The sequence below is a fragment of the Ochotona curzoniae genome, unplaced genomic scaffold, assembly GCF_017591425.1.
Source record: "Ochotona curzoniae isolate NIBS_2020 unplaced genomic scaffold, NIBS_Ocur_1.0 contig_43, whole genome shotgun sequence".
In the NCBI taxonomy this organism is placed as follows: Eukaryota; Metazoa; Chordata; class Mammalia; order Lagomorpha; family Ochotonidae; genus Ochotona; species Ochotona curzoniae.
The window spans coordinates 11,069,936-11,214,114 of NW_024466218.1; the positions used below are offsets into that span (position 1 = coordinate 11,069,936).

The 144,179-nt window shown below is 41.9% G+C and overlaps 1 protein-coding gene across 2 annotated transcripts; it reads left to right on the top strand.

The window, feature by feature from the left end:
* Positions 1-11,810: 11,810 nt before the first annotated feature.
* On the top strand, positions 11,811-107,765 carry GALNT1 (polypeptide N-acetylgalactosaminyltransferase 1). Of its 2 annotated transcripts, XM_040984896.1 has the most exons (13): positions 11,811-11,830; positions 12,620-14,075; positions 48,202-48,445; positions 55,923-56,097; positions 70,819-70,985; positions 81,874-82,081; positions 85,716-85,886; positions 87,215-87,332; positions 88,736-88,916; positions 89,682-89,821; positions 102,286-102,384; positions 102,616-102,750; positions 105,871-107,765. In XM_040984896.1, exons 3-13 carry the CDS (start codon positions 48,307-48,309, stop codon positions 106,015-106,017), a joined length of 1,680 nt encoding a protein of 559 aa, XP_040840830.1. In that variant the 5' UTR covers positions 11,811-11,830; positions 12,620-14,075; positions 48,202-48,306; the 3' UTR covers positions 106,018-107,765. The 2 variants fall into 2 exon arrangements, with proteins under 2 accessions (XP_040840830.1, XP_040840829.1); XM_040984895.1 differs by lacking the exon at positions 11,811-11,830 and having other exon boundaries at positions 12,217-14,075.
* The last annotated feature ends 36,414 nt before the right edge of the window (positions 107,766-144,179 follow it).

Consider the following 144,179-nt stretch of genomic DNA (forward strand, 5'->3'; position numbering starts at 1 on the left):
GAAAAAATATCCAACAATTGTTTTTTCCCTCTAATTACACACAATATGCTATTTCTTTGTAGCCTTTGAAATTTCATTCTTTCATGGCTAGAAGCTTTTCTAATCAGCCAGGTATTAGAAAGAAAGCACTGACACTCCCACCTGATAATGAGCTTTCATTGCTACATTAAAAGGTCTGGTACATGGGCCCAGCACAATAGCATAGTGGCTAAAGTCCTTGCCTTGCACATGCCAGGATCCCATGTGGGTGCAGGTCCTAATTCCAGTGGCCCCACTTCCCATCCAGCTCCCTGCTTGTGGCCTGGAGGACAGCCCAAAGCCTTGGGATCCTCACCATGTGGGAGACCCAGAAGAGGCTTTGGGCTTCTGGCCTCGGATCGGCACAGCTCCAGCAGTTGTGCCCACCGGGGGAGTGAATCAATGGATGGAAGATCTTCCTTTCTGTCTCTCTGCCTCTCTGTATATCTGACTCCAATAAAAATAAAATAAATTTTAAAAAAAGTTTGGTATAAGTGTGTATATGTAAGGGCAAGATTATGTGTATACTAGAGTATTTGCATGCCTAGATACACGCACAGAGGCATTCATATCTTCCAATAATTTCTTTAAGCCAATTGACAACACCATCAAATGGAAACTTTTAATGTCCTATCTTGTCTAACTTAGGCAATAGCAGTTAGGTGTCCAAGTTACTAATGGATACCCAAAGAAATATAAACAACACCAGGCCTTTTGAACAGACAATATCTTTTGAGGGCGGGGTGGGTGGCAACTGTTGGCAATCATACTTAGCAGTTCTTTTGCAATACAGAGCTTTTGATTTTTAACTTCTAGAGTAAGATCTATCAAAAAATCCCATTTTCCTGGGAGATCTCCTGGGTTGATAGGGGATAGAGGCATTTCAACCTGCTTCAAGATATTCCAAAGGTGGGCCAGAGAGCCATGTGTTTTTGTTGTTGTTGTTTTTTTTAAAATCATTTCTCTGGAGACTTCTGATAACACCAAGCACGGAAAAACATGATTTTAGCATTAAAGAAATATGACCTTTTTTTATGCTTTAAAATATCAATTTCAGGGGCAGGCATTTGGCCCAGTAGTTGCCCCCTTGGATATCCATATTGGAGTGCCCGGATTTAAGTCTTGGCATCGGTCCCAGGTTCAGCTTCTTGCTAATGTACTCCCGAGAGGCAGTAAGTGATGGCACAGGAACTCGTGCCCCTGCAACCAACGTGTGAAAGCTGGACTGAGTTTCTGACTCCTGGCTTCACTTCACTAAGTCCCAGATGTTGTAGACATTTGGTACAGTAGATAGGAGTTTTCTCTGCACCCATCTCTTTGCCTGATACATTCATAAACATGAATTAAAGTATTAATTCCTCCAAAACTTGATAGTCTTATTTTACTGGACACATGGAGATTATAAAGTTTTTGGTGGTGTTATTTATTTTTTTTTTTTTGAGAAACCCTCTTGAAGCTATATTTCCAAACACATTTCGTTTGTTGTCATCCACTTTGAAGGTCATGCTATTTTTCTCTATGATGCCTAAAGTCTGGCCTTAGACCGCATGTAAGAGTGCAGCACCAAGAGATGACAAAAATGGCCATGGTTGGTGAATGTGATTTCTGTGATCTTAAGGAGAATTTAATAATTGACGCTTATTGCAAATATGATCGAGCTTCTAGGAAAAGGAAATAAAAATAATCAGTTTCAACTCCTGTAATCATTTACTGACTGAATGGACTTTTGTAATATAATTTGGAATTTGTATTTAAGATTATTTTTAAGTGGCTGTATTACAAAAGGGTTGGGTTAAAAAAGTAATTTTAGATTTTAGCAAAAAGGAAACAACAAAGCAGAGAAGTGGTTGACTCTGCTGTCTTCAAAACATTACAGAACTGAATATTTTTAACAGAGGTGCAAAAATAAATATCCTCTACTACTCACAATCTCGTCGATGCAAGGAAAATAGCTGAGCTCAATCTGGCTTAAGAATTCATTATATAAGAGCCACATGATAATTTATCCTTTACCTAGACTGAAAATGTCCTATTTATGACTTTTTCTGAGAAATCGGTGTTGCTCTTGTACATTCCTCACATAATTAACACTCTTGACAAGGCAATAAATATTAAAAATATCTATTGCTTAAACATCTGATTTTTAGAAAGGACTCACTGTGAACTTACACATCCTTATGAAATTCCAGCACACTAAAGAGGAAACTATCCAAGGCTTCCTGAGAACACAAATACCTCATTTGCGACGAGAAGAATTATGCAGGAATATGATGCAACACTGCCTTCATAGTGCTAACAGAAAGTGACTTGGGATATAGAGTTCTGTGTTTATAAATTTATCAGTCTGTAATTTTGTCTGTGGGAATTAAACATTTAATCATCTTTCTGGAAAAACAGGTCACATGAGCAGATCATCCAAAAAATGAAAATGGGAATAAAAACTCCCACAAAAGAGGGGATGCTGTGTGGCACAGCAGGTTAAGTCACAGCTTGCATCCCATGTAGAGTGCTGGCTGGAATCTTAGTGCTCTGCTTCTGATCTTGTTGCCTGCAAATCCACCTGGGAAAGCAGCTGATGGTGATCTGAGTACTTGGGCCCCTGCTATCCCTCTGGATATCAGGTGGAACCAGTGGATGGAATATCTCTATTTTTTTTTCCTTTTCTTGCTGTCAGTGATCCTCTCAAATAGCATAAATAAGTCTAAAAAAAGGTGAGGGTAAAAAAAAAAATCCAGGAAGTTATGGTCACACTCAGAATAGCAATAAAAAGACCCTCTAGGCTTTTGGCTGGGAAGCAGTTCTAAAGGCAACTGGTTCAAATTAAGCACATCATTAGAAGACTTAGAGACAAATGCATTTGATAAGAAAATGGATTCCCTTCAGCAAGTAAAGATGATTTAAGAAGTAGTGTGGACCTGATGAAACAGTGGAAGTGGTTGCTTCTTTTGTCTTTAAGGAAAAGTAAATTAAAAACTTCTTGAAAAATAAGAATCTCTACAGAAAAATCAGTCTATACAAAGGAAATTAAAAGGACCATGATTCTAAAGAGCACATAAAGCGTAATGAATAATAAACTATTTAGTCTTGGTGTTTTAAGTATGTTCTAGATACATGTGTTGAGAGAAGAACTCCATTTTCTCCTCCACAATTTTATTTTAATTTTTGGTTCTGCAGAGAATAGTATGCAGACAAGCATAGTATTAAAAGTGCCTTTTGGGCCAGGTGGGGTGGTTAGTGACTAAAGTCCTCTCCTTGAACGTGCCGGGATCCCATATGGGCACCGGTTCTAATCCCAGCGGCCCCACTTCCTATCCAGCTCCCTGCTTGTGGCCTGGGAAAGCAGTCTAGGATGGCCCAAAGCCTTGGTACTCTGGCTTCGGATTGGCTCAGTTTTAGCTGTTGCAGACACTTAGGGAGTGGATCATTGGAGGGAAGATCTTCCTCTCTGTTTCTTCTCTCTGTATATCTGACTTTGCAATAAAAATAAATAAATCTTTTAAAAAGTGCCCTTTTGAGATTTTTAAAAAAATCTACTCACATATAAGGCACAGACTTAATTTTAGTTCAAAAAGGCTATAACCTACATAATGGAAGAGCTGGGAGACAGAAAGAGGATATAAAGATAAAGGGATATAAAATGTAAGGGTGTACATATTCTGAGTTTTTAAAAATGAAGATTTGAGAGATACTATATAAAGTTAAGTGAACAAGAAAGTGCTTAACATAAGGAAAATAAGCCAGTGGAAGGATTATGGAGGACACAGCTTGGAAACTGAAAGGTTGGAGAGAGGGATGCATGGGAATTTAACTGGAATAAATTGCTTAGGGATTAAGATAAGTTTAGGAATGCAGGCAAGGAACAAAAAACAGCTTAACAAATATGGCGAAGGGGAAAGAGCAAGGTAAGTGTTATGACTGGAGCTCAGAATCCTTATGGATGAGCTCTAGCGAGAGCTGGCATAATTGAGAGGACCAGGTTGGGAGTGCTTGGTAACATGCGTGAATCCAGGCTAGTGTCATGAATCAAGTGTTTCAGGAAGACCAATGTAGTAGAGCAGGTTAGGACAGGGTGTGATGAAAACAGTCCTGGGAGGGGGCTGTCCCAAAGCCAGGAACTGGGAATTCAATCCAAGTCTCTTCTGTGGGTGCTTGAGCCATCACTACTGCCTCCCAGGGTTTGCACCAACAGGAAGCTACAATTAGGAGTGGAGAAGGATGGTGGACCCAGGCACTCCAATAGGAGATAGAGACCATTTAACTTCTAGGCCAAATGCTTGCACTGTCATGTAGCTTCTGTTATATCACTTGTACCTAAATTTACAAAGTGAAGCCTCATTTTTTTCAACAGAAATATAAAGACTACACTAACAGACTGGATGCCTTGCAGTATGGTGAAGGAAGAGACCAAGAACAATATTTTCGTAAGGCTCTGAAATCTATGACCAACTGGGAAAGATCTATGTAAATCTTCCCCCATCTGCCCTGTGCAACTTGACATGGGTTATTTCTTTGAGCCTTCCTAAGTACCATCGACTCAGTATGAATTTATATGCATTCATAGCTGAAATTGTGGCTGTTTTCTAGTGCCTTTTGCAGGCCAAGTGCCTATCACCTCTCCTCTTCCATTTCTTTTCATTTGTAGTTCTTGCCATTTTTCTTTTATTTCCCTCCAGAATTTAAAAAAAAAAAAAAGCTCTACATGTCAATATTCTTACTCGTACAGCTTAACCTGGAAATGTCTGACCTCATGTGTGGTGTTTCCCTTAGGAATTGGTGAAATTAGAGGAAAAAAACTTAATTTCTGAATATATTAGCAGTATTCCTGTCAATGCGATCTTATCTGTTTATACCAAGGTTTTCTTATCCCCCAATAAAGGTTCTAGCACAAATTCAAGATTCCTTTGAATGACAAATGATAAAAACCAAGAAACCCTTTAAAATAACAGGTTTACAAAACAACACAGCAAAATTTCTAGGTACATGTGTCATGAAAGGATGTTCATTGAAAACAAGAAACATGACCATTTTATGAAGCAGTATAACAAGCCCTGAACTATTTCATATACACCAAAGGAACATTTGGACACAGTTTTGTGAAGAAACCTAGAAAAGTCGCTTGTTTTTATAAAGCACACATGTGAATCTTTCTGAATGCTTTTTCCAACCCGCCTTCACTATGCTGAAGAAATACTGAGTTCCTCCATTATTCTGGTTGGGTGGGTGCCTTCCACAACTGGACTCTCTGGACAAGTGGTTTCTGCACAGGATTTTCCTGTTACTGGATTTATGACTTTTCCAACTCTGACAAGGATCTCAGTCAGTTCATGTTTTACAGGCTCTGCTAGTGGAACAGGTGACGCTTGGAAAAGCACAATATCCCCAGCTGTGCAGTGCTGAAGGGCATTGTGAGCAAGGCAGAATGTCTTTTTCTTACTAAAATATTTGTTAGAAACAGAGACTCAGAACAAGCCTGGTCACCCTCACCTGAATAGATTTTTGCTTTCCTGCCTACAACCTCTCCCCCACAATCCACTTGTTCTGGACAGATCAAAGAACTATTGCTATTATGTGATTTTGGTTACTTCTGGCTACACTGTGTAACCCTTTTTTTTATTTCCTTTAAAAATAAAAATACCCAAATCTGTTTCCTGAGACTTCCTTCTACAGTCCTGGATGACTTTTGTATCTGACTTAAGGTTCTACTTCTTTGCTGACTCCTGCTTTTCTTGAACTAACTAAATTATATATATATAAAATTATATTGGTAACTTTTCAACTTTGGAAAATGTTCAGTCTCTTGGATTTCTGCCCGTCACCTTCTTTACCTTCTTTGACTGCATGTCCAAACACTACAGCCTTAAATATGCAAGCCCTGACTTAACTGCCATGCTGCCGGCTTGTTCTTCTCACTGGCTGTCTCACCTTTTGCACTCCTCCACACCTTCTGACTTCAGACTCCAACTGGGTCCTTGACCTAGCAGTTTCTAGCATTTTTTCCACTACAATAAACATGATAGCTTCAAGAAATGTCTAGGTGTGCTCCAAGGTGTATGTGAGTGGAATTCCCAGTAGCCTGGCACCAAATTTTTCCTTTCCTGACTCAAGAAAGCCAACTGGAACATAGCAGTCTAAGAGTGATATTTTTTTCTAGAAATAATCTGAAATCTTTCCTAATTTATGCATTAAAAATTTATTCTCGGGACTGGCAGCATGGCCTAATGGCTAAGGTCCTCGCCTTGAACGTGCCGGGATCCCATATGGGCACTGGTTCTAATCCTGGCAGCTCCACTTCCTATCCAGCTCCCTGCTTGTGGCTTGGGAAAGCAGTGGAGGATGGCCCAATGCTTTGGGACCCTGCACCTGTATGAGAGACCGGGAAGGAAGGTCCTGGCTCCTGACTTCGGATTGGCACAGCACAGGCGTTGTGCTCACTTGGGGAGTGAATCATTGGATGGAAGATCTTCCTCTCTGTCTCTCCTCCTCTCTGTATATCTGACTTTGTAATAAAAATAAATAAACCTTTAAAAAAATTTATTCTCAACTTCTGATTTCAGACCAAGATGCAACAGTGGATAGAACATACTTCCTAATAAAAAACAGCTAAAACCCCTCAGCATTAGGTATGAAATACACAGAAGACGGAAAGGTGGAGAAGGAAGGAACTGGCTGCACATCTTCAGATCTGAGGAATAGCACAGTATCCAGTTACTTGGGGTTTCCTTTTGTCCCATATTCCCTGCACCAAGTGCTGGAGAGTGAAGCACCCCAGGGACACCACCAGAGCAGATGCAAAAATAAAACAAGCCTTTGTGACTGAAAACCAGGAAAGGGGCAATCTAGCAAGACACAAAACATATAGACAAAAATGGCCCTATTCCTGGTATACCTCAGGGAGGAATAAAACCCACAGTCTTACCTTAACCTTGGCCAGTAAAGGCTGAATAGAGGGGCTAAGCTCTCACCTTAACCCTCTGTCGCAAGGTGTCCCTCCCTCATGGTTCCTTCACTCCCTGCTTGAATAAGTATCAAAGAACAAGTTGGGAGCTATCCTTGTTCAGCTAAGAATGGAGTGCATGAGCAGATACAAACATGACTGAACTATATAACTGAGTTTGAAAAAAAAGTCAGGCCTGGTGGCCTAGTGGCTAAACTCCTCGCCCTGCATGCACCGAGATCACCTAAAGGAGCCAGTTTATATCACAGATGCTCCACTCCCTATCCAGTCGAGGATGGCCCAAAGCCTTGGGATCCTGTGCCATGTGGGAGACCCGCAAGAAGCTCCTGGCTTCAGATTGGCTCAGTTCCAGCCATTGTGGCCACTTTGAGAGTGAACCAGCAAGTGGAAGATCTTTCTATCTTCTCTCTTTAAATCTGCTTTTGCAATAAAAATAAATAAATCTGAAAAAAAAGTAATTCTCAAAAGGTCACATACTATATGATTCCACTCATGTAACAGTCTTGAAATGACAAAATCCATAGAGATAGAGAACTGGTTAGTGGTTACCAGGAGTTAGAGATAGTGAGGGTGGGTTTGACTATAAAGGGTTAATTTGATGAGATCTTTTATCTGGATTGTGGCATGATAAAATGGCACAGAACTGCACACACACATTGTACCACGTCAATTTTCTGGTTTTGCTATTATTCTATAGTTAAGCAAAATATATCCAAGGGGGGGGAACTGAATGTTCAATTTGTAAATTTTCTATGAATTTTTAATTACATCAAAATAGCAAGTTAAAGTTATCCTTCAACTTTGATACTTTTGATGGTCACTAATGCTATAATCCAAATAGTCCCCCTATTTACTGTGATTGATTCTATTCCTTGGAAGTTGGGAATGGCCACATGTGTGCACACATTGTGTTTACTAGTGAGTGAGGATCCCTGTCCTGCCATGGATTCAACATGGGCTCAGGGTAACCTAAAGTCCCATTGACTCTGAGAGGGATGGACAGAAAGAACCAGATCCTCAGACTTGTGGATACTGCACGGCACAATAACCATTAAGTCAGTCACTTGCTCCACCACCCATACATGACTAAACATGATGCCAGGCGGGCTCCATCTTCCTCACTCAGGCCTGCCCTCGCCATGCTGACACACCCTTCCTGCCTGACCACCCACCATCTCCACATAAGGACAGTAGATCAGGGCTCCCACCTCCATCTGTTTTGTCCCTCTTATTCCCGGGCTTCAGTTCCTGACAGTGACGAGGTGCTATGTGCAGAGGAGCAACGAGAAGAGCACCCATGGACCTGAGGCTACTGCTACAAGGCAGGATTTGGCTTGGCAAAAGCAAAAACAAGTAAAAATGTCATAGACAGCACTTAGGGGGTTCTGCATGATTCCACATACTTCCTGCCATCTGACTTCTGGCTTGAATCTCATTCCTTCAATATACTTTTCTCTTCTTCCCCATCCTGTGGGCACTTGACATAGGTCTATGTAACCAATCCACCCTCTCCTTCCACCAAGTGCCAATTAGTGATTAGCATTGGGCAGTTTACTCTGCCCTAGGCAATCTCTCATATCTCCCCATTAAAATCAAATCCTTCCTAGGTACCATTCCCTGGCTTTCTAGCAAAGTTGGAACAACGAGGTCTCATTCACAAGTTGAAAGACTATTAGTGTGGTTCATGTAGCCACCATTTTAGAGAAATCTTGCAGAAACAATGCAGGGGTCATGGTTTCCTGAAAGGAGCAGCTCCTCTCTGTACATCCATGTGGTAGGCACCAGGGTCTCGCGGCAGACAGGCTCCTTTCTGTGGGATCAACTTCAGCCTTTCCAATCAACAGGTCTTCTGGGAATTCCACCTATAGTAAAATCATAGAAATGATGACAAACTCCTTGAAATAGCCATGAAATCATGGAAAACAATCCTGAAACACAGCATTACCCAGCCCGAAGGCAGGACTCCTCTGCTGAGGCAAGTATCTGCCTAACTGGAAGAAGCGAGCAAGTCTTGACGAAAGGGAAATAAGAACAGCATCAGGAAAGACAAAGTTAGAGGTCTTCGTCTGGGACTCCCTGTCTTTTCACTCTCTTCCTTGTTGGCAAATCTTGACCCTTCAGCATCCAGTTTCATCCTGCTGTCCAATATGCTTAACCTCTTCTTCCTCATTTCCTATTCATCTACTAGGTAAAGAGTGATTTTAGAATGAATAGAAATAGGTAGTTGTGGAAGGGCATGTTGAAGAGTATTCTTGTTTGGTTATACAACCGAATTATAAAAGTTCATTTCATCAGCGTAGAATGCAAACTACAATCTTTCCATATGTCTCTAAGGGTTTAGTTTTTTTTTTTTTTTTTAATTGCAGGGAACTGTGGAATCATCTAAAATATGTACTACTATCTGGGGCTACTTAATGGTACACAGAAATCTTTCTTAAGAATTGTTTCATTTTTGAGGTAATTATACATGCCATAAAACTAAACTCGTCTCAAGTGCAGAATTACATTACTTTTCAGTGCACCGAGAGCTGTGAAATGACGACACGCCAATGCTAGAACACCGCTATTGTTGGAAACCAATCTCTCGAGCCCGTTTGCAGTCATGCTCCATTCTCACCGCAGTCCTGGGACTGACAGCCTGCACAGCTTTCCCTTTTCTAGACATTTCACATAAATGGAATCATACAATATAGGCTTTTTGGAATCTGGCTTCTTGCCTTAGCTTACAGGTTTTCATTTTGTTTTGGTATTTATTTGAAAGGCACCTACAGAGAGGAACACATACACACACCCCCTTCTTTCATCTGCTGGTTCACTCCTCAAAACTTCTCAAATGCTCCCCGTGCATGGCATGGAACAAAGACCTTGGGCCTTCTGCTGCTGTTTCTTGATGCACCTAGCAGGGAGCCGGATGAGAAGTGGAGCAGCCGGGAGATGAACAAACACTCATATGGGACCTGGGTAGTGCAGCCAGCAGCTCGTTGAACCACAGTGAGCCTGTGAGCTTTCTGGTTTTGAAGTTTCTCTATGTTGTGTCATCTGCAAGTACTTTGTTCCTTCTTTTAATGAACAATAGTCTGAATAACTATGCATTTTGTTTACATATGCAGCCGTTCCTGGACTTTTGGATTGCTTCCGCTTTCTGGCTCTGGATCTGCACTCTCACAAGGAATGTATGAGGGGTCTAACTTCTCAAGTCTCCTCACCAACACTTACTGTCTGTCATTTTAAAGACAGCCCTGGCAGCCAGCGTGAAGAGCTTTCCCGTGGTTGCTTTTCATTTGCATTTCCCTGGTGACTAACGATGTTGAATATCTTTTCATGTAAATATTGATCAGTTAAATGGTTTCTTTGGTAAAATATCCTTTCTCCCATTTTTTTTCCCCATTGGATTATTGGTCTTATTCAGTAGCTGGAGTTCTTTATCTACATGTACTCTGGATGCATGTCCTTTATTAGATATTATTTCCAAATCTTACTAAGTATTTTTTTAATATAGAATTTTTGAAAGAATATTTTTTTATTGCAAATCAATTTTTTTTTCTGGTGGAACATTACCAGTCTAGTTCAAGTAGATTTTGTTTCAAAATATAAGTAAGTACTTTAAAAAACTGTGATTTTTAACTTCTATTTTAGAATACTACCTGGAAAATGTAAACACAGAATAGTTAAAATGTCACAGATAATCTATTTTGGGGGGGCATTTAAACAATACAAGTCTCACAGCGTTGGCTGGCAAGGCATAGGACACAAACCTCTGAACAAGTAGAAAACCAATTACTCAAAAGACGGTGGGTTATGCCGGGAGTGAGTGAAGGAGAACCAGGGTTTTGTCTTCCCTTCAGGGCAGCGGACGCCTGGGTCCTGGGATTAGTACTAACAGGGGTACTCCCCAAAGGGGGCGCCGTAGGAGGCCCCCCCAAGGATACTGAGCCGGCCCACCTCCCTAACGGTCCCCGTTCTTCAATTCCTGTACCCCGAGGCTCGGCAGCCTCCTAGGGTGCTGCAGCTCGGTCGGTGGCCTCTTCTTTCACCGTCCACCCTGGGTCCTGGACCGTCTGCACGCCCGTCTCCAGGCGCAGGGCTCCGCCAGGCGGGACGAGCACCCAGCGGCAGCCCTTCAGCTGCAATCCTCTTGGAGCGGTGAGGGAGCTTCTCTTTTTCTCCCTCCCACCCCGTGACCTGCTCGACGTGAAACGGCCAGAGTTCTATTTTACTTGCTGCCGCAGCCTCTTTGTCCGCACCCTGGTTCAGGGGGAGGGGACCCGGACCAGCGCTTCCCAGAGCCGCCTGCGGGTCAGGCAGGGGAAGGTGGCCACCCCGAGTCGCCGGAACCTCCCGGGCCCGGAGGGAAGCGCGGCGGCCCCGGCCCCGAGGTGGGCTCTCCGCAGGGGAGGGGGCCGGCGCATCCGGGTGAGCGCGCCGCGGCGCCCCCGCCTCGCCAGCCCGCCGGAGCAGCCTGCCCCGCGCAGCCGCACCGGCCGCCGCGCCGAGCACGCGGCGCGCTCGGTGCACCGTGCTGGAGCGGCCTGCGGGGCGGCCCTGCGGCCCCGGGCACGCCGCGCTGAGGCGGCCCTGAGCTAGCGGCGGCGGCGGCGGCGGCATGCCGGGCGGCCCAGACTAGCACGCCGAGTCCGCGAGGCCCGGCGCGGAGGCGGGAGCGGGCGCGGCGGAGGCGGGGCCCGCCTCGGGCCCGCCCGCCCGCCGGGGGAGCCGCCGGCAGTGGCCGAGGAGGCGGCGCGGCGGACGGCGGCCCGAGAGAAGCGCCCGCGCTGCGGCCCGCGGGGACCGCGCCGCGACCGCCCGGGCCGGCCCCGAGGAGCGCTCGGCGCCGCCGCCCGCCGCGCTCGAAGCGAGGTGAGTGTCCGCCCGCGCCCGGGCCGTCCGGGAGCCGCGGCTTGCGCGGGGCCGGAGGAGGAGGAGAAGGAGGCCCGACCGTGTCCGCATCCCGCGTCCCTTTGTGGCCGGCGCTGCCGGGGGGCCGGGGCGCGGGAGCGCTCGGCTCGGGGTCCGGGGTCGGGGGACTCCGGGACCGCTGGACACCGCGGCGTCTGTGGTTGGCAGCTGCGGCGAGCAGTGAGTTTCCGTCCTAGTTTGACATTGAGTTAGAACCGTTTTTCTTTAGAAGACGGAAGTTTGTTTTATTGACAAAAATATCGCTAAATATGGCTTCTTGGTTCGGCCGTGCGTGGTACTTGAAGCCGCGGTGCCAGCCTGACCCTCGCCGGGTCGGCGCGACGGGGGAGGGGAGGACAGGCCGGCAGCCGGGGGCGGGGGCTTCCCGGGCGCTGCTCCGGACGAAGACCCGGCCCTGAATTGGCCTGTGTGTGTGTGTGCGTGTGTACGTGTGTGGGGGGCTGGGACGTAGCGGACTTCAGGTATTGAGGCAGCCCAAGCTGGAAAAATGAATGAATGAAAATGGCATTTCCTCGCCCAAGATCGATGCGACGCCCACTTAAAGGATTTAAATTGTGACCATTTGCATCGTCATCGCCTCCCTTACCTGGCTAGCCTTTCTAAGCGAGGGCCCTGTCCCTCTTTCCCCACTCCCTCAACTTCCCTAGTTGTGACCTTGGCCTCATTTTAAAAGCCAGAGGGCGACCAACTCCTGAAACAAACTCGCTTGACTTTTTTTTTTTTTTTTAGCAAGTGTGGGCGTTGGAGTAGGTTTTGTGATGGTGAGCTTGTGCATGCGGGCAAGGAATGTCACCCTCATCATATACCCTCTGCAACTAACACCTTGCTCTAACAGAGAACCCTGGGAGGTAGGAGGCCTTGTCCCCAAGTCATGGATGAAGAAGTTGCCTTGAGGAGTTACAAGTTTCCAGATCAGCAAGCTAAGCGGTGGAATTGGGATGCAGCTGCGCAATTGCTCAGCCAATGCTGTTTAGCTCACCTGTGTGTGTACCCCACGACTGACCGGTGTGATAACCACCAGCCACACGTAGCTATTTCAATTTTTTTTTTTTGAAAAATCAATTCTTCAAGCACAACTGCCACAGTTTTTAAGTGTTCAGCTTCAAGAAATGGTCCATACCACTTACGGATAGGGCAACTTGAGTGCTGCCGACAAGGCATGGCTTTAAGTCCTGGTATACTGTGGTGCCGTGCCTAAGCGATAGCCTTGCCTTCCTGGAGTTTGCTTTGCGCTGGGGGAGGATGTATGCGTGGCACAGCTGAACCTTGTTCATCCTTGTGTGGCTTGCGGATCACCTGGGTTTCTGAAAGAAATGCAGAGTGTCGGCCCCACCCCAGGTTAACTGAGTCAGTATCTACTTTGACCAGATTCCAGGTTGTTCCTGTGCACTTTGAAATCCGAGCCGCCTGTATTCAGATAAGTGTGATAACTGGATTAATGGGCATTTTAGGGGTTGGTTTGGTGCTGCTTTTAAGCAGCAGGCTGCTGGACTCTGGGGAGCCCTCACCAGTTATGCAAATACTTGTTAAATGCCTGGCTTCCTCCATGGAATTCGAACTTTATGAGGGCAGAGATTGTGGCTTCTTGTTCCAGCTATGTATCCCCAGAGACTTTCCATGTGTGCTAAGCATTAGGCACTCAATAGATGCTTGTTGAATGAATGAATGAGCATGCTGGGATAATGAAAATTTGTTGATTCCAAGGCATCTGAAGGGAGGTAGTTCTCATGGCATCAGGTGGGAGCATGGGACCAAAGTCAAGATGAAGCTGTATCTGTTTGTGGATTTTCATGGAAGCTTTACCCTGCCTGGAGTTTTGCTTCTGGCTCCCTGCATGTCCTGATTCTCTAATAATATAAAACAATATTAATAACTTTGAACTATATATATTGTCTTCTCTGCAACTTTTCTAAAAGAATTAAATTCTAGGCCTTATTTGGAATTTACGTAGTTTTTTCATTAATATTCTCTTTTCATCCCAAAGATCTAGTCCAAGGTATAAACACTGGAGTGTGGCATCATATCTCCATGATGTTTGGTTTGTAACTGTTTCTCATTGTCTCTTTGTTTTCCTTGCCTTGACTTTGTAGCCTGGAGGAATACTGTCCTGGTGTGTTTTGGTGGCTCAGCTTTCCATTGATCATATGGGATCATCTCACACTGAGAAAAGGCTCTTACGCTCAAAGTAAGGCCGCAGCTGGAACAGCCCAATTTTGGCTTTCTTCTATTTGTTTATGTAATGCATATGTCTATTTTCTTACGTAACAACATGCAACTTTAGTGCTTTGTTGTCAGTAACAGATTTCTTGCATAGAGTTTCTGATTAGTAGAGTTGGTTGAGATGCAGAAGTGTTACAGTATTGCAGTTGTGAACCACTGTTTTAAAATATGCTGAGTTTGTGTGTTTAAACAGTGACTGTAGAGCTAGACTGAGGAGGAAGGAAAAGGGAGAGAACAGATAAAAAGACAGGCCAAAGAGTGACTGTGGTGAAGAGGAATGACAGATAATGGAAAGAGCGGGACAGCTTCCTGGAAGAGAGTCATGAGTAAATACTGTTTGTTCATTTATTCAGTTAACATTTATTGACTGGTTAAGGTGTGCCAGCCCCAGTGCTAGAGACTCAAGATGATTGGGTAATGGACAGCACTAAGCAAATAAGTGTGCAGCTAAGTATGCACATGTCAATTATAGCTCCGAGAAGTGCTGTAAAAGGGCGTTAGAGGGTGCATGCTGCTTTTGGTTAGCTGGGTTGGTGAGGAAAACTTCTGTGAATCAGTTAATATTTGAACTCCTGTGACCCTGACTTAAACATTTTTAAGAAATTATTTTTATTTTACTTTTATTTGTAAAGCAGACACACATACACTTCTTACGTCTGCTTTGTTCACTTCTCATGCCTGCAACAGCCGAGGCTACCAGATGGGAACCAGGAGCCTGTCCTCGTTCCTGGTCTCCTGTGGGACTTGCAGGGATCCAGGTAGTCTAGCTATCACGTGCTACCTTTCACGTGCAGATTAGTTTGGAATTGGATTGGAAGTGGAGCAGCTGTTTGAACCAGGCACTCCGGTATGTGTGGTCATCCCAGTGACTGCTGCACCACGTGCCTGCCATCCCTGGCTTTGCAGATCTTCCGTTGCTGCCTCACACTGCTTACCTGTCCCTGATTTCACTACATACACCTGGCTCTTTCTCTACAGGTGCTGTGCATATTTCTGGCTGTCGTTATGAGTTTGCCATTCTAAGAGGACCCCTCCTCACTTGACTTTTTTTTTTAATTTAATATGTTTATCTTGAATTTTGAATTATGTGGTACATTTTTGTATAGGCTGGGATTCCCCCCAAACTCCAACCCCCCATGAGATTTTTGCCATTTTGTTACAATAGTGTAGTCCTTCGTAAGGAATCATGGTTCTATCAGTCTTTTATTTAAGTGTACCCTGACATTGTTGGTACAGACAATGTCAGACAGTCCAGCATCCCATTGTCTATACACATGTCCAACAGTTTCATTGGGATTCCATCTTTCGTCTGGATGCAGGGATGCATGTTCCATTATATCCCCACGTCTGAAGTGCTACCACTTTAAAATTTACTCATATTCCATCTCCTTTATGAAGCCTTTCGTTGTCACTCTACTTGAGTGTATGGTGTCTGAGGGTGGGGATAATACTTTACATTTGTATCAGTGGGTCCTCACTTAGTCCAGCACAAAGGGAGAGTTAATGTAACATCATTCTGAAGTGTTCATATTTGGGCGATTATCCTTAGAACAGTGAGTGGAGGTCCCTTTTTAAAAAAATTTTAAAGATTGATTTATTTTTGCATTAAAGTCAAAGTTAGAGACAGGGACAGACCTTCTATCTGTTGGCTCATTTCCCAAATGGCTGCAGCATCCAGAGGAGGGCTGGTCTGAAGCTGAGAGCTGGGAGTTCCTTCTAGGTCTCCCGTGTGGGTGCAGGGTTTCAAGTACTTGGGCCATCCTCTGCTGCTTTCCCAGGCTGTTAGCAGAAAGCTGGATCACAAGTGGAGCAGCTGGAGTTTGAACCAGCACCCATATGGGACATAGGAGCTGCAGGCAGAAGATTAGAATGCTATGCCATGGTGCCAGCCCCAGTTTTTTTGGTTTTCCTTTAATTAAACACTTTAGTGTGAGATAATCATAGAACCATTTGCAGTTGTATGAAATGATTCAGAAAGATAACATGCACCTGTTGCCCCCAGTGGGCTCCTCTTGTAAAAGTATAGGATTATATCACACCTATGATCGTGACAGATATGATACAAAACATTTCTGGCTCTGTAAAGTTTCCTCCTGCTGATCTTTCAATGGTTCTGCCTCCCTCTTCTGTCTGCTTAAAAACCCTGGTAAACACTAATCTGTTGCCCATTTCTATAATTCTGTCGTTTCAAGAATGTTTTATGAGTGGAAACAGACAGCAAGTACCTTTTGGAATTGGCTGCTTTATTCAGCATGATTTTCTAAAGATTCATCCAGGTTGCACTTAACAGTAGTTGCTTCCTTTTTGTTGCTGGGTGGTAGTTCATAGTATGGATGTACTTTTATGATTCTTTTTACTGTTCATTCATTGGACATCTGGCTGTTTCCAATTTGGGGATATTAAAAATAAAGCTGCTGTAAACATTCATGAACAGTTTCCTGTGTGATAGTTACTTTAGTTTCTAAAGAAGCTGTCAAGCTCTTTGTAGAGTAGCTGTAATGTTTTGTATTTTTACCAGTAGTGTGTGATTGATATTTCCTCTGCATGTTCATTACATTTGGTGTTGTCACTATTTTTTGTTTAAGGTATTGAGTGATATCTCTTTGTAATTTGTGTGTGTGATTTTAAAATAAGGATGTTTTGAGATGTAATTCACTCCCCGTGTTAGCCACCAGGGCTGGGCATGTTGCAGTTGGGAGGCAGGAGCTTCTTCCAGTTTTACCATGGATGTGCTGGGGCCTGAGCACTTGGGCGATCTGCTGCTGCTTTTGTAGTGTAGGCGCGTTAGCAGGGAGCTGCATCAGAAATGGAGCAGCTGAATTCAGACTGGCTACATGATAAATCTTGAAACAGATGGATTCTTTCTATTTGATTTATTTATTTTTATTTTTTTAAAGATTTATTTTATTTTTATTGGAAAGTCAGATATACAGAGAGGAGGAGAGACAGAGAGAAAGATCTTCCTTCCGATGATTCACTCTCCAAGTGACCACAAAGGCTAAAGCTGAGCCGATCCTAAGCCAGGAGCCAGGAACCTCTTCTGGGTCTCCCACGTGGGTGCAGGGTCCCAAGGGTTTGGGCCATCCTAGACTGCTTTCCCAGGCCACAAGCAGGGAGCAGGATGGGAAGTGGAGCTGCCTGGATTAGAACCTGCGCCCATATGGGATCCCGGCGTGTTCAAGGCGAGGACTTTAGCTGCTAGACCACACTGCCGGGCCCTCTATTTTATTTTTGTGAAAGTTGTTTGAGGGCCCGGCGCGATGGTGCAATGGTTAAGGTCCTTGCACGCCCGGGATCCCATATGAGCGCTGGTTCTAATCCCGGCAGCTCTGCTTCCCAGCCAGCTCCCTGCCTGTGGCCTTGGAAAGCAGTCGAGGACGGCCCAAAGCTTTGGGACCCTGCACCCACGTGGGAGACCCGGAAGAGGCTCCTGACTTCGGATTGGCTCAGCTCCAGCTGTTGCGGCCTCCTGGGGACTGAATCATCGGATGGAAGATCTTCCTCTCTGTCTCTCTTCTCTGTATATCCGCATTTCCAATTAAAAAAAAAAGTTGTTTGAGTTGTTTTTGTTTTGGCTTTTTATTTATAGTGTAGAATAATCTATCAAAACTCTTAGATAATTTTGATTGAAATTTAATAGATCAGTATGAATTTAGGAAAAATTGACATCTTTACTACATTGTGTTTTCCAATCTGTGAGCACATTATGTCCCAAATTACAGGGGATAAAGCACCATTACAGGTAATATTAATGGTAAATTTTTCATAGACATTCTTTCATCAAATTGAGTAACTTTCACCTTTTTTATCTTAGACTATTTATCATCAGTGGATATTGAATTTTGTCATTTTTTGTGCGTGAATTAGTGTTCTGTGATTTTTTTTTTAGTCTATTGTGGGTTGTATTGATTTTTCTTACTTTAGAATGTTCTGTTTTATTTTTAATATTATTTACATAGTTGAGTAATGCACACCCTTGTATGCCTCTGATTAGGGTGGGGACAGTCAGGTATGGAGGAAGGTGGGTGGTGCAAATGTTTCAGGTTTTTTTTTTCTTCCTATATCTACAGGATGGAGAGGGCAGTAAGATGGCCCCTGCTTGCTGTCAGATTGCATCATCACTCGGGGATGGGGACGATCGTTTGATGATGCCTTAGAGATGCCAATGCGGGGAAGGATGTTTAAGGGTGTTACTTGAGTGTTTTTTTTTTTTTTAAGATTTGTTTTTCTTGGAAAGGCAGATTAATAGAGCAAAGGGGATACAGAGAGAAAGATCTTCCATCCAATGATTCACTCTGCAAGTGGCCACATGGCTGGAGGTGAGCCGATCTGAAGCCAGGAGCCAGGAGTTTCTTACGGGTCTCCCACATGTGTTCAGGGCCATCTTATACTGCTTTCCCAGGCCACAGGCAGGGATCTGGATGGGAGGTGGAATATTTGGGATATGAAATGGCACACATATGGGATCCTGGTGCATGCAAGGTAGGGATCTTGCTGTTGGCCCCACTTGAGTGGTTTTGGTAGTTCTGGGGCTTTGTCGGTTTTGTTGCGTCAACGATGAGGAAGTCTTTCCAAGGTTTGCTGGTTAATAAAGTCCACCTTAGTGCATCCACAGACCACAAGCCAGAAGAGTTATCCAACCTGTTCTGCTTTCCATTCTCTGCTGGCCTAGATGAGCTGGCTGTCATGCCCCATCCACCGCCTGCCCTATGTTCATCTGGTTATATTGTCCACTGGACAGACATCAGCAAGTAGAAGGCCCAGTCCCTATACATACACTCCAAGGTGTGACACACGTCCTGTGATTTTCCCTGTAGCCAGGGTTTGAATTCAGCCATCTAATTGGAGAATTCCTCATGAAACTTTGCCTGGGGTGACCTCAGACTTGAGTCTTGCATGCACCAGCTAGTACAGGGCCAGAGGTTCCATATGTTACGTGTACCAGCCAGTGCACATTCAGGTGGATGCAGCTGCCTGATCAGTTCTGCACCCTAGCCCCCCAGTGCCATCTTTTGTGCAAACTGTTAGATGCTGTGGATTAGCCCAGCTAACTCACTACAGATTTGGTCCTCATGTATACTAGCTGCCATCTATCCCTCTTGCACATCCATGGGTGCTGTGGCTTAACTCAGCCCAACCTGCCTCCAGACCCAGCCCTGATGTATGCCAGCGGGTGCTAGTAACTTTTAAGCTTAGCTTGCCCCCAGTCCTGTTTTTTTTTTTTTTTTTAAGATGTATTTATTTTTATTGCAAAGTCAGATATATATAGAGAGGAGGAGAGACAAAGACCTTCCATTCGATGATTCACTCCCAAAGTGACCGCAACGGCTGGTGCTGTGCCGATCTGAAGCCAGGATCCAGTAACTTCATCCAGGTCTCTTACACCCATATGGGATCCCAGCGTGTTCAAGGCAAGGACTTTAGCTGCTAGGCCACCACTCCGGGCCCTAGTCATGGTTGTTGTGCTCATCAGTGGGAGGTAAAGCCCTGCATGGGAGTGCCCACAGTTCCCCTGCCAGTCATGTTCCCAGTCCTGCATGGTGTGCCTGCCAGGGTCATTGCCATGAAGACAGAAATGACTTACACCCAGTCTTAGTACTTGCCAGCTGGTGCTCTGTCCTAGCTTGGCTTGCTTGCACCCTTTCTGGCTTGAGATGCAGGAGCCTAGCCTAGCCTGGTATTGACTGATTTTAAAATGTTTAAAAATTTATTTTGAAAGGCAGAGAAAAGGCAAGAAAATGTGCCATCCTCTGCTTTATTCACCAGTTGTACACAGTGCTGTGACTGGGCCAGCAGCAAAACTCTAAGTCCCCTGCTTGGTTGGCAGGGACCCATGTACTTAAGCCATCACCTGCTGTTTCTTCAGGATATTGGGCTCAAGAGTGGAGCTGGGACTCCAACCCAGGCACTCTGATTCCACGTGTGGCATTGTAAGTGGCACCTTAACTGTTAGGTCAGACGTCTGACTCTGATTAATTTTTGATTGATGATCTTGTCATTCATTCCTAGACTAAATCTCACTTCGTCATAGTAAATGATGTTTTAAAAAATATGTGTCTGAATTTTGCTAACTAGTATTTTGTTAAGGATTTCTTTTTTGTATGCATGAGAGTTCCTAGCACTGTAGCTTTCCATTTTAGCATTGTTTAGCTGTGTCCCACAAAGTTGGATCTGTTGTGTTTTTAGTATGTTTCTTTTGAGACTTCTTCTTTGACCTGTAAATTATTGTGAAGATCTTGTCTAGATTCCAAGTGTTTAGAGACTTACCTGTTATCTTCTGTTTCTGGCTTTTGTTACTGTGTTTGGATAATGCTCTCTATGATTTCAGTTTTCTGATTCATTATCAAATTATATTAATCCCTTTTTAAAAGTCTCATTCATTTGAAAGGAAGAACTAGAAAGAGAGAGAGAGAGATACCTATCTTTTGGTGTATCACAAATTGCTGCAGTGGTCAAGAGAGCCAGACTGAAGCCAGAAGCCAGGAACTCCTTTGGTGTCTCCAACGTGGGTGGCAGGGGAGAAGCACTTGGGTCATCCTTCGCTGCTTTTCCAGACCTGTGAGTGGGGAGCTTAATCAAAAGTGGAGTAACTGGAACTAGAACCAGTTCTCAGAGTGTGCTGGGATAGCAGTTAGTGGCTTAACCCGGTGGGTTATAATATAATATAATATCAGCCCCAGCTATCGTTTTGATTTTTTTTTTTTAAGATTTATTTATTTTTATTGGAAACTCAGATTTACAGAGAGAAGGAGAGACAGAAAGATCTTCCAACTCTTGGTTCACTTCCCAAGTGGTCACAAGGGCCCGAACTGAGCTGATCTGAAGCCAGGAGCCTCCTCTGGGTCTCCCACCCAGGGGCAGGGTCCCAAGGCTTGGGGCCATTCTCTGTTGCTTTCCCAGGCCGCAAGCAGGGAGCTGGAGCAGCCAGCACCTGGCCGTCCTTATGGGATACCTGCACTTGCAAGATGGAGATTCAGCACTGAGCCATTGCACTGGGTCCTGATTTTGATTTCTATGTTGATTTTGGTTTTTAAAGTTTATTGAAATTTGTGTTATGATCCAGAATTTGATTTATATTGGTATATGTTTTGTGATCACTTTAATAGAATACATTTTCTGCTGATATTGGAGGGAGTATTTTGTAAGTACTTGTTAGATCCTTTGGCTGATGTGATTTGAGTTCTGTCTTTGCTTTTGTTCTATATATATTCCGCTAGGATGTTTTGTTTTTGTGTTTTGTTTGGGGTTTGTTTTTTTTTTTGCCAGCTTTTTAGAGAAGAGTGTTTAAATCTCCAATTACTTTTGTGGATTTATTTCTGCTTTCAGTTGTTTCAGATTTTACTTTTATATTTTGCAGGTTTGCAGTGAATGCATATTTGATGTTATGTGTTATCTTCATGGAGTATTGACCCTTCTGTCATTATATAATGTCTTCTGTAGTAATTTCCTTGCTCTGAGTTAGATTTTAACATTAGCATAACTGGTAGTGTTTTCCTTTGGTTGTGTGATCCCTCTTTTAATATTCTTTTCTTTCTTCTCCTGTTTTGTTTTAAAGGTTGATTTATTTATTTGAATGAGAGTTAAAGAAAGAAGAATCTTCCCTTTTTTAAAAAATTATTTTTGCACCTGCGTGGGAGACCCGGAAGAGGCTCCTGGCTTCGGACTGGTGCTTACTTGAGGAGTAAATCATCGGACGGAAGATCTTCCTCTCTGTATATCTGCCTTTCCAATAAAAAAAAATAAATAAAATAAATCTTTAAAAAAAAAAAAATTATTTTTATTGGAAAGTCAGATTTTCAGAGAGAAGGAAAGACAGAAAGATCTTCCCATCCGCTGGCTTACTCTCTGGTGGCTGCAACGGCCAGAGCTAAGCCAATATGGGATCCCGGCACATACAAGCTGAGGAGGATACTGCGACAGGCCCAGAAGGGTCTTCCTTATTGCTGTCAGAGGAGTGAGCACTTGGATCATTTTGTTTTAAGATTTATTTATTTTTCTTAGAAATGCAGATTTGCAGAAAGAAGGAGAGACGCAAAGATCTTCCATCTGCTGTTTTACTCCTCCAGAGCTGAGCTGATCTGAAGCCTGAAGCTAGGAGCTTCTATGTGATCTCCCACGTGCATGGTCCCAATGGCCTTGGTCATCCTCCACTGCTTTCCAAGGCCATGCAGCAGAGTGGTGGATCGAAAGTGGAGCAGCCAGGGAACACACCGGCACCCATATGAGATACTGGTGCTTGCAGGTGGAGGATTAGCCTATTGAGCCACTGCACTGGCCCTGTGATTGTTGTTTTATTAGGGTGTAAGTTTGCCATCTTATTTTTTATTTTCTCTTTTCCTCTTTTCTTTCTTTGATTTCATATAGTTCTCTTGAACATATTTAAGCAATTTAACTTTGCTTTATCTGTAATTTTAGTATATTTTTGTATCGGTGTTTTTTCTTTATGATGCTGTAAATTTTACATTATAGATACATAACTTGCAACCTGTTGGTCTTGTCATTTCAATGGAAATATAGAAACAATACTTTGTTTTACACCCTCCTGCTTATAATTTTAAATGTTTCCTTTATGTAAATTTAGAATCACATCAGGCAATGAATAAGTGTTTCTAAGTCAAACATGGATTAGCTGTTTTTAAGCAGAGCCTGTTGTATTTACTCATCTTTTTATTGTGTTATTTTTCTTGATATCTCAAGATTACTTTTATCTTTTCTCTACCGTTTCAGGAACCATTCTTTTGAGTAGGTTTTCTAATGTCAGATTGCTTAGTTTTTCCTTCATGTATAATGTCTTAATTTGCTCTTCATCTAAGAAGGATTTTTTTTTTTAAGATTTATTTATTTTTCTTGGAAAGGCAGATATACAGAGAGGAGGAAAGACAGAGAGGAAGATCTTCCATCCGATGGTTCACTCCCCAAGTGGACACAACGGCCAGAGCTGAGCCAATCCGAAGCTAGGAACCAGGAGCCAGGAGCTCCTCTGGTCTCCCACGTGGGTGCAGGGTCCCAAGGCTTTGGGCTGTCCTTGACTGCTTTCCCAGGCCACAAGCAGGGAGCTGGCTGGGAAGCAGGTCGACTGAAATTAGAACCGGTGCCCATAGAGGATACTAGCTCATTCGAGGCGAGGACTTTAGCTGCTAGGCTATTGCACTTGGCTCAGAAAGATGTCTTCTCTGTGTAAAAGATTTTGTGTTGATAATTCTTTTCTTTCAGCACTGGAGAAATATTTTTAAAGGCTCATTTTTAATTTTTATTGGAAAGACAGGTCAGATTTACAGAGAGAAGAGACAGAAAAATCTCTGACCACTGGTTCACTCCCCAAGTAACCACAACAGCCGGAATTGAGCTGATCTGAAGCCAAGAGTTTCTTCCAAGTTTCTCATGTGGGTGCAGGGTCCCAAAGCTTTGGTCTGTCCTTGACTGCTTTCCCAGGCCACAGGCAGGGAGCTAGAGGGGAAGTGGAGTGTCTGGGACAGGAATTGGCACCCACAGGGGATCCTGGTGTGTGCAAGGCAAGGACTTTAGCCACTAGGCTATTGCATTGGGTCCACTGTCATTCGAATTGCTTTTCTCAGAGTGTAATGAAGGTATCATTTTTCTCCGTGTTCTTAGGATTTTTTTAAATGTAGTTTTGTGAAGTTTTATATGATACATCTTTGGATTTTTTTTAAATCCTGTTTGATGTTTACTCAGCTTTCTGATTTTGTAAATTTATGTCTTACCAGTTTGGGGAGTTTTGACAATGATTTCTTTGGCTACTTTCTCAGTACTATTTTTTTCTGTCCTCTCCAAACTTACAGTTTGAATGTTAGATCTGCTAACAGTCCACAGGTTCTGAGGGTTTGTCCCTTCATTTTTTCTATTGTCTTAAAATGATTTTTCTGTTATTCAGTTTGGGTACTTTATAGTCATCAATTCATTTCCTTTGTCCTTTCTATTCTGCAGAATGTATTCACTGAGTTTTTAATTTTGATATTTTTGAACTCTAAACTTCCCATCTAGTTCTTTATATCTTCTGTTTACTGAGGTTTTTTATTTATGTATTTTAGATTTGTTTCAAGCATGCTTGTACTTGCTGAGGCATTTCTGTTGCAGCTGCTGTAAAGTTGTAATTCTAGCATCTCTTTCGCCTGGGAGTTGACATTTCTGTCTTTATTCAGTTTGAGTTCATTGTGGCTTTTGATGTACCAAGTGATACTTTTTATAGAAGCCTGGACATTATTATGCCATTTTAGATTTCATTTACTTTTCTATTTTAAATTTTTTAATTTAAATTTATTTCTCTATTTGAGAAGGAGAGAGGAAGAGAGAGCTCTCATTTGTTGGTTTGCTGTGCAGGTGTCTGCTGGGTCAGGCCTCATGGGCTGGGAGCTGGAAACGCATGCCAGGAGCCTCGTGCTGTTCCCTGTGCTGTTCCCTCGGGAGTGGGCACGCTGGAATCAGGAGCAGAGCTGAGATTTGAAGATAGGTAGTGTGTGGAAACAAGAACTCTGGGTAGCACTTTAGATACTAAAGCAAATACCCTACTTTTTTTAAAACTATTTTTAATTGACACATGGTAGTTAAAACACATTGACAGGGTACAGAGTGACATTTCAGTCCATGTACACAGCGGGCATTGATCAGATCAAAGTAATTGGCAAATCCGTCCCCTCATTTATAATTTTGTGTTGGGGACATAGAAAATCCCCTCTGCTAGCTATTTTGAAATATGCAGTTAGTATTTGTTGGCGATGCTTACCCTGTTTATGCTGAGGAACACTGAAATGTGTTCCTCCTTTTCTGCTATACTCGTGAGCCATCCTCTTTCTTGGGTTTTTTAATTTTGGACACCTTCCAGGAGACAAAGATTGAGGCCGAGGAATACAGTGCTGCTTTGGTGTCTGGATAAATTCGAAGTACAGACTCCCTTCACGGCCTTCCTTGACTCATGAGCTAGAGTATCTTGTTAGTGCCAGGTGAAGATTGAGATCCAGGACAGATACTTGACCCCTCCCCAAGGATGGGGTGTGGAAAGCTCTCTTGTTACCAACTCATATGAATGAAAGCTTGGGTTCCTCTGTTGGTGTGCAAAGGTTTGTGCTATCTTGTTACATAGCCTGATGAGGGCATGAAGTCAGGTTGTAAACCTGATTTCCGTTGTCATGGGTGGAGTCACAGTTTTTTCTGATACTTGTTTAGAGTAGAATCGTTTTCTCCTCCCAATATTCATTCTTGCTACGTCTCTTTATTGGTCTTCTGGGGCTAGTCCATAGGGACTAGCACTGCCTGGCGTGCTGCTACTTGATTCTTCAAAAACTGTAACTCAGTGATTAGCCATTTGAATCTTTTCTTTTTTTTTGAGGTTTTTTTTTTTTTTGAAAGATTTATTTATTTTTATTGGAAGGGCAGATTTTCAGAGAGAAGGAGAGACAAAGAGAAAGATCTTCCATTGGCTGTTTCACTTCCCAAGTGGCCCACAACAGCTGGAGCTGAGCCGATCTGGAGGCAGGAGCCAAGAACTGGGAGCCTCTTCCACATTTTCCACATGTGGGTGCAGGATCCCAAGGCTTTGGATTGTCCTGTGCTGCTTTTCCAGGCTGTAAGCAGGGAACTGGATGGGAAATAGGGCCCCAGGACATTGAACTGGCACCTCTGTGGGATCCTGGCATGTGCGAGGTGAGGACTTTAGTCACTAGGCACTGTGCTGGACCCACGCACTACAAAATCTTTAAAGTGTAGTATCATAGTGATGAGGCCTAACAGCTTTAGGGATTGATGCGCACGTTCTGTTCATGGCATACTACAGAATTTAAGTGTTTTCATGCATAAGTTCACTGTTTGAACTAACAGAACTGTTGTAGAGAGTATCCCGTGAGACTGTCAGCCTTTGCCCAGGTTGAGGACATAAAAGAACTGAAACAGCTTTGCCACATAGTAAGATAGTGTCTGTTCTAAAACTTGAGAGGGAAAAGGCAAAGTGGAAAGAAAAGGGTGTTTAATTATAGACTGAAAGGCTTTAAGCAAGGGTGGAGATTCTTGAATGCTGAACATTTCAATGCATGAGATACAGCACTCCTGGGGACAAAGGTCATTTGGTGGCAGAAGCTTTTGAATGGAAATACTTCTGAGTTAGAAAAGGGAGTACAACATTGGTGGCTTATTACTTGGCAACAGTGACTTGATTCAGATGGACAGGAATCTAGGTTATTAGCAGTTAGATAGAGAGCTACAAAATACGGATAAAATAATGCAGGTAGTACTGCCATGTGCAGATCCTTATTCTGCTTGTTGCCCTGTACTAACTGATTTGATCTGTATAATAAAATTTCTTGACAGAGGTTCAGTGGTAAAGCTGGGATCTGCACCTGTCCTCATATCTGTGCTTTTAACTTGGGAATGTGGCTCCACAGTTCATGGTGTGAACCGCTAGGCGATTTGCTAGGGTAGTTTATGCAGGATTGGGAGGATGGAGAGTGTAGGTACTGTTTGGAAGGCGGGAAGGGACTGTTGAAGGATTTCACAAGAGTATTGGTTGATATGATAAGAATCAGTAACTATGGGCAAGTAATTTTTAAAAACTGGGGAAAAACATGAGGCTAATGCATTAGTCTAGGTGACTGAATACAGGAACATACAGGTGTGTTTCTGGATTTTCTTATTTATGGGTGAAGGGAACGGAGTACTCAGTCTCTTAATCTCTGATATAATGTAACTGTTTACAGCAGTGGTGGGGAGCGCAAGTTTATGGGTAGGGAATGAGTTTAGTTTAGATGCTGTTCAGTTGTAGATATTGGAGAGGCATCCTAGGTGGAACTGCAGGCATCATAGTTGGACTGGGCCTTGTGAGGAGATTGGAAGTACCGATGAGGGTTATCCGTCTGGAGATGATGAAAACGGGGGAGTGGAGATAACTGAGGAGTAAGCCCGAGGGAACACTTACGGTTAGAGACCTAGAGGGGCAAAGCATTTTTTCTATCTTTTTTGAGTGAGTATTTATTGAATATCTGTCGTTGTCTGGTACTGTGAAGACAGAACAGAGATAGTTCCTGTCTTTATTGATCATGTACAGTTTAACAGGGCAGAGAGATATAGGGGAAGTGACATTTCAAGTGAGCTGAGTTCAGAGACTTTAATGATACAAAGCATGGGGACAAGAATGGTATGTGAAGAGGCCATAAAGCAAAAGAGAATTTGTTCTGGTCAAATAACTGAAAGGTCACGTAGCTAGAGGAACAGTAGGGGAAGGGGAAAGCAGAGTGAGGTTAAGGTAGAAGCGTTGGCATGGGACAGCTGATGGAAGGGTGGGGCAGGGAGGCCTTATTCTCTGTGCTGTTAAAATTTCTCAAGCAGGTTGCTGTCTGGTACGACTCTAAGCAGTCAGCCTTACTGCAGTGTGGAGAGTGGGTAAGATGGGTGAAGGGAAGGCAGGGGAATTAGTTAGGAACCTCTTCCTGGAGGCTTGGACTAAAATATTTTTGAAATGGATATGTCTGAGGCAGAGGAGTGGGCTTTGGTGTTTCAGCAAGCTGTTCTGACATTCCCTGACCTTTTCTTTGATGCCTGTTTTTTTCTCTATTATATGTTATGTTGTCACTTTTTATTTTAGTTCTTATGCCCCTTTTAGACTGTGAGTTCCTTAGGGAAAGGCCGTCTTCTGCCAGTCTCATAGGCATTATTGCCTTGTTGCCCAAGAAATGCTGAATAAATCACTTAATCTTTCACTAGATCCTTTTATTCTTAATTTCCCTTAAGAAAAACTTTAAGAGATTGGGAAGTTGATAGAGAGCTGTGGGGAGTAACAGCATGTGAATGTGTGGGGCTGGTGAGCAGGAAGCACTGAAGAGGCTACCTGGTATAGGGGTGTTTCCCATGATTTCTTCACTTGGAGAGTTAGAGGAGGGCAAAGTCAAGAAAGCTGAAAGGAGATTTGATAGTGATGTCACTGATATTCTGTTGAATATGAAGGTTGTGAAAAGATGTGCTTTTTTTCTGCTTTTCTTAACTTCGGCGGAGAGATAGGAGCAGAAATCGTATTACAAGGCAGTAAGAGTGAATGCCTGGTCACAATGTGGTAGAGCAAGTGCAGACCGTTTCTTGAAATAATGGGAGAAAGGAGATAATAAGCGTGCATTGGGGGTAAGTTGAAGGATATGCTTTTTAGGATAGAAAGGAACAACGCTCAGCAGGATGTGGCATACTAGGGAAGTAAGGTGGATTAGGTCGGTGTGACGGCAGGGCTTGCGACCCACAAGTTGTGTCCGTTGTGGTGCACTCTGAGGAGTTGGCAAATACCCCACTGCAAGTGGCAGTCATTGATCAGCTTCTGGGATTTTGCAGTTTGATTATGTTCACTCAGTGGAGGCAGGGGGTCTTGTTTTATCAGAGAAGCCAGAAACTTTGACCTTCCAAATAAAATACTCTGTTTCTTAGATGTTGGTAATAAATTTAATTTTTAAAAATGTTTTTTGGAAATGTTGGAAGGGACAAAGACTTATCCTGGGCCAAAAAGAACTAGTAGATTACTTGGTTAGCATGGGGGTAGAAAAAAGAGGAATAATTTGTGGAGCAAGACTTCAAGGCTATTAGAACAGAGTGCAGTTAAGTGTACAAGTAGAGTGTTATCCATGAGAAGGAAAAAGGATGCTGAATGTGAAGTGGAGGGGAGATTTGCCTGCAGTCAGAGGCAGGATTGTCTTGAGTCATCTGAGGATGTACACACATGAAGGTAGGGGCTAGGATGATCGAGTGCTTACGGGAAAGCAGTAGGCGAGAGTAGCAAGGGCTGCATCTGGGTGGTTAGCATGCACTTATGATGGATTTGGCCAGTGCTGTTTCAGAATTTTCATGTTAAAAAAAAAACAGTGGGGCTTGGATAGGGTTAAAGATTGTAATTGTAAGGCTGAAAGGTCTAGTGGAATGAGAATCTGTGTATCATAAAGTGCAGAATTGCAAAAGATGTGACTTCTAGATTCATAGCTGTGCATATAAAGCTAGAGTCTGGTTAGGGTGGAGAATAGAAAGTGACTTAGGAGGGCCAGCTTTGGAGTGTAACAGATAGTGCTGCCAGCATTGCATGTGGGCACCAGATTAAGATTTGGCTGCTCTACTTCTGATGGAGGTGGAGAATGGCTCAGGCACTTTGATCTCTGCATCCATATGAGAGACCTGGAAGAAGCTCCTGGTTTTGGCCTGGCCAAAAGTAGATGGAACTACATGAGGAAGAGCAGGCTTATCAGGGGTGAAGGAGTCTGAACTGACTAAATGGTCAGGAGACTGTGGTTGGGTAGATATTTTGGGTTTGAGTATGGTTTTGGCTGAAGTCTAAGGTATAGAGAGGCAGGTTGGTGTTGAGCCCTGAGACATGGAGAGGAAAACTCAGTAGGACTGAGGCTGCTAGAGACTGGTGTTAGTTGGTAAGCTTGACCATTCCCAGCAAAAGAGGCAGGGTTAGACAGTGGTAACCCTAATTGGGGAAGGTTAATGGCATCTTAAAGATCAATCTTAATATGAGAATAAATGTTTTGTGGTGGAACCTAGATGAAACAGCAGATTTTGACTAATCCACAATTCTCATTTGCTAATATAACACATTACTTTGAGCACATGGAAGATATTCTGTGTAGAATGCTGTCATATGTAATAAGAAGTAAAATGTAGAGGTTTGGACTGATCTGTTTACTTAAGACAGAAAGGTGGGGCAGTCCTGGGATAGAGACATTTGATTGCTAGTCCTAACCTATTTTTTTCTCATTCATTAGCAACTCTCAAAACTTGTTGGAAGTGGCACCCAGTTCTGCTGTTACCTGTGACTCTAAATGTACCTGTAGTATCACTTTTTGAGAGTTTCAGGACTTGAAAAAAAGATTGTTTTTTTCTTAAACTTTCAGCAGAGGAGAAGAATTAGCTTGTTTGGTAAACCACTCTCCAAACCAAAACTGAAGAAAAAAAAAAAGATTATGATTTTAAGCATGTTCTTGTCTGTCTTGCAACGGCACATTTCTGTAGTAAGATACTGTTGGGAAGGGCTGGCGTTTTGGTGTAGCGTGTTAAACCCCCCACATGAGCTGCCAGCAGTGCAATGGCCTAGTAGCTAAATCCTTGCCTTGCAAATGTAGGTATCCCTATGGGCACTGGTTTGTGTCCTTGCTGCTGCACTTCCCATCCAGCCTAGGAAAGCAGTAGAGGATGGCCCAAAGCGTTTTGACCCAGCATCAGTGTGGGAGACTCAGAAGCACTTTTTGTCTCCTGGCTTCAGATTGACTCAACTCTTGCTGTTGTGGCCAGTTGGGGCATGAACCAGTGGATGGATCTTTCTCTCAGTCTCTCCTCTCTGCAAAATCTGCTTTTCTAATAAAAAAAAAAAATACAGCTTTTTAAAAAGAGACATCATCATAAACATTTCGTACAAAATTCTAATAGAAATATTTGAGTTGAGCAGACCTTAATGTCTGCAAAACCTATTGTGCCCAGATCAGTGGTACACGAGAGCAGAACATTCAGTGCAGATCTTAAACCAGTGGGATCAAGACCTTAAAGGATTTCTAGGAATAATTATAAGCAGGAGATGAAACATGGCTTTAGCAGTATAATCTTCAAAACAAAGCACAGTCAAAACAATGGTTACCAAGAGGTGACAGTGGTACAAATAAAGAGAGCAAAGGTCACGTAATGCTCAAGCATTTTGCTTGTTGTCTTTCATGAGGGCTGAATAATGATAGTATCTGTTTATTAGGGCAGTGTCTTGAGAAATTAAAACAAAGTTTCATCAAAAAAAAATGCTTGGGGAAGCTTTACCCGATTGCCCTCCACCAACTCAGCGTTCCTGCCCATTTCTGTCATCAGACAAGGGCAATTTTATGAGTGTTCATGCAGGAAATCATTAGGCACCCACCTTACTGTCCTGATTTGGCTACTTTAATATTTTGTTTATTAACTGGTTTTTTTTTAAAAGAACAATACTTTTTTTTTTTTCAGTTAAGATTCCCAGGACTTCCAGTTGTCTAGAAAAATGGCTGCTATCAACCTTAAAAAGTGACTTGAGTTGATGGAGTTTATGTTGACAAATAATATTTATGTTTTAAATTTTTATCTTTTAATTCCATTTCTCATGAACTTTTTGAAGTCCTTTTTGTTTTGGAGACAAAGATCTTATGAAGACTGGAGGAAACGAGTTTTATGAGGATCTAGGACCCTAAGTGTGGAATACAGAGGACAAGATAACGAGTGTGTGAGAGAGAAGTATAGTGTAACTTTTACCCTTAGTTAACAAGGGTTTAATTGAGACCTGAGCTGGGGAAAATCTTTTCTTCAGAGACATAAAATAGGAGCTAAAATAGTGGCTTAGTCCAGATTGTATAGAAAGGTGGAAATTGTTATATAAGTACATAGAAATGTGTATAGATACATATATATGAAGTCTATTGGTATATATAGTAAATGAGAGTAGGAAAAAAATCAAATTTCCAAAGAAAAAAAGGTAAGGACTTTAAAATTGAACCAAACCAGCTGGGCAGTTATACTGTTTTCTCACCCCCTGAATATTCTTTATCTTTAAATATTGTTGAGCTGTCTTTGAGGGTTTTAAAAAAATATTTATTTATTTTTAATTTGGAAAGGCAGATTTACAGATTGAAGGTGAGACAGAGAAAGATACTCCATTTACTGGTTCACTCCCCAAGTAGCCTCAGTGGCAGAGCTCAGCTCATCTGAAGCTAGGAGCCAGGACCTTCTACCACTTGGGTGCAGGGTCCCAAGGCTTTGGGTCTTCCTCTGCTGCTTTCCCAGGCCACAAGCAGGGAGATGGATGGGAAGTGGAGCAGCTGGGATTAGAACAGGTGCTCATGGAATCCTGATGCTTATAAAGTGGCGATGTTAGCCACTGAGCTATCTTGCCTGGCCCTGTCTTTGATTTTTGTTATGAACTTTTGAAGAGTGTGCTCAAGTGTAATGAACTAGGGCTAAAGGATTTTCACCAGAAAAGAGTATGAAAGGGGAAGGTCACCTTGGATGTACTGGTAATTGAACATTTTTGTGTCACTCAACTCTTTGGAAGGGACCTTATAAAAAATACTTGCCCTTGGGGCTGGCTGGTGTTTATGAGTGCCAGCTCTAATCCTGGCTGCTCCACTTCTGGTCTGGTTCCCTGCTAATGACCTGGGAAAAGGAATGGAAGTTGACCCAAGTGTTTGTCCCCCTGTGTCCACATGGGAGACCTGGATTAAGCTCCAGGCTCCTGGCTCTGGCCTGGCTCCACCCTGGCCATTGAGGCCATTTATGAAGTGAACCAGTGGATGGAAAGCATCTGTCTTTCTGTAATTCCATGTTTGAAATAAATATTTAAAAAGCAATAGTTATCCTAGACTGTTAAGAGCAGAATGTTTCAGTCTAATGTAGATGGGTTCTCATATTCCTTTGCAGCACAACTTTTCAACTTGTAGTTCTTTTCATCTCTGAGACAAGTTTTATACCCTAATATTGGAATAATTTTAAAATTTATTTTAGTTTTATTTATAAAGGATATGCTTTTGTTTGACAGGCAGATTTTATAGACAGAAGGAGAGAGAAGTGGTTGTCCATCTGCTGGTTCACTTTCCAAATGGCCAGAGCTCAGCTGACCCAAAGCTGGGAGCAAAGGAGCCAGCTCATGAACTGGTGCCCATAAGGGATGCCAGCATGGCAGGGTGAGGATTAGCATGCATGCCACAGATTTATGTATTCTTATTTGAAAGAGATCTATAGAAAGAGCAGGGTGTGTGTATATATATATATATAAAGAGAGAGAGAGAGAGAAAAAGAGAGAGAGAGAGACCCATCTGCTGGTTAACTCCCAAAATGGCCACGACAACAATGGCTGGGCTGGTCAGAAGCCGGGAGCCTAGAGCTACCTTTGAATCCCCACGTGAATGCAGGGCTCAAGAACTTGGACTGTCCTTTGCTGCTTTCCCAGGCATACCAGCAAAGAGCTGGTTTGGAAGTTCACCCAGGCCGTATTTCAACCAACACCCGTGTGGGATGCTGGCTCTGCACACTGAGGCCCAACTTGCTACTGCATGGCATCAGCCCTGTGGCATAAATCTTAGCCTATTGATTATCTTGCTTTTCTTATCCTCAGCAGAGCTCTCCATTCCATTCATGAATTTCCCAGATGCTTCATGCTGTTAACAATGCCTCATCCTAGTCCACTTGGGTTCTTTTTTTTTTTTTTGCAAGAAATATGTTCTTTGTATTTTATTATTATTTTTAAATTCGGGATTCCCTGCTCCCACCCCTTGACAAGTTTTTCCCACTACACAATAGTGTAGTCCTTCATAAGGAGTCATAATTCCCTCAGTCTCTTATTTAAGTGTGCCCCAACATTGCTGGTACAGACGATGACAGACAGTCCTGTGTGTATACATCCCGTTGTGTATACATTTCACTTGGGTTCTTTGATTGTAGGAAGTAGACTCCACCTCAAGCAGACAGTAATTTATTGGAATGGAATGAGAAGTTTACAGAGCTGATGTGATGTTAAAGAATCAAACTGGGAAACAAACTAATCCAGCTCAGTGGGGTTTGGAAGCAGGATTATAGGAATGAGTTGATTAGATTGTTGCCATTGGGAGTAATTGAACTCCCTCTCTCTATTCTTCCATCTTTGCAAATTACTTGCCCAACATATCAGCGTGTATCTTAATTGAGCTTTGGTATGCTGAAAATACTGGTGGTTGAAGTAGGAACTTATTTGCAGGAATCTTTTTGGCCTTATGGATTAATCAAGGTAATGGACAGGTAATTCTTCAGGAGAAAATTAGGAATGGGGAATGGAAGGATGCTAGCCAGTTGTAAAGAAATGTCTCCTCTACACTCCCATTTAACATTAATTTCATGACTTTCATCATGGTAATCTCCTATAAGGCAAACAGTAGCTAGAATTTATGTAATGCTTTGCTCACTGTGACTTTCTCTGTATTCGATTTCAGGCCTTTCACATGCTGGTCATTTTCATTGCCACTTGTGTGAATTTACTTGATAGTAGGTGTCAGAGGCAGGATGTCAACACAGATAGTCTAGTCATACAGTGTGTCTGCTGTTTAAAAAATTACTATGGATTAAACCACTGCCTGCATTGTTGGCATCCCTGTTGGGCAACTCTTCAAGTCTGGCTGCTTCACTTAAAATCCAGTTTCCTGCTAATGCTCCTAGGAAAGCAGGGACGGTGATTTTTGCCACCCACATGGGAGGCCTGGCTGAAGTTCCAGCATCCCAGCTTCAGCTTGAGCCAGTGATAGCCTTTGCAGCCATGAATGGAAAAATGATACTTCCCTGGTCCCAGTCTCTTTTTAGCTCTGCTTTTCAAGTAAATAAGTAACTTAACAACACCACCAACCATGACTAGGGGACTGTCTTTCTGGGACAGAAGGTTAAGCTGCCACCAGTGACACTGGCATCCCATGTGAATATGAGTTCAATTTCTAACTGCTCCACTTCTGATCCAGTAACCTGGGAAAACAATTGAAGAAGACCTAGTTGCTTGGGCTTCTGCCACTCATGTGGAAGACCTGGATGGAGTTCTAGGTTTTAGCTTGGCCCAGCACCACATGTTATAGCCATCTGGGGATTGAAGCAACTTTTGGAAGGTGTTTTTTTCTTTCTTGTAACTGCCTTTCAACTTTAAATAAATAAGCAAATCTTTAAAATATAAAGCCTAGCACGATAGTTTAGTGGCTAAATCCTTCCATTGCATGCACTAGGATCCCATATGGGTGCCAACTTGTGTTCTCACTGCTCCACTTCCCATCCAGTTCCCTTCTTGTGGCCTGGGAAAGCAATAGAAAACAGCCTAAAGCTTTGGGACCCTGCATCTGCGTGAGAGACCCATAAAGAGCTCCTGACTTCTGTTTGGCACAGCTCTGGCCATTGTGATCACTTGAGTGACCAGTAGATAGAAGATCTTTCTGTCTTCTTGCCTGTGTAAATCTGACTTTCCAGTGAAAATAAATATTTAAAAAATTTTTAAAAATTACTGTAAATTTTGTTAATATGTACTTTCAAACTTATTTGGTTTGTATTAACCTTTGTTTATATGCATTACAGGTATGTATATATTACAAATTTAACATTTACTTGACAAGCGAAAAAAAGGATAGAGCGTATAAGCAAGCATTTTCATCTGCTGCCTCATTTCTCAGAGGCACATGATGTGCAGGGCTGTGCTGATCTGTGCTGGGCCACAACTGGGAGGCAGGAGCTCAGTGCTACTTTGTGAGTAGCAAGACCCAAGTCCTAAAGCACAGCCCTCTGCCTCCCAGGGGCCGCAGTAACAGAGGCTGGAGTCAGGCCCCCAGAACTGGCGTTGAAGGCAGTTGCTCTCACATAGAATGTCCTAACCTCTAGGCTAAGCACCACATCTCTACATAGTTGTAAATGACAGTATTATGACTGTGTATGCCTCTCTCATTCACAAATACATGTTGACTGTAGATTAGGAATCTGGCTGACCTTGTGGTGGTGGTGTGTGATTGTCTCCCTATCCTGGCCTCTCTTCTTTGGCATTTTGTAGCAATTATTGGTGGACCCTGAGTAGTGTAAGACTATCATGGCCATCCCATATGCCTTACAGGGATTTGATTGAGAAATAGGCTTGTTACTATTTTAGACTGAGGGAAATTGTAGGAGTTTCTGGAAAATGCATCTCAGAATTATTGGAAGAATCTGAATCTACCCATATGAATGTTAGCCTGTGAGTTGCTGTAGCAGTCTTACCAAACACAAGGAAGAAATGGACCAATTCAAGGTCACAGAGCTGAGAAGACTATATAGGGATGAAATTGAACATGCTGAATTATCACTTTGATGGTTAAACTTTTTTTTTTTTTTAAATTGGAAAGTCAGATACACAGAGAGGAGGAGAGACAGAGAGGAAGATCTTCCATCCATTGATTCACATCCCAAGTGGCCACAATGGCTGGAGTTGCATCATTTTAAAAAAATGTATGTTTTTAAAAAATATTTTCATTTTAGCATTGTAAAATGCTGGAGCGTCATGGAAACAAATGCTTTTATTAGCTGTGGTGAAGCAATTGTGGATGTTTAATGATTCATATCTGTGACTTAAGACAACGAATCTTAATTTAGCTTTGTTGCTGATTGGCTGGGATCCAACAATCGAAAATGTTAGGTTTCCTTACCTGTAAGAGGATGAGTGTGATCATATTTGGCTTGTTATCTAGTTGGAAAGGATTATGTTACGCTGTGCCAGTAAAAATGTTTAGCATATAATACATGCTTGGTAATTGCATTTTCTTTCATTTCCCTTCAGTTTATTTGGCATTTAAAAATAAAGATGGTCTTTATTGCTTTGGGAACTATAGCTTGTTTGCATTTCATGCATAAATAAACCTTAAAAAAAAAATCCAGTGTTATAGTGAGAGGGATTTTCTGTTGGCTGGTCTTCCCAAATGGCCACAAAGGAGCAGCAGGGGTATATGAATGTAAGACTGAATTTCCACCACACCACTCTTGTCATTATCTGTCACTGGCTGCTGTTCTTCAACCTTCTATTGCCAAGGATCCTTTACTCGGCATTCTCATTGACTGTCTCCTTCCCAGGGACCGTCATGTGGTTTGAGTCATCTTTGTCTTCCTGTGGTCTGGTAAAATGCTTAGACTAGAATAAGAAGAGACTTGCTAGTAAATGAATGGGTGTGTGCTTTGATTTTTATTCACCCTGTTGCAGTGTTTGTCATATTTGACCTCCAAACTAAGTTGTTAAATTATTGTTAACCTTAATCCATTTGTCTGAAATATACCAAAAATTATTTTTCTTGTATTTCAAAAACTTCTAACTGTGTGTGTATAAATTTGCACAAACACACTCATATATATGTATGTTAGTAGAGGAAATGGTAAAATAGACTTCCCAAATCTGTACCCATGCTTCTACACTGCAGACCAGGAATTTGCCACAGGTGCTTTACCTATCCATCTCTTCCTTCATCCACAAGCTCAAGAATTACAACGCAGTACAAGAACATGTCATTTTACTTTTAAAACTTTTTAAAGCGTGGATCTCCTAAAAATGAGAACATGTTAAACTACAACCACATTGTTGTTCCTTTAAAACTAGCAATAATTCCTTAGTAGCATCTAATACCCATTCCACAATCAGATTTTTCCATTGATTTCTAAATTGTCTTAAAATTGGCTTGTAAATTCAAAAGTCAAACAAAGCCTGGCTGATTACATTTTATTTATATAAAAAGTTTCTTAGGAAGAACTAATTTTCTTTACTTTATTCTTTTTTGTTTCTCAAGTTTAGGGTACTTTATAATTAAATGGCAAATTTTCTTATATCAGGTTAAGGATGCATCTCCTAAGACTGCTTAGTTCTTTGGAGAAGTGTGGTAGAATTAGGGGCTTAATGGGCCCGAGAAAGTGCTGTACTTAATAGTTACACAGAATGTGAAATTGAAAGATGCAAATTGGACTGGTCTCTAATCTTTCTCATACAATGAAATAGCATTATCTACAGGACTGTTGAGATTTATAAAGCAGTAAGATGATATTCATCAAAAATATATGCTGTTTGATAATGTATAAATATGTAATTTTTAAAAATTTGCACTTAATCATCTTGAATTTATTGTAGAAGAAACTTGAGGTTATGCTGAAGTAATGGTGCTTTGTGTTTGGGAAAGACTACTTACTCGTGAATGAGACAATTTTTTAAAGAAGATTTATTTATGGGGCCTGGCACGGTAGCCTAGTTGCTAAATCCTCATGTTACATGTGCCAGAATCCCATATGGGTGCCAGTTTGTATCCCAGCTGCTCTGTTTCCCATCCAGCTCCCTGTTTGTGGCCTGGGAAAGCAGGGTAGTATGGCCCAAAGCCTCTGGGACCTTGCACCCATGTGGGAGACCTGGAAGAAGACTCTGGGCTCCTGTCTTTAGTGGCTTAGCTCTGGCCATTGAGGCCACTTGGGGAGTGAACCAGTGGATGGAAGATCTTTCTCTGTGTCTCCCATGCAAGTGCAGGGTCCCAAGGCTTTGGGCCATCCTCTGCTGCTTTCCTAGGTCATAAGCGTGGAGCTGGATGGGTAGTAGAGCAGCTGGGACTTGAATTAGTACTCATATAGAATGCTGGCACTACAGGTGGTAAGGACTTAACCCACTTCTTCATGGTGCCAGCCCCATGATCTTAGTTCTTAATTTCTCCTTCACTCCAGTGGAAAAGTCTTGTATGTAAAAAAAAATTTTTTTCTTAAGTTATTTTTGAGTCAACATTTTTATTGGTGATAATGATATCGTTGGCAACTCACCTATATTTCTGAGTGTTTTGAGCCTTTAATAGAATGCAATTTTGAAAATTAGATAGGATTTAAAATTAATGCAGAGGAAATATTTTAAGTTATTATTATGAATTAAGTAGTTGTTTCTGACTTTTTCTAGCCGTTTGCTTGTTAGCTTTTTGTGAGATTGTTAAGTAAATAGCAACCTAATTGTGTTTGGTTTGTTGTTGTTGAGAACATAAAACAGAGTTGCCTTCACAGAAAATCTCAAGAAATGGCACTTGAAATGTCATGCCCTAGAAACAATTTGTCTTTTGTCAAGGCAGAGACAGCTTGAGATTGCAGGGAAAATCCAGTTGAGAGAGAGAGAGCAGAGAATAGCCATTCATAGAAAAATCAGCAAGGCCGATGTGGAAAGACCACTTACCATTCCTTGTGTTCTTACAGGTCTAAAGGTAGAATTTATTTTCCTGATTACTGGTGAGATTTAGTATATTTTTATAGAAATTGGCAGTTTTGATTCCCTGCCTGTCACTTAAAATGTGTATATGTGTGTGTGCACACAGATATGTATACATACTATATGTTTTGAAAATCATAATGACAGGGAGAAATATTAAAAGGGATCTTTCTTTTCCTAGTTCACTTGCCATATGGCTACAGTGGGTGGGCCTGGGGCTTGGCCAGGGCCAGGCTTAAGCCAGGAGCCTGGAACTTCTTCTGGGTCTCTCACATAGGTGGTAAGGGCCCTCGTACTTGGGCCGTCCTCTCTGCTTTCCCAGGCACATAACCAGGAAGTTGGATTGAAAGTAGAACAGTCAGAACTTGAATCCTAATGTCACAGACATGGTTTAGAATGTTGTGCCACAACATTGGCCCTTCAGGATACTTAAACATTTTGTGTAGCGATGTTTATTTTGATTTGCTGATGGTTTTTAGTATACGCTGATAGTATTCTTCATTATTTATCTTGCAGATGTTATTTGCCCATCTTTGGTTTATCATTTTTGAAGATTTATATTTATTTATCTGAAAGGCAGATTTTTACAGAGAAGGAAAGACAGGGAAATACATGTTCCATCTGCTTGGTCACACCTAGATAGCTACAGTGGCCTGAGCTGAACCAATCTGAAGCCAAGAAACAGGAGCTGCTTCTGGTCTCCCACGTGGGTGCAGAGTCCCAAGGCTTTTCTGTTATTTCCCCAGGCTGGGACGGAGCTGGATAGGAATTGGAGCAGCCAGGACATGAAACAACTCTCAAATGGGATTCAAAATTATAGTGGATTTCTTGGCTTTATTCAATATGTGATTTTAGGATCCTCTTTAAAATTCTGGAAAAATTATGTCCAGAATTAGAACTAAAAAGTGCACATGTTAATACTAAGAGAATTTGTCTTTAATATAACAAACCTTCCACACATAAACATGCTATCTTTAAAAAAAAAAAAAAACCTTTTATTTGATTAAGTTATGTTTTGAGAGGCAGTTAGAAAAGAGACAGAGACAGAGATGAGGGTTAAAGGCAAAGGGAGGAAGAGGAAGGACAGAATTCTGTTCCCTCTACCTGTTTGATGCCGCAGTTGTAGCTATCGGTCAAGGACTGATGAAACCCAAGTTGTGAGCCTTGCTTTCTCAGGTGTGTTAGCAGGAAGCTGGGTCAAGAGTGGAACAGTTGAGACTAACCGATGCCTGTATAGGATGTCTGCATCACGGGTTGCGGCTTAACGTGATATGCCACTTTGCTGATCCCTGTTAATTTTTAAAGGTCTTAACAATTTTAATTTTTTATTGTTCTTTAATCTAGTAACCTTGCTAAAACTTACCATTTGTTCTAATTGTCTTTATTTTCTTGGGTTTTCTATCATTCTGCATTTCCTTTGTAATTCATAAGTAATTTTTTTAAAAGATTTTTTAATTTATTTGAAAGGCAGAGTTACAGGATGAGGGAGCTCTTTGGTTCATTCCCCAAATGGACACAATAGTTGGAGCTGCACCAGGCCAAAGGCAGGAACCAGGAATTTCATCTGGATCTCCTATCTGGGTCTAGGGGCTCAAGCACATTACACCACACTAGATCATTGAACTCACTTGAAGTTCCCTAACCATATATTCTGTTGTCCATTACCTGCTGTTAAACACCTTAAGTGGATTTTCCATTTCAGACTTTGTGGTTTTGTGTTCTACCTGTTCTGTGTGTGTGTGTGTGTTTTATTGTATATTGTGGCTATCATGTTTTTGTGACCTTCTGTTTTCTGCTGTAGATTGTTGATACTTTATTGTTCTAGCAGATAACCAACTGACTGCATTTAAACTCCAAACTGTTTTCCTCCTGCATGGGGTAGGTGATATTTTTGCTTAATGCATTCAGCCATGTGGCTGTTGCTTCTCTTTAGTGCCTCTTGAATTTCTTTGGTGTTATATTTAGGGGTCAGCTAAGGGTTGTGATGGAGTTTACATATATTGAGATTTTGCCCAACTGGGATTTTCTCCAGATAGTAATGAACTCTTCATTACTTTAAAAATTTTGGAGAGAAGCTACAAATAAAGGAGAAGGTTCATTTGACTCATGGCTTGAGGTTCACAGACCAAGATGGGGTAATCTCATTTGTTTGTTGTCATGGAAGCGGAAACAGAGCCTGTGTAGGAAGAACAATCAGAAGGCAAGCCAGGAAGCAGACACACACAGGAAGTAGGATCTTTGGCTACCCCGTGTGGTCTCCTCTTTGACCATGGGCTGCACCAACCTAGTCCTGTCCAATCTAGTTACTTCTCAAATGCCCTGCCCCCCTCGCATAACATAATTGGATCAAGCTTCTGCTCTAATCTGTTGACCATTAATGTTAATCCATTAACTATAAACATAGAATTTTAAGTGTCTGATGAGTTTGGAGAGCAAATTCTGCTTAAGCCATAAATCCCCCTCATTTCCACCTTCTCCACCAGCTCCAAACCTCTCTGTTGATGCCTCAAGCCAGTAATTGTGACTTCCTTTTTGAGGTTCAGCCACTCTGCTTAGTGTTGACTGGCATCTGTCTTCAGGCAAGAGGATACATAAGGCATGTCTTGTCTAGTGTGTATATGGGGTGAATTCTCATGGGGTGAATTCTTCTCAGTTTCTCCAGTGTCTTAATATAGTTGTTCTTGCATTTTATCCAGAGATCACAATTGGTATTTGCAGTGTAGTATATAAATTATTGGTTTACTTTCCAGATGGTTACACTGGGCAGTCGTGGGCCAGGCCAGAGCCAGGAGCTTTACCCGTGTCTCTGGGTGGCTCATGCCTAGACATAAGGACCATTTTCTGCTGCCTTTCCCAAGCTGTTAGCAAGAGTCTAGATTGGAACTGGAGCACCTGGGACACCAGCTGTCACCCATATGGGATGGTGGCTTGAAGTGCTGTGCCACAACACTGACCCCTTTGTTTTCCATTTTAATCTTTGTTTTTGGTGTGTGTGTTGTAAATAGTATATAGATTTTATTTTTTAAATATTCAAATGTCATAATTTTTTCTTTAAAAAATATTGTGTGACAGTTACAGAGAGGAGAAAGAGGGAGATAAGAGAGAGAGGGAGAGAGATCTATCCACTTATCCACTGGTTCACACCACAGATGACCACAAGGGCTAGAGCTGACCAGACTGAAGTCAGGACCCAGGAACTTCATCTAGGTTTCCCACATGGGTACAGGGCCGTATATTTCTGGTTTACTAAGCATATTAACAGGGGACTGCATCAGAAATAGAGCAGCTGGGACTCAAACTGATACTTATATGGGCTGTGGGTGTTGTAGGCAGTGACTTAACTTTCTACACTACCACGCCAGGCTTGATAATTTGTCTTTCAGTGGCTACATCTGAAAAGTTGTTTTTGCTTAATTAAAAATATTTTCTAAATTTTTATTTACTGAAGGGAGACTTGTTGCCTGCAAGATCGTGGGGATGGAAGCCACATGGGCAGAAGCCCAACTAAAACCTATACCACTGTCCCTCAGGGTACACATTAGCGGGAAGCTGGAACTTGAAATTAAACTTGAACCCAGGCACCATGGTTTGGGATGCAGGTGTTTTTAACCATTAGGTCAGATGCGTACCCCATCTTTAAATCTTAATTTTAATAACTGAAGCATTAGCGTTTTTTTCTATCATTTAATTTAATGTACTCTGTATGTTTAGTTTTTCATTTTAAGTTTCACTTTTTGTTTGAATTGATTTTCTTTCTCCTTTTTCAGCTTTGATTCTGTTTTTGCTTACTTGTTACCTTTTCATTTTCAATATGATCTGTGTCTTTAATTGGGTATTTTTACCCTATCTTTAAACACAACTTCAAAATGCATTCATTTTAATTACCTGTCTTACTCTCATGGAATTGTTTTCTGGCATTTTCATTGGCTAAAAAAATAATTACAAACTCTTCTGCCTTATGCCATGTGCTTTTCTAGGTTCTATAATATTTTTAAAGTACCTGTCCTGTTGGTACTTACAGTTAACACAAGTTTTGCTCTAGATTAGTATTTGATAGTACAGTGGAGAGCGAAACACTGAGAAAGGACAGATAGTAGCATTGAGGTAGTGATGCTATCTTGGAGATGATTCTGTTGTAAGATATTTCATATTTTTTTTGCTTAAGTATGAAAAACATAATTTCCATGGTAGAGTCACTTTTGCTATGACCAGGAAAAGAGGAATTTGAGAGCCAGCAGCACGTGGAAGATGAAGCTGTGCCCTTGATGTGCTGCACACAGGAAGTGGGTGTGCTGGCAGACGGCCTGAGACCGTCCAGGGCAGTGGGAAGAACCAGCAAAGGAGACTGGAAAGCATGTAGAAAAGTGGAGAACAAGGGATGACCTTGAGAGGCAAGAGCAGTTTTATTTATAATTATTAAAAAATGATTTCCAAGGAAACATCAAGTAACATAACTTTGCATAAGAGACTGGTATTGTTAGGACATTAGAGGGATTTGATCAGTAATAACTGGTTGCACTAAAGTGAAGCTGGCTCCTAGAAATGGAGAATGAAGACTACGCATAGAGCATAGTAAAGAAAAGAAGAGGGGGGGGCCTGGAGCGATGGCGCAGTGGTTAAGGTCCTCGCCTTGCACGCCCAGGATCCCATATGGGCACCGGTTCTATCCTGGCAGCCCTGCTTCCCTTCCAGCTCCCTGCCTGTGGCCTGGGAAAGCAGTCGAGGATGGCCCAAGGCTTTGGGACCCTGCACCCGTGTGGGAGACCCGGAAGAGGCTCCTGGCTTTGGATCGGCATAGTATCGGCCGTTGCGCTCACTTGGGGAGTGAGTCATCGGACGGAAGATCTTCCTCTCTGTCTCTCCTCTCTGTATATCCGCCTTTCCAATAAAAAAAAAATTTAAAAAAAAAAGAAGAAGAGGGGTTGGTACTGTGGCACTACTGTTAAACCACTGCCTGCACTCCACTTCTGGTCCTGTTCCCTGCTTGGGCACCTGTACCCATGTGGGAGACCCTGAAGAGTCTCTCGACTCCTGACTTCTGCCTGTTAAAGCCCTGGCCATTGAGGGAGTGGACCAGTGGAAGGAAAATCTATGTTGCTCTGTTTTTCAATAAATAAGATAAATCTTAAAAAAAAAAAAAAAGAAAAAATGATTGAGGGAAAAGAACAGCATTAATGAATCTTCAGGGTTATGATTGGTATTGTAGCAAAATACAGAGCAAAATCTTGGAAACTGGAGATTCCAGAGTTAGAAAACAGTGTAGCTCCTTGACGTGGAGGAAGTTTCTGCTGGACTCTGCTTGCCTGAACTTATTCCCAGAAATGCCTGGGGCTTTCAGTTGCTGGTGCTGATTGTATAATTCCTAGTGCCTAAGTTCATGGCTAGGAAGAAAGGTGCATATTTTCTCAAACCTCAGCACATTGTACTACATAAGTAGGTGTTTATTGTCATAATAGAAATAAAGCTTAGGAAGAAATTAATGACTTGCTGTTGCTGCTCATGTTCCCTAGTGTGATAACTAAGAATTTTTAAAAGATTTTTTAATTCGTTTATATTTATTTAAAAGGCAGAGCAACAGGAGAGAGAGAGAGAGAGATGGAGAGATGGAACATGAGGTGTGTGGAGGAGAGGAGTGAATGAATGAATGAAATTTCTTCCATTGTTCATTCCCCAGATGCTGACAGCAGCTGGCACTAGACTGGGAAGCTGAATCAAGTTAGTGGTGAATTGTGACAATACATATAAAATGTAGATACTGGAGAAACTCAGACTCAATGTCTGAGGTTTTTATTGGGGCAGGTCACATGGGCATCCTCTGCTTAGCTCTTGCCACAATCCCAGATCACTAGAATGAAGTGGTGTTTTAGTATAAACCATACTGTTTATGCAAACAATTTAGGCATAGTGAGCCACACTTAAAATGAGGGAAAGTTCTGTCTTGTAGGGAGTTCTCATTCAAGTTCCCAGACACCAACCAAAGACAAAACTTGCCAGCCAAAGTTTTCTCAGGATACCAATCTCAGATCTGTCATGCTGATTTGTTTTTCATGAAAACTGATTTATACATTTACATAAGCTGATTGTGGCAAAGCAGGTAAGACCACCACCACCACCTGTGACACTGGCATTCCAAATTGGTGTCTGACCGCTGCAGTCAAATGGGAGTGAGCAAAGAATAGAGGCTCTCTGTCTCTGGCTCCCTTTTCTCTGTGACTCTGACTGTCAGATACCAGCTGCAGTGCCAGAATCCGTTATCAGTGCTGCATCACATCCCAGGTACACCACTTCTGATCTAGCTCACTGCTAGTGACCTGGGGAAAGCGGAGGGCTCAAAGTTGATTGGGTGCCTGCATCCATGTGGGAGAGCTGAATGAAGCTCCTGGCTGCTGGCTTCCCCCTGAGCCAGTGCCATCTGAAAAGTGAACCAGAGGATGGAAGATCTCTCTTTGTAACTCTTAATTTAGTAATGAATGTAAAAGGAAGGAATGAAATAACAAACCAAAGAATTGATTATGATCATTTAGCCTATGACATGGAAGAATTAGCTGTTAGAATGAACCAATTTTTAAAATGTAATTATTTTTGTTTCATTTGAAAGGTACAAAGGCTGACAGAAGTCTGTCCACTGTTTCATTCCCCAAATGCTCACAGTAGCCAAGTCAAAAAAAAAAAAAGAATATATGCATTGTATGCATTTTGGGTGATCTTAATTACCATTGATTTGCCAGAATGACTAATAAAAAAGTTATATTCATAGCTATTTTGTCACAGGGAAGGATGAGTGTAGCCATGCAAGGAGGTCAGGTTCAGACTTCCATATCCTCCCTAATAATCATATGGACACACTTTTCTGTCTGTGAGTAACAGAGACATGGACAAAGTTTCACTAGCTAGGGAAGCAAATAGTATTAGAGGAATATGGTCACTTAGGCACCTTTCCTTTATATGACCTCCCTGGGGACTGAAACTTTAGACCAGATATTAGGTACACATCATGTCATAATTCTTGGTGATTACTTTAAACAATGCTGATAGCCATTCTGACTCATAATCTGGAACAGACTGAATAACATCAATAACTAACATCATTCCAGCACTTTAGTTCTCAGAGTTTGCTAAGGTCGTTGCCAACTCCAGGCATTCCCTGGAGATTAGCAAGACCCATTAATAGACTTGCTGAGTCAACTCTTTTTTTCTCAGTGTTTCAATGCAATTTTTTTCTTAAAAACATATTTATTTTATTTCTATTGGAAAGTCAGATATTCTGAGAGGAGAAGAGACAGAGAAGAAGATCTTCCATCCAGCGGTTCACTTCCCAAGTGACCACAATGGCCGGAGCTGCTCCGATCCTAAGCCACAAGCCAGGAGCTTCTTCCTTCTTGGTCTCCCACACGGCTGCAGAGTCCCAAGACTTTGGGCTGTCCTTAACTGCTTTCCCAGGCCACAAACCGGGAGCTGGATGGAACGTGGAGCATCTAGGGCATGAACTGGCACCCATAAAGGTTCCTGGTGCTTGCAGTGTGAGGATTTTAGTCACTGAGCTGTCTTGCTGGGCCCATGAATGCAATTTAATTGTAGACAGAGGGATAGTACTCTAAATTTTGTAATATATAATTGATAGTAGAAATAGTTAAAAAATTATTTTTCTGAAGAGAAATTTGTAAGTTTTTTTAGAGACTTATGTGATGATGGCTTTCACATTTTCCAGTTTTGTCCATAGTATTTTTATTAATTTTTCATTGCATTGTATTAACTTCATAACATTGGTTGTGTATGAAAATTAGTGTCTTACCTACAGTGCTTAATGTAGTTAGCAGTTTTTAAAAACAATTTTTTAGAAAGAAAAATTATATTCTGTGTCTGGCACTATAGTTCAGTGGCTTAATACTCACCTTACAGGCACTGGGATCCCATAAATCTGCCTTTCCAATAAAAATGAATAAAGCTTTACAAAAAATAAAGTATATTCTGTATTTGAAGACACATCTTTCTATTCTTCTATGCTTTACATATAAGTGGTGATGACTAATATTGGTGGCAACGTACTTGGTACTTTGTCTTTAGTTCTTTTAAAATTTTTGGTTTTTTTTTTTTTTAAACATTTATTTGTTTTTATTGGAAAGTCAAGTTTACAGAGAAAAGGAGAAACAGAGAAACATCTTCCATTTACTGGTTCACTCCCAAGTAGGCCACAATGACCAGAGCTGAGCCAATCTGAACCTAGGAGCCAGGACCTTCTGGGTTTCCCACGTGGGTGCAGGGTCCCAAGGCTTTGGGCCGTCCTGGACTGCTTTCCCAGGCCACAAGCAGGGAACTGATGGGAAGTGGAGCAACCAGGATTAGAACCAACGCCCAAATGGGATACTGGCAAGGTGAGGGTGTTAGCCACTAAACTACCATGCTGTATCCTTTTAATTTTTTTAAAGATTTGTATATTTTTAATTAAAGGGAGATTTACAGAGAGAAGGAAAGACAGAAAGATCATCCATCTGCTGGTTCACTTCCCAAATGGCCACAGTGGCATTGAGAACCATGAACGTCTTCTGGTTCTCCCACATAGGTGCAGGGTCCCAAAGATTTGGGCTGTCCTCCACTGTTTTCCTAGGCTGCCAGAAGGAAACTGAATGGGTCATGCAGCAGCCAGGATGTGAATTGGAATCCTTTTGGGATGCTTGTGCTTGCAGGTGGAGGATAATCTGTTGATCCATTGTGTTGTTCCCTGTCTTTAATTTTTAAAGCACCTGTACCTGGCTTCATTGTTTTGTTAACAAGATCAATAAATTTAGAAACAATAACTTTTTTGTTATTTATACTTAATGTGATTTACCTTTGATTCAGTTATGCTGTTTTAAATGAAACTATCAAATAATTTTTATTATAACTTGCTGTTCTAATATATATAACTAAATGGCATACTTGAGTGTCACAGTAGCCAAAATGCAAAGTGTATTTGACACATGGGAGAATTCTTTGTGTCTGGTCACTGAATGTGAATATACAGAATAGACAGGGAATCACTGATTGTTGAGACTCTTGTGGTAATTGCTAGTTTTGCATTTGCATTGTAATGTGACAGTTAAATGGAAAAGTATTTAGGGTCCATATGTTTGATGATATTAAATAGTTCACTATTGTTTTGATTTTTATTTTTAATTATAAAGAATCAAATACTTTCCTACTTGTTTATTAACTTATTTATGTGTGCGATGTATTTTTATCCTTTACACATTATGCTATTAGATACTGTTTTATAGGAGCTATTTTTATAGTGAATTTTCATATTAGTGAATTAATTCATATGAACTAAATTCATAATGTTAATCTTATAATTGATTTTCTAGCTTGCAAATTTCTAAATTAATCTTTTTTTTCTCTCTAGGATATGAATGTGATTTCTGATGAAACTGGATTGGAATAATTTTCATGATCTTTGTATATTTATATATATATATTTTTTAAAATTTTGCATTTGATTTAAAGTGCCATGAGAAAATTTGCATACTGCAAGGTGGTCTTGGCCACCTCCTTGGTTTGGGTACTCTTGGATATGTTCCTGCTGCTTTACTTCAGTGAATGCAACAAATGTGATGAGAAAAAGGAGAGAGGACTTCCTGCTGGAGATGGTGAGTGATATTCTGCAATAACAACATTTTGATAAAGATATCAGGTTTAAATTTGGGTAATATAAATTTTAATTTGTTGGATTACTAGAAATCCCAGCTTTGTATATATAATCATATTTGTAAGAGTCTCTGGTGTGTTCTTCCAGCAACTAAAAATATTAAAGTATCATATATTAAATTGCTAAATACATTTGTAGCCATACTAAACATGAAATTTATTCAGGTTAGTTTGTGCTACCAAACAATGTTAGAAGTATCATGGTTGAACTGTCCAAATTGTGTAGAGAAGTCTAACGCTTTACTACTGGTTTCAGTTGTGGGTGACAGGGGCCCATCATTTCCTCTGAAGGACAGTAGCAGAAGACCGGGTTGGAAGCAGAGCAGCACTCTGGCACTGGATGCCAGTGTCACAGATGGTAGCCCAACTTGCTGCACTGCAACTCCAGACCCAAGTGTAATTTTAATAGGTCATTTTATATTACTAGTTTATTTCTTCTTGGGAAATTTGTCTAAAAGTAGGTTCAGTTGCTACTACTAGTAGTAACACCTAGTCTGACCTTTAACTTTTTAATGTTTACTTCCAAAGTCTTAATGAAATATATTTTTATTGAATGTCAGCCAGTTAATTTGCATATTTACTTCACAGCTCAGATTTTTAACTTTGTTGTAGAGCAAAACTTTTTTTTAAAGATTGATTTATTTTTATAGGAAAAGTCAGATATATAGAGAGGAGGAGAAAAAGAGAAAGATCTTCTGTCCGATGATTTACTCCCCAAGTACCACAGTGGCTGGAGCTAGGCTGATCCAAAGCCAGGAGCCAGGAGCTCTTCCAAGTCTCCCACGCAGGTGCAGGGTCCCAAGGTTTTGGGCTGTCCCTGACTGCTTTCCCAGGCCACAAGCAGGGAGCTGGATGGGAAGCGGGGCTGCCGGGATTAGAACTGGCACCCATGTGGATTTCCGGCACGTTCAAGGCGAAGACTGACTGCTAGGCCACTGTGCTGGTCCCACAAAACATTTTTTAACTTGATGGAGCTATGCTCTCTGCCTACACCTAAATCAGTGGGCAGGTCTTACTGTTCTTCCAGAACAAATCCTGATATTCCTTCCCCTTATTGTGTATTTATTCATTGGTATTTACAGTGGGAGCTGATAGTGTTCTGTCTTAAATTCAAAACTTGGAAGGCAAGGAAGAGACGACCTCATAGCATGTAAAGCTTCTTAAAACAGTGATGTGTGCTGACCAGTGTGCTAGTTAGTTCAATGAAAATCAACAAAACAACAATAACAAAATTTATACCTTACTAGTATAATGGAAGAGAAAAATAATTGTAGAATATCAGTGTAATGAATATTGCTCTAGAGTTGCAAGTGAGTGGACATTTTAGTGAGAGTCTTGGGGCCTTAGAGAAGCTGCAGAAAGGAAATATCAGGGTGAGGTTGTGTTTGATGGGTGTGATGGACAGATAAAGAGGGTCCCGGCAAAGAAAAGCAGTATGTACAAGATAAGTAAGAGCAAAAACAGACTTGATGAATTGGAGAATGAAAGGTAAGCACATAGGATAAAACTCTGGGAGGTGGCAGTGATCTCAGAATGCCACAGAATCCTACAACAAGCTAAGGATTTTGAACTTCATCCTGTGGGTAGTGGGCATGTCTCCATGACAGATTTTGTTCTGAAGTTTTCGAATGCATTTTATTAATGCTCATGGCACTGGCACATGGCTGAAAATGTTGGTGTTGTATGTGAAAGGTATTCATTATTTTCTGATCCTAGCTAAATTATCTCTGTCAGGAAAACATAGGCAGCCCTGGAAGTAATTGCCCCTTGACGGGTTTTAAGTAGAGTTAAGTCACCTGGTGGAAACTGGACTTTAGAAGAAAGCTTTGGTTCTGGAGCTGTTTGACTGGAAGCACCTAAGATAGATAGCACTGCCTCGTTTGAGGTGTTGTAGAAGTTTAGACAAGTACTTGTCTATCATTCATGCTGGAATGACACTAGAGGGAAAGAACTCTGGGAAGTATTTAAATACTGGAATGTACATAACCTGGGTGCCATGGAATTTGAAAGTGAGAACAGTTTTAAGGTGATTGTTAGGTCTCCCTGACTATGAATTAATACAAATTAGGGGTCAGAAGAAGAGCAGCCTTGATGAGAAGGTGAATGAATGGAGTTGGATTTGGAACTTTGACTTTTGAGGTCCTCGTGGGGGATGTTCTGCCGTAGAGACTGGTTGAGGTGCAGAGTGTAGGTGGTCGCTTATGTCCTGATGTACATGAGGCTGCAGGGAGCATGTGGAGGGTTGGATGAAGAGCTTGACGGGCCTGCAGGGTTTCCAAAGGAAGAGAAGGCTTCTCAGCAAACGCAGTAGGAGAAGCTGACGGGAGCATAGCTCCAAGAGTGAAATTTGCTCATAGAGTCTGTCCAAGATGAAGACAGAATATTTCTGATATGTTAATGGGATTTCTGTTGATCCCAATAAGTGTCATTTCATGGAGTGGTAAACTGTCAAAGCAGAGGAATTGATGTGTCAGTGGAGAAGTAGAACTGAAACCTGGAACCTCAGAGAGCTTTGGTGAAGAAAATCAGCTAGTACGATTAGTTAAAAGAAAGCAATGGAGCACAAGCTGTTTTTTTTTTTTGTATGTATATATTTGCTGTTTGGGGGAAGAGGTTTAAGATAGGGAGAGAAAGGAGCAGTACTTTAAAGAGCAAAGTCTCAGTGCATGAAATAGTGTAACATCAAAGCCATATGAAAAGGATTATCCTAAAAGAGGATTCTAAGGTTAACATGGTTTTGAAAACCACTAGTGGCATGAACTTCAAAGAAAAGGAGTAGGTTTTGTAGTAAGTAAAAAAGTCTGAAAAATAATGTGGAGCTGTAAATACTGTCATTGCATACAGAGATAAGGGGAGTTAACAGTTCTCCAAGGAAAGGTAATGGCCGTGGGCTTTCGGAGGAGAGCTGGATTTCAGTTAAAGCTTTGGTCTGTGTGTTATGAACAAGATGATGCAGAACTTTGTAATGCTTGTGGTTGTTTGGGTGTTCAGGGATTAGGCTGGAAAATAAGAACTGAGCGAAGAGCCAGAATGTTAGTAAATACCAAAGGGCTGACAGCCTGAAGGGAAGCATGTTCTTTGTTGTCAGTGCAGTGGTTACTGAAGTGTTCAAAGTTGCATTGGAACCCTAAGGTGTTCATGTCCCACTCGCAATGTATTGCTGCTTTGCATCTGGAGAGCTTATTGTTCTACTTGCATTGGGGATTGGTGAATTTTACCAAATTCTGCACTTTATATTTTGAGTAAAAGTATCCTAGGTTTCAGTAGCATGTATTAGAATTCTTTATGATAATGCTGGTAAAGATTATCATTGATATTCTTAAACATTTTTTCAGAATCCTTACATATCTGTTTCAAGTCTTCAGTGATTTCAAAAGGATTTTTTTTCTTTCTTTTTTTTTGTTTTAAGATTTATTTATTTGGGCCCGGCACGGTGGCACAGTGGTTAAGGTCCTCGTCTTAAGGCCCGGGATCCCATATGGGCGCCGGTTCTAATCCCTGCAGCTCCGCTTCCCTTCCAGCTCCCTGCTTGTGGCCTGGGAAAGCAGTCAAGGACGGCCCAAAGCTTTGGGACCCTGCACCCGCGTGGGAGACCCGGAAGAGGCTCCTAGCTTTGGATCGGCATAGCATCGGCCGTTGCGCTCACTTGGGGAGTGAATCATCGGAGGGAAGATCTTCCTCTCTGTCTCTCCTGTCTGTATATCTACCTTTCCAATAAAAATAAAATAAATAAAATTTAAAAATAAAATAAATCTTATTTTATTTTTATTGGAAAGGTAGATATACAGAGAGGAAGATCTTCTGTGCGTTGATTCACTCCCCAAGTAACTGCAACAGCTGAAGCTGAGCCAATCCCAAGCCAGAAGTCAGGAGCTTCTTCCAGGTCTCCGTGCGGGTGCAGGGTCCCAAGGCGCTCGGCTGTCTTTAACCGCTTTCCCAGGCCACAAGCAGGGAGCTGGATGGGAAGTGGGTGGTCGGGACACAAACTGGCGCCTATGTGGGATCCCTGCACTTGGCAAGGCGAGGACTTTGGCCACTAGACTACCATGCTGAGGCCCTATTTTATTTTCCAAACAGTTCTCTTATTTCTTTCATTTTATATTTTGAATTTTTTTTTATTTTATTGTAATTATACCCTGTATAAAATAGCAAAAATCTTCTGTTGCCAGAGAGTTAGATTGTATTCCTATGAAATAAAGTTGGTGTGGTTTATGGCCCAGGAATTTGAAAAATATTACACATTTCAAATTAGAGAATTAAATATGACCATATGTATATCATGAATATGTTAATAGTATTTGTAGATTTTTGAAATACGTCCAGTGTTTTTGGTACTTTTGTTGCAAAACAAGTGTAATTGAAGCATATACTAAAATATTTTTGTTCTAAATATTTCGGAACACGTATAATTTCTTTGTCAAAGTTGATTTGATTCTTTAAAATGGTCTGCATGTAGAATTTTATGCAAACAAATTTTTCCTTGGTTCTTGAGATAGCATCCAAACCTCCTTTCATTTAGCTTTAAACGAAGATTTTACTAGGGAGCTGCTTCAAAAAGTTCATGGAAAATGAAATTAAAAGATAAAGTTATTTTGGTGTCATAAAAGTTTGAAAGTCCATGCATAGAGGTATTTTTAAAAGTTCATGAAGGGGCCAGCATGGTGTTACAGTAGGCTAATCCTCAGTTCTGTGATGCTGGCATACATCTGGTTGCTGGTTCCTATCCCAGTTTCTCCTCTCGAGATCCAGCTCTCTACTTATGGCCTACGGAAGCAGTAGAGGATGCTCCAAAGCCTTGGGACCCTGCAGTCAGGTGGGAGTCCCAGAAGAATCTCCTGAGTTTTGGTTACAGAGCAGCTATGCTCTCACCATTATAGTCATTTGAAGAGTGAACCAGAGAGGAAGACCTCTATCTCCTCTCTGCAAAAACTGCCTTTCAAAAAAAAAACCAAAAAAACAAAAAACTTTTCAAAAGTTCATGAAAATATATGTTATGGAAAAATCCACAGGAATTTCTATTTTTTTGACACCAAAATAAACTTGTCATACAATTTCTTTTTTTTTTTTTTTTAAGATTTATTTATTTTATTGGAAAGTCAGATATACAGAGAGGAGGAGAGACAGAGAGGAAGATCTTCCATCCAATGATTCACACCCCAAGTGACCACAACGGCCGATGCAATGCCGATCTGAAGCCAGGAGCCTCTTCTGGGTCTCCCACGCGGGTGCAGGGTCCCAAGGCTTTGGGCCATCCTGGACTGCTTTCCTGGGCCACAGGCAGGGAGCTGGATGGGAAGTGGAGCTGCTGGGATTAGAACCGGCGCCCATATGGGATTCTGGTGTGTTCAAGGCAAGGACTTTAACCACTAGGCCACGCCGCTGGGCCCCATACAATTTCATTTTTATGAAGTACCCTCATATGAAAGATTGGTAAGAAAAGTTAATGGAAAATTAATGCCTATCATGTTTTTGTTAGTTGCTTTCCAATTTTGAATGTGCATTGGTAATAAAAATATATTCACTAGCCACATACATTTTATCCAGGCTTCTTTGCCAAGGAAAACTTGTTTACAGATCCATTTAATTCTTTAGGTTTCACAATTTCTTAGTGTGGTGGTCTAGTCATGTTGCAATCATGTAACATTTGATTGATGACAATATTAAATGCAGCTATGTGTAACATTAGATTAGAGCAATAACTACCATGGGACTTAAGTAGAGTTTCAGAAGTACCAGGTGGTCAAATTTGTAAAATCTTGTAGAAACAAGCTTGTTTTGTCTGGTTCTCTAAGATCTCAAAGCCAGTAGTGCCAAGGCAAGGTTTTGAGTTTCTGCTCATGTAGTCTTAAGCAATAAGTCAAGTTTATTTATTTATGTTTTAATTTATTTTTATTTGGAAAGTGGTTAGAGATATTGGTAGAGACAGAAGCAATTAAGTTTATACCTTGGAGTACTTACAGCAATGCATTATTTAAAGATTGGTTTGTTTATTTGAAGGGCAGAATTGCACAAAGTGGCCAAAGTTGGGCCTTTCAGAAGCCAGCGACTTCTTCCTGTCTCCCAGCTGTTTTGGCCCTTCTGTACTGCTGTCCCAGGTGCATGAGAGAGCTGGATCGGAAATGAAACAGCCTGCATCTGCATTTACCTACTGTGCCACAGTGCCAGCCCTATAGCAGGATTTTTTTTAAACTCTCCTTTATGCCTGTTTATGTGGATTTTCAAATGTAAACAAAAGTAGAAGGAATAGAAAATTAAACTCCAACTTTCTCATCATCTGTCTTCCCAAGTTGTCAACTCAGGGCTAGTTTTGTGTAATGGCTTCCTTTTTGTTTTTGTGCCTGACTCAACCACTTTTCTGCTGTTGAAGAATATGAAGTTGCGTTGTTGTTCTTTTCCCGTGTCCCAGAATTAGGATTTACACCCTTTGCTGTTTACTGTGTTCCTCTTATCACCTGCATTTCCTACAAGTTGGTGATTAAATCCAGAGCCTTAATCAAATTCAGCATCTTTTCTCCACCCCAGCAAAAACATATTTATAGATGGTGCTTGAGACTAATAATTTAAAAAGCAGAAAGCGGGAAACATTTGTTTTAACTTTGGCTTAAAGTACCATCTGATACTGAGACAGGGCACAAGCAACAAAAGCATTTGTGTCAAGGCCACCATATGACTCCCAGTTACTTTGGGTTATCTCTGTGTCACCCACCGACAGTCATTGTCACCTCCATAAATCTGCTTGTTACCCCTGAATAGCCACTCCCAAAATGTGTTGATTGCTCTTTACTTTTAGGGACATGTATGTGTAAATGAGTCATTATTTTGTAATCCAAGATTTTGAAAGCTTATCTTTGACATTGTACTTCAGTATTTGTTTTTATTCTACATGTTGAATTTTTAAAATTTTCTGCCAACTTTGTGTTTGAGGAGCTTGGTTGACAAATATTAGGCAGGATTTATGTTTAAAAGTTGTATTCCTGGGACAGATGCCATGACAGAAGGTCATGAGTGGCTGGCTGTCAGAGCATGAAGTACTGGAGGGTAACTGAGGCAGGTCTGTTAAGTCATGGATTTGGAAAATCAGGTTAAATTTTTGGCTTTGAATAAAGAAAGTTGGGCTCTGGGAGACCACAGAAATAACAAGGCTATGTGTCAGGGAGGTTAATGTGGCAGTTTTTGAGAAGGGCAGGCCAGTTGTGTGCAGTAGTTCAAGTGAATGGTGCACAGTGAAAAAAAGTTTGGGAGTTAGAACATAACTGTAAAAGTGGAAAATCAGTCAGTTCCTTGGAGGTGTTAATACATTAGGATGGGAGAGGGTGGCTTGGAGGTGGTTCTCATTGTTGAGGACACAGTTTAAACTCAAATCTGATAAAACAGAACCATGTTATGAAACAAGTACTAGTTGTGTTTCCTTGTTATTAGTTCTAGAGACAGTCCAAAAGCCTCATGAAGGTCCTGGAGAAATGGGGAAGCCAGTCGTCATTCCTAAGGAAGACCAAGAGAAAATGAAAGAAATGTTTAAAATAAATCAGTTCAATTTAATGGCAAGTGAAATGATTGCACTCAACAGATCTCTACCAGATGTTAGACTAGAAGGGTAAGTACCTGTTATGACACTGACTATATTTGAAAGATAGGTGCTGAATTCCCAGTAAACTGTGCTACAGTGCTGATTGTCCTTAGAGTGAATGGCATTATTACTAAATTAAGAGTTAACTGTTAAGAAATAATGCTGGTGCAATAAATAAGATCATTAGAACTGCACATAAAGATGTTAATAAATAATAATGTTTTTGATGGGTTAGTTGGGAATTTTAAGCTTCATTACTACCAAAATGCTGATATGTTTAAGTTTTTACAGAAACATTCCAACTGTGTGGCTTGAAACAGTTAAAGTATATAGCTTAATACATTTTTACATTTGTATACTTTCTTATGTAAACATTATCCAAATCAAGATATGGAGCATCTTCATGCTCCTGGAAGTTTTGTAGTTTTTCTTTCCAGTCATTTCTTTCACACTCAGAGACAGCCATTGCTTTGATTTCTCTAAACATAGGTTAGTCTTGTCTCTTTGTGAAATCTTTTTCTGCAAAATTACATTTTTAAAAAATTTTGAATTTTATGGTACAATTCCAAAGCATCTGTGGATATACTGAATACTGTCGTTTCTTGTAGTTTTGTGTTGTTGCATTTGTCAGAAGTTCATTCTTTTTCATTGCATTATAGTGATTTGCTTTGTGAACATTACTCTATACACATTTGGGTTATTTCCACATTTTCATTATTATGATTAAAGCTGTTACGAAATTCTTTGACGTGAGTTTTGGTTTTAAAAGCTTCTGTTCTTAAAATTTGTTTTTATTTAGTATATACTGAGGAAACAAATAGATGATGCATGTATGTCCATTTTGTATGGTGCTGCCAGGTTGAGTTGCTCCATGTGAAAAAGATAATAAAATATCTATGTTAGTAGACAGGTAGGCCAGTTTCTAGAGCACAGGGACTGTGTACCAGCAGGTAGATTAAATGAGCAGGTGTAGTCTAGCTGCTGAGCACCCTCAGCTACCTTGCCGTACTTGGCTCCCTTTAGGCTTTGCTTTTGCAGGAAAGAAGGAAGAAGAATTTTCTCAGCAAAATTGGATTCGTTCTAGAGAAGAAGAAAGATAAATGGACCATCTGTAGTGGTGGGGTGGGGGGAATTGGTGGGAGTCCTACACAAGTTGACATTGGAGATTCTTCAACTTAATAGCACAGGATTGTTCCCCTTATGCATAAGTCCCATTTATAAATCCATAACTCATATTCAGCTATGTAGCCTTCTTTTTTAAAAAAGAATTTATTTATTTTTATAGGAAAGGCAGATTTGCAGAGAAGAGACAGAGAGTAAGATCATCCATCTGCTGGTTTACTCCCCAATTAGCTGCAGTGGTCAGAGCTGAGCCAATCAGGAGCCAGGAGTCAAGAGCCTGTTCCCAATCTCCCACTTGGGTGCAAGATCCCAAGTCTTTGGGTCATCCTTGACTGCTTTCCCAGGCTACAAGCAGGGAGCTGGATGGGAAGTGGGGCCAGGATTAGAACTGGCACACATATGGCATCCTGGCACATGCAAAGCGAGGACTTTAGCCACTAGGCTACCATGCTGGGCCCTATAGTCTTCCTTTTTAAAAAACATTTACTTTATTTGAAAGGTAGAGTGACACAGAATGGCAGAGACAGAGAAAAAGAAATAGCGAGTCTATTGTTTCATTCCTCAAATTGCTGGTACTGGTCGGGGCTAGGCCAGGCAGAAGCCAGGAGCCAAAAACTTCATGTTCTTTTTTTTTTTTTTTAAAGATTTATTTTTATTATTTTTTCATTGGAAAGGCGGATATACAGAGAGGAGAGACAGAGAGGAAGATCTTCCGTCCGATGATTCATTCCCCAAGTGAGCGCAACAGGCCGATACTATGCCGATCCCAAGCCAGGAGCCTCCTCCGGGTCTCCCACACGGGTGCAGGTTCCCAAAGCTTTGGGCCGTCCTCGACTGCTTTCCCAGGCCACAGGCAGGGAGCTGGAAGGGAAGCGGGGCTGCCGGGATTAGAACCGGTGCCCATATGGGATCCCGGGCGTGCAAGGCGAGGACCTTTAACCACTGCGCCACCGCGCCGGGCCCAAAACTTCATGTTCTTAAGTGGGTTTCCCATGTGATCGCAAGAGTCCAGGAATTTGGGTATCTTCCTCTGCTTGCCAGTCGCATTAGCAGGGAACTAGAGCAGAAGCTGAGGTGCGGGACTTGAACCAGTTTGTTGGCACAGGCTTAACCTAATGTGTCACATAATGCTAGCTTGGTTTTTCATTCTTAATAGTAAACATAAAACCCAAGGAATGCTAGAAATCACATGACAAAAAAAGGCAGCTGGAACGAAAGGGAAGTGGGAAGAATCAAAGACTGATTAGGAAAAGGAAAATATAAAAAGAAACGATGAATATTCTCTGCAAAACAGAAAACACTACCACCGGAAAACAAGAATAGGGTATGATTCACAAGATACACTCAGAGAACCAAAGGGAGCCCTAGAAATTCAAAAATAATTATCAAAAAACTTCAATAGATTGGGAGAAAAATCTTCTATAGGCATGTGAAAATTGAAGCAATAGTCAGAAGGTCTAATGTTTGAATAATGGGAAGCTCAAAAAAAAGGTAGCTAAAAACTGGGAGTTTGTCCACAAAATTTTTCACAACTGCATACATTTTCACTGAAAGAATTCAACACATTTTTAGTTGATTGGCATCTCCTGGGAGACAGTGTCAATTTCCAAGCAGTGAGGATGCCCCCTCCCACCGACAACAACAAAAAACTTGTTATAGATATTTCAGAAGAAAAAAGCAGGTCTCAAAAGACTTTAGAATCAGAGGAGAAAAATTCTACATAGGAATAATTAACAACCCAAAATTTTATATTTAGCAAAACCAAGTACACAGATCAATAAGCTATTTTTGGATATGATAAGTCTTGAAATGTTGAACTGCTGCCGCACATCTGTTCTCAATGGGTTCGTGATAAATCAAGTAATATTAGAAGCATAGTCTCCAGCTTGAAGCAAAGCTGTATCATTTATAAATATTCCAATATCCTTAGAAAGATAAGGATTCCAAAAAGTCATGACACTATTAAAAAAAAAGAAACAAACAAAATTTGTGAAGTTTGACCTAGTAGTTTGTTTTTTCATTACTGATTTTCATTCCCATTACTCCCTTTGTTCTTTGTTAATGCACACTTTCAACGGGTAGTTTTAGGATTTGTGTTTTTTCCTCTCCTGGTTTAGCAACTGTACATTTTAGTTTTATTCCTTCAGTAGTAAGACTTGGGCATCTAGTCAAGAATTTGTCTTTGTGTGCTCAGGGCACAATCATATGTTTTGGAGCTGGTCTCCAGTTCCGGGACGCTCCTAGTGTTGCTGCTTCACCATTTCCTCCAGTTTGTTGTGATCAAAGTATCTGAATGCAGGTAATGGAACTTCTAGAGGGAGATTCATGGTTTGTTTGTTTGTTTGTTTGTTTTTTGTTTTTTTCTGTGTTCCTTTTTGAGTTGTCTGTACATGAGTATCTTAATAGTGACAAAGGCTGCTCTGTCATTTTGTGGCTATGTGGCTTTGAATAGGTTACTTGGCTTTTCTATACCTCAAGAACCTTATCTGTAAAATAAGAATATAACAAGGATGGGTGGGAAGATGTGAATACTGTCAGTATTTCCTGACACCTGGGATATAAAGGAGTAACCACTATCTCCCAGTCCAATTCCTGGGAGATTTGATGCCAGATGGGCTTTTCCATCTTTACCCTTTTTCTACTGACTGCTTTTTGTTTGTTTTTAATATAGATTTGTTTATTTACAAGGCTTAGTGAGCAAGAGAAGGAGAGCTGGAAAAAAGCCCTTCTAGCCACTGTTTGAATCCTCAAACGTTTGCAGGGGCTGGAGCTTCATCAAGCTGAAGCCACGAGCAAGGAACTTCATGCAGATTTATTGTTTGGGTATAAGTTCCCAAAAACTTATGCCATCTTCTGCTTGTTTCTCAGGATCATTAAGAAAGTGATCAGGAGTGGAGTACCTGGTACTTAGATTGGCCCTCCAGTATGGGTTGCCTGTGTCACCGGTGGCATACAGGAGCCCTAGTCCACTTATTTTTTGATTCGCAAAGTGGAGCAAAAGCAAATTATTAAATCAGAAGTAACATTTAAATATCCCTACACCAAACTGAACAAATCTGTATTCATGTGGTCTTAAGACAAATATTGAAGTATAAGGAAAAATAGTGGGCACAGTGCATGCACCAGGATCCCATATGGGCGCCAGTTTGTATTCTTGTGGCCCTGTTTCCATCCAGCTCCCTGTTTGTGGCCTGGGAAAGCAGTCAAGGATGGCCCAAAGCCTTGGGACCCTGCACCTGCATGGGAGACCGGGAAAAAGCTCCTGGCTCCTGGCTCCTGGCTTGGGATCTGCTCAGCTCTGGCCTTTGTGGCCACTTGGGGAATTAACCAGCGGATGGAAGATATTTCTCTCTATATTTCCTTCTCTCAGTGTATCTGCCTTTCTAATAAAAACAAATAAATCAGTCTTTGAGGACAAAAAAAGAGAGAAATAGTATGGATAGCTCGTAGAGTATAACTTTTTTTTTTTTTACCACCTTTTTATATCCTGAGATATTTGCTTGTTCTAAGACATGGCTTAACTGGGAGTGTAGCTGGCCATGTTTCATCCTGTATCTACTAAGAACCTTGACCGACTGTGGTGTCTGCAAAGACACATTTCCTGAAGGAAACTGCAAGGAAGGATAACACTATCGCACAGTTAAGGGATCGTTAGGGAAACAATCACTAATAACTGTGATGTGTGATTTTAAGGAAGAAGGTTTGAGACAAATTCCAAGTCCTCCAGTATCGCAGATCCATTCTGTATAATTAATCTTAGATATTTAAGAAATAGCAACACAGTGTATTAAATATTCATTATGACACAATGTGCATTTAAGAATTTATTTTTATTATCATTTTTTTTAATTGGAAAGGCGGATATACAGAGAGGAGAGACAGAGAGGAAGATCTTCCGTCCGATGATTCATTCCCCAAGTGAGCGCAACGGGCCGATGCTATGCCAATCCGAAGCCAGGAGCCTCCTCCGGGTCTCCCACGCGGGTGCAGGGTCCCAAAGCTTTGGGCTGTCCTCGACTGCTTTCCCGGGCCACAGGCAGGGAGCTGGAAGGGAAGCAGGGCTGCCGGGATTAGAACCGGCGCCCATATGGGATCCTGGGCGTGCAAGGCGAGGACCTTAACCACTGCGCCACTGCGCCGGGCCCCACAATGTGCATTTAAACAGTTGAACAAAGTAATAGTAATATGTCAAGTTTACAGATAAAGAAATTTGCACTTTGAATATTTGTAAGAGTATAAGAGTTTCAGAAATTCATGGAAATGAAATTAAAAGATAATGTGAATTTTCCCTGAATGTTTTTGAAGTTCCTTCATGTGGTTAACAAGGTGACCTGTTTGAAATTGGATTTCAGTGACAGTGTGTGATCTTAACCACTGTGCTTTGGCATTGCTCTTATGGTTACATTGCTCTTATGGTTGATTTTATATGAATGAGAACACACATAGGAGAAATTTTCTAACATTGCCAAACACTTAGCTGGCTGGTAGCCAGACATCTTTTGAAATATTGAATTGCTTTTGGTACATACTAGCAGCCAGCTAGATTTAGTGAGTGGTAAATAATACATTGAAAATTAGTTTAAAGGAACACAGAGAAGAGGATTAGACATACATGCATATTCACCTTGATAAGGAAACTTCTTTAAAAGCCTTTTCTTTTTTTTGCATTTCTTCTATACTTTAGTCTTTGACATAAATAAATGATGTATACATATATGTCATATATTTGGATGATTGACAGGTAACACAGATTGTATCAAAAGTTATAGGTTTCATTTGTAGTTATAAGAAGAATTGGGAGTATGCATCTAAACCTCTTGATACAGTCCAGAGGAGTCTGATAAAATGGCAGGACCTTTTTAGCTTGGTGCCTTGATAGAGTTAGTATATTTAGAATGGGACTCTAATACTTTTCAAATAATATCTATTGTAAATATCAAGTGCCTTCTCTGTGTTCCTGAATTGTTAGGTTTCTGGCCAGCCTCGTTTTGTTGAGGTTAACACTGTCCTAAGCAAACGTTAATAATGTGTTTCCAGGAAACACCTCTGAGTCACTAAGGCTAACACTCAAGCTAACTTAGAGTGTGCAGAGAATTTTCCACATCTGAAATTATTCATCACAAGTTTTTGTTATGCTAGCAAATTTTACTTAGTGATGTACACAGGGACATAATGAACCCATTTGTATGTTCAGTCATTGTTTAGAAAACCAGGAACTTCCGTCAACTCCACCTGCACTCCAGTGTGTAAGTTAATCTTGTTATTAGCATCAGCTCACCATGGAACTTTGAAAAACCTGAGTGTGTCCTCTAGTTTAATAGGGCGTATTCTCTTGATTTTGAACTTGATTGCAAATACATAGAAAACTATACAGAAGGAAATAAAATTATCTAGGTGAAGTAATAGGGAAATGTTATGTAGAAAAGGGAAAATATTCATAAAATATAAACCGTGGATAACATTTTACATAATCCTAATTATACACATTAAATGATGTGTAACCCAGCTTATCTGATTAAGAGAATGAGAAGCTAGGAAATTGGGTTGGGAGTAGGAGTGAAAATAATTAAATCCTCATATCCCACTGTAGTCTGGTCATACATAGAAATAAGGAAAAAGTCAGGAAGTATACTTGGAAATGCAGTACTTGGAATTTTAACTAAAAGGTGAAAGAACTGAAAGTAGTTAAGTTATGAGAAGTGAGAAACGAGGGGACAGCTCTTTTTTATTTATTTTTTGGGGACAGGCTTCTCAGAAGTTTTCTGAATAAGTTACACAAATATCGTTATCAAATTTAAAATACAAAAAGTGGTTCAGGTAACCCTAGTAAGTGTCTTATTTATTATGGCATTTGTAATGGTTATGAAGTGACGTCTCAAATTGTGATTTTTAATTTGAATTTCCGTAACAGTGGTGTTGACAGTCTTTTCATACATTATTGGCTACGTGTGCATTTTGTATAAAAATGCCTCCAAATTGTTTTTCCATCTTTAATTGGGTTATTTCTCTTCCTTATTGCTGAAATATGAATTCTTTGTATAATTTGGATAAAAATCCTATGTCAAACACATAATTTGAAAAATTTTCTCCCAGTTTGTGGCTTCTTTTTTTCATATACTTTAATAGCACCTTTAAAGAACAAGATATTTAATTTTGACATAGTCATATTTACATACTTAGTGATGAAAGATTGATAACAAGAAAAGTGTCCAATTCACCACCTCTTATTCAGTATTACATGCTGGGTACAGGAAAAAAAGAACCTCAAGAGAAGCTCCTTTTTTCTGATCCAAGAAACAAAGTGTTAGAGAGTGAAGGAGAACTGTCTTTCTTTTTTCTTTTTTTTTCCCCCCTCTTTTCCTCTTCATTCCTTGCTGGCCTCCAGGCAGTATCACCAAGGAAGTGCAGTGGTGGGAGCAGAGCCTGTACTTGCTGCTGAACTCTGAACGATGGGAATTGTCTTCTGACAGTTTCCCAGGCAGAGTGGGATCACTATTGCCTTTCTTTCTTTCCCACTAGGCCTAGAACAGAAGAGAATCCTGAGAGGCATATACAGCAGGGCAGGGAACCAAAGCCCTAGCTTTCCAGGGACAGTAGGAGAGCCAGCCTAAAGATAGTAGTTCCCTCCCAAATGATTGGCAGAATTGATAGAATCACATTCAAGATCTCCAGAGAAATGCTTTAAAAATTGTTTGGAAAGGCAAAGAAAGTGAAATACCAACAGCAATTTTGAAAAGTAAAGTTAGGAAAAATGTAATACCCAATTTATCTGTAATGCTACAGTAATCCAGAGTGTGTGTTAGCGAAGAGGTACATAGATGAGTAGAACAGAAAGAATGATGTTCAGAAATAGATCGCTTCAAATACAAGTTTTATTTTTTACAAATATGTAAAAATAACCAGTAAAGAAAGTATTATTTTTTTTTAACAAATGATATTGGGACTACTAGCTGTGCATACACAAAAGCTTAAATATCGGGCCCGGCGCGGTGGTGCAAGTGGTTAAAGGTCCTTGCCTTGCACGCCCGGGATCCCATATGGGCGCCGGTTCTAATCCTGGCAGCCCCGCTTCCCTTCCAGCTCCCTGCCTGTGGCCTGGGAAAGCAGTCGAGGACGGCCCAAAGCTTTGGGAACCTGCAACCGCATGGGAGACCCGGAAGAGGCTCCTGGCTTCAGATCGGCATAGGATCGGCATAGTATCGGCCTGTTGCGCTCACTTGGGGAATGAATCATCGGACGGAAGATCTTCCTCTCTGTCTCTCCTCTCTGTATATCCGCCTTTCCAATGAAAAAATAATAAAAATAAATCTTTTTAAAAAAAGCTTAAATATCTACCTAAATGTTGTGTTACATAAAATTTAACTCAGAATTGGATCATAAGTCTGAATTTAAAATCTAAAAGTTTATAAAATTTAGGAGAAAATACTCAAAGCCTGAAAGAGAACATATACATGATACCATAAGCATAATTACATAAAAGAAAAAATAGATAAATTGAGCATATTGAGTTTTACAACTTTTCCCAGAGAGACTAAGAGAATGGCATGACAATTTACAGACTGAGAAAGGACACTCGTAAATCAGATATCCAAGAATATATCCAGAATATATAGATAGTGTAAACATACAGCTTGCTGTAACTTAAATGTGGTTTGTCATGATCAGTACTCGTGTTAAAGACTTGTGTGTGTCTACCTCTCTCTAACTCTGCCTTTGCAATAAAAATAAAATAATGTTTAAAAGAAGCAGAACCCCATGGGAGATGAGATCATGGCACCGCCCTTTTCAGGAATCAGTGCCTGTGTTTTTATGAACACCAAAAAAGATGTTAGTCCTTGGGGAGGTTCACAGAAAACCATAATGAGTTAATACTCTATGCCTATTTAAATGACTAAAATAAAAATATTGGCAGTATGAAGTGCTAACAAAGATACAGAACAGCCCAGAGTTCTTGTATATTTCTAGGGGAGAGCGGCACAAAATACTATTTTTCTGGCAGAGTTTGTCAGCTTTTTATAGTTATATAATCCAGCAAACCCACACTTGTGTATTTATCCCAGAGAAGTGAAAACATGTTCACACAAAGATTTATGTATAAATGTAGCACCCTACTCTAAGGCCAAAAAACTTAAAAGAACTTTATATGTGAATGGATAAACAAACTGGTATAAACAGTTGAACACTATTCAGCAATTTTTAGTAGCAAGTTATTGGTAGACATAGTACTGGGTACTGTATTTTCTCTAGCTTTATTTTTCATTTTCCAAATTATTTTAGATGTTGCACTGTTTTGTTGTTGTTTGGTTTTGGTTTTTGTTTGTGTGCCTTTTCAAATATAATGTATCAAGTGAAATAAGCCACTCAGAGGTAAATACTGTATCCTATTTTTTTATATGCCGTTTTGGAAAAGTTGCAACTGGTGTAATGGAGAACAGATTTTAGTTGCCAGAGGTTCAGTGTGGAGGCAAAGTGTGACTGTAAGAGGGTGGTAAGAGGGAGATACACTAGGAAGAAGGAACTGCTCTAATTCTAATTCCCAAATTTGGTAATTCTGTCAGTTTATACTTGTATTAAAGCTCATAGAACTTATCTCCTACCCCCACCAAGTCATCTAATGAAACAAGATGCCAGTTCTTTTTGAATATATAGAGTAGTTATAAAGTATTACTTGTTATAGAAAACAATTCTGGGGCCTGGCGGCGTGGCCTAGTAGCTAAAGTCCTCGCCTTGAACACCCCGGGATCCCATATGGGCGCCGGTTCTAATCCCAGCAGCTCCACTTCCCATCCAGCTCCCTGCTTGTGGCCTGGGAAAGCAGTCGAGGACGACCCAGGGCTTTGGGACCCTGCATCCATGTGGGATACCCTGACTTCAGATCGGCATAGCACCGGCCGTTGTGCTCACTTGGGGAGTGAGTGAATCATCGGATGGAAGATCTTGCTCTCTGTCTCTCCTCCTCTCTGTATATCTGACTTTCCAATAAATAAATAAATCTTTAAAAGAAAGAAAAGAAAACAATTCCTGCTGAAACTGTTTATATATTCCCTGTTGTCCAACAGTACAGAAATGTGTACATACAGTCACCAGTGTGAGTGGTGACTTATAAATGATAATTTACCAAAGTGAATATGATCACAGCACTAGTCTTACAGACTGCACAGTGCTAATGTCCTTCAGTGGTAAGCCAGGGAAAGGAGAGACATAGAATGAAATACTATGAAGCAGTAAAATAATCTTTTGTATATGACAGGATATGCACAAACAAAATATAAAGTAAAAGTATTAAGACAAAGGAAGAGTCTGTCAGTAGTTCTCTAGATAGTCGGGGACTTTGGAGGATTGCTCAGGCATTTTCAAGGAGTCTGCAAGGTCAGAACACTTATTACACCAATACATCATCTACTCTCTTTGCTTTAGGTCTTCAACTAACATTTGTACCTGAGAGGCTATGTGGATTTTTGTTCATGCAGGAGGTAGAAATCACGTAATAATTTGAACAGAGAAACTGTAGTATGAAGGATTAACTAAAATGGGATGAGTTATAAAAAGGATGAAGACAATTACATAAACCATGTTCTAGGCCAAGGGAAAGAATATTGGGAAGGATATATTTTGGCAGGGAGCCCCCTCCCTAAGGCTAGGATTTAGACCTCATTGGAGAAGGTCACCTGGTAAGTTTGCTGGGTACCCTGTCCATAGGTTTATATTTTTTTTTCCTTTTAAGGCTTATTTGGGGCGGAGGGAGGGGAATGGCAGCTATACAGAGAGAAGGGGAGAAAGAAGAGAGAAAGATCTTCCATTGCTGATTCACTCCCCAAGTGGCTGCAACGACTGGAGCTGAGCTGATCTGAAACCAGAAGCAGTTTCTGGGTCTCCCACTTGGGTACAAGGTCCCAAGACTTTGGCCTGTCCTTGACTGCTTTCCCAGGGCATGAGCAGGGAGCTGGATGGGAAGTAGAGCAGCCAGGACACGAACTAGTGCATGCCAAACAAGGACTTAAGTCACTAGACTACTGTGCCAGGCCCGGTCATACCTTTTGAATAGTACCCTCTGTAGTGAGGACTGGTAGGTAGCCTAATAAATGGAAAGTACACTTTGGAATGTATTAGGGCAGGAGAGCATAGCCAGAACAGGCAAATAGGACTCACTGTTGCAGCAGTCAGACTTTCTAAGCTGCCTGCTGGGGTAGTTGGAAGACACACTGGGAATCTATCTCTGCTGGTGCTGTGTGGGTTAATGCTTCCATATCTACCAAACTTCATTGTCAATCATCTAGTAGAAGGGAGAAAAACAAGTGGATGCACATGAGAAGCAGAAAAGGAAATGTTCCCTCCAGTGTCCCTACAACACCTGCTACTGACAAGGTGTATTTATGTATGTGTGGTGCCAGCTGAAAAGGGAAAATGCTTAAAGCCAATTCTCTTATCACAGATCAGCTTATGAAAGGTTTATCTGGAGCTAAATGGCAATGAATTAGTAATAAGCACACTATATGACAGTGATGAGTCATCTCTAGCAGCTAATGTAATATGCTTTTGGGGTTTTGGTGCATTTTTATAATTCCTATTTTAGTTTATAGCATGGTAAATATAAACACACAAAAATCTATGGAAATTCTCAATTCCTAAACATGTATAAGTTCCCAGAGTAGACAACCTACCTGTAATACTCAAAATCCAGTAGAGTGGTGGCTTTTAGGCTGTTGGTAAGTGTTTCCTCGTCTGGTGCTGACTCTTCAGTGCAGAGAGAGCGGGGGAGTCATGCTTTGTGACACAGACCATCGTCTGGCCTTGCTGCTCAGCCTGAGTCCTCTGGGTAGCACTCCTCCATCTGTGCACAGGTACCCATGCACACTTGGGGACCCGTGGTTTCTCCATGGGAAAAACTTACTCAGAATACCCCAAGATGTGTGAACCTATGCGTGTGCGTGTGTGCCTTTGTTATTTTTGCTCCATATTTTCTTAGTTACTTTGAGAATATTGTTTTTTCTGAATGTGTTAGGGTCTCTGTGTAATTAAATTTAATTGCTTGATTTGGGAAATAATTTTCTTTATCATCTAGTCTCCTGGATGCTACTTTTGTGTCTGATTCTTTCATCTAGTGTTCTTACAGTGTTACTCTTAGAATTTAAGTTTCAGAAATTTAATTCTTTAACATGCAAGGATTAAGTCTGGTTTATCACTCCTCTTCTGAACATGCTGTCTTCAGAAAAACATACTATTTTTCAGATTCCTTCCTGTGTTTGCCTGCTAGTAAGACAATACTTTTGTGCATTGTATATGTTACCTGATAATCTTGTGTGTCTCATTTGTTTTTTTCTCTTTTAGTTGTTTTAGACACAGTATCTGTTTTCTGCCTCTCAGTTCTTCTATAATAATAAACATGATTCAGGCAAGCATCCTAGCACTGTGGTTGGGCTGCTGCTTGGGAGCTCTGCATCCCATCCCCTCTCAGTGCCAGCATTTCCAGCTTCTTGGTAATGTATGCTGGTATGCTGGTATGAGGTAGCAGAGGATGACCCAAGTACTTAGGCCTCTGTGGCCCACATAAGAGACTTCATTTTTGAAGTTCAGGGTTCCTTTCTTTGACCTTGCACAGACCTGGCTGTTGCAATCATTTAGGAAATATACTGGTTGATAATACTTGTGGATAGAAGATCTCTGTGTTTGTATGTCACTCTGCCTTTCAAGTAGCTGAAAAGAAATAAGCATTTAAAAAAAATAATAAGTAGGACTAATTCGGGGAAAGAGGTATATATAAAGCCATAACTTCTTTATTCATATACTGATTTCCTAGTCATGTTTAACTAGTTTGGGTTAGGCATTTAGGATCCATTCTCCCATAAAGACATCAAGTATCTTGGCTTACACACCTCTAATGTACTTAAAAAATAATGCAAATATATGAATGTAGCCATTATTTACAACAGGAATAGTGTAAGAATTCAGTTTCTGTCCCCAAAGTGTTAGCAGTTTGTCTTTCCGACTCTGCCTCTTTAGCCCAAACTTGAAGTAAAAGAGATACAGGAAGTTTGGCAGGTTATGTGAACTTTGTGCTAGATCTTGGAGTGAAAGCAGGGCACAGGAGAATGAACACTGAGATGGATAAGTGGTTGTAGGAGATGAAAGCCCTGTGCAAACCCTCTGTGATAAAGGGTTTTGGTGGAGAAAGTAGGAGCAGCAGAAATGGGATGCAGTGAAGGACACTGGAAACTACTTTGTATCTTCTGTCCTGAGAGAAAGTTGAGGGCTGCTGGCGTCCCAGCAGTAAGTGACCTCTTTTTCATTTCTCTTGTCAAACCCTTTACCTTGTCATCTTTATTTCCCTTCCTTTTGCCTTTTCTCAGCAGTGGTCAGTAAGTAACATAGGGTTGTAGTAGCTTCTTATTGGTGTTTTCCTCATTCCCTCTGCCCCCACCTCTTCTTCCCTTTCTCCGTTTCTGTTGTCAAGTCATAACAGAGGAAACAACAGAGTGCAAGGTTTGAAGAGTTTGGAAGAGAACAGGGAAAAGGGGAACAGAAGGCTGGTGCGGCTTCTACAGCTGGGGATACTAAGAGGGGGCTTTATGTGCACTCTGCGGGGCACCTCTCAGTAGCTTTACTGTTCTTACTGGATCTCCAATAGCTATGTTACCTACTAGCTGAATCTGGCTAACAAAATTGGAAGATCATGTTGTTGCAAATTTTATGTGTGTATATTTTGGATATTTTTGGCCTTTGTGATGATTGTCATTTTCATGCAAAAATACTCTGTACTAAACCAAATGAATGTTGACATTTAATTATGGAGGTGGCAACATCCAGAGTGTGATTAGCAAAGAGCAGGCTGTGGAGTCTTCAGCCAGGCATTACTACTTCTTCCAAATCTGTTCTGTTTCTCATCTGTGAAATGTGGCTTCAAGTATCTTTACAGAGTGATGTAGTAAGAACTGCATAAGTATTATCTCTCCTCATGATTGTAATATTTTTATTTATTCATTCAACTCTAAACTCTGTTGATTCTTATTTTTTGTTTTACTGGGTTCTTTAAACATTCACTCTGTGATAACACAACCTTAGTTCATTCTTCCTTAAAATGAATCAACCGGAACATCAGGAAAAGGTACCTAACTTTAAAACCGCTAAGTGATGTCAATGCCATGGCATTTTGGGTAAAACTGCCACCTGTGACATCAGCATTCTAAATGAACATTGCTTCCAATCCAGCTCCCTGCTAATGTGCCTGGGAAAGGGGCAGGGAGTGTCCCAGTCCTTGAGCCACTGCACCCATGAGGGAGATTGGGAAGAAGTTCCTGGTTTGATCCTGACCCAAACCCCACCCATTGTAGCCATTTTGCATGTAGACCTGTAGATGAAAGATTTACCTGTCACTGTCCCTCTAACTCTGCCTTTTGAATAAATAAATCTTTTTTAAAGTGAAATCTTTAATTCCAATTTAAATATATAACTTTAATTGGGTTTTGCTTATTAAACATGCAGTATTAACCAAAACTTCAATTTAAAATAATCAGCAGCCTACCACTGAAGCAGACTGTTTTCATTGTTCTGTTATCCCTTCTACTCCAGATTCATTTATTATGCTGTCTTAACAGTCACTTTTTATAAAGGCATTTGCTTTGTCTCTAGGTGTAAAACAAAAGTGTATCCAGATAATCTTCCTACAACAAGTGTGGTGATTGTTTTCCACAATGAGGCTTGGAGCACACTTCTACGAACTGTTCATAGTGTCATTAATCGCTCACCAAGACACATGATAGAAGAAATTGTTCTAGTAGATGATGCCAGTGAAAGAGGTAAATTTTAATTTTCATGCCAATAATATGCAACATTTTTTGTCAGTGGTTGAAAAGCAAGTTAATACTGTTTTTACCCTAGTACGTTTATATAAACTTCTGGTTATGATAAACAGTTTTATAGTGGGGTGGTTGTTTGGTGCACCAGTTAAGCCACAGCTTGGCATGCCTGCATCCCATAGTGGGGAGCCTGAGTTTGGGTCCCAGCTCCATTACTAATTGCAGCTTCCTGCTGATGTGAACCTTGGGAGGCAGTGTGTGAAGGCTCCAGTATGCCACTCATGTTGGAGGCCTAGATTGGGTTCTGGCCTCCTAGTTTTGCCTGGCTCAGTCCAGACAGCTGCAAGCATTTGGGGAATGAACCGTTGGTTGGAAGCTCTCTGTATATCTTCTTTTCCTTTCTGTCCCTCTTTCTCTTCTCCACTCCTTTGCTGCTATTCAGCTGTCTCTGCTTTCCAAATAAATTAAAAAAAATTTTTTTTCAATCCTATGGTGATTGTATACTAAAATTTTTATGGCATTTGGATTCATTCAGACATGCAAAACAGTACATCCTTGTGAAATTTATATTTTCATTAAGATTTTGTGTTATATCCTCATCTTGTTTTAAAAAGAAATAATATGTAATATAAATACTTGGGCAGAACAGTGAAAATTGCACATAACTTTGTTAGGTTTTTCACTGTGGGAAGTTGCAGCTTTTACTCTTTGGAGACTGAATCTTAAGTGTAGCCATGAATGGAGAAATTTGGTTCTGAGTATGGTAGAAATTGTCTTTGACAGCAAAATGAGCTTTGGATGAGTGAGCTTCTCTAGATTCTTCTTAGATTTCCCTCTGTGTTTCTAAGTTTCAGGAATGGTGTACAACCAGATGTATAAAAGAATTAAGAAGGATAAAAAAAAAAAGGTTGAAGATGAGGAGGTGATATGATTCGGCTCACAATACTTTTCCACAGGGATACTTTCCTAAATATCCTTCCAAGTATCGTGGAATATCTTGTAAGCCTAGCATGCCAAGCTAATTCATGAAACACTGTTTTAAGATTGATTTATTTTTATTGGAAAGGCAGATTTACAGACAGAAGAAGAGACAGAAAGACCTTCCATCCACAGGTTACTCCCCAAATAATCACAATGGCCGGAGCTGAGCCAATCCAAAGCCAGGAGTTTCTTCCAAGTCTCCCATGTGGGTGCAGGGTCCCAAGGCTTTGGGCCTATCCTCTGCTGCTTTCCCAGGCCATAGGCAGGGAGGTGGATGGGAAGTATATATTTATGTATTAATGATACTTTAGGTCAACATTAACTCTTCTCAATCCTGCTTGGGAATTTCACACAGTGGACTTCTATAAATAAACTTGTAATATTTAATATTTCCTAGTTTTGTTTTTTCATAGCACACCTGTTTAGGAATCATTGGTATGATGTGGTCCCCTAGTATTATGTTCATATGAAAAAATTTTGTGGGGAGCTACAGAGAGGAGTGCTCTACTACTTTTTATTTCTTCCCTGTCTAGCCTGAAATGTCGTCGCCTAAACCTCTTGTTGGTGTTTTAGCTTGATGGCCTTGACTCATTGCATATGCTAAGATGTTCTAGTCAAACATCATATCTTCTCCTATGCCCACTTTAAAAATGTGCATTTGATAATAATGAGAATAATTGGTGCGTGGCTAACAATTTAAAACTTACTGTTTTGCAAGATTATACAGGTACAAATGAAGAATAAGGTAATAGTCCTGTTTCCTCGGTTACTTTATTCTTAAGTTCATAATCTAGGGGCCCGGTGTGATGGCGCAGTGGTTAAGGTCCTTGCCTTGCATGCCCGGGATCCCATATGGGTGCCAGTTCTAATCCCAGCAGCCCTGCTTCCCATCCAGCTCCCTGCTTGTGGCCTGGGAAAGCAGTCCAGGATGGCCCAAGGTTTTGGGACCCTGCACCCGCGTGGGAGACCCGGAAGAGGCTCCTGGCTTTGATCGGCATAGCATCGGCCTCTGTGCTCACTTGGGGAGTGACTCATCGGACGGAAGATCTTCCTCTCTGTCTCTCCTCTATATCCATCCACCTTTCCAATAAAAATAAAATAAATCTTTTAAAAACAAAGTTCATAAACTAATTAAAGAGTTATAGTCACATAAAAAATTTAAATGGGCCAAGCTTGTAGTGTAGCAGTTAAGATTTTATCATGGCCTGCAGTGGCCTGCAGTGACCTGCAATTCTTGCATCCCATTTGGTTGCCAGTTTGATATTTGCGATATTAAATACTTCCTCAAGGAGTGATATATTTCCATTTCCCCCCTTTATTTTCTCTTTTCTGTGAGTGCTTGAGAAAGTTTAATAATAAGTTTAATAGTAAGTTTCAGGTGGACTGTGGCCTTAGAAAGGTAATTAGAGCTAACCACTTCAGAGTGACAATGGAGAAATTCACATATATATTTTTCTCTTTTTTTTTAATTGTGTAGGCCCTAAATAATACTCTAACCTGTGTAAATCTGTGGGACAAAGATCAAGTTATCTAGTTCACTGTTGCACTCAAAGCTCGCTAAGTAAGGTTAACAGGGCTTCCCCTGGGTCAGTTACCAAGGGTATGATTTTTTTTCTACCTGGAGAATCCCAGGTACTACAAGTACTAAGATATAATTTCTGATGTTTGTAAATAGCCAGGGTTTTTTTGTTTGTTTGTTTTTAGTGTAGTTGTGATCCTGTGTAATGTAATTTTTCTTGGCTTCCTTGTTTTTAGGTGGTAGGTGTTAGGCCCAGGAACCAGAGCAAACAGTTTTTTTGTCACTTTGCTTTTATGTCAGTTTGCTTTGTCTTATTCAAGAGACAGCAAGGCACTGTCATTCTCATGTGGACTAATCTAATAAAATAGTGCAACTATACTCCCCTTGTACACTTTGATCCCTCCCCTTCTGTAGACCATGCTGCATAAAGAGTGTGCTGTTATGAGTACAAGCTGATCCTAACTTGATTTCGTAAGCTTTATATGAGGTGAACAAGTTACACATATATCTGTTGTAATACAGATTTAAGATCTTACTGGTACTTCCCATCCTAATCCTTTCCTAGCCGCATTCCCCACCCACTCTCCTGCTTTCTTATTTAGTCTTGTTCTAGTTTTTACAATAACTTACTTTGATTTTCATCAGTTACAAGTTTAACACTCCATTAGGTAAACATATCAACATTTGGTAATTAGACTATAATAATAACAAAGAACAAAAAATCAAAACAAAACCTATTCCTTGGGTGCATAAACAAAAGCTGTACATGGTAATCAAAAACCAGAATGTCACTCTCACACTGCTCTGGATCGCATTTTTGAGCTCTGTATTAGTTATCAGAGAGGAGAGAAAACATGAGGTTTTTCTTACTGGGACTAGCTAATTTCACCAAGTGTATTGATTTATAGTTGCATCACTTAGCTGCAAAAGACAAGATTTCATTCTTTGTGTCTTGGTGTATCCGTAATGTATATGTATCACCTTTTCTTATCTGTTAAAGGGCATCTGCATTGATTCCCTGTCTTAGCTATTATGAATTGAGCTGCTGTACACATGAGGATACAGAAAACTCTCACATACTGATTTCATTTCATTTATAAACATTTCCAGGAGTGGGATGGCTGTGTCATATGGTAAAGTATTTTCAAATTTCTGAGGAATCTCCATTCTGTTTTCCACAGTGGTTGCACTAGTTTAAATTTCCACCAACAGTGGAATAGAGAATGGTTTCCCCACATCCTCTCCAGCATTCATTGTGTTTTTTTAAAGGATTAGTTATTTTTTTTTACTTGAAACTCAAAATTTACATAGAGGCATAGACAGATCTTCCATCTGCTCTTTCATTCCCCAAATGATTCTACTGGCAGGGCTGAACTGATCCAAAACTAGGAGCCAGGACCTTCTTCCAGGTCTCCCATGTAGGAACAGGAGCCCAAGACCTTAGGCCATCTTCTGCTGCTTTCTCAGGCTATTAGCAGGGGCTTGGATTGGAAGTAGAATAACCAGGCTTTGAAGTGGCACCCATATTGCATGCCAACACCAAGGCAGATTATTAACATCCTACACCACATGTCAATCCCCATTTTTTTTTTTCCCTTTTGGGATGAGGTGAAATCTCACTATGTTTTTATTTGCATTTCCCTGAGGGCTAGTGAATCTGAGCATTTTTTCATATGTGTGTTGGACGTTTGAATTTCATCCTTTGAGACATGCCCATTTCTTAACTGTTGTTGAGCTTCTTGCACTCATTATAGATGCTGAACATTATTTCTCTATCAATTGCAAAGCTTGCAAATACTTTCTCACATTCATCAGAGTGCTTCTGCCAACAGAATGCTATCCAACAGGCTGCCTCTTGACTTTATTGGAGGTTTCCTTTGCAGAGCAGTTTTTTTTAGCTTGGTGTAATGCCATTTGTTTATTTTTTGTTTTGATTCCTGCTGCTTCTGGGGTTCTTTCCAAGAAGCCTGCCTATTCCTATGTCTTACAGAGTGTCCTGATATTTTCCTCTAATAATTTGATGGTATCAGGTCATAGATCTAGATCGTTGATCCATTTAGATGTGCTTTTTCTGTACCATGGAAGATAGGGTCTTGTTTCATTTCTGTACATGTGTAAGTCAAAATTTTCCAGCCCAATTGTTGAAGGGACTGTTTTCTCTCTCTGGATTGATTTTTGCTTGCTTCTCAAGAATTAGTAGCAAACACCACATCAGAGACCTTGTGATGGCATCAGGTGGCTGTTCCCTATCCCCTGGTACTCAGGTGGCAGGGAGACTTGGTGAAGCTTTTCACCTGATTTTCCCCCTTTCCCAGATACAAGAGGATGCGGGGAGGGGGAGTATTTGGAGACAGTGGTCTCACCCTGATCAGCCATGTAGATATTATCAAAAGTAAATAAAATGTCAAAAAAAAAAAAAACTAGTTGACTGTAGATGTGTGGGATCATTTCTGGGATTTCCATTCAGTTCCTGAGGTCTTCAGATGTGTTTTTGTGCCAATACCAGGCTGTCTTACTTACAGCTGCCCTGTAATACATCTTAAAGTCTGATAGTAGGATACCTCCAGTTTTGTTTTGTTGTTCATAATTGTTTTAGCTATCTGTGGTCTCTTGTATTTCCAAATGAATGTAAGCATCATTTTTCTAGATCTGAGAAGAATGTTAAGGTATTTTAATTGGGATCATATTGAATCTGTAAATTGCTTTTGGTAGTTTGGACATTTTAGTGATATGAATTCTATCAAGCCATGGATATGGAAGATTTTCCCCATATATTGGTATTATTTATTTCTTTAATGTTTGGTAATTTTTATGATAGAGATCCCGCACATCCTTGTGGTAAATTTATTCCAAGGGATTTAAAGGCTTTTTTTGCAAGTATTGTGAATAGAACTGATTCTATAATTCTTTCTCAGCCATGAAATTGTGCATACAAAGGCTATTGATTTTTATTGTTGGTTTATATACTGCAATTTTACCAGATTCTCTTTTTGAGTTCCAATAGTCTCTTACCAGAGTTTTTTGATTCCCCTGCATAGAGGATCATGTTGTCTGCAAATAGGGCTAGCTTGACGTCTTTTCAGTTTCTATCCCCTCACTTTTTTTTTGACAGGGTTTGGTAGGATTGCCTAATGGCTCTGGCTAAAAAATGCCAGAATTGAGTTGAAGAACAGTGATGAGAATGGGCCATCCTTGTCTGACTCTGGATCTTAGTGGAAATACCTGCAACTTTTCAATATGTTCTGTTTTTGCTTTTGTTTTTTTCCATATACTACCTTTATCATTATGATCCTTTCATACCCAGTTTGGTAAGGGGTTTTATCATGAAAGAATACTGTATTTTATCAGATGCCTTTGAATCTATTATGATCATCATGGTTTTTTATTCTTCAACTTGTTAATATGGTGTGTCATTTATTGATTTGCCTATGTTGAACCATCCCTACATACCAGGGATAAATAGATGATCATTCTGATGTATTGTTGGACTAAACTAGCTAGTATTTTGTTGAGGATTTTGTCATCAGGGATATTTATTTCTTATTCTCTTTGTTGTATCTTTTTCTGGTTTGGGGTGACGCTGGTGTCATAGAAGGAGTTTGGGGAATTCTTTCCTTTCATTTGCTTTGAATAATTTGAGCAGAATTGGAACTTGTGCTTTGCAAGGTTTAGTAGAATTCAGCAGTGAAGCCATCTGGTCCTGGTCTTTTCTTTGGAAGGTTTTAACTACTTATTCCGTCTGTGTCATAGTTATTTAGGTTTTCTTTGTCTTCATGACTCAATTTAGGTAGATTATATGTGTCCAGAAATGTATCCCTTTCTTGCGGATTTCCTAGTTTGTAGGCAAATAGCTATTTGTGGTAAATTCTGATGATGATTTGTATAGCTGAGGTGTCGATTGTTACATTCCCATATTTCTTCCTACTTACTTTGTATTTGATGGTTGTCTAGGTCCTTGAGATGCACTGATAGATTATTTATTTGAGGCCTTTCTGATTTTTTTCATATAGGCATTAATTGCTAAGAACTTCTGCTTTGACACTTTATCCCATAAGTTTTGATATATTGTACTCATCTTCATTCATTCCCAGTATTTTTTATTTCTCTTCTTCTATGACCCACTGTTCCTTCAGTAGTGTGTTCTTCAGTCTACATATTCATGTATTTTTTAGTTTCTTGAGTTGTTGATTTTTAGCTTTTTTCCATGGTGGTCAGAAAATATACGTGGTATAATTTTCATTTTGTTTTAATATGCTGAAACTTGCTTTGTGACTGAGTATGTGGTCTCCTAGAGTAGGTTTCGTGAGCTGATTAAGAGTGTGTATTCTAAAAGTGTGGACTGAAAATAGTCTGTATATATCAAGTAGGTCTGTTTGGTACATAGTATAGATTAGCTCTGTTGTTTCTTTCTTGATTTTCTGTCTAGTATGCCACATTTTTGATTAAAACATTTTCTCTGGACAAGAGCCAGCCAGCAGCACATGGCAAAAACAGGGAGCCTTCCTCTGTGAACCCCTATATTTCAGCACTGGCTCTTCCTGGCACTTGGGATGGACGAAAGGTTACAGGCTTGAGGAAACATGTCTGATTTAGTTGAGGGGCTCACACACTGCTATGCCTACTCTTCACCCCATATTGTGCAGTGTTCAAGAACATAATTGATAGTGACTGCAAGTATAACTGTGCCCTGGGCTTTACTAATGAAGTCTATCATTGCCAGTTCCTTTCTACACTACATATAACTGATTAATGTCATTGCAAATACATCTTCGCCCGAATTTCAGAGCATTTCTTTAGTGTAGACTCCTAAGAGTGCAAACATTAGGTCAAAAAACTCAGCATCTTGTCTGGTCTTGGATCTGTAGTTCCACATTGCTTTTCAGAAGAATCTCCTGGATTGGAGACCAGGCTCAATATGACCCTGCCGTCGGTGTGCATCGTAACTGCTGATACAAACAGAATTTCAAAAATTTTGTAAATAAATCAGCATTTGTTTTATTAAAGTTCGGCCTTATATCTAAAACAGTCCAGCCACATTCCTCCAGTGCCTGTGGCCTCATCTGGCATCTCCCTTCGTGCTTCTTACCCCCTCCCCATATTTCTGCCTTTTGTCCTCAGAGTTCTTTGAATTGACTGCAAGTATCATCCTCTTTCCTATCTTGGACATTTATTTGGGCTGATCCTATTCTGTCTCCCTAAACATTGTTTTCTAGAAAACATTTTCTGCCATCACCCCAGCCTGATTTACACATTCTCACCCTTCAGGGATCATCTCAAATGTGACTTCTCTAGGCCTCTGATGAACACATCTCAGAGCACACTGTACTTTTCCATAGCTCTTACCTGAGTTTTAATCTTATGCTTATTTATTGGTTCATGTCTGCCCTTCCCCATTCTGCTCCCTTAAGGACTGTTTGCTCACCAGTATCTCCTCGTTGCCCCCAATGCCTTTACATAGTAAACAATCTGGAAATCATTAAATGAGTGGTTTGCCAGTCATTTCATCCTCACGTTTCTTACCTGTGTACATTTCAGAAGAAATGTGTATAACACACATAGTCTTCACATGGCCTTAGTTATTTGATTTCACAGTTAATTAGGCTTGCTGAATAGTTCTGTATTAAAGAAAGTATGAAGTAGGTGCTATAATTATCCCAGTTTTATTGATGAAGAAAATGAGGCTTAGTTTAATAGAGTAATTAAGCCTTAGGGCTTGACCCCTTAAGCACTATGTACAGCACTTCTGATGTGATTCTGCTATTAGAAGATCTGTAATGCAGTCAATCTGGGCAAATCTAATTCATGTCAGAAGTTACATAAATGCCACCTCAGAGGGTTTTCTTAAGACTTGGAATTGATGCCATAGTCCTAATCTGAGACGAATTGTTTTTCTCATGAAACCCAGAAGAGATGCTCTTAGGGATCAGGTTTGTTAGACTCTGAACTCCTTGCTCTTCCTGCTGCATGTTAGAATTGTGTCCAGTACTCCTCAGATGCTGCTGTGAACAGTCTGAAAGTTTTACCTTGAATGATGGAGGGATGCTTCAGAATCTGTTTATAGGTCTGTAATTATCCAAATAATCTAGTAAATAAGATTCTCTTTATTTTTAGATGAAATAGCACCCTCTAACCACAATCATTTACTTTCCCATTCCTTCATTTATTTAAGATGAAATTTGAATAGGTGGTTCCTCTTCCCCAGCCAGTCCATAATTTTGTATTGACTGATGCACAGACAACTGTTTCTTAGCTTAATTGCATGAAAGCCACAAAAATGTGAAGAAAATGTATGAATAGTGTATTTTTTTGTTATCTGACTACAGATTCATGAATTTTTCATTTTATTCTCAGACGAGACAGAGTATTATATCTTCCAAAAACATAGGTCTTAGAAATGATAACTTTTGTTCTCCAGATAGCATTTTTAACCAAAAATTTTAGGAAAAACTTGTTGGGAGATAACATTGTTTATGATAAAACCAACCTTGACTAATTTCATGCAGGAGAATTTATATCAAATCCTACAGCATATGAGAGTCTACCAATTTGGACAAAAAGTATTTGAAATTTTTTCTGATTATATGCTTTCACAGTTTGGTTCTCAAGTTTCCTTCTAGGATGTTCTTGCTGTGAGTAAAGAGATAGGCTTTGCCTTTAGATAAACTTGGATCCTTCCCTTAACAAACTATACCTTGATTAAATTCATGTAATGGACTTTCGCTAATAAAATATGCACAATAGCACTTAATCCTGTAGGGTGGTTTGAGGATTAGATAAAATATAAAATGAGTAGCATTGTGGTCAATAGAACCAACTGCTGTATCAAAAGGTTACTTTTATCTGGGAATGGCTCTCAATGCTTTCCCTCAGAAATCAGGCTAGAGCTTTCTGATGCTAAGACTTTGCTTATAGAAAATCATAGTGATAATTTTCAGATACTCTTAGCTCAGAAGCAAAGTCAGAAAATAATACGAGCAGAAATGGAAATGATGGGGCTTCCATTGTAGTGTCTAAAGGACCTTTCCTCTTTCCATTTTCATGTCCCTCATTACTTCCTCGTTTAGTCATTTCTAGTGTTACCAAACTGGCAATTGATTTACTCCCATTTGTCTTCCCAACTCCAGCATTTTGGAAGCTCTTTGGATCTCTACTATTTAGTATTTAATGAGTGCCTAAGCATTGATCATGATTTCTCTTATTAGAGTTGTGTAGGACAGCTTGTTATGTATATGAGTTGCAGTGTTTCCATGTCAGGTATTTCCTTTGCTTGAGAAATTATCCTCTTACCTGTTAGATGGGGACTAACTGGAAAAGATGTTTGGTCATATTGCCATCAATAAGTTAGCTTCTCTGGCATAAGTTCTATGAACTCACCTGATCTGAAAGATTTTTCTCTTTGCATCAAAGAAGCTGTGCTCTTCCTGTTTTTTTTTTTTTTAATTCAAAATGAATGTATAATTTTTCATGAACTTTTTAAAAAGCTTATTTGAAGGTCAGAGTTATAGAAGGAGAAGGGTGGAGATTTTCATTCATTGATTCACTCCTTGAATGGCCACTACAGCTGGGACTGGACCAAGCTAAAGGCCGGAGCCAGGAGTTTCATCTGGGTCTCCCACATGGATTACAGGGGTCCAAAAACATGGGCCATCTTCCAGTGCCTTTGCCAGGCCGTTAGCAGGAAACTCATGTCCCAGGTGCTTTCACTGCTGCTTAAAGTCACTACTGAAATTTAGACTTAGCCTCTTTTCTGAACTGTTCGTTGTAGCTGCTAATTTTACCCTCACATACTTTCCTTTTCCTCTTTTCCCTTCCTTTTCTCATCAAATTGCCTCTCTCTCTCCCAGAAGCTTTTTTCCTTTGAGCTTCTTGTCTTTGAGGGATCTTTCTTTGAACTTACATTTACAGTTCAAGATTTTTCTTAAAACTTGACCTCTTATGTGCCTCCGTATAAAGGAATTATGTGGTCAGAAGATGGGGTAATCAGTAGGATGGTTCGTTCCTGTTGCCTGTGAAGAAATCCTACAGCTGTGTCATTTTCTGTTCTTTCTCTATATTGAGATCTTAACTTAAAGTTCTTAAATTTTTCCCTGTTGCAAATTTTTCCCTGTTTCCCTTATGCCTGGTTAGAAAAAGTAGCATTGAGCCCCGACAGAGTCAGAGAAATGTGGTAACATGCCTGCCTGGAACCCTGGAGGCACTCACAGAGGGAGTTGTAGGCCATGCTCATGAAATTATAAAGGATGCTTCAGTGAAATGGGTTTATAAATCAGGGATCTCACAAAGAGCACTCAGTGAATTTGTGTTGAAGGAGTATTTATTGTAAATCAGAATTGCTTCTGTATTTGGCTTGCACTGTGTCACAATTCTTTCTTATTGTTACTTTTTCAGATTTTTTGAAAAGACCCCTAGAGAGTTATGTGAAAAAATTAAAAGTTCCAGTTCATGTAATTCGAATGGAACAGCGTTCTGGACTGATCAGAGCTAGATTAAAAGGAGCTGCTGTGTCGAAAGGCCAAGTGATCACCTTTTTGGATGCTCACTGTGAGTGCACAGTGGGGTGGCTGGAGCCCCTCTTAGCCAGGATCAAACATGACAGGTAATTTTCTATATTGGTCTTAAACTGTGTGGTGGATTGTACTATTCTGTAATCGTAAATATGAGAGTGATTCCCTAAGCTTAATCACATTGTAAAACCTAGAGGTATTTGCACACTGTCTCCTTAATAGGGATGAATTGGGAGGCCTGTTACTGGAATTTCAATACTGTATGTTCAGCTCTCTAAATGGGAGAGCAGATGAACAGTGAACTCAGAGAAGGTAGGATACAACCATGTGCTTGTACCTCCCTCCTAAGGAACACTGGTTCAGCAGGTCATTGCTCTCTAGCCACATCCATGTTAGGACTGCAGCTGTAGCACAGCAGGAAGGAAAAGGAGCTGGAGAAGAGCACATTACAGCCTGAAATGCTTAATTGTTTATAGAAACATTGATAATACAGGAGAACATTGGTACAATGTGCACCTAAGGTTGTAGTCTTTCATGTTTGTTTCTTTTTAAAAACAAATTTTTTTTTTTATTGCAAAGTCAGAGAGACAGAAAGATCATCCATGCACTGGCCGCACTGGCCAATAGCTAAGGTGATTTTCCAAAGCCAGGAGCCAGGAGCCTCTTCCAGGTCTCCCACGCTGGTGCAGGGTCCCAAGGCTTTGGTCTGTCTTCGACTGCTTTCCCAGGCCACAGGCAGGGAGCTGGATGGGAAGTAGAAGCAGGGCCGCTGGGATGGATACGTACCAGTGCCCTTATGGGATCCCAGCATGTGCAAGGCAAGAATTTTAGCCATTAGGCTGTTGCACTAGGCCCTTTGTTACACATTTCCCAAAAAATTGCCTATTGCTTGGCATTGATTTAGTTCTTGTGTATCAGGGAAGAATGTAGCATCTGCTGCATACATGTTGGTTGAGTTTTTGCTTGTTCATACAATTTGACCTAGAGGCTGTATTTAACATTAGATGCTAAATTTTAGTAGGGTAAACTCACCAGCTGGGTGGAATATGAGGGAAGCTAAAATTACTGGATTGATTATGTTAGCTGGATTTTCATCTGTCTCCATTAGAGTTGAATAAATAAGGGGAAAAGTCAACATTCTTTTCCAAGGAAACAAATGGAATGTGTCTGTGAATTATTCTCTTGTAAGTCACAGGTGACTGATTAGGAAATGCTTGTGCAAGGATAACAAACATTTAGGAACAGCAAGAACGCAGAAGGCACTGTGAGGTGGTAAGAGAAGTAGTGAAGGCAGCACAAGGATCTCCAGTGTGAGTTGTACCAGAGTAGTCCAAAGAGTTTTTTGAAAAATTAAGTTTATTGTTGTGTCCCCTCCTAGTGTTGTTTTAAATTCATTTTATTTGAGACAGTGAGTTCCCATCCACTGATTGACTCCTCAGGATCCCTCCCTTGAGAGGTAGAGGGTAGCAGCTGCACTGCAGTTCAGGTCACCAACGTGGGTAGCAGGAACCCAGTTACTTGAGCCATCACTGCTGCCCTCCAGGGTGTGCACACACACGAAGCTGGAGTCAGGACTGGAGCTGAGACGAAAACCCAGGGGTTCCAGTGTGAGATGCATACATCCGAACCTGCAGTAGAACTGTGAGGTCAAATGCCCACCCAAGGTGCAAACAAAATTCAAAAATGTGTATACATATGTAACAGCTTGACTGGTTGGTTTACTCTAGTATCTTCCAATAAATTTTTTTCAAACTATGAATATAAACCTATGACTAAAAACTGGTGATGGCTTTCATAGGCATAGATTACAGATGGTACTTACAAGTAAGTTTATCTAAAGATGCATGAAATAAGTTCCTAAGATTAAATTGAATTTTATAGCTAAATGTTTAAAATTATAGAAAAACAAGTGGAGAAGATGAGGTTCATGCATAGAAAGTGAATATTCTAAAAATGTATGTTCTCCCCAAATTGATGCATAAATTCAATTCATTTCCAGTTTTAATTTCAACAGAATTCTGACAAACTGGACAGGCTGATTCTAACAATTACATAGAAATGCAGAAATGACAAATATTGTATGATGTTGCCAAAGAAGACCCAGGTTCTCGAAGGAGAAGCTATTAGCCTTTTGAGCCACAAACCCACACCAAAGACACCAGGAAACGCAAGAGGATTTACTGTCAGTAGCCGGCCCACTGGCAAGGCTGTCTCTCAGAGTGCAGGAGTGCAGCAGCCTCCTGGTAGAGGATGAAAGTGGCATCAAGGCAATTGAGAAAAAAAAACCAAAAAGTTATTTAGTTTAAGTGTAAAGGTTTTATTAATCAGGAGAAAGAGAGAGGAAATCTGATGGACTGCTTCCTGGTGGGAGACAGCCCCAGACCACTTCCACATGGCAGGGTGACCATAAAGGGAAATGGCCGCTCAGGGTATATAGTACTGGACTCACACATTTTAGGTGTAGGGGCTGCAGGAAGGCTGCAACTCCTCAGTTTGTGCATGCTTGTAACGCATCATCAGGGAGGGCATTGGTTTTCTGCACAGACTCAGTGTGTGGAACGTTTTTGAATGGGAATGTCTTCTTGTCCTCGGCAAAAATAGCATTGCTAGGGATGCTTTCTTCTGTTGTTTATGGCCAGAGGGAAGCAGGAAGAGATATAGCAACTGCTGCTTGGTGTCTCAGGGTTACCAGGCGTTCCTGCCTTGTGGTAAGCTCTCTTGTCCGCTGATGTACTCAGTTCCTTCAGGAGTTGGTTCTGCTTGGACCAACAGAAACAGGTAGAGGGTTTGCCCTAGACAGTGGGACTTGTGAAGATGTATTAATAATGGCATTGAGGTTGATGCAGGAACTTCCTGATACCCTAGTTTAATAGTATCTAGAAACAAGCTTGCTTTACAGGTAGACTTCATTAACAGATTCAGGACAGCAGCCATCTTTATTATATCAAGATAAGGTGCTGGAAAATCTTGATTCAGAAGATAAATGAGGTTGGATAGTCGATTGAGCATCCTATCCAGAGCCAATCAGTTGAGGATTGAAGACTCAAAAGTGAGAAGTACAAGCCTTTTTATTGAAAGTAGTATGAAGATATCTTCATAATGTCAGGGTAGGGAAAGAAAACACAAGGTGGTTGGGTGGATCCACATACTGTAAATACGGCTCCGAGAGGCTTTGGGCACTTTTCCTCAGGACCAGAGACATTGGGAAGGGATTGGGATTTTTCAGATTTATAAAAATAGGCACAATGCTAATTGAGCATTTTTAAACATACTTTGTGTGAAGAAATAGAAATTTTGGGGAAAATTATTTCTAATAATTAGAAAACACATTCTGAAATTTTTGAGTCAAAAGTTGATGTTGTCAAAAGCAAATTACAGGGAGGGAAATATACATATGTGTAATACTTCTGAAATTTGTTGAAAAACAATGCTTTCCATTCAGTAATCTCCCTAAGAGTTGACTCTTAAAAAGCAAAATTTATGTGTATCATATTCACTTAATAGCTTCACTACAAAAGATAGTACAAATATTTACTTGTTTAAAAAATCAATACCTTAAGATTATTACATATGTGGTAACTAAAAGTATTATTTTGAAAATGTAAAAACATATTTTTACATGTGGCGTTTATATAAAAGTGAAAGAAACAGGGACAGGAGGTTATCACCTGATCATTACACGCATCAAACGAGTGATTTTTTTTTAACCTGCCTTTGTGATTTTAGGAGAACAGTGGTCTGTCCTATCATTGATGTGATCAGTGATGATACTTTCGAGTACATGGCAGGCTCTGATATGACCTATGGTGGGTTCAACTGGAAGCTCAATTTCCGCTGGTATCCTGTTCCCCAGAGAGAAATGGATAGAAGGAAAGGTGATCGGACACTTCCTGTCAGGTAATTCTGATGTTACTGACAGGACTGTAGAGCTTTGGCTATCATAGGGAGAATTGTAAATGTATTTTGGAAAATTTAAAACCGTTTATATACTTCATAGTGTAAAGAACCATGTTTCATGTTTCACATACGTACTTGAAAGAGGAACTTTTTTTCCTTTGATCAAAAGAAAATTTTATTTTGTATAAATCAAGTGTTTGTGAGAAATGAAAATATACATATGTGATTGATATATGAATATTTGAGATACAAATTTGAGTACTTCAGTTAAAAATTAAAAATACTGAATTTGTGTCACTGCCACTGAATTATAAATGTCTGCATGGGAAAATGTCACCTACAGCTGTGTCTTTGTACTAAGATTTTAAACTCAGATTTGTTCCATCTGGATGATCGTTACTGGCTGGCAAGGTTAGAAAGGCTTGTTTCAACCATGAAGATAACTAGAATTGACTCAAAGTATAGAAAGGAACTTCATTAACGCATTATCTGATTTTGTTGTTTTACACTTTGTCATATATGAACTGTTTTTCAGAGAGGGCTGAAAATTTTGGTGGTGATCAGAATGTGAAACCGAGACTGAGGGCTTTATGAGCAATCCTGCGATTTAGCTCACTTAGATCAGCCTTCTACTGCTGTGGCAACTAAGAGTCCTTCTAGCGTGTACTCTCCTGGGCTGCTCAGATCTGTCCTAAAGATGATATGTGCTTGTTTGTTATATTGGAAAGGTAGATTTTTATAGTGAGGAGAGAGAAAGCTCATCCGTCTGCTCTCATACTACCCAAATGACTGAAATTGCTGGAGCGGAACCAATCCTTAGAAGATGTATATTAACTGTATTCTACATTTCCTTTTTTATTTTATTTCCTTAAAGGTTTCTGTTGAATATAGGGAAAGGACTTTGTTTTCATGCTACTTTCATATTTTATCTTTACAGTACTTCGCATCCTTTAGAACCTGGGTTATGTTAACTCTATCCTGAGTCTAATTGGTTTATAAAATAAAGCATATTTGTAGTTGTGTGAAATTGCAGAATGGGCCTAGAATCACGTGAAAAGGATTTCAGGTAGTAGTTTCAATTTAAAGAAAGATGGTGAAGATAGGAGCCACCGTTAGGCGTGTGGCAGACAGGGCTGCTTGGCAAAAGCTGACAGGACAGGGCCAGCAGCCAGCTTTACCAGGTTACAGGTCATGTTTGAAACAAAGTTCCTGGGGTCAGTGAAAGTTTCTGAAGAGTGAAAGTTTATCCTATAGTTATAAACAAATCAGTTTTTGTTGTTGAAAGTTTTTGAGTTGTTAAGATTAATAACAGTATTATTAAATTTTAGAACACCTACAATGGCAGGAGGCCTTTTTTCAATAGACAGAGATTACTTCCAGGAAATTGGGACATATGATGCTGGAATGGATATTTGGGGAGGAGAAAACCTAGAAATTTCCTTTAGGGTAAGTTCCCTTTGAAAAACTAAAGCTGTTATTTAACTTCAAGTATAGATAGACTTTGTTGATTTGTGCTGTTAATTTAATGCATTTAATCCAACTTCAAAGACTCAGTCCATGAAATGTTTGGTACTATTAAGGGTTCATTACAAGGTGTTCAGGCAAATCACTCAGTTATAGTAATTCAGCTACAAAATTTATACAGGATTCCCTAGTTTTTGTTAACTTCAAAAAGTAATTAAGCTCCAGAAAAATTAAAAGCTGATACTTTGATACTTCACTGCCAAAATCATAAATTTATGCTGTGTAAAATGCTTTTTCCTTCTGTTGTGAAAAATTGTTCTCCTAGATAAAAACCTGGTCCTTTACTGGTTTTTATCTTTCCATAAAAACAGAAAGACCGAAGAATTCTGAACTGTAGCTAAAAATCTTTGCATGAGTTGATATGTATACAGTATCATCTTGAAAACAGTCTGTAATCTGAACCAACAAGCTCACTCAGTTCCCAGTGAATCGCTTTGCTGTTTTGTAAAAGGAGAAGTTCAGACTCTAGGTTATCCTGGAGATCTATCCAGGTCAGCACTTTGTGATCCTGGGAAGACTTACAGGTAGGCCTATTGAAAGCTAAATAAAATCAAAACTTTTCAAAATGTGATTTTAATTGAAAATTATTATGAATTTTTAACTTAAAAAGAAAACTGTTTTTGAAAGGATTTCATTGAATTAAGGACATAAGCCTATAATTGGAAATCTTTCTTTTGCCTTTATTATTCTGACAAAGACAACAGAAATGCTGTAACTGTTTCACTGAAAAATCTAAAATTGGTCTAGTTTAAGTTTTAGGTTGTTGAATGTGCAAGTTGTGACACAGGTTTGGAAAGAAAAATATGTAAGAAACTGATTAGCATACTGTATGGTTTTATTGTTTTGAACTGTGAACTACATTAATACATTCTATAGAGAAAAAATACTTATATATTTCGTAAAATGGTGTGCCCATGTTAACCAGGTGTGGTTCCAATTTAACTATTGGAATTCATGATCCTGTTAAGGAATCATGACCTAAATATAACACTCAGCCTCTTTTTCTGTATTTTATAGTCTATTTTTTCATTTGACTACAAGCAAAAATTAGAGAAACATTTGCTGTTAAGGAACCTTTGGCTATGTAACCATGTAATAGGAGCCCAATTGTATGCCCTGGAGTCTGAAATTCCAACTGTAACACTCAATAATTAGTCTTAAATATGGCTCTTTTGCTGCTGTTTTCAGACTGGGTGCTGTGGAGGTGCTTGGGGAGGTTTTTGGTGATTACAATTTTAAGAGAAACATCACAGGAAGACTAAGATGAACTTTTCTCCTGGTTATCCAGCAGTGTCTTACGTGGCAGTCTTTATTATTTTTTCCAGATTTGGCAGTGTGGAGGAACTTTGGAAATTGTTACATGCTCACATGTTGGACATGTGTTTCGGAAAGCTACGCCTTACACGTTTCCAGGAGGCACAGGGCAGATTATCAATAAAAATAACAGACGGCTTGCAGAAGTATGGATGGATGAATTCAAGAATTTTTTCTATATTATCTCTCCAGGTTAGCTTACTTTACCTTATAAAAATAATGTACCTTTATTATCCCTGGAAGATACCTACATTTTAAGGAATAAATGAGGTCACACACAGTAATAAGATACTTTGCAGGAAACTAATATATTATTAACAATGTTACGAAGTTATCCAGATCAGTTTTGTTGTCTGTGGTGTTACCCATGCCCTCTGTTTTCTTTTTTAAACCTAACTTCATTTTACATCTGTTCTTTTAAAGTTTCATTGTATTAATTTTCAAACATTTTTCTTACTTATATGGGTTCCTCTGGATTCTGGGATTTTTTTTAAATCCACCATAACACTATTGCAGTTTAGCAGTGGGTCGTGAGCATGCTGTATAAGCAGACCCATGATGCTATTGTACTCATCGTCTAGGGGACCAGTGGGTATCTGCGGCAGGCATGGAGCCTTAGTGACCTGCCGCCAAGGGCTTCTCACCTTAGCTTAGTTTTGTGGGGATAGTGCTCCATTAATCCTGAATTTTGTTTTTGCATTAACAAACTTTTCTGACCCCACATGAGTTATATTTGTGATTTATGTTTTTGGTTGTGTATTACATTAATTTTTTTGAAGACATACCTTAATATCTTTTCCTCGCTTTATATTTGGCTGGTGAATTCCTAGAATATCATTGATATAGTTATACATCACCTAAATAATTCTCCTTTTGCCATTCCTCCAACTTTTTAGAATCTAAATGTATTACATAATAGAACACTAATAATTCATAATCAGTTGTTTCTTTCAACAGGTGTTACAAAGGTAGATTATGGAGATATATCATCAAGACTTGGTCTAAGACACAAACTACAATGCAAACCTTTCTCATGGTACCTAGAGAATATTTATCCTGATTCTCAGATTCCACGTCACTATTTCTCTTTGGGAGAGGTAACATATAAATATATGTGTATGTTCTGTGTAGTTACTATGTTTTTAAAAATAAATATATGGAAAAGTTAAACTGCTAACTAAAGAAATACCATTTGAAAATTATATAATCTTAGCTGTAAGAAAGTTCTTATTAGTTGACACTGTCTATAAATTTAACTTATTTTATTAATGAAATTTATTTTTACATTATTATGTTATTATGTATCACCCACCTCTCACAGTTGGGTTCTTGTTACAGTATAGCAATGTCTTTTGTAAACTTACTGTTTTAACATATTAACTCCTTTGGTTGAGACCATATACTCTCAAGGGTAATGTCATTAGATCAAAATTTGAGAAACTTCAAAGTCAAGATAAGTCACAAATAACTGACAACACTTAAAATATTCATTTATAATTATATTTAAGCATATATTTTTCCTTTATGTTTTAAATGTCTCAGTCTGTATGGGAAGGTCAGAAAGATTGGAAAGAAAGTTAGTAAATTTTTTTTTTGCCAGATGCCTTTAGAATTCAGCAAATTTTCCTGAAGTTTGAAATAATTTGCTTATTATTGACAACAAGAATTACTTGTGCTTTGAAGCTTAACCTTTTTCTCTCTGTGTGTGTCTATTTCAGGATCTAGTATAGAAGGGATTTGTATTTATTTTTATTGGAAAGTCAGATATACAGGAAGGAGGAGAGACAGAGAAAGATCTTCTGTTCACTGATTCACTCCCCAATTGACCAAAACGGCCAGAGCTAAGCTGATCTCAAGCCAGGAGCCAGAAGCTTCTGCCAGGTTTCCCACACATTTGCAGGGTCCCAAGGATTTGGCTGTCCTCAACTGCTTTTCCCAGACCACAGTCGGGAGCTGGGTGGGAAGGGGGGATTCCAGGACACAAAGTGGCATCCATATGAGATTCTATTACCGTGCCAAACCCTGTTTTTTTTTTTTACTCATTTCTTTTGGGCCACTGGCACAGTGATGTACTCAGGCTAGTCCTCTGCCTGTGGTGCCAGAATTTCATGTTGGTGTTGGTTAGTATTCTACCAGCTCCACCTGTGACCCAGCTCTGTGTTTAAGGCCTTAGAAAGCAGCGAAGATGTCCCAAGTCTGTGAGCCCCTACACCCCTTAGAATACCTTGAAGCAGCATCTGGTTCCTGTCTTTTGATTGACTTGGCTCTGGCTGTCGTGGCCATTTGGGCAGAGAAGCAGTAGAAGGAAGATCCTTCTGTTTCTCCTTTTGTCTCTGTAAAATCTGCCATTCTTAAAAAGAATTACTTTTTTATTTGAAAGGCAAAGTTAGAGAAAGGAGGAGAGAAGGAGAGAGATCTTCCATCCATTGGTTTCCGCCCTCTAATGGTTGCAATGGCCAGAGTTGGGCTGGTCTGACCAAGAGCTGCTTCTGGGCCTCCCATGTGGGCGCAGGGTCCCAAGGACTTGGGCCATTCTCTGTTGCTTTCCCAGGCTCATTAACTTAGCAGCTGGACTGGATGTGAAACATTTGGGACTTCAGTTGTACCTGCATGGGATGCCAGCACTGCAAACTGAGACTTAGACTAATAGACCACAGTGCTGGCCTTAAGAATCACAAGGTACTATTTCTTGTGTCCTATTTTACCATATTCTCAGAGTATCTGTCTCCTGTCAGAAACCTAAATTGTTCTTTCCCCTTAGAAAACAGGACTGTCTTCACTTGGAGTGTTTACTTATTCTATTTTTCTTTCCTCTTGAACTTAGTTGTCATTCTTTATTTTCATTGTTGGTCTAAAGTTTTCGATATATATTCCTGTAGTATAATCTTCTCTAAAAACCCATGCAAGCTGTTGGAAGTACTAGCTTAAAGATTTATTTACTTGGGACCAATTTTGTGACATAGCAGGTAAGCCTTTGTCGGTGGTGCCAGCATCCATATGAGTGCCAGTTCAAGTTTCAGTATCTGTACTTCTCTGCTAATGGCCTTGGAGGGCCATGAAGGGGGATTCAAGTCCTTCAGTCCTGTGCCTGTGTGGGAGACCTGGAAGAAGCAAACCAGCCAGTGTCAGATTCTGTGTGTATTCTTCTCTTTGTAATGCCGCCTTTTAAAGTGAGGGATGGGGAGTTCTTTATTTGAAATGGCCAAGTTAGAAGGAAAGATCCTCCAGCCATAAGTCACTTATTAAGTCACCGAAATTGCTGCAAAAGCCAGGGCTGGACTAAGATCCAGGAGTCTAGAACTCCATCCAGTTCTCCCAATGTGAGCCACCTTCCACAGACATAGTAACAAGGAGCTAGATTGGAAATGGAGCAGTTGAGACTCAAACTGGTATCCATCGAAGATGCTGACCATGCAGGCAGTGGCTTAATCTACTGTGCCACAAGGCTGGCACCACAAATTTGCAGTTTAACATGCTCCCCATAGTTTTTGGAACAGTAGTGCTGGGCTAATACATTCTGTCTAGAAGCAGTGCAAGCTATTATTCAAGGAAGATTCTCAGTATCTTTCTGCCATCTAACTCTCCAAGATTCTTTTTGTTAGATCAAAGCCAAATAGTGAATTATAAATCAATTTATAAGTTTATGATCACCTTCTAAAATGGTCTAGGATGGAATATATGCAAGTACATTGCATACAGTAAAGGAATTTTTTTATTTGGTTGTGGCATAAAATGTGTTTATTCTAATTCCAATCAAAAAGGTTTGGGAGAGTAAATGAGACTTTTCTGAGTAGTCATGTATTCCATTTCTTGCATTTACTATAAGATGTTTCTTGCATCCTTATTAGCCCCTTATTTTACTATTCATCTTTCTGATGGAAACATACCTTTCTGTATCCCATGCCTTCTTTCCCAAGAGACACAGAATTTTGGCCATGTTATACTAATTACTATCTTCTCTCAAACTTCCTTGCTTCGAATTTGGCTCATAGGGGTGAGGTCACCCTTTAATTGTTAGAAGGCCTTATTTGGACATAGGCCAAGATTGAGCCATCTTTGTTTTGCTGCTGTAATCATTGGGCTCAAAGTCTCTGGAAAGGCAAAGGTAGGTGTACCAGCGGGACAGAACAATGGCTGTTTGTGCTGCGATCAGCCCACGGTCTACCTGCTGCCTGTTTTTGTAAATGAACGTGTATTAGAACAGGATCACAGCCACATATTTACTTACTGTCTGTTCCCACTTTTGAACTACAACAGTATGACCCAAAATATTTGATATTAAAACAATATCGGGTCCCGGTGGCGTGGCCTAGCAGCTAAAGTCCTCACCTTGAATGCGCCAGGATCCCATATGGGCGCCGGTTCTAATCCTGGCAGCTCCACTTCCCATCCAGCTCCCTGCTTGTGGCCCGGGAAAGCAGTCGAGGATGGCCCAAAGCTTTAGGACCCTGCACCGGTGTGGGAGACCCTCTTGGTGAGGGTCAAATAGCACAGAGCTAGGGAACACAGTTCTTCTCTCTGGATTCCCTTCTTCCTGACTTTCATTAGATAGCAATAAGCTTACCTACTCTGTGGAGAATTCTACACAAGCCAAAGCCTGGAGAGCGGGAAGAAGTTCCTGGCTTCAGACTGGCTCAGCTTCTGCCGTTGTAACCATTTGGGGAAGTGAACCAGCCGATGGAAAATCTTTGTCTCTTCTCTGTAAATCTGCCTTTCCTATAAAAATAAATCTTAAAAAAAAATGTCAGTTGGCCCCACTCAGTAGCCTGGTTGCTAAAGTCCTCGCCTTGTATGCGCTAGGAACTCATCTGGGGCTGGTTCATAGCCCGGTGGCTCCACTTCTCATCCAGCTCCCTGCTCGTGGCCTGGGAAACCAGTCAAGGACAACCCAAGCCTTGGGACCCTACACCCGTGTGGGAGACCCGGAAGAAGTTCCTAGCTCCTGGCTTTGGATTGACTCAGCTCCGGCCATGGTGGCTACTGAGGGAGTGAATTGGCAGATGGAGGATCTTCCTCTCTATCTCCTCTTTTATGTATCTGACTTTGCAACAATAAATAGTTTTAAACATGGCAGGAAAGATTGACAGTAGTCGAGCATTCTTTGGACTGAGAAACTGATATGGTAGAATTTCCATTATTGAAATGGAAAGGTCTATGGGAAGAGCAGATTCTGAATGAGTTCATTGATACAGCTTGGGACACATATTTAAGCTGTAAGAGAAGATATTGCGTACATTTTTAAAATTAAATTTGAAGGGAGAGAGTTAGCAGTGCAGATATAAACTTAAGGATTGTCACTGTCATCTGATTAGTTTTACAGCCACAAAACTGCATAAGGTCACCTTGAGAGGATCAGCTAGAGGAGGCAAGAAAAGACTGAGACCTAGGCCATAACACACCACGGCTCAGCATTCACAGTGATGGGAAGGAAGTAACCTAGGGAGAGAGTGAGTGAGAACGAAAGCCAGAGAGAGAGGTGGTCAGTGAAATATAAAGAGACGGTAGCAAGTGGTGTCTCAGACTAAAATGAAGATTATATTTGAAGAAAGTAGAAAACACCTGTGTTGAATACTGCAGAAAAGTCAAGATGAATGATGAGAGTTGATCATGGTGTTTAGCCAGGAAGATGAATCACAGTGTCAAGAATTCCCATGGAGATTGTTAGTAACTGATGGCTTTGAGAGAAAGGCAGAGGAACTCATCATGAATAGGTGTCAGTCTTACAGAAATCATGGAAATAAACGTCAGTGTTATCTCAGACTGAAAACTTGAAGATACAAATGTGAAAGGGTCAAATTCACATTTTGGCTACTATTAAAAATACATTAATAGCAGGTGTTGGAAAAGATACGGGAAATTGAGTACTTCTGTTTGTGAGAAGGTAAAATATAACTGCTATGAAATAGAGATTTCTCAAATATTAATCTGACTACCATATGATCTAGTTATTTCACTTCTGAGACTTATGTATCTAAAAGATTGTAAACAGCCATAAAAAGATTTGCATATGAGTATTCATAGCAGCACTATTCATGATGGGGAAGAGATAGAAGCAATCAAAATGTGGTACATACATGTAGTGGAAGATTAGCCTTAAAGGAAGGACACTGTGGCAGTGACTGCAACCTGAACAAACCCTGGGGATATGACTTTACTTGTTAGAAACCTGGAGTAGTTTCAGATATGTAGAAATAGAAAAAAATACATAGAAAAAATAGACAAAAGAAAAAGTACATAAAAGTGGTTATCGGGAGCTGAAGGGAGAAGGAAAGGTTGTTAATGAGTAAAGAGTTTGATTTGCAAGTTGAAAACTTTTCATCAGTCTGTTTTACTACTATATAGTATATTTAACACTAAACTCTACACTTCAAAAGGCTTATGATGATGAGTTTGTTACATGTTTTTTTTTAACCTTTTTTATTAAGGCTCAACTGTTGTAGAATCCTGTAAGATTTGTTTGTTTTGAAAGGCAGAGAGTCCGAAAGAAAAGATAATCCATGTACTAGTTTACTTCCCAAATGGCCATGAGGGTCAGGGCTGGGCCAGGCTGAAGCCAGGAGCCCGGAACTCCATCTAGATCGCTCATGCAGGTAATAGAGCTACAATTGCTGCCTTTCCAGGCCTATTAGTGGGGAGCTGGATCAGAAAAATAATCAGGACTTGAACCAGCATTCCAATATGGGATCCAGAATCAAAGGTAGCCACTTAACCCACCAGGTGACAGTGCTGGCCCAGCAAACTTGCCTCTCACCTGCCTCTTGAAAGGTGGCTAGCCTCCTACATAAGTTTACCCCCTGTGGCTGCTTGTAAATCACCTTATTAACTAAGCAGCTAGTTCTAAGCCTGTTTGTAATGCCAGGTTATGTCACAGTGCAGCTGGGCTCCTGTGCCTGTGATCGTAGCTTGACCTTTGTGAACTTGCCTTCACCAGTGTCAGGAATCTTGCAAAGATGTTCTGTTGGGCTTTGAAGGCCCAGGAAAACCAGAATCATGGAATTTTTTTGAGCAGAAAGGGAAGTCAGAAAATATTAACATGACTAAGGTAATGGCGTCTAACTTTAAATCTGACTTCCGCATCCCCTTTAAGACTGGGAGCCAAATAAATGTGTTTCACTGTGGCATCTAATCTAGGATTTCAGTGGTCCAAATAATCACAAGAAGCAAATAGTCTAGGCTTTTACCAGTTTAGCAAGTCTTCCAGGGTCGACGGATTGCTTCTCTCAGCATATTGTCCTTTTTTATGACTGGGTATGTATAGACATTTGGTTTGTTATGGTTAAATAGGTGTTTTTAAAGATAATTTAATAAAATTACTTAATTTAAAATTGTATTTTTAGTAGTAGTTATTAGATGACAGGACTTTACCATTAGGGTATAATGGTTATTAATTAGCAATGTTTTTATTTTTATAATTTATTGGGAAAATAAAGATTTTAAGTTTTAAATATTAAATTTTATCATAATTATGGGTTTTATAACCCCATAAATAAGTAATCATTAAAAGTATGTTTTTATGAGTATTTTTTATTTTTTTAGTTAAAGGGTTATAAAAGTGGCTGAAATGGGCTAGTCGTTAAAACAAATAGATCTTTAAAAGTTCTTTTAGGTTATAGTAACTGTTTGTTATTACAATAGTTTTGGCTTATATTTTCATTTTATTAATTTGGAGGATACTGAATATTTTCTAGAAGGTGTTATATGGGCCAGGTTCTAGGGCAGTAGTTAGGTACATGGTAAAGTGTCTAGGAATAGCATGGGCCTAATTGTACTCTTGTATTAATTTTTATAAATTATTAAAGGTCTACTCACCAAAACATTATTAGTAGCATTAATTCTTCAACTTATAATGTAGAAAATTTTTAAGGGTAAAAAATGTCTTACTAGATTTTAGAATTTTTTTTTAATGGAGTGGTTAAGTGTCCATGCAAAGGGGGTAAAACTGGTTGAAGTGGTTGGAGAGACATCCACCAGGCTTTGCCAGGAGGGGAGTTGTTCTCCTTAAATCTTTAGGTTGTTCACCCCAACTGCACAGCCCCTAAAACCTTAGGTTGTCTATGCAAATGGAGGTATCAAGGCTGTAACACTCAGAAATGGATACATTTATAATTAACTTCAACTGGTAAAATCAAATACAATGTGTTAGTGGTAGCTTTGTTATTACTTTGGAAGGGAAATGGAAACGTTGCTGGATTTGTAGATAAAGAAAACAGTAATGATGTGCCTACTGTGTGTCAGTCTCTACAGGGCGTCTGTGCAAGCATGCTTCATAATGTTCATGCAAAATGAAGTTTAAAAAGTGAGTGGATGTTAAGAAAATACCATGAAGTTTGAATTTTTTATACCAAGATAAACTTCCAGTTTTCTAAGAACTTCTTGAAGGATACTGATGTCAGCACTGTCTGTGAATCCGAGACATATGTTTATCTTTATCTTACCTGTGGGAAGAGTTGACACTTACAGCAGCATTTCCCAGTTTTCATATTCTGAGAACACGATGTCTCATGTACCTGAAATGCTTAATTAGAAAAGTAAGGTATTGGAGAGAAATAGGCAGATTTGAAGACCAGAAATGTTTGGATAATGCTACTTTTTTTAATCTTTTATCCTTCTGTGCCACCACGCCCCACCCCTATCAGTAGTCATGCTTTAGAGACTTTGGAAATACAAGGTTAAACATGGACTTCTCAAATATATTTGGGCACAAAATGTTTTATAATGACATGTATCATGGTTTGGACATCGTTGTCGGAGCATAGATACCACTCAACAAGATCTCAGTGCTAGGCAGAGTCAAGGGAGGCCTGGCGAATTCCCTGTAGCCTCAACTCAACAATGGCAATCTGATCTCATGCAGAAAAGTTGTAACAATGCCCACTCTTTATGACATTTTTTCAGTTTTTCTGTGATACCTAAGATTGTTTTGCTTTTGCTCAGTGGCATGTCTGGCCATGTAAGAAAACATGTGTTAATTAGCCATACACAAATTCTATTTAAGGGACCATCAGCCTGAAAATCATTCAGATCCCAAAGGACTTCTGTTTTCAGAAGGTACGAACAGACATTTTCCATGTGCGTTACAGAGGAGCCAGGGAAGTAGTAACTTGGGTTTATGAACATGTTGCATCATTGGCAAATAGCTCCTTGTATGTGGTCGGCCCATCACATGGGACGTGGTGTAACCACTAGTCACATCACATATACGATGAAACTTAAAACACAGTTCCTCTTTCACATTGGTCACATTTAAGGTGCCCAGTAGTCACTGCCATGTTGGAGAATGTACATGTGGACATTTGCAGTATCAGAGAAGTCCTCTTAAACAACGCTGGAGATGTTAACACAGCTAACACAGAAGCTATTCCTTCGTTCTGCATCCTAGAGATTTCTCCCTGCCAAGGTGCCATTTGAGATCTCCATTTTTGCCTTGTCAAACCCACTGTTTCCAAAACTGATGAGGAATGTATACCTTCTTTGACCCTCCTTATTCAAATACTTTAGAGTTAAGAGCACCCCTCCCAATTAAACAACAACAAATACATTTTTAAAAACCACCTCTTAGAGAAATGCTTCCAGTCCTCCAGCCCTTCAGAACCCTACAATCACCATGATATTCAGGAATATCAAATTCAACTAGGAAAAAATCCTTTTTCCATATCTCATCGTCCTTTTAGTATAAGGGCCTCTGATAATTTAGAATCTCAGTGGCCATTAGACATCCCACTGAATGTAATACTAAATCAGGGTACATCTCTTCTCAAGATAAGCTTCATGATCGTGACTTCAGATGTGAGCAAAGCAGAAAGAAATGATAGTGTAGAAAGGTCAATCAGTTACCTATATACCATATGTATACCAAAAAAAAGAAATAAAATCCTTTATAAAGACTGAGAATCCCTAAACAAGCTAGCTGCTCTATTGAAATGCCCCTTGTATTGTCAGAGGTTCCCACTTTTTTAAAGAGTAAATCAATGAAAGACATCTGTCTAAAACATCCTTACAATCAGTAAGTCTTAAATTCTCATGTTTTAATAATATACCTATTTGTATGTCATTCTGTATTCTCCCCATATTCTTGCTTCAAATATTTTGTTTTTTAATGTTCACTTTTGAATAACTAATTCCTATAACTGTTTCCATCTCATTATAGACATGAAAACAAATGTATGTTACCACCATTTCTACTTTCCATATCACACTAGAGGGCTGGTGATTGGTTGTGTATCCTTAAAACTATATGGAATTAAATTTGAGCAACTGATTCAAAATCACTACAAAATATATTTGTTCCTAAATTTTCTCCAAAGGCTCTTTAAACTTAACTCCCATGAAACTAAAGTCCTCGTCCTCCTAAAATATTAAAAACCAAAATTATTCCCAGAATCTACCCCCTTTGTCATCTGGTTTTTATGTCCTCAAAGAAACATCTTGCAAACCACATTGAAGAAATTCCCCAAGTGAATAGGGGGCTATTCACCAAAACAAGCTTGTCTAGCCACCCCATGTGTAGAGGGACACACCTGGAGAGCAGATGTCCCTTTCAGCTTCAAAAGAGCCACTTACTTATTCAGCACAACAGAATCCTCTGTGCTCCAAAGCCGTTCACAGATTGAAACGTCATGCTGCCCCTTTACAAAGTCAGAGGGCCCCAGCTGAGCCCCTGACCACTCTGCTCACCTGGGCCCCGCTGACCACCTCCTGCCAGTCCAGGTTAACAACTAAAGGAAAGTCATGGTGTCCAATCCTTGGAGAAACTACATTTATAATACCTATTGGTCAGAACTACTTCAAAGTAATGAAAGCCTAGATCTCCATGTCAGGAAGCAACCCAGAGTTGTAGGAATAGTGCGAAAGATAGAACAAACTTAAACACAGGAACTACAAAGGAGTTCGTGGAAAATGCATATTATGAAAAACCTATGCATTTCAAAATTTTTCTGACCAAGTCTTCCTTTTAATTCTGTCTTACCACAAGCTTTTTGAAATGCCCTTGTGTTCAGTCTATAAAACAGTGCCTGGTATGAAACAATCTATTTGCTGTCATTAATTAGCAGTATCGCTTAGAGAAGCAAGTATTTACACAATAATTGGACTCCCTATGTTGGGAGAGTTGTGGGAGTTTTTAGAGTTAAGAGCACAATTTATGAGTTTGGGTCCAAGATCAACAGTTATTTGAAATAGCGCTTCCATATCGGAGACAGGAAAGCAAAGAAAAACATTGGTTCTCCTGTTTTCATTCCAGGAGCATTTATCGCCTTTCTTCAGCACCATTTACATCCTATTTGAAAGAAAAATGTTGAGGAAATCAAAGGATTAGAGAGTTTCTTTCTTTTGTTCATTCCTCAAATATCCACAACAGATAGGCTTTCCTGACAACTGTATAGTGCACTGTGCCATAGTGCCCACCTAAATTTGTAGTATTTATTAGAAGTACAAAGGATTGGGAAACCTTTGGCTCAGCAGTTAAGTCACTTAGGATTCCTTTGTCCCGTGTCGGAAGTTCTAGTTCAGGTAACAGCTACATAGCTTCCAGTCCAGGTTCCTGCTAATGTGTGCTCTGGGAGGCAACAGATAACAGCTCAGTACTTGGATCCTTAACCACCCACATAGGAGACCCAGATGGAATTCAGGCTCCTGGTTTCAGCCTGGCCCAGCCTTGACTATTTCCTATCTAAGAATTTGGAATGTGAACCAGTAGATGGGAATTCTGTCTCCGTGTTTGCCCCCAAAATTAGAAAAAAAAAAAAATGCTTGGGGGAGCAGTATTTTATGTGAATATGTGAGGTAAAGACATACCACAGTCAAAACTTTTTCAAACCAGATGTCAATCATTAAGAATTGACCACTTCCAAGTATAATGGGGGGGGGGTGGTACTTTGTGTGGAGTTCCACAAAACTGTACAACCTGTTTGTGAGGTAATGGGCTCCTGGTTAAACAGATGTGAATTAGGAGTTGTTGAGTATTATTAACAATATATTGGGCCCAGAAGGAAAAAACAAATGAAAACAGAAGGGGATTGAGGTGTCTAGATAAGGTAACTGGACAAATTGCGCTAAGAGCAGAACAGGTTAAGTTTCTGAGGAATGATAGTGTGGTTTGTTTCAGATAGCCATGGCAGTATATAAAAAACTTTTGAAAGAACTGAGATGTGGGCCCGGCTTGGAAGCCTACTGGCTAAAGGCCTCGTTTTGCCCATATGAGCGCCGGCTCTAATTCCAGCAGCTCCACTTCCCATCCAGGAGCTCCCTGCTTGTGGCCCTGGGAAAGCAGTCAAGGACGGCCCAAAGCCTTGGGAACCCCCACCTGCATGGGAGGCTCCTGGCTCGTGGCTTCAGATTGGCTCAGTTCTGGCCATTGCAGCCACTTGGGGAGTGAATCATTGGCTGGAAGATCTTCCTCTCTGTCTCTCCTCCTCTCTGTACATCTGACTTTGTAATAAAAGTAAAATCTTAAAAACTAAGATGGAAGTGACTAGTGATAAGGTGGAATGTGCAGATCATTACCATAGTGAGCCTTCCTGAAGTGTTAGGATATATTGTCTTATATCACCACAGGATAGAGTTGCCATGATCCCTCTTCCATCTCCCCATCTAGTTGTTCATCTTAAATTATGTGAGTGTATTGGGTTTAAATGTTGGTCTTTCTGTGTTCACATCACACCATGCTTAGGTTTCCAAGTAAACCCAGCCCAAAGTACTTTGAGTTGAGTAACCACCTTAAGTCCGTTTAAGAGTCCTGAAAGTACAGCAAGGAGCAGGGCACTTTCCCCTTCCCTCTGTCACAGCAATGAAAACATTTATCTCACCCATCTCCTCCTACCCCAACCCTCTCCATCCTAGGTGAAAGTCCACATGCATCTGCAAACCCCCACACCTTTGTAATACATATTCAATTTGAATATCAATTCAAATTCAAATTTTAAATAAGTCATCAGCTTAGTTAACTAAATTAATGCCTTTCAACACGAGTAGTAAAGAACAGTTGTCCTGGCCTTCGGATTTTTTGATGGCTCCCTAGATCTACATGCAGCCAGACTAGACCACTCATCCCAGCTCTTGGGGGCTGGAAAGAGGCAAGTGGAGCAATCCTCTCTCCAGCAAGCCAAGGACCTTGGCCTACTGTGGAATGGGGCTGCACTTAAGAGCCAGGCTCCATCCTTACGGGCTCTGAGAAGAACAAGTTGTGTGTTCTGCCTCTAGCTAAAGAGGAAGAGGTGTAGCCAGGGAGCCCACACAACACAACCACGCTGGGCTGAGCCTGCCACAGTGTTTGAGGGGCATAAGCCAGTGGCCCCTCTCTCTTGACCCTAAGCTCCTGGCATTTTGCCAGGTGGAACTTGGCCCTAACAACCTCCCACTCAAGCACAGATAGTTTGCAAGAACATTCTAGACCAAAGAGTTTTGGATAGCTAGCACTGCCTCCCCTCCTCCTCTCTCCTGCACGCAGCTCTATAGCCTTTACCTGAAGAATTCATCGTCATTTCAGAGTAGACCTTAGGAAGCTTTTTGGTGGATATATCTTCCTGTCTAGTTAACCTTGAACTCATATTTTCATTATTTGTAGATTCGAAATGTGGAAACAAATCAGTGTCTTGATAACATGGCTAGAAAAGAAAATGAAAAAGTTGGAATTTTTAATTGTCACGGTATGGGAGGTAATCAGGTGAGTATCTTAGCAGATCTTTAATGGGTATACTTTTTTTTAATTTGCTCTTGCCTTGCATTTTTTTATCCTGTGACATGGTTGAGAGGATATGTTCTTACCATTTAAAAGGCCCCAAAAATATGTATCCTGAAGTTCCTGTTTTTTTTTTCTTTACCAGGTTATTGAGCATCTAGAACACTTAATTTCTTTTTACCGTTAAAGTTTTTTTGTTGCATGTTTGTTTGACAGGTTTTCTCTTATACTGCCAACAAAGAAATTAGAACAGATGACCTTTGCTTGGATGTTTCCAAACTTAATGGTCCAGTCACAATGCTCAAATGCCACCACCTAAAAGGCAACCAGCTCTGGGAATATGACCCAGTGGTAAGTCATCCAGCTACCTGTAGGAATGAAATTACAGGTTCTATGGGGACTTATTTACATACTTTATAACTAAAGGAATGAATCTTTTAGAATTTTTTCCCTTACTAGAAAGGCAGAGTTACAGACAGGCAGGAGGGAGATAGAGCTGTTCCCACATGACCACAATAGGCAGAGCTGGCTGGGTCTTCTAAGTGGGTGGCAGGGGTCCAAATATTTGGATTATCCTCTACTCCTTTCCCAAGTGCATTAGCAGGGAAATGGAGCAGTCAGGACTTGAACCAGCACTCATCTAGCATGTTCATAACATGGAATTCCACAACCCTAATCCCAAGGAAAGAACTTTTATAGTTTCAATATGGGTCAAACACTTTTGGTAATCTGTCAACCTTTAGAATATCAAATTAAACATTGAGGTAAAATACGAGCTTTAATTAGGTTACCGCACCAGGCCCAAACTTTTCTAATGGCTAAAGACCTCACCTTGCATGCACCAGGATCCCATATGGGCACCGAAACGAATCCTGGCAGCCCCACTTCCCATCCAGCTCCCTGCCTGTGGCCTGGGAAAGCAGCCAAGGGACGGTCCAGAGCCTTGGGACCCTGCATCCATGTGGGAGACCAAGAAGAGGCTCCAGGCTCCTGACTTCAGATTGGCTCAGCTCTGGCCATTGCAGCCACTTGGAGAGTGAATCATTGGACAGAATTTCTTTCTCTCTATATTGCACTTTGCAATAAAAATTTAAAAAAATTTTTTAAATCCTTGATAATCTTTTCTCTTAAAATATATAGTTAGTAAAGTTTTCTGGTTCTTGGTGAGTTTTCAGTGACATAGCAAAACTGTCCACATTTACTTTCCTTTGGAGCCTCTGCCTCAATTCACTATTAATTGTGCTTTAATAGAGGTATTCAACAGGTGCTAGTTCAGGAAAAGCACTTCTGAAACCTCCCCCCTTTCCTCATGTCTAGTCTTTCAGCTTGTGCTTCGGCTTTGTAGATCTGGAACCAACACCAACAGCTTCTGTGTTTCTGCCTCATTCCATTTCCACTTAGGAAGAGTTTTGCTTCTTGTTTCGCTTTCTACATGTGCATCTTACTTTTCTCCTGCTGTATGTCATAGTTAGTGGCCAGCTGGCACTCATGCCTCTGGGTGTCCTCCCATCCTGACTTCCATCTTGACCAGACACAGTATAGAAACAACTCCTTAATGCAAAGCCAGGAGCACCCCAGTTCCTTTTTCTTTACTTTCTCTGTAGCATCCACTCTTGCTAAGCAGATGGTATTTTCAAATGCATATACCCTTTGGATGTAGTTTGGTCTGGGTTCTTCACCTGGCTTCCTATTTGTTCCATTTGACTACTTGGCTTGCTCTGCTTCTGTCTCCCCACTGACTGGAAATACTGTCCAATTACAACTTTGCCTTCCTTTCTTCCCTGTACGTTATGGATATTGAATAGGTGGCTTACCTACCCTGGAGCAGTAAACTGTGTCTTTGATATGAGTTCATTTTCATGAATCTAGATAGCTGAAGAATGCATTTTTAGGACTGGGATGTGTTGAGAAAACTAGCTGTTCATCTACATTTTTCATTGTGCTTATTAACTCTTATTTGTAGCAATCCTGAACGTGGGCCTAATGAAGGAGGCTCTGCAGGGACTCAGATGCTTGGGAGTTGGAGTTCCTGTGCCTTGTTGTGTCTTACACAGACTAAGCAGCAGTTTGCATGCAGAACTGTGGCTGTCTGGCCTCTAGTTTCTGCTTAGGGTGCCTCTGGACATTGCCGAGATCCTGGGTTTTGCAATAAGTGTCATTTACTAAATATGTGCTCTGGATTAGACATCATTTTAAATAGATTAGGTCAGGATTTCATCACCAGACACCCTATGAGATAGGTATTTCTGTTCTCCTTTTGTAAATGAGGAAACTAGAAAGTGTTGAATAGGGTTTACGTTTTTCCTTAGGATGTCATAGTTGGATCAGATGGATCACATCTGGAATTCACTGTAGGAATATGATGGCAAAGCTTATTATCAACCAATAAACTGTACAGCATCTGCATGAAAAAGGAAAAACAACCATATCCACACTGACTTTGTCCCCAATTCTAGGGTGTATGTTAAAGAGTACTGTACTGAACCCAAACTCACTGTTGATACACCAGCATATCTTTTTGCAGGTTGCCACTTTTACCACAGCAGAGAAGGAAAAGAGATGACAAACAGCTATTAGGTTAGGTTTAAAACTCAAGAAGGTTCAGAAGTTGCATGAAAATAGTTCAGAGAAGAGAATCATATTAAAACATGAAAGAACTTGTTAGAGATGTTAATATTTAAAAGATAATGCCTAATGCATATTCTTACAGCTGCCTCAGAGAACTTGATGGGACCAGAGCACATTGTCAGAATAATTAGATTGAGAGTTAACAGATGTACTAACAACAGTTATCCTAAAAAACAGGACAGAAGCCAGTTCCTAAAGAAGTTCATAGGAAGATACTTGTATGTCTGCGTCCATCAGCTACTTAGTGTACTTTATATTATCTGTAATACTTAACTATGCAATGCTTAACTTTTTCATTTTTTAAATGAAAAATTCTAAATTATCCAGATTACAAATCCAGTCTTATTTACAGTTTTTGTCCTTCTGCACTATACCATTGACGTCATAAGGATAGCCTGGGTTTTCTGTAGAAATAAAAGCAAGGTGGTTTTTATAAATCTCAAGCATTCCCCTGTTCTTACTGCAGAAGAACTCAAGTTTCCAAAAATTTGAGCAACAGCCTCATGGAAACAATCTTAAAATAGCTCTTTGAAAATAGGTTGAGGATCCTAAATTAGGAACCACTAATCTGGTCCGTCTTTTTTTTCCCCCCTCCCCCATTACAGAATTGAATTACAGTGCTACAGAGCTGATGCCAGAATTAATACTTAGAATGTAGGTCATCTAACTGCAAAGATGAGGGTACCCCACTGAACCCCTTGACCTTTCTCCCTCTCCATTGCTCTAAGACAACTTTGATGTGTACATTTTTCTCACTTTTTTCTTATTTTCCAAAATCCATTGTTTCCACCAAATAACTTAATAATCCTCAAAAATGATTGGTTTTCATTTTGTCTCTTTCAGAAATTAACCCTACAGCATGTGAACAGTAATCAGTGCCTGGACAAAGCCACGGAAGAGGATAGCCAGGTGCCCAGCATTAGAGACTGCAGTGGAAGCCGGTCCCAGCAGTGGCTTCTTCGAAACGTCACGCTTCCAGAAATATTCTGAGACCAAATTTACAAGTAAAGAAAAAATAATGATTGACTGGGCTACCTCAGCATACATTTCTGCCACACTCTACGTAGCAAAAAAGGAAAAGTGCTTTCCTCCTCAGCAGGATGTAAGGTTTATCAGCCATTAAGACTCAGACTCTTCTAGCTTTTCACTAGCTGTGAACCAGCCTTCCTGCCCAAGGACGTGAGACTGTGCACACTGATGTTTACAAGATTGAACGTCTTTCATCAAGAATCATGGTAAATAATAGACAGTGGAACAATCAACAAAATGTGCTTTCTAGAGAGCTACACCTTTTATGGTTTGCTTGCACATCAGCAATTTCTACTGAACGTGCTGTCATAATGAAGAGATTTCCAAGATTTTTTTTCCTGATTAGAACTGGTTGCCAATATATTAAACATTGATATAAAAATAAATGAAAAAGAACTGGAACCAGATTCAGAATCATGAAAACATTTTTACAATTAAAGAAAACTATATTAAACAGGGTTTAAAGGAAATTAAAACAGAGCTATGAGAAGTACAATTTGTTATAATATAGTATCAAATTTCTATATAGATTTTATACCTCAGTGGGGAAAAAATAACGATTCCAATGACATTCATTTTGTTTTCATCTGTGATAGTCATGGATGCTTTTATTTTCCTTGGGGTGCTGAAAAAAAAAGCTCTTTTGAACATAGTTTTCTTTCTACAGTGTTTTTTTTTTTTCCTTTTTGGTTTGTGGGATGTTGGAATTGTAATTTTAATTGCCTTCTAAAATTGAGATTTAGCATAATGTCTAATCTCAACAAGTTTGAAATCCCAGTTGCTCTTGTGTCAACTGGCTTATCCACACAGATTTCCTACCACATTTTCAATTTCTTGATTGAGCTGATTATGCTTAATACCCAAGATCCATACTACTGTACTCCAGATGCATTTTCACAGCAATAAATCTTCAGTTGTTTATGATTCCACTTAACAAAAGGCCTACAGAAGCAAAATATTGTTTGGGTATTAGGAGATAATCTATTTGATGGGTTTTTTTGGAAAAACCTTTTCCACTCCATACCAGATGTACTTCATTGTAAAGTGCATATTTAGATTAAATTCTTGAATTGTAATGTTGATCTGCTTTTTTAATAAAATCTTCCTGAAAATGTTCAATTGGCATTTTCTTAATGAGTTAGCAAAAGAAGTGCAGCTGTTACTCCATATTACTAGTCCTGCATTTCTTCCCTAAATTCTATTTAGGTTTAATTGATTTCTGATTTTCAATACCACAAAATCACCTGAGTTAATTAAAAGCTAATTTTTTAATTTCATGAAATATCTCTTTGTGACTTTTTTCCTGACAATGTAGATGTAAGACAATTCATTGCTGAAACTACATATGTTTTTCTTCCCATTTGTAAGATTATATTTAATGGTTTTTGTTTCAAAGATTCTTCACTGCAGGCAGTGCTCTTTCTTGTGCCTAAGAATGTTTCTGAAAGTCATATCACTAATGATATTTGCCAAGTTGAGTGTACACAAACTTCCTTCTATTCTGTTCAAATTAGTCAACATCAAGCACAAATAGATGCTGTAGGGTAAGGTTCTAGGACAGAATGCAGAAACTGCCTAGTAACTTTGAAGTTAAACCGGTGCTGGGTGGGATATTTTCCTATTCCATGAGTTCTGTGTTCATTCTGTCTTTGGTAGGCCTAAGGATTGAATAAATCAGATGTCTAATCAATAAATTATTTTCATGCTCAATTTCAGGTTTTTGTACTCCAGCATATCTTACTCCTTATTGTAAGAAAGATCAACAGCAGTGTGATTTAAGGTTGTGTTGTTTTGTTTTGTTTTTAAGTGGGGAATACAAGTGACTTAATTCATGGGTACTTTTAGAACAGATAATCCCATTGCCTTTATTTTTCTAATTAAAGAATTCCTGAGTACTTTGAAAATATAAAATATTCCTAAATAGTTGTGCCTTATATTGGTTTTATGTGTAGTTAATATGAATCCCTGTTCATGAAAGCTATATGTAGATTAGGTAGCTACTGTGTTGTAAATCAAATTGGAGAGAATGAAAAAGTGAATAAAAAGATGGGATTAGTTATTAATGAAAAATTCATAAATGTTACAATTCAAAGTAACTTGAATCTCATCAGTATATTCACTCCCAGCCTGATCCGTGTGTGTGTGTGTGTGTGTGTGTGTGTGTGTGTGTGTGTGTGTGTGTGTGTGTGTGTGTGTGTGTGTGTGTGTGTGTGTTACTCTCCTCATTTTGCATTCTTAGAAATAGGGTTTTACTCAGTGTTCTACAGATTGGGAATAGCACATGGGTCATGTCCTCATCTCAGAACAGGTTCCTGTGGCATGCTCTTCATTTTCAAGTAAGTACACGAGGAGTACAATTAACTCTAGCTATATGTTCAAAAAAAATCAGAAGGTGGTATACCTGAGGTGATGACAAAGGCTGACTCTATAAAATTGGGAAACAAAGATCCGTGGCATTTCTTCCAATAAGACTAATATGTGAAACTCAGTTTTACAAGTTATATGCTGGCATCAAACATTGAGATTAAAACTTAACATTTATAATTGGGTCCAGTGCTGTGTCATATCGAGTTAAACCTTCATCTGCGTCACTTGCATCTCATGAGTGTTGGTTCAAGTTCCAGGTGCCCCACATCCAGTCAAGTTCCCTGTTAATGTGCCTAGGAAAGCAACAGCAGATGGCCCAAGTGCTTGGGCCCCTACACCCACATAGGAGATGCAGAAAAAGCTCCTGGCTTCAGACCAGTTAAGCTCCAGCTGTTGTGGCCATCTTGGGAGTGAACCAATGGATGGAAAATCTTTCTGCCTTTCAAGTAAATAAATAAATCTTAAATCTTTTTTTCTTCTATTTTAAATTTTACAATACAATTCCATAGGCTCTGGGATTTCCCTTACCCTCTCCTCAAGTTCCCTTCCCCAATATAATCATTTTTTTTTTAAAGACACCACTTTTGAAAAATATAATAGCATAAAGAAGTCAGGAATCTAGCAAGAAAGTTGTTTAAGACTTCTCCTGTGAAATAGTGAAAGTATAGAACACAATAGACATGCTGTGTTCATTAGTTCAAGGACAGAATAATGCTGTTGGCTGACCTATTAATTCAATGAAATTAAAATTCCTTGAAGCCATTTTGTAGAAATCAAATACATATAGAAGTGCAGCAGTTCCAGTCAGGGTAATGTTGAAGAAAAATAAAATTTAAAGACTGCATTTCACCAGTGTCAAGACTTGCTCTGAAACTGCAACAATTAGGAGTGTGGTATTACAACAAGTAGTTCAGTAGAATACAGCATCCTGAAATAGACCACATGTATGTGGTTCTTTACAATGAAAGTCGAGCAAGTTAGGAAAAGGAATTTTTTTTTTCTATTTGAAGTAGAATAACAGACTGAGGGGAAAAAATGAGTGATACTTCCTTCATTCCATATATAGCCATAATATAATCAAAATGGATTATAGGTCTATGAAGAGTGAAACAGCAAATCTTGGAGAAAATGTAGAATCTTAAGTGACCTTTAGGTATGCAAAGATATCTAAGACACAAGAACTGTTAACAAAAGTGATAAAGTATAAATTAGATACTTCTCAGCAAAGGTACTCTTAAAGTGGAAGAGCAAGCCATAGCCTAAGACAAAAAACTTAAAACCATTACACGGATAATCCTTGTTTTCGCAGATGAGTGATCTGGATACCTACTTCATAGGAGCTAGGTGAATATACATCTAGCCCAGGAAAGGCGCTCAGCATGACTCCTGAGGGAATGCAAAGCCACATGGAAACCCCTGCCTCGTGGGAATGTGCCACACCTGCGGAAGTGTACAGTGGAATAAACAGAATATCTAGGGAACAGCTTCTCAATTTTAGTTGAACATATGCATATTCTGTAATCTTGTTCCTGTAAGGTTCATACAAGAATAGTCCTAGAATTTTGATTTTAATAGTTCCAAACTAATTGGCAAATATCCATCAGCAAGTTAATAGATAATGGTAATGTTGATAGAGTAGCGATTGGTTTACTATTAAAGAATGATTGTTGATTCAAACAACAGTATTAATTACTGAAAAAGAAAATGTCAAACTTTACAGCAGGTAAGACTCATCTAGGGCAGTTATCTGAGAATGAGTGTAGACTGGAACAGGTTATGAAAGAGTCCCCTGGAATGATGGGACAGTTCCATGTCTTGATTTGGATAATGGTAATGTATGCAAACACACACACGTTTCTAACTTTACTGAGAAATATTTATTGAGCTAGTTACTTAGGATTTTATTTTACTCTGTACGCTTTAATAAACCAATAAACAAAATGGTGAACTTATTGATCCTGCTGGCATCAAGATTGTCTTAAAAAAAAAAAATACCCTGCAGCAAAGCAGAAGCGCTGAGCTCATATGAGAAGTATGAAAAACCCCTAGAGGGCCCGGCGTGATAGCGTAGTGGTTTAAGTCCTCGCCTTGCACATGCTGGAATCCCATATGGTTACCAGTTCTAATCCCGGCAGCCCTGCTTCCCATCCAGCTCCCTGCCTGTGGCCTGGGAAAGCAGTCGAGGACGGCCCAAAGCCTTGGGACCCTGCACCCTTGTGGGAGACCTGGAAGAGCTCCAGTCTCCTGGCTTCAGATCTGCGCAGTACCGGCCATTGTGGTCACTTGGGGAATGAACCATCAACGGAAGATCTTCCTCTCTGTCCTTTTCTCTGTATATCTGACTTTGCAGTAAAAATAAATAAATCTTTAAAAAAAAAAAAAAACTTAGACTTCTGAAAAACGATAAAGCTACTAGAACCACAGTAACGACCGTTAGATATAATGCTAGAGTTTCACAAATAGGAGTTCAGACCTTAGACCTGATCAGAGTGAGGGAACTCAGGATGTGCTTAGAATATTCAAAGGAGCCATAGAATTCATGCATAGTTGAACAGGCTCTCCTCCTGGGCCAGTGTTGTGGCCCTTTGTCACCTGTGATGTTGGCCTCAGTTGCCAATTCAAGTCCCAGCTGTTACATGTCTGGTTACATGTCAGGCACATTACCATGGAGCTAAATGGGGAGTGGAGCAGCCAGGACTAGAGCTGGCTTCTCAGGCTACAGGTTAGCTTGCTATACCACAGTGCCCCTTCAGAGACTAGGATGAGGTAATCAGAACTTATAATGAAGAGGAAATTTAATGCCTTCATGAAGCCTTCAGATTAAGAGAAATTAGATTTATAGCACTTACAGGGCCTAGCCACTATTGCAGCACAGGGTTAAGTCAGTTTGAATCATGGCTGTTCTACTTCCAGTCCAGCTTCCTACTGATGTGCCTGGGAAAATAGCATAGAATGAATCAGTTGTTTGGGTTCTTGCAACCCATTTGAGATCACAGCTCTGTTCCAGTCTCCCAGCTTCAGCCTGACCCAACCTGGGCTGTTACAGCTGTCTGAGGAATGAACTAACAGATGAAAAATCTTTCCTTTGTTGCTTTTTCAAATAAGTCATTGAAAGCTATTAGAATGAAACACAAACATCAATATAGGCTCCCATATCACAAAATCAGTAAATCAAAAAAGGAATCACTATGTGAATGCTAATGGAAAAAATCAGTTCTAACTATCTGCTGGCAATATGAGACTAGACCTTAGTAACCTTGAACAAAACAGGTTTATTGTTTTTTTTTTAAAAGATTTATTTTTATTATTTTTTTATTGGAAAGGCAGATATACAGAGAGGAGAGACAGAGAGGAAGATCTTCCGTCCGATGATTCACTCCCCAAGTGAGCGCAACGGCCGATACTATGCCGATCCGAAGCCAGGAGCCTCTTCTGGGTCTCCCACGCCAGTGCAGGGTCCCAAAGCTTTGGGCCGTCCTCGACTGCTTTCCCGGGCCACAGGCAGGGAGCTGGAAGGGAAGAGGGGCTGCCGGGATAGAACCGGCGCCCATATGGGATCCCGGGCGTGGAAGGTGAGGACCTTAACCACTGCGCCACCGCGCCGGGCCCAACAAAACAGGTTTTAAAGTGAAAGAAAAAGATGAGTTGTAGATGAGTTGACCCTCGCTAAGCGCTAGCTGGGTAAGACAAGAGCTGCTTCCCAGGGAGCATCCTCGCATGCCCAAGTGCTGTGGCTAGGGATGACGTAGAAACACCACAATATTAGACTGATGAGACTGCATCCTTATTTGTGAACAGACTGGAAGGAGTCAGAAGCACCTCCACATCTGCATACAAACTCTCCTCAGACTCGGAGAATGGGACTAAGTTTGCACAGAGTGGGAAGCTGTGAGGACCAAAGGGAAACATCTGAGAGAAAGAGCTAAATAGCAGTTGCCTAGCACCAGGAATGCAGATTGGACTTCAAATTCTTCAAAGTCAAATGGGCTTAATAAACACTTAAGATTGCCTTGGAACTCAAAAAGAGCATGTGCAAAAATAAAACCATTTCTAAGGTGGTGGGACTATTCCTAAATTCAAGCGCAAAATGGAAATAGATCTACCAAAATGTAAAACCAAAGTCTACAACATGAGCATTGTTCTCCAGTGATTTACTGTCCTTGTATACAGCTCAGTCATCCATTCTGCAAGACAGAGAATCAAGAGTCTCTGGAACATCCTTGAAGTGCAGCGAATTGAGCTACCAGTTCAAATTTGCCTAGTTAGGGTCCTGGCTCTGCTGCTTCCAATCCAGCTTCCTGGTAATGTACCTGGGGAAGCAGCAGCTGAAGGCCCAGCTGCTTGAATTAGTGCCACTCCCATGGGAAACCCAGATGACGTTTGTTTCCTGACCTTAGACTGACTCAGTTCTAGCTGGCACTTGGGGAATGAACCAGAACCAAACAGATGAAAGATAACTCAGTCTCATTCATCTTTCTCATCTCCTTTTTCTACCTCCTCCCCTGCTTTTTAAAATAGGGGTTATCCCATTTTATTTTAAGATTTATTTGTGTTTATTGGAAAGGCAGATATACAAAGAGGAGGAGAGACAGGAAGATCTTCCATCCGATGATTCACTCCCCAAGTGACTGGCATGGCCAATACCGCACCAATCAGGAGCCAGGAGCTCTTCCGGGTCCCCCACGTGGGTACAGGGTACCAAGCTTTGGGCCGTCCACAACTGCTTTCCCAGGCCACAAGCAGGGAGCTGGATGGGAAGCAGGGCCGCTGGGATTAGAACTGGTGCCCATATGGGATCCTGGCGCGTTCAAGAACTTTGGCCGCTAGGCCAACGCATCAGGCCCTCCTGTTTTAAATAAATAACCCAGAATCTTATCTGTAAGAAACTGGAATTTAGGGCCCCAGCATAATGGCTTAATGGCCAAATTCTCACATTGCAAACACTGGGATCCCATATGGGTGTTAGTTCATGTCCCAGCTGCTCCACTTCCCATCTAGCTTCCTGCTTGTGGTCTTGGGAAAGCAGGGTAGTATGGCCCAAAGCCTTGGGACCCTGCACCCATATGGGAGACCTGAAAGAAGCTCCTACCTTCAGTTCAGCTCAACTCTAGCCATTACATCCATTTGGTAGTGAACCAGCAGAGGAAGATGTCTCCTTCTCTTGGTAAATCTGTCTTTCCAGTGAAAATCACTTAAAAATGGCTTTTTACAGGAAGCCATAGAGACCCTCCATCTTCTGTTTACCCTCCAAATGCCTACAACAGCAGGGGCAGGGCCCGTCTATCCTAGTATGTGGATGGCAGGAACTAAGTACTTGAGCCATCTCCTGCTGCCTCTCAGGGCATCTGTTAGTGGGAAGCTGGACTGGAAGCAATTAGTACTTGAACTCAGGCACTCTAATATGAAGGCATTCCAAGGGACAGCTTAAACCTACCATGCTCACAACACAGCTATTTTTGGAATAGTCAATAAAAGCAGACAACCAGCACAGTACAGTGGGTAAAGCTGCTGCCTGCACCACCAGCAACTCATACAGGCACTGGATCAAGTCCCAGCTGCTCCATTTCCAGTCCAGCTCCCCACTACTAGCCTGAGAAAGCAGAAGATGGACCAACTTGGGTACCTGTGAGCCATGTGGGAGACCAGGAGAATGCTCCTGGCTGCTGGCTTCAGCCACTGTAGACATGGTAGGGCTGAATCAGCGGCTGGAAGATTGAAATCTCCGACTCTCCTTTTCTCTGTGTAACTCAAATCTCTCAACAATGTAGAATTAATGTATTCTTTAAAGCAGACATTTTAAATGTACAGATGGAGATACATGAATGTGCCAAAAGAATTTTAAGAGCTCTACAAACAAAAACATTTCAAAAAATTCATGGAAAATGGAATTAAAATGTAAGTATTCTGGTGCAAAAGACGTTCGTAATCCTTGTACATAGGGTCTTCTTCAAAATGGTCATGGAAAGTGCATATTAAAAGAATATGAATGGGGTCCAGCACAGTAGCCTAGTGGCTAAACTCTGCCTTGCACGTGCCAGGATCCCATATGGGTACCAGTTCATGTCCTGGGTGCTCCACTTCCCATCCTGCTGCCTGCTTGTGGCCTTGGGAAGCAGTCAAGAACGGCCCAAAGCTTTGGGACCCTGCACCCACATGGGAGACCCTGTGGATTTGTCTCTCCAATTAAAATTTTTTTCGCCAGTGACTAGGCAGCCTTGAGGTCGTGGGAGCTCAGGCTAGGGGCTGGTAGAACAGGCCTGGTAACTCATGGTTTGGGTCCAGGAGTGGGGGGCATGGCGGGGAAGGGGCTAGAGTCCCACGCTGGCATGCTGGCATAGTACGACGGTAGACTAGACTTGGAAACTCATTAATACGCTCGAGTCCCAGGTGGGCAAAGGGGTAAAGTCTTGAGGCCAGTACATGTACCAAAGGACTGCCTCTGGGGTCCTGGGTAGGTGGGAAGGGCTTCAGGCCAGCACACCACCCGACCAGACCAGAAAACTGGGCTGGGGAACCATGTGCTACTGGGTGCAGTGACTGCGGGTTGATTGGGAAAAGGTGGATAGGATGTGTGGGAGGGGGGACCATGGAGGGAGTGCATTACAGGTGAGGAATGACTTCTGGGGGACTTCAGCTGACAAGACCACTGTGCTTGTGTGTAAGCAAGGGGGATGAGACCCAGAGGTTTCAAGGAGGGAAAGTGATGGATCTTTCTGGGTCAGACCAGTGCATCCACCCACATGGGAGACCTGAGATGGCTAGTAAGAATCGACCACTATACACCAGTGTACATAAAAGCTATAACTGGGAGCCCACCTGGCAGAGCTGGACCACAGTACCCACCAGCAAGTTTGGGGAAGGGGATAGGTAATGTTAAGTTGAACCATGACACTAACCAGCTCAGACTGCCTGGTAAGCATGTGATTCTAAGCCTGGGTGTTGGTCAGGCAAGGCTGCTCCACTTGGCAGGTGTGTGGGTTGGCCCTTGGGCAGCAGACTGGGTAGGGCCAGGCCAAACAGTAACGCAATGGCATGTGCAGGAGCCAGAATGGGATGTGAGCTGTACCAGCCTAGGCTGTCACACCTACCAGTTTGCATGAAAGCCAGGGACAGGGACAAGCTGAGAAGGGCTAGGCTGTAGCACTCAGAGTTGGGACTGGGGGAAGACCAGGCCAGGCTGCATCATCCGAAAACAAAAGCTAAGCTGGAGGATGGGCAGTGCCAGGCTGGGTCAGAGTAACCACTGGCAAGTGCAAGATCTATAGTTGGTACCAAGTCTGGTTGGGGAGCATAGGGGATGGCTCTCCTGGGCTGAGATGCCCACTGGTAAGTGTGAGAGCCAGAATGGGGGCAGCAATCTGGGCTGTTCATGGCTGCAGTATCCCTCAGCATGGGTGTAGACAGGGTCTGAGATGTACCAGACTAGGCTAGGTTCTAGCACCTGCTGGTGCTCACAAGAGCCAGGGTGAATGTAGGACAGGCTGGGCTAGGTCTCAGCTGCTGGGCCATGCAAAAGGTGGGTTTGTGAGTATGTCAAACGGGACTGAGTTGTAGCACCCAAAAGTAAGAGCCAGAATGGGTGTGGGCCAGTCAGGCAAGGCCATTGTTTTTGCCAGGACAGGAGGTAAGCTAAGTTAGGCTGGGCCAAGAACCCACCAGCGTGCTTGAGATCTACAACTGGGAGATGATTTGACAGAGGAGCTTGTGGAAACTTCTCTGCAGTCCCTGCAGGTGAGCACAAGAAGCAAAGCTGGGAGCAGCCTAGACCCAGCCAGATTACAGTACCTGCTGACATATGTGTGGGTCAGGTATGGGAGTGGGCTAGGCTGGATAGTTCATAACACACTGACAGATATGAAAACCAGAACAGGGTGTGGGACAGGCCAGGTTGGGCTACAGTTCACATTCGGGTTGGGACTTGGGGATTGGCTGTCCTGGCCTAGGCTGCAGCACCAGCCAGCATAAGCTGAAATTGGGGGCAGGCCAGGTTAAGCCAGGCTGCAGCACCCACCAGTGAATGCTGAGGAGGGAGGCATGACAGAGTGGGCCAGAGCATCCACCAGCACACATAAGACCTAGTGGGCAGGAGAGCTCGGCAGGGGGCATTACAAGGGGCTACCCTGCTGGGCCACTGCTTTTGCTGGTGAGTAGGAGATCTGGGACTTGGTGTGGACCATGTTGGACAGAGCTACAAAACCTGCAAGTGAGTTGGGTTGGGGGAGAGCCAGGCTGGGCTAAACAACCATATCCACTGGTGCCTGCATGAGCCAGAATAAGTGCAGGCTAGTTGGGCTCTGCTGTAGCATCAGCTGGTAAGTGCTGGGAATAGGGGCAAGTCCTGTCAAGCCAGGTTGCAGAACCACCTGGAAAGTACAAGATCTAGGGCTGGGAGTGGACCCAATAGAGAAAAAATGGGGACCTCTCTGATGGGCTCCAATTCCCACTGGTGAGCATCTCAATCAGAACTGGGGTTGGGCCTGGCTGAATAAGCATTAGCAACCGCTGGCCTAAGTGTGGACTGAGGAGTGGAATTGGTTTGGTTTGGTTGAGATAGGCTTTAATGTCCCTTGACATGTACAAGAACTGAATGGGATATGGGACAAACTGAACCACTCTGCTGTGCATACTGGTTGGAGTTTGGGTGTGTCTTTCTAACTAGGCTGCAGTTCCCGTTGTTATGCCTGAGGGCTGAGTATTTGGTGGACACAGTTGGGCTGGGCTGCAGCATCCATTGTTCAGTGTATGAGATGGGGCTGGAGACAGAACTGATCAGGCCACTGTATTTAGGCCAATATGGGTAATGAACTGAGCCAGGCCCCACACTGGCTAGCAAACACAGCAATCAGTTTGGGGTCACCTCTGGCAAGGTTTCTTTGGGAGTCACCTTCCCCCATCTGCACCAATGGTCTCAAAATTCCAACCACAGGGAAAATCATAGGATCTGTGGTCTGACCATGGAATGTATGTGTCAGAACTGGACCTCCTCAGTTGCTGAAGCCTGTATAGTAGATGGCATGCCCAGAAACACATGGGGGACATGACAGATCACTGAGACCTACAGAGAGCATCTAGTAACATGGATTGCAGAACAAATTGGTCTACTCTCCCAGTGAAGCTTTTATAGCAAGTGTCTGGGTGAGTGGAGACTCTAAGGTGGATTATGTTAGTCAATGGACCTTGGAAGGATGTCTTCAACTTTGCAATAACGAAATCAGCAACATCTCAGAACTACTGAAAGCACTTGAGCAGTGCCCTCAGAACACGCTGCACTCTGGACACCCTAGCATGACATTTGAATGTCCGTTACTCAGTCCCGGGTATTGATGTGGTTAGATGCTGGGAGCAACCCTCTCCTTCTCTCCTCCCTTCCTCCAGTTAAAGGAAAAAAATTTGAAAACAATGGTCTCATCCACTTTCCCCAATTCCTCCATCCTTCCTAATTGGTGGTCCACGTGGGAGTTTGTCCTTCTTAACTATGTAAACTTCAAAAATAAAATTAAAAACAGGAAAAAAATTTAAAATATGAATTTTAAAAGCTTTTTGCACCAAAATAAACATTTTAATTCCAGTTTTGCATCAACTTCTTAATGTGTCCTCATAATCCTAAAACTGGAAAGCATATGAAGTTAAGTCATTGAGTGGGGTTAATAGCAAGTTGGACACAAACAAGAAAAGTGAGTGAACTTGAATACAAGTTGAATTTTGCAACAACTGCAGATAAATACTGAGAGAGCGAGGAAGGGAACAGCTTTGCTGATGAAATCCATGCTGATATCAGAGAAGACACAGGCTTTCAATAATTCACTCCCATTCTCATTTCTGTGGCTGATGGCATCTCTCCAATCTGTCTTCACATGATGCTGTTCTATGTGTGTGTGGTTTTCCCCTGCATCTCTTCTGGAGGATTTCAGAATGTTAGATTTGGAACCCATTCTAATCTGAAATGACCTAATTGTAGCTAAATACATCTGCAGAGACCCTCATATGGGTTGAATTGTGCTCACTCATAGGAAAGATGTTAAGTTTTAACTCCCAGCATACTCAGCATATAACCAGATGAAGTCTTCAGGATGGGCCATAATCCTGAATGAAGTTTCCTTACAAAAAAAAAAAAAAAAAACGCAAGATGGAACACAGAGATAGGCTAGTGGAGAGAAAGATGAGTTGAAGACAAGTCTATAAAGGAGAAACATTATATATAAGCCAAAGTTTATGGGCCTTGTTATAATGGCTGATTTGGTTAATCCTTCCCCTTTAAGTGCCAGGATCTCAGATGGGCACCAGTTCATGTCCTGGCTGCTCCACTTCCAATCCAGCTCTCTGCTTGTGGCCTGGGAAAGCAGAGAATGGCTTCAAGTCTTGGAACCCTGAACCCACAAGAAGACCTGGAAAAGGCTCCTGGTTTCTGATCTGCTCAGCTCCAGCCATTGCAGACACTTGGAGAGTAAGTCAGCAGATGGAAGACCTTTATGTCTCTCTTTTTCTCTGTTAATCTGCCTTACCAATAAAAACAGATAAATCTTTATACAACTTTGGTTTAGAGAAGCGATCAGAAGCTAACACGAAGTCATGAAACAGATGGTTGCCTATAGTGCTCAAAAGAAATCAGCCTTCCCAACACCTAGATCTTACATTTCTGGCCTGCAAAATGGACACAGTAAGTTTCTCTTTGTTTAAGCCACTTATTTCATAGTACTTTGTCATATGTCATAAGGTGGCCCCTAGCCATTAGTATAAATCTTGTTTCCAAGTTGGGTCCGCTTCTGAGATTCTGGATAGATGTGAACTTTAGGATGATGTAAACATTTAGAGAACTAATGACAAACTTCCAAAAGGAAATCTCTAATTGTTCTGAGTTACTGGCATTACTCTGGTACTAAATCCAGTTTCAAGGAGAAAAGCAGTTACAAAAGGAGGCAAGATTCAAGATTAGCGCCCTGATGAGTATTGATGCAGAAATTCTCAATAGAGTCCAACAACTTATTAAGAAGATTATCTGAAAATGAAGTGGGATTTATCCTAAGAATGCAATGTTACTTCAACATAGAGAAATCCATCTAATACATCATAAAAGATAACATGATGATCTCAATAGACAAAAAGCATTTGGCAAAATCCAATACACTTTCATGTTAAAAAAATAAAATACAGCAAACTGGAAATAAAAAAGACTTCTTTCCATCTGTAAAAGACCCCTGTCTCTACAGCTAACATCATATTTGACTGGCAAGTGGACAAGGACTTTACTCCCACCATATCTATTCACAATCACACTGGAGATTCTCAGACCAATTAGAAAAAGCATCTAAATGGGCAAGAAATACAACTTCATGGGCAGATTACAGTCGCATATAAGAAAATCACAACAAATTCATTACAAACATATTAAGGGCCCAGCATGTGGCCTAGCAGCTAAAATCCTTGCCTTGAATGTGCCAGGATCCCATATGCACACCAGTTCTAATCCCGGCAGCTCTGCTTCCCATCCAGCTCCCTGCTTGTGGCCTGGGAAAGCAGTTGAAGATGCCCAAAACCTTGGGACCCTGTACCCACGTGGGAGATCCGGAAAGAAGTTCCCGGCTCCTGGCTTCAGAGGGGCTCAGCTCTGGCCATGGTGGCCACTTGGGAGTGAATCATCAGATGGAAGATCTTCCTCTCTGTCTCTCCTCTCTGTATATCTGACTTTCCAGTAAAAATAAATATTTTTTTAAAATAGAGAAGTTCATCAAGATTGCAGAAGATCCATATGTATGCAAAAGTAAGTTATTTATGTCATCAATAAATAATTCAAGCATGTAACAAAACAATACCGTTTAAAATAACATGCGAGTGTGGATGTTACAGGACAGTTGGTTAAACCACCTAGGATGCCCACACGCCATCAGAGTTCCAATTATTCCATGCTTCTTCCTGCTAATTAATGCATTAGTAGCCATCAGATGATGGCCTAAGTACTTGGGTTTCTGCCACTGTTTGGGAGATCCAAATGAAGATCCTACCTCCTGGCTTTAGCCTAGCCTAGCCCCAGCTGCTGCAGGCATTGGGGGAGTGAGCCAGCACACGAGTCTCCACCTAAGGATGAAATTATATCCAGAGTATTTGAAAATTTCACACGGTAACAAAGTCAGATATACAGAAAGAGAGGAAGATCTTCTGTCTGCTGACCATTCCCAAAGTGGCCAGAATGGCCAGACCTGAGCCAATCCCAAGCTAAGAGTCAAGAGCCAGGAGCCTCTCCCAGGTCTCCCACATGGGTGCAGGGCTCCAAGGCTTTGGGCCATCCTTGACTGCTTTCCCAGGCCACAAGCTGGATGGGAAGCAGGACTGCCAGGATTAGAACTGGTGCCCATATGGAATCCTGGTGCGTGCAAGGCAAGGACTTTAGCTGCTAGGCTACTGCACAGGGCCCGGTAACACATTTTTTAAATGAGCAAAAACTGAGTATTTCACCAAAGATATAGAAATATCCAATAAGGATATGCAAAAATGTTCTATATCATTAGTCATCAAAATTGAAAATACATTAGTACTGGTGCTGTTGTACAGTAAGTTAAGCCACAACCCAGGCCTAGGAACCAGCATTCCATATGGCCTGCATATGAGGCACATCTGATATCCTCCTCTGTCCATTAGCCTAATGTGTAGTCACAGGAGTCCCATGGTTACACCATGCAGAGGATCCACTCCCAGCCTTGTGAGCCTCTCTCTTCATGGAAAGAGCCATCACTCCTGGATCTAGCTGGTTTGAGGCAATCAGTGAGTCAGACTCCAGAAGCTTGGGGCTATCTGAGTGCTGGGGAAGGGTCCCTGTGGATGGCTGCATGCTCACACCACATAACGCACAGGTTCTTTGTGTGGTTTGGGCCCGACAGGCACTGGGGTTCACCATGGACATTTGGTCCACCTTGACAGAGGTTGTAAACATGCCAGCCATTAAAATCATATCTCCCCCACTGCTAATGATAAAGGAGACATACCATTCCCAACTTGGGTGTTACCCTGGACATTGCTCCATCTTTGAGCTTGAGCTAAAGTGCCCTGTTCCCACCAAGCATGCACCTCAGATAGCTGCTAAAGGAGCAGTTAGTTCACTAAGCCAGAGAGGCACATTTCAAAGACCAACAAGAGGTTCTCAAGATGTATTAAAACAAACATGGAAGCATGAGAAAAATGAAAAAGCAAGATAATAGGATGCCCCTAAAGGAACAAAATAATACTTCAACATTAGGCTATGAAGCTAAGCGAATTGACAAAATGCTTCAAAAGGAATTCAAAAGAAAAATCATATGATCACTTGCTGCCTACAAGAAACACACTTGACCAAAAAGATACAGACTGAAAGTGAAAAATTTGAAAAGATAATTCTATCCCAAAGGAAAGGAGAAGCAAGCAGGTGTAGCAATATGAATATTAGACAAAATGGACTTTAACACAAAAACTTAAAATTGATGGAGAGCATTACAGAATGAGTAAGAGATGAATTCAGCAAGAAGATGTGATAGCAAATGTATATGTACCCAATGTCAGCATAGTCGGTTATTTAAAAGACAAATCCTCATGGATCTAAAAGACAGACTCCAATACACTAATGAAGGACCTCAACAGCCGTTGTCATCAATGGATGGATCAACTCAACAACAACTCAGAAAAAACAGAGCTAATCTATACTATAGACTAAATAGACTAATTGATATCTACAAAATATTTCATCCCACAGTTGCAGAAAACATGTTAATTAGAGCATGGAACTTACTTTTGCATAGAGTATATGCTAGGCCATACTGTAAGCCTCAGCAAATTCAAAAAAATTGAAATCATAACATACCTTCTCTGACCATAGCTGGAAACAAACAACTTAAACTCTAGAAAATATGCACACATGAAGACTGAATAATACACTACTGAATGAGCAGTGGGTCATTAAAAAAAAAGGGAAATGTTTTAAATTCCTGCAACTAAATGAACATGACAGCACACTATATCAAAACATGGGATACAGCAAAATCAGTGCTAAGAGAACTTGATGCTTGTTCCCCACACTGGTGCTCTAAGATGACATCTAATGACTGTCCCCCATCCCAGGACCACGCTTGGTAGTGGGAAGCAGTCTCCTTCTCCCTTCAGATAGAGGGGAAAATATTGGAAACATTTGTCCCACCCACCCACCTTCCTCTGTGCCTCTCCCCAGCCGTAATCAGTGGCCCACATGGGCACACATCCTTCTCAACTATGTAAACATTAAAAATTTCTTTCAAGAGGGAAATTCACAACTATTAGTGTCTGAAGAAATTAGAAGGGCATCAAATAAGTGATTTAACAGTGCATCTCCAGGGCCTAGGAAAATAACAAAATCAATGCAGAGTTAGTAGGGAGAAAAATAGAGAAAAGACAAATTTTTTAAAGAATTATCTGAATTGTAGAGCTTTTGGGGGGATTTAAAAAATTGATATACCATTGGACAGTCCGCCTGCAAAAAAAGGGGGGTCAGCACTGTGATATAGTAGGTTAAACATCTAGTTGCATCACCAGTATGTCATATGGGTACCAGTTCATGTTCTGGCTGCTCTGCTTCTGATCCAGCTCCCTTTGATGCTCTGGAAGGGTAGTGGTGGATGGCCCATGGTCTTGGGTCCCTATGTAGGGAACCAGGAGCAATCTTCTGGTTTCTGGCTTCAGATTGGCTCAGCTCCAGCTGTTGTGGCCATTTGGGGAGTGATCCAGTGAGTAGAAGAACTATCTGTCTCTCCTTCCTGCTGTGTAACTCAGTCTTTCAAACAAAAAAATTTGTAAGAAAGGAGACCCAAATCAAAAGCATCAAAATGAAAAAGAAGGTATAACAGACACCACACAAATACAAGGAATCATTAGGATTTACTACAAATAACTGACAACAAACTGGTAAATCTCTTTAAAAAAAAAAACAATAAATTTCTGGACACATACTGTTTGAAAATTTAGCCATGACACAGAAAACTTAAATAGATCAATAACTAGACTAGAGATTGAATCAGTATTAAATACTCTCCCAACGAGGATAAGTCTAGGACCAAATAGCTTTACTGATGAATACTATCAAAGTTTAAAAAGAACTAATTCTAATTCCCCTCAAACTATTCAAAGGAATTGAAAGGGCGGAAAATCCTCCCTAAATCCATCCATGAGGGCTGCATCACCTTAATTCCAAAACCGGGAAAAGATAGATAATACAGACCAGTCTCCCTGATGGCTATAGATGCAAAAATTGTCAGCAAAATAATATCTGAGTACAGCAATACATCAGACAGATCCTTCATCTGGACTATGTAGAGTTTATCCGTAATGTGTGTATGGATGGTTCAATGCATGCAAATAAATGTGATACATTAACAAACTGAAGAATGAGACCCTTATTATCTCAACAGAGGCAGAGAAAGCATTTGATAAAAGACAACATCATTTCATGCTAAAAATCTTAAGCAATTCCCTCTTAAGATGGAAGGAACATTCTTCAGCACAATCAAGCAGTAGATGATAAACCCAATGCCATCATCACATTGAATGGGGAAAAGCTGGAAGCAGTTTCACTAAGATCCAGTGATGCTCATTCTTACCACCTCTAGCAGGTATTCTAGAGCCATTAGGCAAGAAAAAGAAAACAAAGAGATACAAACTTGAAAGAAGGAAGTCAAGCTTTTCTTGTATACAGATAATATGATTCTACGTGGTGGAGAATCAAAACATTGAGACTCTTGGAACTCATAAGAATTTAGTAAAAATGCAAAATACAAAATCATCACATCAAAATCAATAGTCATTGGGCCTGACATGGTAGCTAGCAGCTAAAGTCCTCACCTTGGCTGGGATCCCACATGCATGCTAGTTCTAATCCCGGCAGCCCTGCTTCCCATCCAGCTTCCTGCTTGTGGCCTGGGAAAACAGTCAAGGATGGCCCAAAGCCTTGGGACCCTGCACCCATGTGGGAGACTGGAGGAGGCTCCTGGCTCCTGGTTTTGGATCGAGCTCAGCTCCAGCCATTGCGTCCACTGGGGGAATGAGTCGGCAGACAGAGGATCTTCCTCTCTGTCTCTCCTCTTTTCTGTATAACTGACTTTCCAATGAAAATAAATCTTTAAAAAAGAAATCAGTAGTCTTTGATGCAAAAACAATTCCATGGCTGAAAATAACTTTTAGGATCAGGCCATCCACAACAGCTGCCAAGAAAAAAATTCAAATATTTTAGAATAAATTTAATCAAGGGTATGGGGGATTTCTACAATAAAAATTACAAAACATTAAAGATATGAAAGACAAAAAGCAGAAAAAATCTTCCATGTTTGTGGATTGCTAGAATATCGAAACATCCAAACTACTGAAAGCAATTTGTGGATTCAATGATTCCAAAATACCCATGACATTCTTCTCATATCTAGAAAAAAATGATTCTAAATTCATATGCAAATATAAGAGGCCCCAAATAGCTAAAACCGTTTTAAAAACCGCAAACAAAGCTGGAGGCATCACAATGCCAGACTTCAAGATGTACTACAGGGCAGTTGTAATCAAAACAGCCTGGTACTGTCACAAATAGACATGCAGATCAATGCTACAAACGCCAGATATAAACCCATACATCTAATCCAACCAAATTTTGACTAGAAAAATGAAATCAATCTAGGAAGAAAGCATAAACAGCCTAGTGACTAAGACCCCATCTTGTATGTCCCAAGATCCCACATGGGCATTGGTTTATGCCCTGCCTGCTTCATTTCCCAAACAGGTCTCTGCTTGTGGCCTGGGAAAGCAATGGAGGCTGGCCCAAAGCCCAGGGACCTTGCACCCGAGTACGAGACCCAGAAGAGGCTCGAGGCTCCTGGCTCCTGGCTTTAGATCGGCTCAGCTCCAGCCATTGCAGGAACTTAGGGGGAGAGCCAGTAGATGGAAGATCTTTCTCTGTATCTGCTCTCCGTAGATCAACCTTTCCAATTTTTTTTAAAAAAAAAGGAAAGAAACAAGACCTCTACCTTACATCTTACGCCAAATTCAACTCAAAATGGATAAAGTATCTAAATCTATGACCTGATATTATAAAATTTCTAGAGAAACTAGGAAAAGACATAGCAATAGGCAAAGACTTTTTGTAAAAGAGCCCAGAAGCACAGGCAATGAAAGCAAAATAAACAAATGGGATGACACCAAACTAAGAAGCTTCTGCACTACAAGGGAAACCATCAACAGAGTGAAAGGACAACCACAGACTGGGAGAAAATATTTGAAAATTATACAACTGAGAGATGAATAATATCCCAGATGTATATACAAAGAGTTCAAGAAACTCAGCAAAACAATCCAGTGAAGAAATGGCCAAGGACAGAATAGGCGTTCTTCAAATGATGAAATGCAAATGACCCTCAGACATATGAAAAGATGTTTGGGTTTACTAGCCATCAGGGAAATGCAAATAAAAAAAAAAAAACAATGAGATTTCATCTCATTGCAGTGAGAATGGCTATCATCCAAACCTCAAAAAACAGCAAGTGGGGACTCGGTACGGAAGCCCAGTGGTTAAGGTTCTCACCTTGTTTGTACCAGAATCCCATATGGCTGTCAGTTCGAATCTTTTCAAATTAAAAAAAATTAAAATCTTCAAAATAGCAAAAAAAAAAACAACAAATGCTGGTGAGGATGTGAGGAGAAAGGTATCCTAACGCACTATTGGTGGCATTATAAAACTAGCACAACCATTATGGAAGGCAGTGTAGAGATTTCTCGGAGATCCGAAAACAGATCTACCATGATGCTGCCATCCAACCCCTGGGAAATTACTCAAATGAAATAAAATCAGTATAGAAGAGTTATCCAAACTCCCATGTTTACAGCAACTCAATTCACAACAGCCAAGCTATAGAGTCAAACCAGATGCCCATTAACTAATGACTGGATAAAGCAAATGTGGTACATATACACCATTGAATACTACCCAGCCATAAAAAGAATGAAATCCTAGCTTTCGTAACAAAGTAGATCCAATTGGAAAACATTGCACTTAGCAAAATAAGCCAACTCAAAAGATCAACGGCATGTTTTCTGAATTGTAATAACTAATATAGAGTACAAAAAAGATAATGTGTATGAGTCAGGGTGACCTTTTGAGATCTGATGACGGTACACACCCTTTTCTATACCCCAAAATAACAGTGGTTTTTCCTCTTAGTGCTTGCTGAGTTTTCTATTTAGAGGAGGGTTTATCTAGATCACAAAGAAAATTGAAACTATGTCAACACAATGATTGCTTTTTTATAAAGATTTATTTATTTTTCTTGGAAAGTCAGATTTACAGACAGAGGAAGACAGAGAAAGATCTTTCACCTACTGGTTCACTTGCCAAGTGGTCGTAATCGCCAGAGCTAAGCTGATCTGAAGCCAGGAGCTTCTTCTCCATCTCCCACGTGGGTGCAGTGTCCCAAGGCATTGGACCATCATCTTCTGCTTTCTCAGGCCACAAGCAGGGAGCTGGAAGTAAAGAGGAATAGCCGGGACACAAACCAGAGCCTGCATGGGATCCCAGCATATGCAAGGTGAGGACTTTAGCCACTAGGCTACCATGCTGGGCCAAGCACAAGAAGTTTCTTTAAAATAACTAAGTAGAAAGAAGAGTGTGAGGGACAAAGGGAGGAATCAAGAGTGGAAACTGTTATGTTTTTAAAACTATGTATGAAATGCATGCGATTTCTTCCCTTTATACAGATAAAATCAAACTGAAAGTAAAGTCTTAAAATTAAGCCCAGGACCCAACATGGTAGCCTAATAGTTAAAATCCTCACCTTGCACATGCTGGGATCCTGTATAGGACCCAGTTCATGTCCAGCTCCCAGCTATTGGCCTGGCAAAGCAGTCGAGCATGGCCCAAAGCCTTGGGATCCTGCACCCACATGGGAGACCTGCAAGAGGTTCCTTTCTCCTGGTTTCAGCTCAGCTCTGGCTGTTCAGCTGCTTGGGGAGTGAACCAGCAGATGGAAGCTCTTTATCTCTCTCTCTCCTCCCAATAAAATCTAAAATAAATAAATAAATAGATCTTCAAGAAAAACTTAAACCTAGGGCCCAGCATGATGGCTCAAATGACTAATTCTCTACAAGTGTCAGGATCCCATTCAGGTACCAGTTCAGGCACCAGTTCACATCCCTACTGCTGCACTTCTGATCCAATTCCCTGCTTGTGACCTGGGAAAGCAAAGGAAGACAGCCAAAAGTCTTGGGCCCCTGCACCCATGTGGGAGAGAGGAAGAAGCTCCTGCCTCCTAGCTTCAAATTGTTTCAGCTTCAGCTATTGCGGCCCTTTGAAGTTCAGGTCCAACATTAGGTTCAGACCAGAGACCCCCCCATCTCCATGGCAGTGCTTCCAGAGCTTCGACATGTTCCAGTAACAGATGGATACCTGCACTTTGGTGGGATGGATGACAATTTCAAACTGCATCACCTCCAGTCTTATACAGACTTGGCATACATCCACAATAGGGCCCCAGGGCTGCAAGACTCAGGTGCAGCCCAACTCTGTCAAACTCGGGACTACTCATCCCATGCTTCTCCCCCAACCCCAAACACCATGGACACAGCAGTGGTTTTCTTTGGGAAACAGAGATAGATAAATGGATGCCAGACATAGAAATGGGAACTTGGGGTTCTATCACAAGGACCCGTACATGGCTGCCCGATTTTGAGCTGGTGTTACTGCAATCCCAGCCATGCTACTGCCTATGGAGGTACCCACATGACTCCCCTGGGACAACTAACCACAGTAAAGAAGGTGATAGTACTCCCAGAGCCCATAGTCCTGCACTATAGGCTGCTACTAAAACCCATGACCCTCTGCTGGGACTGAAAGGAACACTCCACATCCCCACTGCCACTGGCCTTGATTGCTACAGAAGAGGTAGAGAGACTACTACAGCATCCACCGGAACTAGGGCAAAGTAGCCTAACAAACTGTCACCCAGAGACACCTCTTCAGAAAACAGCCTTTGCTTGCAAAAGGCACTCATTGAAAATAGAACAATTAGCATGCCAGATGCACAAATACTAACAAAGGGAACGTTAAGTATAAAAATATAAAAGGTTATGCAGCCAAAGGAACATGATCATGCTGTAATAGACTCCACAGAAAGGGAGACTGACAAAATGCCTAATAAAGAATTCAAGGAAATGGTTATGTAGACACGTATTTTCTTAAAACACAGAAAATACAGACAGATGGTTGAATGAAATCAGGAAAACAATGCATGATTTAAATAAGTAATTCAGCAGAGATCAAGAGATCTTGAAAACCAAACAAATCTTGGAAATTAAAAACGTAAGTAAATTTTGAAAGTACACTTGAAAGCCTCAAAAACAGACTAGATTGAGCACAAGAAAGAATGTCAAGGGTAGGGAACTGTGGTGTAGCAACTTAAGCCTCCTCCTGCAGTGCCAGCATTCTATATGGACACTGACTCAAGTCCCAACTGCTCCACGTCCAATATGGCTTCCTCCTATTGGCCTGGAAAGGCAACAGGATGCCACAAGTGCTCAGGCCCCTTCAACCACATGGGAATCCCATTAAGAACACTCGGATCCTGGCAGAGCATCACACCTGGGCACAAACAACCAGAGGGAGAAAGGCCATTTTAGAGCCAACAAAACCTTTTCTAGAACTGCACTCCTTTCAGAACACTTACCACAGCTCATTGCTTGGTTGCAGGCATTTGCAACCCAGCAGCACTGATGAGGGGACAAGCACCTCCCAAAAGGTCACGGTCGTCCTTCAGGGTCAATTGGGCAGGGAACCACTACCCCAGTGACCACAAGGACACCACTTCTGTCACCCAGGGCCTCTTCATCAATATCTGCCCAAGTAACTTCCTCCAGTCTTTCTTCCTAAAGACACTGGAGTGGGCATGCTGGTGGCCAGAGACACCCCAGCCTCACATCCCCAGCCACTGCCCAGGACTTCAGTGGGTCACTAAGTACTGACACTAACTTGTCTTTATTTTCCCATCTTTACTTCCTCCTCATCCAGATGTCCTCATTGCTCTTTTAACAAAGTTCTCCCAGAAGGAAGAGCCCTTACTGCCACAAAGCCAGGGGCTGTGAGGTGTTCCCCCAGCAGACTGACACCAACTCTGAAGGCATGTTTGAATTGGCTGGCTGTGTGCCTAAGCTAGGAGTTTAAAGCAAGTAAATCAAACTCAAGGGTAGTGATTGGGTTGCACTAGATGGCCAGGATCTCTCATGGAGTCTTGTGCTTAGTGGCAGAACGTGGTCCAAGAGCTCAATCAACAGTAGTTGGCTTGTTCCTATAACTGTCGCTTGGATATCTCCACTTGAACCAAACCTGCAAGTTATCAGCCACCTTCAGATGCTTCATTCTGACACCTGATCTTCCATCACAGCTGGCTCCTCTCTGCCATCCTGACTGTAGTGTTCTGGTGATGGTGGAATTGGAGGGGGCGCACCTCCTAGTTGATCCTCCTTTATTCCTCCAGGCACTAGACCGCTTGTTATGTGCTACCCAGCATAGAGATGCCTTTCTGGGATCAACTTTCAGGTGTTGGGTCATCCCATGTGATGGGAGACAGGATGCCTCTGCCTGGATATGCTCTCTGCTACCCAGGCAGTAGCTGGCACCTTAGTAAGCCTGTACCTGAGCAGTGGCCTTCAGGCAGGAACCCCACTGCACCCCTGCCTAGCAACACAAGGGTCACACCCTGGGCAAGGAGAACAGCTGATGCTGCTCTAAAGGGCTGCTTCCTCCCTGCCTCCTCAACGCTTTCCCTTTCAGGGCGTACATTCCTGGGGAAGATCTGTGCCCGCTCCCAGGCCCAAGCCCCTGCCTTTACATGCCAGCAAAAGTGATTCACTCTGACATTAATTGGGCACTTACCAGATTCTAGAACAGCAGGCAACAAGGAGCTGTACTCTCCGTGGGACTGGGGACAAGGTGTCTAAAAGGCCAAGGTTAAGGGTCCACAGTGGGAGGCGGCCACGTGGGAAGATACCAGGGTTCAAGTCATGGGCAGTCATGGGTTTAAACCCACAGCGGGCCACCTGGCAGCTGAGGAGCCTTTAGTCTCCCAGGAATCTTGGTCACATCTTCCTAAAATGCCTTCCTCACTGTGTAGTCAAAACACTCGACAGAGGTGGCACTTACTGCTCGTTTGTTTTTTTTTCCTCTCTTTTCCTGTTCTCGTGTTCTGTTTCAGAGGCCTGGGCCCATGGGCAGGGCAGTTGGGCCAAACCTGGCTGGAAAGAGGAATCTCTTCTAGAAGAATCTAAATCTAGTGTCCTTTTACCAATGCATGGTTTAATTGGATTCTATCATGGCAATAGCTAAAACCAAGAATGGGTTGAGTTTGGGAGAGGATGGTTGTTGTAGTATGTGGGGTTAAGCTGCCCACATCCCATATCCGAGTGCCTGGTTCAGGTTTTAGCTACTCTGAACTGTCAACCTAGCTCCCTGTCATTGCTCCTGGGAAGCACCCAATGGCCCAAGTACACGGGTTCCTGTCACCTGGGTGGAAGACCTGGATGGAGTTCCTGGCTCCTGGCTTTGGTCTGGCCCAGCCCTGGCAGTTGCAAACACGTAGACAGTTAACCAGTAGATGGAAAATCAATCAATCTCTGCCACTCTCTTTCAAATAAGTATTTTAACTATATTAAAAAGAAATCAGTTTGTGAAAATATTCACTCTCAAGCAATTCCATGGTAATTAATCCCAGCCCACTTAACTCCATCCTGTACTGGCATGTGCCTGCCAGGAGAAGCTGATCCACAGGCCAATAATAAGGGAATAAGAAAGCTCACACAAAACAGAGGCCCCCAAGACAGACACGTCTCAGCCACTCTCCCTCATGACTGTAGACTCAAACCTCCCAGGTATGGTACTATCAAATATATGGCATAAGTATTTTTGGCTCAGAAGTTTAGATGCCAGTTGACACATGTCTATATCCCACACTGGTTCCACTCCCAACTCCAGCTTCCTGCTGATGTGCAACTGGGGAGACAGCAGGCAATAGTTTAAGTGGTTACATCTTTAGCACATTCAGGAGACCTGAGCTGTGTTCCCAGCCCACAATGTAGGGTTGGCCCATTGTTGCAGGCAACTGGGGGACAGAATCAATAGCTGGGAGCTGTGTGTCCATCTCTGCCTCTCCAACGGATTTTTTTTTCAAATACAGTATTATTAAATAGAATTCAATATTATATTAAATCAAGTTGGAGAGACCATTTCAAGATATTACTTAGGTTCAAGAGCAAATTTGAGTGCATTAGATTGTAGAATGTTTGATAAAACCTAATAATTTGTCATAAAAGCATGCATTTAACATGCATTTTCTAAAGTGTTCTTGTAACTTTAACTGATTTTATTTCAAATCAATAGCCAAAATTATATTTAATGATAAAACCCTGGAGACTTTGCTATTTAAATCAAAGAAAACAGGGATACATGCTATCACTATTACTACTTCACGGTGTTCAGGAAGTTCTGGGCAATGCATTAGGTTGTGAAACAAAGGCAAGACCAAAAATACCATCAAGAACAATAATCTGTTACCAGGACTTGGTGGGTGGCTGTAGTGATGTGTTCTCTAACTCACCAACTCTATACTGAGGCTGCCTCTCCCACAGCATCCAGGGATTCTGAGGGACAGCTCCTTGCCCGCATGGTGCCGACTCGACATGGGAAGGGAGCAGTTAAAATAACAAGCCAACCATGAGGAAAAGAAAGGCAGCCAGCAGAACAGCAGCTGGGAAGAGGTAGTCCCAGGGCAGGTGCATGGTCTGTGGTGGATACACTTAACCAGAACTCCTGAGACACAAAAGAACAAGCTGCAGGCTAAATGGATATTGTTTCATGTGGCCAAACAAGCCCCTGGGACAGGGACAGGGCTGAAGCAGGACAGCATGACCAAGCACAGTGGGATATTGGGAGCAGATCCAGTGCCAAGTGGAGAAGCAAGCAGGAGCAAGATCTCATGCCTGTGAAGACAGGTGCTGCATGTCATGGGCAGGATTTTTTTTTTAAGAATTAAAAAATTATTTGAAAGAGATAGAGACAGGTTTTCCATCTATGGATTCCCTCCCCAGATGGCCAAAGCCAAGAACCAGGAGTTTCGTCTGCATTTCCCACATAGGTGTAAGCCACTCTCCAGTGTTTTCCCAGGGCATTAGCAGGAGTGTGGATCAGAAGTGAAGCAGCCAGGACTCAACATGGGATGGCGGCCTCAAGGGGATACCTTAGGCTGCTACACCACAACACCATCCCCAGAAAGGATGGTTTTGAGCAATGCAATAGCATAAGCTGATAGGTCTCAAACATCACTCTGGTCTTGTACAAAGAATCCTATAGGAAGACTAAGAGTAGTAAGTAGAAGAGGTTAAACAATGAGAACATAGTAAGGATTCAGTCAGCAAGACAGGGTAACAGTATGAAGGCATATATTTTGAAGAAAAAACAGAACTCACCGATAGAATGGATGTAGGATATGAAACAATGGAGTAAAGAACACACTAATGCTTTTGTCCTAAGGGACCATTACCGATGAATGCAGGAGAGCTGTGTCAAGGGAGATGATAAGGAAAGACAGCTGTGCTGCTGACAAAGCTATATGAATGTTCTAGCCTTGAGTTCAGGGAAGAAGCCACAGGTTTTGAGTAGTCGTTCATAAATAAGCTTGTCTAACAAATGACTCACCACACATCAGCCTTTTTTTTTTTTTACTTCGGTGGTGAAAGTTGGGAATGTTGAGCCCTACATGAGAATTCAGACTTGGTATCAAGAGTTGAGATTACAGGGGACCGTGGTATGGGGCAAACGTGGAGTGTAGCATGTAGAGTGGATGTGAATCTTAAAGAGTCAGGGGATAACTGATGACCTCCAAAAGATGGCCACATCCTGATTGCTGGTAACTGAATAATTTAGCAGAGAGCTGACAGCTGCAGGTGGATTAGGCTGCTGACTAGCGGCCCTGGAGATGGAAAGGTTTGCCTGGATTATACATGTCATGCCAACATAATCACATGCCCTTTAGGGTGCAAGAAGACAGAGTTAACGTCCTAGAGGTGTGATGTGACAAGGCTCAACTGGCCACTACTGGCTTTGCAGGTGGAAGAGGCTCACAGGTGTGCTGGGTGACCCCAAACCGAGGCATCTGTGCCACAGGCAGCAACTGTTAGCAGCTAACAAGAGCCAATTTTTGGCTCTCAGAATTAGCACTGAGGCAGGTGCCCGCATCTTCCAGGATGGATGGGTTCCTACTGGGGAGTCTAGGTTCCCATTGCCTCAGTCCCTGCTCCATCTCCAGGTCCAAGAGGTAGACCCAGCTGAGAAATGTACTACACAGTGTGCGGCCCGGGCCTGGACCAGTCACAGGTGTCCTGGTGAAGCCCTCAGTCTCCTGCTGCACTGTGCACGATTCAGATGTTAGTGATGGATGACTCAGCTGTTCCCCAACCCTCGGACCAGGATGGAGAGCACAGGCTCTGAGAGCCCACATGGGGTGACAGCTGAGATCAGAGTGGAGTTCTGCAAAGGTCATGCCCCAGGTAGTCTGGGCTTGTGGACCAGCACCTCCAAGCATAGTGTAGACCAGGGATGACAGAGTGAGTGAGGGGGGTGGGGTAGGTCCTGGGTCCCTTCTAGGCCCAAGGCCTTGGGAATCAAGAAGGAGAGGAATGGGGTAGGGGGAGCAGGAAACAGGAAATGGAGCAAAGGCAGAGAGGGGATGAGCATCCATAACCCTCCAACCCCCAGGCTCAGCGCCAGGTTGGAGCACAGGCAGGAGTTGGCTTCAGCAGCGTCGCTTCTACCCTCGGTAGGGACCATAGCACCACCCTGAGGCTGTGCACCTGCTGGCACCTGCTGTGCCACCTTCAGTCACCTGCCAACTCAGGTCTGTGCCCCTGGGAAAATGAAGGTGATGGCCATGAAAGACCCACGCATATCCCATGATGGGCTAAGGTTGATTCTGTCAGACACAACAGGTGGTGGCTTCTCCTTTCACTCAGCAAATGCTTATCTAATACCTACTATCAAGTATCAACTCATTAAGTACCCTGCTGCCTTCTACACCTGCTTGCACGGAAGAGCTTAAAGTGCAGGGGTTGTAGAGTGGGTGAGATGATAATTTCCATAGATGCTGGCACACCTTGAGGTAAAGCAAATCTCTGCTCATGCCAAGCACAGGCTCAGAAACCCAGCCCCAAGGTTCACTGTTCCCCCAGGGGACTGGGCCGGCCCAGGCAGTGCTCCTGGGACTGGCGATGCATGCGCGTGTGTGTACGTACACACACACACACACACACACACACACACACACACACACACACACACACACACACACACACACACACACACACACACACACACACACACACACACACACACACACACACACACACACACACACACACACACACACACACACACACACCCCCCACCCCCCAGCTGCAGGTGGCCAGGGCCAGGAAGGCCTGCAAGATGATGAGTTCTTGCAGATTGACGTGTTCAAAGCCAAGATGATCATAGTAATAGACTCAACAGGCCAGGAGGCTACACTTGACCCTAACAGAAACAGAGGCAAACAGGCAGCATGAAACAGAACACCTAAGCCCATGTGGCCACCAGGCCTTGGGACAAAGAGAGCAATCACAGCTCACTGGGATGGCAAAGCCTAGGAGGCTGGCAGCACGCGCTGGGTGGCGTTGCACTCAAAAACATTAACCCAAAGTGTGACTTTCACACATGTTGAACCTTTGAACGGAAGGAAAGCAGTCCTCAGAAGCAAAGGCTGGGACCCTCTCCTGCCCTCCTTTCTCCCCTTGCCCTGGGTCTTTCAAAGCAGATCATAGAAACAAAACTCTCTACCAAACCAAAACAAATCTAGAAATCCAGAGCTGCCACCCGACACATCGGCAATCCCTATGAGCAGAGGATGCTGCCCCAGCTCCTACTGCTGCACCTGGGGAACACGACTCAGGCGCTTGGGCCTCTGCTTCCCACCTGGAGACCCAGCAACAGCTCTAGGCTCCCAGCTTTGGCCTAACCGATCCCGACTGTTGACGCCATATGGGCAGTGACCCAGTGGAGGGGAGAGCTCCATCTCTCCTTTGCTGCAGTTCTGCCTTTTAAGTAAGTGTTTTTAAAAATCTGGAAACCTTATTCTACCCTTCCCTCTATGACAGCTGGCCATAAATCAACTCCTGACCTACCCATGTCTGATAGTTCATTCCAGAGGTGTCCTGCCCTATTAGCCAGGAGGGAAAGAATTCAGGGAAGCTGGGCCTGGTGCAGTGGCCTAGCGGCTAAAGTACTTGCTTTGAATGTGCCAGGATCCCATGTGGGTGCCAGTTCTAATCCCGGCAGCTCTGCTTCCCATCCAGCCCCCTGCTTGTGGCCTGGGAAAGCAGTTGAAGATGCCCAAAGCCTTGGGACCCTGCACCCCTGTTGGAGACCTGGAGGAAGCTCCTGGCTTCAGATCGGCACAGCACCAGCCATTATACTATTTTGGGAGTGAATCATCGGACAGAAGATCTTCCTCCATGTCTCTCCTCCTTTCTATATATCTGACTTTGCAATAAAAACAAAATGAATCTTCAAAAAAAAAAAAGAATGCAGAGAAGCCAGGGGAATCTCCAGACAGGTGTTCCAGGTTCTCCTCTGACCTTCCTGTTAGATATTATCCTTTTCTCCAGCCACATTTACACACAACTGTCCATTCATCAAACCCAAGCAGAGCAGTAATTGACCCTCAGTATTTGGGTCTTCATTTGTGAAGATTTTATATCCCAGGTCGATGCAAACCTATGATGACATAACCCGTCATGGTTCTCTCGTTATCGGTCTTTTGCCATGACCCTTAAGATGCAGAGGAAATGTAGCTTACCCTTACATCAGCCAGAGTGCACGTGGGTGGGGATAAAAAGGACCCCAGACAGCCGGTGAGGCTGGTCAGGTTCCCCAAGACAGGTCATTACTGGGGCTATGACTTCAGGCTATTCTGTCCTTCGGGGCCCTGCCTGGGGAAGGACTGGTCATACTGACAGCTGCTGGTGGGATCAGGAACCCCCACTGACACCTTCCTAAGGTCTCCGCCCTTGGAAAGTCACAAGAGACAGTAGCATAGCACATCCTCCTACTAGAGGGAGAGCATGTGAAATCCCTCATGGGCCATTCACCAGCTTCCAGCGAAGGTGTCAAGTTGTAGCCCCAACTGACCCACCTGTCTTAGGAAGCTCCAGTCTACCTTGCCAAACATAGCCCGTGTACCTTTAAGGGCATCTCAGTAGTTGAAAGAGTTGAAAAGAGCAGCCCAGGCCTGCCACGCACACTGTGAGCTGGAGAAGGTGCACGGACCCTTGGCCTGCTCCCTGCTGTAGGCTCCTTCCACTGACCATGAAGCAGAACCTCTGCAGCAGGGGTCTGGGGAGCACCCTCGGACACCCCAATAACCCCTCACAGCAGAGCCCTCCTAGGACGCAGAGCTCAAAGTGAACATGAACTTGTTGGAAGTCACATTCCCAGCCTGCCCCAACTCCCCACCCCGCCACCAAGACAAACCATCAGAAACTTTGGAGTGGCCAAAATCTGTGTTAAAGGACAGTGTTCAACCAAAAGGAATGATGATGATTCTAGTGTGAGCATTAATGGATGCTCTTAGCGAGTTTACTTGGCTCATCATTACTGAAGAAACCTGTAAGATGGGGAGAGTCGGCAACCAGGTTGTTGATCCTGAATTGGATCTTGACACCCCCAAAACTCAAACCTACACCCCTGAACCTAAATGTTGCCTCTGTTTTCCCTCACCTTCTGCGTTAACTACAGGTTCTGTTGGGTAGGGAGCTAGAAATTAGCCTGTGTGAGTGTGAGGGGCCTAAGGAGAACAAAGCACTAGTGGCAAGGGATGCAGTAGCTGGAGCAGCACCTGGCGGCCGCCCAGCATCCACACTCCAAACAGCGCTCTACTCAGTCCCCATGGCTTTACTAGAGAGCCCAGTCCCCTCCTCTCCTTCCCCCTCCCCCACCAAGGAAGGTACTCCAGGGGAATTCTCCGCTGGCCACCAGATGGGCTTCCCAGCCTGGGAACGTTGGGCAATACAACGCTGAGGGGCGGAGAAAAGCTCACCTTCACACCCAGCAAAACCGCTTCTCCAGGAAGACATAAAAGCCAAGTTACTCCATCGCTACTCCTTGTTGTGTTCACACGCTCCACCTCCAAGCCAGCCCTCACTAGCTTCAACTAGGCTGAAGCTAACCAGCAAGCCTGGCATGCGCAGAAAGGACTCTGGCCCACAGATGGCATCCTGGGGAAGGACTGGTCATATTGACAGCTGCTGGTGGGATCAGGAATATCACCCATCCAAGTGGCATCCTGCTCACAGGGAACCACAGTGGGCTGTGTCTTTTGAAAGTGCAGAGTCCCACAGATGACAGCACCCACTGGGGGACTTCTCCCTCTCCGATCCCTCCAACACCCTGCTGTGGCTCCACCAATCAAACTGCCCTATTGAGGCATCCACATCCCGACTTCCTCCCGACTGTATAAAACTTGCTTTAAACCGGGAAACTGGAGCCACTGGGTCTCACTCCCTTTCCACGCTGTCGGGTCCTTGTAAAGGCTTTGCTCCTGTGGCCTGGGGCTATGACCCTCCTTTGCTCGGTAACAGCCCAAAGATTAGAGAACTTATACTTTATGCATCGAAAATATCAAAATGAACTTGTAAATTGGTCCCCCACTGGCTTTAGCATATGGGGGGAGGGCTGTTCTTCTGCCAGGACAATAGACTGACTGACTTTGCATCACTGTCAATCATCTTTAACTTCTGGCACATTAGATGCCCAGCTCTCCATCCAAACAGCTCGGTTTTCCTTTTGAGCCTCCAGTTAACCCTGGCGGTGCCAGCCCAGCACCGTTCCCCAGGAGGGGGAGAAGTGGGAGAAACCCAAGAGCCAGGACAAGGATCTGGAATTCCCACAGGAAGGGTCACAATGCTTCAGGACCCACGAGGAACAAGCACTTTATTTTCAGTGGTCCTTCAGGCCATTCACTCCTAAAAAGGAATGGATTTGCCAGAGAGAAGCCAACTTTAATGCCAGCCAGCCATATGGGTCCTCAGAGCAAAATTTCACCCACCCAAGCGACTTGCCTTTACAATTTCAAGGGGGCTCTTTAAAAGGGTCCCTACCTATCTTGAGCACCAAGAAGTAAGGAGTCAGAGCTTCTAGAAGAATCTAACTTTTGTGCAAGATGGCACCAACCTGCAGATAGAGCAGGGTGGGGCCTGCAATAGACCATCTTAGCTCCGCACTTTGGTCCCACTATGTCAATGGGTTCACATCACCTCAGCTGATGTCTCCCGAAGTCCTGCCCAGACCCCTGCTCAGCAGTGACCTGGGACACAGGGAAGGGAACCAAGAGCGAAGCCCACAGTTTGTCGGCTAGAATGAGACTTGAGCCAGCATCATTCTCAGGTCCAACTGTCTCCAAAGCCCTGAGAACTTATTCTTTTCTTTTTAAAGATTTATTTGAGGGGAGCTCAGTGCAATAGCCTAGTAGCTAAATCCTCACCTTGTATGCCTGGAATCCCATATTGGTACCAGTTTATTTCCAGGACACAAACTGGCATCCATATGGGATGCTGGCCTTGCAGGTGGAAGGTTAGCCAGTTGAGTCACTGTGCCACACCAGTCTCATGCTGGGGACAGTGGGCATGGCACTGCAGCCATCCAGTAAGAATTCTCCAACTCTCCCTGATGTGAAGATTGGACTCCTTTCCCGGGGGAGGAAGCTTAGCCTTGGTTTGAAAAACAAGCCACCGATACAGGCTCAACAAGTTTCTATCGGGGCTGGCATTGCGACATAGCAGGTGAAGTTGCTGCCTGTAAAGCAATGCTGGTAGCCCACATGGATACTGGTTCAAGTCCCATATGTTCTACTTCCAGATCCAGCTCCTTGCCAATATGCCTGGGAAATCAACAGGAAGAAAGCCCAAGTGCTTGGGTCCCTGCCGCCTTGTGAGACATCTGGATGGAGAGCCTGTCTCACCTGAACTAGCTGCTGCTGTTGGAGCCATTTGCGAAGTAAACTGATACAAGATCTCTCTCCCTCTCCTTCCCTCCCTCCTTCCATTGCCATCTCTCTGAAGAGCTCTGACATTCAAAATGAATTATTTTAAGAGAAAAAAAGTTTCTCTAAGGTGGCCAAGAGCTATCAGGCTGAGTCCTCCCCACTGTAGCAGGCAGACTTAGCAAGAGTTGGCAGTCGGAGCTGGGCTCAGAGAGGGGCATAAGCAGGAAGGACAGCCAGGGATGAGGGCAGGGTCAAGCAAAATGGTGAGCAAGAGAGGGGTACAGCCCCTTCGAGCTTCAGGTGCTGAGTAAATATTTTCAGCACCTGCAGGCTACAAGGCTAAAACAAAAAAGGGCACCCTGGAGCCTCCCAGTCTAAGCACCCCAGAATCTTAAAAGGTGTTCCATGGGAAAGGGGCTGTTGGATTACACAGGACAGGAAACCTGGGATATGGCTCTGTGGCAGAGTAACGCTGCCACCTGCAACACTGGCACTCAATATGGGCAGAGGTTTGTATCTCAGCTGCTCCACTTCTGAAGGAGAGGTTCCTTGTTAATATGCCTGGGAAAGCCAAATCCTTGGGTCCCTGTGCCTACTTAAGAGACCTGGAAGAAGCTTCAAGCCTCAGTCCAGCTCAGCCCAGCTCAGCCTAACCCAGCCCAGCCCAGCCATTATTCCACTTGGGGAGTGAACTAGCAGATGGAAGCTATGGATATTTGTCTTTAACTTTGCCTTTTACATAAATTAATATTTAAGAAAAATGGGCCTGGTGCAATGGCATGGTGGTTAAAGCCTTGCCTTGCACACCTGGGATCCCATATGGGTACGGTTCACGTCCCGGCTGTTCCACTGCCATCCAGCTCCCTGCCTGTGGCCCGGGAAAGCACCGGCCCAAAGCCTTGGGACCCTGTACCCAAGTGGGAGACTGGGGGAAGCTCCTGGCTTCAGATCAGCTTGGCTCCAGCCATTGCAGCTGCTTGGGGAGTGAACCAGTGAATGCAAAGATCTTTGTCTCTCCTCTGTAAATCTGCCTTTTCAATAAAAATTCATAGAAAGGAAGGGAGGGAGGCAAGGAGGAAAGGAAAAAAGGTCTGCTTCCCACTGACTTGACTGCAACCTGGGAAGCAAGATGGGGCAGACCACTGTGAGCAGAGCGCCCTCTGGGGGACGTCTAGGGAGGCAGCATCGTAGGCTGGGCTGCACCAATCCGGACTCCAAGGCTCTGGGGGATGGTAGGCCCTTCTGCACAGTCGAAGGTTGGGTGGGTCCCTGATCTCCTAAGGGATAGACAGCCCTCCTGCTGCCTGCCCCGCCTGTGAGTTTCTCTGGGGACTGGGTCATCCCATGGACCATGGTGGTGGTGGGAGGAGCAGCAGGAGGGCCCCAGGGTCCACTGTGGAGGTGGGCATGGCTCATGGCACAGGTGCACAGGTGATTGCAGACCAAGTTTGGAGACTACATTTGGAGCTGAGTTCAAGGTAGTGAAGACAGAGGCTGAAGGAGCTGCAGGGTGGGTGGGGAGCACAGCATCCCCTGGCACTCAGGACTTCAAGCAGAGAAGCAGGATACTGGCCATGCCACTTCCCTGACACAGGGACCTGCTCTTCATCCACAAACACGAATGCAGCTGCCATGAACAGGAGACCAAGTCCTTTGGGAGGACACAACGATATTGAGTTCCATTCTTGGGCACCACGCAAGACAGAATCCAGTCACTTCTTGCCCTAAAGCTCCCGAAGTTTGAACTCAACCCATCACTTATTCCAAAGTCCAGACGCCTCTGAGGCCGGGAAGGAACTCCCACAGAGAGCCTGGTAACAGCAAAGGGGGTGGGTGAGGGGGGCAGGCGCGGGTATCTGGGTTCAATCCTACAGGAAGAGAAGCTGAGCAGGGAGAACTCATCGGACCAAAGTGAGACGAATACCCGCAGGGCGAGCACCGAGCGGGAAGCTCCGTTGGCAGCACCTGCAGCCGTGGCAGTGCAGTCCACCCCCCACACCGGAGCTCCGGGTCCAATCTCTACAGCGCCACCAGGTCTTGCCCTCGTGGGACACTGGACACCGGCCCCGCCCCTCACAGGTGGGCCGGATACCTCCTTTGCAATCTAGGTGCAGGCCCCTGCCTGCAGGTATCCGGATGACGGCTGAATTGCAGACCTCTCTGGCCATGCCAGGCTTGCCGGGCACGCTGCTGGCAGGTGCCCCAGCGGAGAGTTCACACTGCCGCTGTCTCGCTCTCGCATGGGTCCCCACGGCAGCTCCCACCCCTTCGTTAGGCGACACTCTCCCAAGGGTTCCAGCAAGGACTGCCACCCCACAGTGCAACGCTGCCTGGCCAGTCAGGTGCATCTTGGTCCAAGTGCAAGCCACCTAGCCCCTGCAATCCTGAGTTCTTCCTGTCTATACCCGCAGCACCATGTGGAGGTTAAGGGCAACTATAGAACTGAAGGGACAAGGGCTGTGGCAAACAAAAGGAGCCAAATCGGGAATATACAAAAGTTAAAGAGACACCAAAAGTGAGGTGTCACGTTTGACAGACATGGCCGGCCCAGCTTCCAGTTCTCTGGGAAAGCAGCCCCACACCCTGCGGCTCCTCCCCGTTACCTCCGTCAGCACCCCGAGTGACTCAGGCTCCGACAGCCGATGACTCGCGTCAGGGAGCACACAGCCCCTCATAAAGCAAGCACAGAGGAATGCAAATTCACTTCCTACGTGACAGACAGACGCCAGGGAACGCAGGGCCCTGAAACGCTGCTCTAGAAGGCCGCTGCGAGCAGGCAGCCTGTGGAACCGACTGCACCTTTACCACCGAACAGGGAGAAGCTGCAGGAGCGCACCCCGGGCTCACACCGCCCCCTGCCCAGGATGCCAGGCGTGATGCTCTGAGCAAGGCGCAGGCCACACATGCCAGGGGCAGGGGCTCTGCTCCCCATGCTTTTTCCTCTTTAGGGAATGTTAAGAATCCCACTCATAACAGCGAACAGTGTCAGAGCCTTACTAAACCTGCAGCTGAAACCAAGTTTCCCTTCAGACTCAGCAGGTCCTATTTTGTGGCTAACAACGACTTTCTTAAAAAGTAGAGGCTGAAATTCATAAAACTGTAGATTCAGTTTTAAAAACATGCCAATTTATACTGTGCAATGGAGTGCTGGCTCTTCAAATGGGAATTAGTCAACACACACTATTTTGTAGCTACTTGGGTTTAAGATTAGTTTCAAGTTACTTCTCTTTAGGTGAATTCAGTACAAATGTGGATTAAAGCCTTAATGAGCACCTACACACATCAAGCTGCTGCGGCCTAACACACACAACCATCTAATTAAAACATTAACCACATGCTGGGTGATCTTCAACATAAAAATAACCTTCCTCACCAGGCAGTTCAATAGGAAAAGTGACCACAACTTACTGGGTGGTTATTTCAACCTCCTGCTCCTGAAACTCACCCACACCTCCCACATGAGGTCTCTTACCTTTTCGGAGTTTCCACGGAATTGTCCAGCGGTGGCTCCCAGAGCGCCCTTAGGCATCACCCCAGCAGGCCCCCCAACTCCCGCAGGAGAACCCCAGCAGCCCAGGCTTCCTCTGAAAATCTCAGTGGAAACAGCCAGGCCCCCAGGATGCAGAATCCCACGTGTCTGCAAAACCAGCTGGAGGCATGCGGAGGCCACGGTGGATCAAGTTGGCGCCAGCACAAGCCACACCTGGGCCTGAGCGAGCCACAGCTGCTGGCCAGAGCTCTCCACAGCCTGGGGGGACGCATTCCACACCCATCCTGGGGTTCAAGGAACATCACCACCACCACCCCGGCCTCTGCCCCGCCTGGAGTCTTCTCCTTTTGTCCAGTTAGCCAAATGCCCACTCCGACCTGCTGTGCCTTTCCCTCACTTTGCAGTTCCCACCAGACTTCCGCTTGGCTCCTTCCCTGTCCAGGCTGCCATTTTCCAGCGCTCTCCTTCCTGCTCTAACAGCAACCAGAGTCCCGCAAGCTGCTTGTAGCCTGGACGCTTTGCTGCCTCAACATCTCCTCTGCCAAACAAGCAGGTGCACCTGCCCTAAACCTAGCCCCCTCCCCTCCCCTCCGACAGGGACACAGTGCAGCCAGGCTCTCCCCACAAGGTAGCAAGGGCAGCCTTTAGTCCAACCGCTAGGACACCTTGCTTCTCTCCGCCACGGCTTCCATCTAAGGTATACCTGCTCTTGCCTCACTCTCACTCTGGAAGGCTTCAATGGAAGTCTGCTTGTCACTCGGCTCTTACAGCCATCGAGGCTCTTGCAAGCCTGACCCTCTCAACTCCTAAAACACCCTGCCTGCTAGCCAGTCCCAAAGCGGCTTCCACGTTGTTTTGGTGTGGTCAGTGCCCCCACCCCCAACCTGCCCCTGGTACCAACGTTATGCCTTGGCCAGCTGTAACGAACTGTACAAACTGTTACAGCAGTAACTGTAATAAACCTGTGTAGGACGGTTTGCTTCAACTCACAGTTCTGAAGGTTCAACGCCTGGAAACGGAGGACAGCAGAACACAGGTTGGGGAAGGCTGCCGAGCCAACGCAGGAAGCCGAGCGCGAGGGGCAAGCCTGGGGAAGCCACGGGCAAGCCTGCCTCTTATAACCCCCGAGAGCAGCCTCCCAACAGCATGCCCCCCAGTGGCCGAAGGGCCTTCCCCCGGCCCACGTT

Excerpts from the sequence above, each read along its gene's own strand:
- GALNT1 (XM_040984896.1), top strand. The coding sequence starts at position 48,307 with ATGAGAAAATTTGCATACTGCAAGGTGGTCTTGGCCACCTCCTTGGTT. Across the intron at positions 82,082-85,715 it reads GCCAGGATCAAACATGACAG|GAGAACAGTGGTCTGTCCTA; the intron begins GTAATTTTCTAT and ends TTGTGATTTTAG. Across the intron at positions 102,385-102,615 it reads ACGGTATGGGAGGTAATCAG|GTTTTCTCTTATACTGCCAA; the intron begins GTGAGTATCTTA and ends TTTGTTTGACAG.